This window comes from Gymnoscopelus braueri, assembly GCF_963280865.1.
Source record: "Gymnoscopelus braueri genome assembly, chromosome: 6".
Taxonomy (NCBI): domain Eukaryota; kingdom Metazoa; phylum Chordata; class Actinopteri; order Myctophiformes; family Myctophidae; genus Gymnoscopelus; species Gymnoscopelus braueri.
The window spans coordinates 17,904,491-18,048,669 of record NC_137607.1 but is presented as its reverse complement, the minus strand read 5'-3'; the positions used below and the strand labels follow the sequence as shown (position 1 = coordinate 18,048,669).

General features: G+C 40.7%; 1 protein-coding gene across 1 annotated transcript; it reads right to left on the bottom strand.

Moving 5' to 3' along the window:
• Positions 1-58,477: 58,477 nt before the first annotated feature.
• brinp3a.1 (bone morphogenetic protein/retinoic acid inducible neural-specific 3a, tandem duplicate 1) lies at positions 58,478-137,928 on the bottom strand (the record flags this gene model as incomplete). Its single annotated transcript, XM_080430337.1, has 7 exons — positions 58,478-59,615; positions 65,430-65,652; positions 79,973-80,209; positions 82,454-82,559; positions 103,243-103,427; positions 104,578-104,768; positions 137,612-137,928. The coding sequence occupies 7 exons, from the start codon at positions 137,926-137,928 to the stop codon at positions 58,499-58,501; spliced, it is 2,376 nt and encodes a 791-aa protein (XP_080286463.1). The 3' UTR covers positions 58,478-58,498.
• Between the last annotated feature and the right edge of the window lie 6,251 nt (positions 137,929-144,179).

Below are 144,179 nucleotides of genomic sequence, written 5' to 3'. Positions count from 1 at the left end.
CAGCTATAAAAGCAGGATCAGTCTGCTGTTTTTTCCCTTACTGCGCAGACCTGCATGTGTGCGTCTCTTTGTTGTGAGTACATATTTGTTTGTGCAGTTGTCTGAAGTTGATTGTTAAGTTTGTTATGTAGGCAGGTATTATGTTAATGATTGTAGATCGGGTGTTAATTGTTTTATGTTATTTGTTTGCTGTTTTGACAGAACCACACCCACCTCTGTACAATTGAAGACCTGTAAAAGCCTCAGTAAAAAGTCAACTAAATCAATGTGTTCATCGTTCTTTGCCGAACCACCTGGAGCGGTGTAAAGCTTCCATGCACCGGCACTCTAAAACATTTGGTCCTTCGAAATTATTACACTACTCCAGGAGAATGGAGCACCAATCAAGAACACACCAGGATCAAGTGGTCCACCCACGGAGACAGACTATCCTCCCAGCTCATCTGGCTGAGTATACGACCTTGGTGATATGGTGCTCACAAGGCGTTCACAGTTTTTCTCAATACTGAAACCCCAGCCGACCTTGAGGTCAAGCAACCAGACACGCAGTCACAGAGCACGCCAACAAAGAAAGATAAAGCTAAACCATATTGCCCATACTGTGACAACAGTGAACACTTCTTAAATGGTTGTGCCAACTTCAAGGGGCTTAACAAGGAGAGCAAGGAGAGTTGGATTAAGACCAACAACCGCTGCTGGCGTTGCGGCAGAGCACATCTGGCGGTGCACCCTTAAGGCGTTGTGCAAATTGTGCAATCGCAAACCACCTTCTAGTTCTCCGTGAGGTCAATGAGAGAACACCGCAACAAGAGGATAAGGCTCCCAGCAACACAACCAGTGAGAATGCAGCCTATCATGCCAGCTACATTGACCGGCCTACAGAGAGTGACAGGGTAATGTTGAAGATAAGTAAAGTCTTACTGCAGAATGGGGAGCGCTCACTGGAGGCTTACGCCATCATGGACGATGGCTCTGAGCGCACTCTCCTCCTTCATTCAGCGGCTCGAGCGCTTGGTCTGACAGGACAGCCGGAAGACTTAGCCTTACGAACAGTGAGACAAGACGTGCAGACCCTTCACGGGGCGGCCGTGTCCTTCACTGTGTCCCCAGTCTCCCAACCAAATAATGTCTTTAATATTTCAGGGGCATTCACATCGAAACCCCTCGGCCTTGCCGAGCACAGTCAACCAGCCAAAGCTATCCAGCAGCGCTACCCTCACCTCGCCGGTCTGCCTCTGCAACAGTTCCACAAGGTACACCCTGTTCTTCTGATTGGATCGGACTGTCCGCACTTGATTACCCCCATAGCACCTGTGCGACTTGGTCCCTCAGGTGGGCCAGCCGCTGTAAAGACTCACCTTGGATGGACTTTACAGGGTCCGGCCCATGGACTCCGATACACGCTGTCCCCCCAGCACTGCCTCTCTGTATCTGCAGCATCACCATCTGCCGAGCTTTACAGTCAAGTCGAGAGGCTTTGGCAGATGGATGTGCTACCTTATCGAAGTGAGAAAGCAGTTACGAGGTCCAAACAGGATCAGGAAGCAATTAGCCTACTTGAACAGGAAACGACGCGAGTAGGAGTCCATGGGGTGCAGCGGTACGCAACACCCCTCTTACAAATCAAGAACATGCCTCACCTACATGCACCCAAGGAAGCAGTGCTGCCACATCTCCCTGGCATTGAGAAGAGGCTGGCGAAGAACCCTGCTCAAGCTGAGATATACAAGGCAGAAATCCTCAAGTTGGAGCAGGCCGGCTATGCCCTTAAGCTGGAACCTGGCGAGGAACTCACCCGAAGCATGGTACATTCCCCACCATTTAGTGCAGCACAACGGGAAGAGCAGAGTAGTGTTTAACTGCTCATTCAGCTTCAAAGGTGATAACCTCAATGAGTATTTACTCCCTGGCCTCTGCTCAGGTTCCTGTGGAGAAATATGGAACGGAATGACCCACCAAGTGTTTACGAGTGGCACGTCTTGCCATTTGGGACAACTTGTAGCCTTTGTTGTGCCGTTTATGCCCTCCAGAAGCACGTCTACGATCCCAGCCAGCCTGGCGAAGACGTTCGTGAAACAGTCGAACGTTCCTTCTACGTAGACAACTGTTTGCAAAGTGTCCCCTCCCAAGAAGCCGCTAGAAATCTAGTTGACAAGCTGCGGGATCTTCTGGCAGAAGGCGGCTTCGAGCTGCGGCAGTGGGCAAGCAACATCGCCTCCGTCATCAGTCACCTTCCATCAGCTGCCAGGTCTGACAGCAGCGAGCTCTGGCTCACTCAAGGTCAGTGTGACCCCCAGGAATCCACACTCGGCCTGCACTGGCACTGTGCGTCGGACACCCTGTCCTACAAGCATCGCAACATCGACTGCTCAGTGGCCACCATGCGTAACATATATCGGGTATTGGCCAGCCAATATGACCCGCTTGGCTACATTGTGCCCTACACCACTCGGGCCAAGGTATTAGTGCAGCGCCTGTGGACCAAGAAAAGGGAGTGGGATGACCCTCAACTGCCAGAAGAGTTGGTACAGGCCTGGCGCATCTGGGAGAAGGAGCTCCAGGATCTACCTAAGATTATACTGCCAGTTAAGATTATACTGCCACGATGTTACACAAGTCCAGAGATGGATGAGCCAAGCTGTCAACGAGATATCCATATTTTCTGCGATGCCTCAGAGCTTGCCTATGGCTCTGTGGCTTTTCTGAGGACAGAAGACACCACAGGCAACATCGAGATAGCTTTCCTAGTAGCAAAATCCAGGGTTGCCCCAAAAAAGCAACAGTCGATACCCCGCCTTGAGCTGTGTGCTGCACTCACCGGCGCTTATTTGGCCAAGGTCCTGAAGACAGAGTTATTGCTACCCATCCGTCATGTCACCCTGTGGTCTGATTCCACGACTGTCCTCACCTGGATCCGTTCTGAGTCCTGTCGTTATAAGGTGTTCGTGGGCACCCGAGTGGCAGAGATTCAGGAGCTTACCAACCCGGAGTCCTGGCAGTACGTGGAAACCAGCCATAACCCAGCGGATGACATAACACCAGGCAAAACTCTTCTCGAGCTAGCTGCCCAGAGCAGATGGAACCAAGGCTCCCTTCTTGAGCCAGCCCATGGATCAGTGGTCGCAAGGATCGGTTCCAGTCATTACTGAACCAGAGGAGGAGATTAAGAGATCTGCATTATGTGGTCTTACTGTCCCTCTACCCGACCAGATCATCCCAGATGTCAGTCAGTTCAAGACCTTTGCTGAGTATCTAAAAGCAACGGTCCAGCATCTGCACGGGGCGGCTGCACGCACAGATGGAATCTCAGCAGCAGACTATAAAGAGGCCGAACTGATCATCCTCCGACAGGTGCAGCGAGAGTGCTTCCCCATTGAGCTCGCCCATATGAAAGCAAATAAGTCTGTGCCCCCTAACAGCCGTTTAGCCTCACTTGCCCCAGAGTTTGACGACACCAGTCAGCTCATCAGAGTTGGAGGGTGACTCCGCCGAAGCAGTGACCTGGATGAGGATGCCGTTCATCCTATTGTTCTGGACTCGCATCATTCAGTCACAAAGATGATCATTCAAGACTTTGTTGAGTGGCCCCCACCTTCATGGCCTTTTCGGATGTTTCAAATTCATCTGGTGAATTTGGGGGCGGCTGTGAAAAAGGCCAGTTGAAGGCAGTGGAGTACCACTGATTGGCAAGGCCAGCTGAACCCGATTTCTTCGTCAGTCAGCTGGAGCCCATGGCAATCAAGCCTAGCAGCTATAAAAGTCGACCAGTCTGCTGTTTTTTCCCTTACTGTGCAGACCTGCATGTGTGCGTCTCTTTGTTGTGAGTACATATTTGTTTGTGCAGTTGTCTGAAGTTGATTGTTAAGTTTGTTATGTAGGCAGGTATTATGTTAATGATTGTAGATTGGGTGTTAATTGTTTTATGTTATTTGTTTGCTGTTTTGACAGAACCACACCCACCTCTGTACAATTGAAGACCTGTAAAAGCCTCAGTAAAAAAGTCAACTAAATCAATGTGTTCGTCGTTCTTTGCCGAACCACCTGGAGCGGTGTAAAGCTTCCATGCTCCGGCACTCTAAAACACTATTGGAAATAGCACACTTTGTTCATGATTAGAGGCATTTGTTCAAAACGGACCAATCCTGCAAACTTTGGAAGCCAATCTTAGCCAATCAGGATGGAATATGGAAAATCGGACAGATCTGTGTTGATCACATGACTATAGAGATACTGTGTACTGATTTGCGTGACCTTTGGACAAAATCTGTAGGAGTAATAATTATCTTTTTTTTTTGCTCACGGACGGACGGACGGACGGACGGACGGACGGACGGACAGGGTGCAAAACATAGTCACCTCCACAGGCCAAAGGCATAACCGAGACTATGTTTTGCACCCTGTCCGTCCGTCCGTGTGTCCGTCTGTGTCTAATCTCCGGCATAATAGTGTTTGGGTGCACCACCTACCATCAGCTTCCAGTACTTGCCTTGAAACAGTGCCTGGGATTGAACCCAGAACCTTGTGATTCAAAGGCGAACGCTCTACTGACTTAGCTACCCGGGCACTCAACTGTACAGCTATACAGATAGATACATTGATAGATGGATGTATGTATCATCACTCAGTGGCAGGACTCAAGCTGATAGCTAGAGAGAGAGAGAAGAGAGACAAAGCCTTTGCTCGTGCCTTGTGTGTGTTGTGTGTGCAATATGTGTGTCTGTATGTTTATGAACAAAGTGTCAGTCACATTGCAATAGAATAAATGCATGTAATCAGTAAACCCATGTATGTGGTTCAACTGAAGCAGCACAACTAAAATATTCCCAGTGCACAGACTGGAACTCATACAGGCTGCTGGAATGCAGAATTCATATTTTGTTATTGAATGAATGTTAACTAGAGAATGTGCTCCTCGGAGCACAGGTCTCCGCCAGTACTGTTCCTGATTAATCCTGTCTTACCAATTTATATTACATATTGTCACGTGTCACTTGACCAATGTTAGCTTGATCCCGTTAGCTTGACCAATGTTACCTCACTTCAAAAAACATTATACGTTTTTTGAAGTGACACACCTATTTATAGGATTTTATTTCGTCATGCGTCTCGCTAGCCAATCAAAAGCATTGGTGACAACATATTGTCACGTGTCACGTGAAGCTTGACCAATGTTAGCTTGGCTAGGGGGGGGGGGACACACAGCGGGACGGGAACGAAAACATACTCTCCACCTCTGGTGGAGACAATAAGTGTGGTCCTAATGCCAGCTCAGCATCACAAAGAAACGTTATAATTCTCTCTCCTGTCAGAGTCATTAATTTACACATATAGTGTGTTTTTATCTCACTATGCCCAAATATGGATTACTGATGTCATAGTATTGTCACAATTCAGATCATGGATTTAGCTAAAATAGCCATTCAGGTTGAGTAACGTCATTAGCTATTCCATATAATGATGTCATCACGCAATGACATCACAACATCATTATTACATCAGACGTAATTGTCCTTTTAAATGTCGTTATTGCAACTTCTGGAAACAAATTGCCCTGCCTTCTAGCGACCACTTCTGTAATTAGTTGCGCTGATTCACAAAGTGGTGCTGGTGTGTGAAATGTTTCACTTGACGATACATCTGAAAGAAGGACATAAGAATTACAACCCAGTTGCTGTGGTAGTTGGACACAGGCTGTACTCATTTGGAGGATGCTGTAACAACCTCAATGATCAGATTGAAGTTCACATCTTCAACACAGTGTCTCTACGCTGGAGGAAGTTGCCCCCATGGACAAATGGAAGAGGAGAACGTCACCTTGAGGTTCCCCGCGTGCGCCATGGCCACACAGCTGTTCTGGTAGAAGATATTGTCTACATCTGGGGGGGATATCCTTACCGTAACGTGCTTTATTCATTTGATGTTGACAACCACAGATGGTCCAAACCCAATGTTGCCGGTACTGTTCCAAGGGAGAGGTACCAACACTCAGCCTGTGTCTTGAGGAAGGTCATGTATATTTATGGAGGACTCACCCAGCTGACTGGATGCACTAATGACATCCACAAGTTGGACACCACCACGATGGTCTGGTCTTTAATTAACACCAGAGGAACTCCACCACCGGTTTCATCACGTCACTCTGCCACCATCATCGGGACAAAGATCTTTGTATTTGTGGACCAGGGTTACTACAGCAACATCACAGTGTTTGACACAGAGACCAACTACTGGCTGAGCACACCTGCACAGTTCTATTCAGAAAGACGCTGTTGTCATTCAGCCTTTGCCTACAATGGAGAGCTGTACATGTTTGGTGGCGGAAACTGGAACCAGACCACCTTCAATGTTCTCTGTAAATTAAATCCACAGACCTTCTCATGGAAGAAGGTTGAGCCCAAAGGGCTCAACCTTGGAGGTTGGATGGGTTCTTGCATGGTGGGAGAACGTGTCTTCCTCTTTGGAGGATACAAAACACCTGGTGACCTGTGTATCTTAGATGTAAGTCCTAATCTGAAGCTGTTATGCAAGCTAGCAGTTATTCAGTACGGTGTGGAGCAGTCTGAACTCCCACATAACATCAGGTGGGAACTGGCTGTCATGACTGCCAACAATAACTGAATACAACACAGCCCTATAAAAAGAGAAAACAACTGTGATCCCACTATAAGTAAATAAACAACTAAACAAATTCATAAATAAACTAGGAAATTGCACACTGTGTTCATAATTTGAGGCATGTTGTTGAAAATGGAGCAGTCCTGCTAACTTTGGGAGCCAATCTTAGCCAATCAGGATGGAATATGAAAGATCTGGAAGACTCGTTTCGTTTAATGACTATAGAGATAGCCTACTGTGTACCGATGTGCATGATGAGTATTGTAAAAAAAAAAAAAGTTTAGCAAAAAAACTGCCTCCTGGTGGCGCTATGACAGGCCCATTTGAGAAATTTGGGGTAGAGGTACTGCTCCGGCATCCAGGGTGTGTGTCTGTGCACAGTTTCGCTTCAATCAAGCCAAATAAGGTAGGCCTACCGGAGATTAGCTGTTCACTGACGGACATACACACGGACGGACAGACAGGGTGCAAAACATTACGGTATTGGCGGAGACAATAAAGCAGGAAGTCAAATGCATATCTCAAAGCATTTTTGCATTTCTATATATACATTAAGGATGTTTCAGGTCCAATTGTGCTGCATTCACATTCTGTCATTTACTAAAAGCTGCATTTAAGCAGTTGATTTTTTTCCCCCTCAGACCTTATAAGTTTGTTTTTTGTGTCGCATTGCAATTCTGCAAATCCAGCAATAAAAAAAAGCAACATCGAATGGATGCGTGTTTGTACATAATTATTGTGTCACTTTATCTATTTACTTACATATTTACTTATTTGTTTATACTGTGTTCTCTGGAATGCTTCAGATTAATGACCCGTAAATGCATCCTGGGTAATTTGCTGTGAGTGGTGTTCAGAGGAGAGCTTCACATACAGTATAATGATAAGCAAAGCAATGCTCTTTTCCCTCTGCTTGACCCTTACAACTCCCACACTGTTTGGCAAATTATGCAGATCTTTGTCCATTATGTACTGTAGCAACTGTCTCATCTCCTACACTCTAACAACCACTTGCATCGCAGTAGCATAGGTGAATCAATTAGTGGTGGATACTGCTAATGTGACCAATTTTCCTTTTCTTGGGGAAAACACATAGCTGTCACAGTGGAGGTGCAACAGAATCAACAATCAGTGACTTTCAAAATAAATCTCTTCAATAGGAACATTTACATATATATTTACTTTTTTATTTTTTGACAGTTATTGTGATTCTCCGCTTTGTCATACAATTTTCATCAATTGCTCTTAATTTTGTACTTCAACTCAATTATAAGCGGCATTTATTTTGTTATATCTGCAAGAAAAGGTGATTATTTGAAGCTTTCCTGAAGTGCACGACCTTTAAAGGAGGTGTTCACCCAAAAAAATACTTATTTTCTATCAATTGCACACCCTATGAAGCCTTGAATCCATGGATTCTTTTTAGTTTTTGTCGCATTCCTAAGCTAATAATTTGATTCCCGTCTCCTACCGGCTAATGTATCCGGTAGGAGACACAAAGGAGATTATTTGTGTCTCCTACCGGAAATACACACGGTCATCAAATTATTGTCTTAGGAATGCCACAAAAACAAAAATTAATCCATGAAATCAAGGCTTCATGGGGTGTGTAATTGATAGAAAATAAGTAATTTTTTGGGTGAACTCCTCCTTTAATAAAGCATGATGTCTCATCCACCAGAGGAGTGAAAAGAGTTACTTTTCCGCAATTGAGCTCTTTGGACTTTCATTACAACACAACACAACAACATTCGCAAGTACCGGGTAAGTGCAGAAACCCCATCAGAGCTTTTCAGTTTAAACTGTCATTTTAGATTGCCTGCAGGGAACTCAGGAGGAGACAGAGCAATTAATGCCTTTTTTTGGCCATTTAACCCGTTTAATCCGGGATCCTGTGTCATTTCAAGATTTCATTGGCTATTAAAAAATAGCAGATCTACAAGCTCGTAGCGCGGCACCGAGTGCCGCGCTACGAGCTTGTATATCTGCTATTTTTGAAAAAAAAACGTGAAAGTTTGTGCAAATCATTGAATATATTTTTAAAGCGAAAATGTTTTAGTCAATTATTTGCTTCTGGGGGGGGGGGCCCTGGAACAACATATTTTTAGATGGGGGTCCGCGGCCAAATACATATAAGTTTGGCGGTCCTTGACATGAAAAAAGTTTGGGAACTAGCCTACTGATTATAGCTACATACTTTTTAGAAGACATTTTGTAGAATCCCCCAGAAGCAAAGATTTGAGAATGTTTGTTACAAATTTTCACAATAAAAACAAAAAAAAGCAGATCTACAAGCTCATAGCGTGGTTCTCGGTGCTGCATTATGAGCTTGTATATCTGCTATTTTTTTAATAGCCGAAAGAAATCTAAAAATTACAGATTCTTTCCCGGTCGTAATGGGTTAAACACTGACGGTAGAATTTCATGTTACTCAGTTATTTGACAGGTTTGTCTCCTGACACACCTGGCTTGTTTTAGCCTATTAGTTGCAATATACCAATAAAGGTCGATCTTAGTGATTTACAGTAAGAGACTCTCCCGTCACAAAAAGGTCACTAATTAAATCCCTACTGCAGCCGTTTTCTATTGACATGCCCTTGAGCAAAACATTGAAACCGATAATTCTATCTGGATAAGGTTATTAGCCAAAATGGTGTAATGCATTAAAAGCAACAGACTACAATTTAATATTTGATTTCTAGCGTGTTAGAGCAGTGGTTCTCAACCAGTGGTCCGGGGACCACCAGTGGTCTTTGAGGGGGTTCCAGGGGGTCCCCAGCAAAAGGTGTTAATACATTTTCACATTATCCATATTGTATACGTTGGCTATTAAAAAATAGCAGATCTCCAAGCTCACAGCTCGTCACTTCGTGCCGCGCTGCGAGCTTGTAGATCTGCTATTTATGAACATTTTCAAAAAATCAAAAATCTGTTGGAGATTGTGTTTGGAGATTTTGTTTTAATTTAGCAATTTTTAACACAAACTTTGCTTCTTTTTTTTTTTGCACAAATCTTCTTTTCTGGGGGTCCCTGGTACAAAACATTTTCAGATGGTGGTCCGCGGGAAAATGTATATCAATTTAGGGGTCCTTGGCATGACAAAGGTTGAAAACCACTGTGTTAGAGGATTTTAACAAACGAAAAAAATTAGTTTGTTGAAATCCTAATGCGAACCTACACAATAGAATCCTACCTGTTAATGTAACACAATTGTAAGTACGGGGCTGAGCGCGTAGTAGACATAGCTACAGTTTGGCTGTGCACCCCCCTTCCTCCAACACAATAGTGTTTGAGGGTGGGAAGGTGACAAGGGATTATTATGTCCTTGTCGCTGCATTAGTAACTATTGCTGGATGGTCGCAGGCATTGCCTGTTAAGTGGGGGAACTGGGGATAATGTATGTCTGCGTGCATTACACTTTCTTGGTGAAACTCCTTCACTGTCAGGCTAAAAGAAGCTTTCGTATCAGAGGGTTTTGTGGTAGTCTACTCCCTCACCAGGACAACAGTTGTGGTTGGCAGCGACAGCGACCAGTACACAAGGGGGACATCATCTTATAATTCTACAAAGCTCTGTCCCCCCGTCTGTGTGTTTGTCCCCAAAAATCTCTTCTGCCCTGTTCTCCTCAGTGGCTGGAGCAATTGATATGCATTTGCAGAGGCACTTCCGCGTTAGCCACAGAAGGGAGGGCGTGGTTATAGCAGAAGTTGTATAGGCTTTAGTATGTCGTCCCCCCAGCCATGTGCAAGTACACCCACTGGACATGATGCTAGTGCCGTATGTCACAGGGTCTTGCCCCCAATCCAACACTTGATGCGGAGTGCAAGGTAGGGAGGCATTGGGTACCATTTTTATAGTCTTTGGTATGACTCAGCCGGGGATTGAACCCCGACCTTCCAATCTCAGGGAAGACACGTGAACCACAAGGTCACTGAGCTGGATAAAGGACAAAGGAAGGAATTATTCCCAGTGCCCTTCACAACTGGGTTAGAGAACGTAGACCAGCCCAAAAAAAAAAAAAAAAAAAAATGCACAGTGTTTCTGTACGTCCGTCTGTAGTTCACATATCTCGAGAATCGTCCGAGCGATCGACTGCAAACTCAGGCGACCTGAGGTAGTGCCGTGCCCGTCGTCGATTCGGTTGGACAGGCGGTTGTCCGGAACCGCCGTTCCGACTGATACGCCCATATACAGGCATATATACAGAGATCCGGTTGTCCAGAGCCGCTCGTCCAACCACTGTGCCATATATGGGCGCCATGCCCATATATGGGACTCGGCACGCGCATTGGCGAGGAACCGGGGTTTCAATCACAGTTTAGCTAAGTCCGAGTCAGTGAGCTGCTCGCTCATTCTATCCACTGTGAGTTTCCCCAGACCTCCATTCAGAGTTGAGCCAGATTGGAGGGCTGACCACACTGCGGGGAAATACATTTAGAATGGTGATTAAGCACTAAGACTATAACTACTAGTCATACTGTGAGACTACTGTGCATTACACAGCTTCCAGCCATTCGGACTTGATTATGCATACAGACCATGATATAATAAAGTATATACTTCTGCACGCACACAGTCTTAAAACTGTACAACTCTTATTCTCTGTCTTGAGCAAATGCCTCGTTGACAAAATCTCCCTTTTGTCCATGTCAGCTTTACTAACCTATTTCCTCTTCTGTTAAAGACATAAAACATCCTTAAAAGTAGATGAAAAAAAGGTTTAAAAATAAATAAATTTCAGTAAAATAGTGGTATTAACAGTGCTATGGGGCTGCCCCAGTTTAGCAAAAACAGGTCTACAAAGTAACTCATGAATAATATAAATGAATACAGGACATATTCATTCAGTATGAGATAATTCATCACTGTGAGCTGCAAATGCAGCGCACGGCGCACGCACGTGTGCACGCACACACACACACACACACTTTTGTATTACTAGAGGACATCAACATTTTAGGAAGACGATTTTATGATTGATTTATGATTTCTTTGGGGCCTTTTTAACCGCAAGTCTGAAGCCGAAAAATAGCAGATCTACAAGCTCACAACGTGTCGCACTGCGACACGTTGTGAGCTTGTAGATCGGCCATTTTACGGTGTGTGCCATCGCTGCACAACTAAGTATAAAATGGGGGGAAATCTAACCCCAACCCCCTAAACCTAAACTCTAAAGGTCTAACCCTAAACCTAACCCCAACCTGAATCTTTGTCTAATCGTAAACGTATCTCTAAAAAAAAAAAAAACATAAAACAACCATTTTTCTTGAGAGGACCATGAAAATGGTCCTCACGTCTATACGTATGAGAACGTTTGGTCCTCACAAGTATAGTAATACACACACACACACACACACACACACACACACACACACACACACACACACACACACACACACACACACACTGTACAGAATGTACAGTATTATTATTTTTTTAGACAGTTAGCCTACGTAGTGTGCACCATAATTAGAACCCGTAGGACCAATTCTCGATGTTGGATCTGTTCTCTGTTTCATGTTCCACCCATACGGTAAATCACAGTGAAAATAGTAAATGGAGTTCAAAACGATGTTGGATCTGTGATCTGTTTGATGTTCCACTCATAAGGTAAATCACAGTGAAAATTGTAAATGGAGTTCAAAGCCTCTCGTTTTGAGAGGATTAAATATTCATTAATATATGTCTATTTTAGAAGAGGGGCTGCCATTTTTTTCCCCACCCCTTCGTGCCTTTACCAGTCTTATTTTGTTAATCGGCATGCAAATGAGAAGGCATTTCAAATATACGTTCAGCACAACTCATACAGTATATAGACAATAGTTGTCTATAATATGATATAGCTCAGCTCAGTGGCCTTGTGGTTAAAATATCCGCCCTGAGATTTGGAGGTCGGGGTTCAATCCCCTGGCAAAGTCATACCTGGGACCCAATGCCTCCCTGATTGGCTCTCAGCATCAAAAAGGTTGGATTGGGGGAACTTCCAGTGACATACTAACGTCATGTCCAGGGGGTGGACTTGCACATCAAGCCGCCTCACGTGACAGAAACAGAAGATAGGCTGGCCTAACCTATGGGCCACATGGCTTGGCGAGGCTATTTTTGTCTCTTAGCAGGATATCTCCAAAGGTTATGAACAGATTTGCATGAAAATGTGTGGCGAGGTTTGTCATGGGGCAAGGAAAGAAATTACTCACTTGATTCAACACAGATTAATGGTTGTACTTGCACCAGGCCACGTTCACCCTGGGGGATGTATATGTACATCAAGGCACATCACGCTACAGAAACAGGAGATAGGCTCCTGCTCTATATGGGCCACATGGTTCAGGGACGGCTTGTCCCCAAGCCTACTGCCTTATATAATATTTCAATTTACAACAACAATACTTGAATTACTAGTAAGTAACATGGGTTTTATACGCCAAAATTGTTTTGAGAAAATGGAATGTGCTGTTTACAAAAGTATTCAACCCCTTTCACTTTGGCACATTGGTTCTCAAAGTGCGGTCCGGGGACCCCCAGGGGTCCTTGGGGTCCCCAGCTAAATGTGTCAATATAGCGTCGCAATAATTTTAACCTTTTATACTTTGGCTATTCAAAAATAGCAGATCTACAAGCTCATAGCGCGGCACCGAGTGCCGTGCTATGAGCTTGTAGATCTGCTATTTTTTTTCAAATCGTGAACATTTAGCAAATCTTTGTATATATTTATTTTTTAAGACAACATTTTTAACTGAAATATTTGCTTCTGGGGGTCCCTGGAACAAAATATTTGAGATGGGGGTCCGCGGCCAAATTCATATCATTTTGAGGGTCCTTGACATGAAAACCACTGCTTTGGCAAACCTCAATTCCATTAGGTACACAATGTTACCTTCAGAAGCAACCTAATTATTTGGCTGGTCAATAGCGTACTATAATAATGTTTCAGAATGAACAATGACAGTTTTCAATACACCTGATTTAGAAAGGTCCTTCAGTTAGTTAATGAAACCTGAGCAGGGGTGGACTGGCCATTTGGCGTACCGGGCAAATGCCCGGTGGGCCGCGGGCCAGTGGGCCGCTGGGCCACCCAAAAAAAAAAAAAAAAAAAAAAAAAGTTTTTTTTTTTTTTTTTTTTTTTTTTTTAATAAAATATTTTTGCTCCCGTTTTAGGATTATTACGGTCATTTCAGGGTCGTGTGGCCCAATTATTAGTTACGTTAATGTTTGGGCTGGGATGCTTTCCAGCAGGGGCCTCAGTGCGGCTGCAGAGTTCATGTGCAGGGCTGGGCTGAAACAACCCCCCCCCCCCCCCCCCCCCGTTGACAAAACGGTCCGGGGGGTGGTGGGCCGGTCCGGACCAAAATGCCAGGGCTGAATTTTGGTCCCAGTCCGGCCCTGAACCTGAGGCAAATAATGAGCAGAACATTCCAGTCTCTGAAACCACATGGGGACTGTCTGCCATAAGCATCAAGTAATGAAAGAAGCATCGTACGATACAGATATATTGTCAAATCAGGCCAGGTCATCTGTGTACCTGGGCATGAAGCAAACTGGTAAGAGATGACAATCCGAGACCAAAAACAACTTTTTGTTTTACTCAGTAAATTGAACGTCAGTACTGCTGTTTTGAAACTGTCATAAGGAACTGACGTAATCCTTTGTATAAGAAATACCTACCTTGAAAACCCCTCTTCAACACTAATTAGTGTGCCATCAATGTTGGCACACCTAACATTGCAGGGCTTTAAGCTATGCTTCAGTCTATGGCAAAGCTATTGGAGGGTGTCTGCAAATTAACATTATTGTGACTTTTCATTCCCTAAAGTTGCCAAAAGCCTTTTTGTTTTTGTCGGACCAAATTAGAGTTTTAATGTGAACCGCACGTCTCAAAGGGAGAAACACACTCGGGCCTAAATAGACTGTTAGTGTGTTTGTATTCCTGAGGCAGAGTTAGCAGTGCATAGTATTTAATATTGAACTAAGGGCACTGTGCAAATGTTGTAAAATGGGGTGTTTAGCGAGCATATTTTATTCATGGGTTGTATAGCTTTTTAATATTGCAGGAGAAATGTGCGGACACATTGTCTTCAAACCCAATTGGGGTACTGTACATTGTATCATGTCAATTAGTGTCGATTTCGTCGACTAAAACTATGACGAGAAATGTTTGTCGACTACCTTGTCTCACTGATGAATAAAAACTAAAATAAAAACCAAGCTATGATGACTAAAACTATGACTAAATATATTGACAATTCAGTCAACAAATAAAAACTAGACTAAAATGTTAGTGAGGGACGAGAGGAGAAAAGATCCAGTAGAACTAATAGTCCATGAGCCAGACAAGATTTCATTATCGAAAGAGTGGGCAAAACCATACTTATATTAAATTGTTCATAGAGTCAATACGAGTAAATAAATATATGATAACCTTTCCACAGGAGCAGCTTTTTCATGGTTATCACACATTTTGTTATTCCTGAGTTGATTACTTACATGAAGACAATGATTTATCGTATTACAAGTTTTCTGAAATTGTATATTTAAATATGCAAATTTGGCATTAGGAAAGTATGCCCGAATTTGCATAACTTTCCAGAATCAACATTGGAACATTGGACAAAGCCAGAGTCCACATTCTTATTTAATTTTGCTAAGAAGTTGGAGTCAAAGGTTTTTAACGAGGGAATATTCAATATCTGGCTCAATTTGTGGGCTCTGGCTCATGGACTAAATGCTTGATTTGCATATTTTAATGTACAATTTCAGAAAACTTGTAATACGATAAATCCTTGTCTTCATGTAAGTGATCAAGTGGGGATGTTTCATTATGATAGCTATTTTTTAAATTTTGTCATTTTTTTCACCTGTCATGTACGTATGGGGAAAATAACAAAATGTGTGATAACTATGAAAAAGCTACTCCTGTGGAAAGGTTATCATATATTTATTTACTCGTATTGACCCTATGAACAATTTAATATAGGTTTGGTTTTGCCCACTCTTTCGATAATCATTGCTCAATTTTGAGGCTCTGGCTCATGGACTATAAGACAAGTCATCATGGGTGCACGCGGGTGTCACAGACCGAAAATAGATGATCTACAAGCTCAGACCGAAAATAGATGATCTACAAGCTCACAACGTGTCACAGCGCGACAGGTTGTGAGCTTGTAGATCAGCTATTTTTGGAATGCAGCGAAGTGAAAATGAGCCATTTCGATGTCATCAAGCTCTGCCAAAAAAAATCTTATGGTATTTAGTCGACTAAAACTAGACTGAAAGTAAAGCATGTAAGGTGACTAAAATAAGACTAAAACTAAACTTGAATTTTATTCAAAAGACTACGACTATTTAACTAAATCAGAATTTGCTGTCAAAATCAACACTGATGCTGGCAGTTCAGAGGGTTCTCATGGCATAGCACCCTCTAAACTGCATTCAAACCTTCCTCAACCTGGAAATTGATGTTGCATGTCAGGCACTCTAAATGTAATATTGGGGGCTGTCCGGAACCAATCACTCCCTATACTAGCTAGATTCAAGTAGATTAAATGACACTGTATTACCCATGATAATGCTTCTGAGCTATATCAATTTGGCAGAGCTGCCCACGTACCAGATCACAGACACAATGGAACTTATCCTACAACTCACTGTGCCGCCTATTTCTATCTCTGCCTTATAATGTAGGCACGGACACTTTCAAATTGTTGGAAGCTATTACTTCCAAACCATTAATTAAACCGAGATGGGCACAATCTCATCAGTTATATCTATCTTGCTCTGACTGATAGGAGGGAGATTGCTATGAGATTAAAATGAGATTACAATTATGAAAGATTTTAGGTATAAATTGAAAGGGCATCTGGGTCGCGCAGGGATTGAGGGATAAGATACCTGCCCGCCATTGCGGAGACTGGGGTTTGATTCCTTGCCTCCAGCTTGCCGGGTGCTCTTATCAAATGTGGGTGGGAAGCCGGCAGACGTTTGTGTTCGGTTGTCACTGCACTAGCAACTCCTACAGGTTGTCTGGGGTGCTTGCAGTGGTTTTACTGAAGTTCTGTAGGCTACTTAAGTAAAAATTTTAGGTACTTTTAATTCACTGGAGTATTTCCAATTGTCTATACTTTTACTTCTACTCCACTACATCTCAGAGGCAAATATTACACTACAATTATTGTCTCCGCCAGGCCGAAAGGTATGGCGAGAGTATGTTTTGCCCCCTGTCCGTCCGTCCTTGTGTGTGTCATTCTGTCTGTGAACAGCTAATCTCCGCTACCGTTGGCTTGATCGTAGCGAAACTGTGCACACACACTCCCTGGATGCCACAACAGAACCTCTGCCCCAATTTTTTCACATGGGTCTTTTATAGCGCCACCAGGAGGCCGATTTGTGCAAAACACTTTTTTTGACAATACTCCTATAGATTTTGTCCAAAAATCCCGCAAATCGGTACACAGTATCTCTATAGTCATTTAACGCAAGTAGTCTTTCAGATTTTTCATATTCCATCCTGTTTGGCTAAAATTGGCTTCCAAAGTTTGCAGGAGTACTCCGCTTTGAACAAAATGCCTCAAATCATGAACACAGCACAAAATGTTTCAAATCAGCCTCATGGTGGCGCTATAACTGTGTTTTTACCTATAACTGCACGGATCTGTGTAAAACTTTGTATGCACACTCTCTGGAGGCCAAGGAAAACCCTTTGCCCTGCATTTTTCACATTTGCCTTTTTTAGCGCCACCAGGCGGCCGACTTATGTAAAACAATTTTTTTGATTAAGCCTTCAGAATTTATCCAAATTTCACTCAAATCGGTAGACATGATCTCTATAGTCATGTGATCAAGACGGATCTGTTAGATTTTTCATATTCCATCCTGATTGACATCTAAAGTTTGCAGGAGTGGCCCGTTTTGAACAAAATGCCGCAAATCATGAACGCAGCGTCTGATTGCGGTGAAACTTTGCATGCACATTTGCACTACGTTGATGAACAAATGCTCACTTTTAACATTGCCTTATTATAGCGCCACCAGGAGGCCGATTTTTGCAACACTTTTCTTTTTTATATTACCCATACACATTTTGTCCAAACATCATGCAAATCGGTACACATTATCTCTATAGTCAAGTGATCAAGATTTTTCAGTCCGATTTTTCATATTCCATCCTGATTGGCAAATTCCGAACATTGCTGGCCCACAATAACCTACCTGACCTCGAGGAGACCTGTGCTCCGAGGAGCACTCTTTCTTGTTTGGACCCCCAGATTAATATGTATTTGTCCGCGGACCCCCAATCTGGAGGGGGGGTCCAGACAGACAGACTGTCTGTCTGTCTGTCTGTCTGTCTGTGTGTATATATATATATTTATTTATATATATATATATATATATATATATATATATATATATATATATATATATATATATATATCCTAGCTCCTAGACTATCCTAGATCCACTATGATTTTGCTCAGAGGACAAAAAACAAACAACAACTTTATCAACTCTTCAGCATGTACCATGTACTGTTATGTACTGTCATGTACTATTCTCATGTCTTTCTAAATAAACTACATCAATCAATCAATCAAAGCAGTGAGCGTCATACAAGTTCAATACATCCAAAAAGATCAGTTAGTTATGTTTCTGTTTTCCAACATAGTTATGTTCTTATCCTGCCATTATTTTATTTGCTATTTTAAAATGAAGCTCTACATTTTATGTGAAAGGTGCTATAGAAATAAACATTATTATTATTTATTCAATAAAAAGCCCTCATTTCACCAAACATGTCAGGCAGAAACCTCTTATTTCCATATTCTAACTTTTTGTGTTTTTTGGGTAAATTAACGCCCTACTTGATCACACAACAGCATCAAACGTAGCAGATCTACAAGCTCGAAACGAGGCGCAAAGCGACATGTTTTGAGCTTGTAGATCTACTACTTTTGATGCTTTTGATTGAATCCTGAAAAGTAACAGTTTTGGACATGTAACGTTTCCACCCGACAGAGACCATATACTTTTATTATTATTTTGCAAGAAGAAGACCTCACTTCTGTAGCTTTTGATTATTAATTAAAGACATTTAATGTCAATGTATTATCGAGGCTTTTGTCATGACCAGCAGGTAAATAATTATGGGTCATTGCATAAATACTTTGTGCACCCTTGATATACCAGTGGTTCTATTTATTATTACAATGTACGACTATTCAAAAACGTGATGTTTTAAATGTACTATACCAGTACACAGACATACAGTATGTCATGTGTCTGTGTGTCTGTGTATCTTTTACTCAACTGTAACCAGGCCTTCAGTTTCATATCATTATTTGAGCCATTCATTTCAAAGCCGACATAAAGGCTGCTATTCCTTTATGGGGAAGAGCAGAAAACCACTGAAAGTGTTCAGTTGTTTGTTTCCATTATCATTAAGTCTACAGAATTCAGGGAGACGCATGGAGACGACACTCCCCTTCTCCAGCTGTAGAATCAGTGCGTTTGATATGTAGGTAAAACCATCAGTTTTCTCTTCATTCCACAGGATCCTCTGGTCATCGTGGTAGAGTCTTACTCCCATCCGGTCTCCTTTGCAATTGTGGTACGCCGTGAATCTGAAGTAGTAGACTCCCTTGACTGGTGCTGTGAAATAACCTGCGTCAGAAGAGGTACACTTGTTTATACAGTGACACTATAGACCAGCGGTTCACAAGCCTTTTAGTTAGAGACCCAAAAGAGACATTTACTTCTCCCGGGCCGGGACCCAAACAACTACAGTATGTGCGACGCGTTGTGAGCTTGTAGATCTGCTATTTTCACTACTTCTTTTTCATATTTTTTTTCCTGATTCATGGAATTCCTTATATTTTGTTATTTATTCATTAAATTCTTTGATACATATTTTATTATTATCATTTATGAAAGATCTTGAGGGATTTGTTGCACTTTTATGTTATAAAATCAATAAAACTATTAACTAAAACGAAATTAAAATATGAAAACAAAATGGAATTTTATTCTAAAGACTAAAATTAAATCAAAATGTACTTTAGAAGTTACCTGTAACTGGGTCGTAGCCCTGGCTGATGTTAGTGACCACTCCTTTGTAGATCAGCTTAGTTTCGATGTTGTGGGGTCCGAAGTAGCCTAAATGTCCTTCTGGCGACAAACTTGCACAGAAAGCAACGTTTGGCTTCTCTGTAAGTACAGAATGAAAAGACAGTGACATTTAATTGTAACAATTAATAACAATAGTAATTTTAAGATTACTTATATGCAAGTGAAAATGTGTAGCCTAAAGGGCCGTGTCCACAGAGAACGCCTTTTGAGCTGAGTAGTGCTTTGGATATCATGTCCATAGTGCTCACACGCAGTGTGGATATCATGTTCCTACTGTGCTCAGACAAAGTGTGGATGTCATGTCCATAGTGCTCACACACAGTGTGAATATCATGTCCATAGTGCTCACACACAGTGATATCATGTCCATAGTGCTCACACAGTGGCCCTCATCAACACGGTGCAAACCAAATAATTGGCGTACGGCGAGATCACCGCAACTTTCGTCATTTATCAATATATCATGACGTTGGAAGGCGACCGGGAATTCCAAGTTTATGGATTGTACCATATGCGCAGGCAACGTTGAGTCTATAAACTTGCGTCACCAGGATTTTACGAACAACGGAGGAAAGCTGAGTCGCTCACATGTCCAAGGATTTGTCAGTGATGTCACATCACTGACGAATCCTTGGTATCTTTATGCTGTGCTACTTCCCTGTTGCATAACATGTGACATCACTGGTGAATCCTTGGTATCTTTATCCTAGCCTTGTTTCAGCGCCGTCACTACGAGCTGTATATTTTCACGCTCGCGGCAGTGAAACACTAAACAGGATTATTATTTCATGTCAACATTCAAGTACAACTATCAGAAGATGTAACTCAGGTAAAGTAATGCGTCACTCTACCAGTTTAACTTAAGTTTTCCGCCTGTCCAAAGTAATTTCTGTCATCAACTTAATGATTTTTTAATCCTCATTCTTTCCTTGTTAATATATCGCCATTTAGGGCAATGATATACCATTATGTAGTGATGAGCGACCCCACCACACAAAGAAAAGCCCCTTGTCAAGATGTAAACAATGTGGGAATTGTTTCAAGGATCAGGGACAAATCAAGTATGCCATCTGTTTGGAGCTCAGGGTTGCAAAGGGGCATGGATAGTAACCACTTAGACCCTCTACACTTCACGTCAACTGGACCTGAGTTGTCTCTGCACTTGGACAGCTTTTTTCTGTCTACACCAAATCTCAAAAATATTTATAAGCTCACAATGCATCACGTTGTGAGCTTGTAGATCGGCTATTTTTGAATATGAATGCTGGGGTTCAAGTGGTTAAACATCAGCAATACATCATCATGGTTTCATAACAAGCTCTTCTATGAACTTACCTGCAATCGTCTCCTCAATGGCTGCCAGTTTGGAAGTTAATGACATCATATCCTCCACAGTCTTCTCCATGTCTGCCAGTTTGGACGTTAGTGGCTTCACAGTCCTCTCGATGTCTGCCAGTGTGGAAGTTAGTGGCTTCACAGTCTTCTTCATGGCTTTCAGTTTGGCGGTTAGTGGCATCATATCCTCCACCGTCTTCTCCATGGCTGCCAGTTTGTAAGTCAGTGGCATCACAGTCTTCTCCATGGCTGCCAGTTTGGTAGTTAGGACTGAAACCAGTAGAGATAAAGATCACTTTAATTTAGGACTGAAACCAGCAGTGATTGACAATAGTGAAAAATAGTCACTGAATTCATTTGACTTAGGTTGATGTAATCAGCATAGTATGATCTGGCTCTGGTTAGTAGCATCAGGAGTTCTCCTTAACGCTATGTGACTGTAGCGTGTATTTTTCCTCATTTGAATGAGTAAACGATGTGATGTCTACACTTCAGTAAAAAAGAATATCAATACACGTTCGCTCAATATGAAAATGCTATTGACCAGATGTGTTTGTGGTACTGGAGTAACTAAAACATTTCTCTGTCCTTTGGAATATTTTATTTTCTGGCCAAAATGTGGATTTTACATAAAAGGTGGGTGTCTGAGATTCTTCCCACCGCGGAGGGTAGGCTTTCAATACCTTAAAACTTAGTTAAGTGTAGACATCATGCTCCTGTTCACATGAGGGAAAATATGCGTACAGTCACATAGCGTTAAGGAGAAGTCCTGACGCTATGGACCAGAGCTAAGCATGATCCATATTTACTTTACCTGTATTATCTCTCTCCAAATCAGCCATTTTGTCTTTCTTGAGCTGGAGTTCAGCGTTAGCGTTTCTCAACTCCACCCTCATTTCCACCACCATGTCTCTGAGCTCCTTCAGTTCGGAACACATGATGTCCTTGCCTTGAGACAGAGCAGCAGACAGACAGAATATCAACACAGACTTCAGCCTTCATTCTGAGGTTCTGACCTTTTTCAAAAAACGTAACAAAAAAGCCCAGCTGCTTTTTCTCACAACGTACGTAAATACTAGCAACTTCTATAGATCGGCAATTTTGGGCAAATGTCACCCTCCCTCCACCAGAATATGAATGCTGGTTCAGGTGGTTAAACATCTACAATCATCATGATCTCATAATAAGCTCTTCTATGAATTCACCTGCAATTGTCTTCTTAAGGAGAAGTCTATGGACGCTATGGACCAGAGCTAAGCATGATCCATATTTACTTTACCTGCATTATCTCTCTCCAAATCAGCCATTTTGTCTTTCTGGAGCTGGAGTTCAGCGTTAGCGTTTCTCAACTCCACCCTCATCTCCACCACCATGTCTCTGAGTTCCATGATGTCCATGCCTTGAGACAGAGCATACAGACAGAAAATCAACACAGACTCATTCTGAGTTTCTGACCTTTTCAAAAAACGAAACAAAAAAGCCCAGCGCTGCTTCTTCTCACAACGTTCGTAAATATTAGCAACTTCTATACAGTATGTGTATCACATCCAGTTTTCTGTTAGCAGTACAGTTCAACTGCGTCCCTCTCTCTCTATCTCTCTGGTTGAATAGAGCTATCTTATCAGTTGGTAAGTGTTGGTCTATAAATCAAAAACAACTCCCTTATCAGTAGGAAAGTACACTGTGACCACACAAAAGGTTGTCTGCCAACTTTCTGAGGCAACTCTGTAATTCAACTTTTTGAACAACTGTGGAAATGTTTAGTTAGTAGATTAGTCAAGTGACTTATCACTCAGTCATCATGTTAACACACTCCTGAATGTCAACAAAGGCAGCAGTGAAACAAAGTCCATTGTTTCAAATCTGAATGATTATCCACTCCCCTTTCTTCTCCTTTAGTTAACTTTAGATCTTCCTTTTTTTGTATCAGGGGCATGTACAAAATACATGACTCTTAATTAAGCATATCATCACCCACTACACAAATATGACACTGCATTTATGTAGTTAGGGGCAGAATAATAATTTTCATAAAACTGCAATATTTATTAGCTCATGGAGGCAAATATTGTTCCTTTAATCCACTATAATCATTTGAATGTTTTAGTTAATTTGTAGATCTTGATTATTATTAAAAAACATCTTCAGACCTATACTGTATACGTTGTCAATTTGAATATATCAAATCTACAAGCTCACAATATGTCGCTTTGCGATGCGTTGTCTACTATTTTCAAAATAATTTTATACATTTGCAAACTTGTGAAATGGGACCTTATGCATAATGAGTACTTTTACTTTTGTTACTTTAAGTATATTTTGATGCCAATACTTTTACTCGGGTAAATGTTGAATATCAAACTTGTAACCGACTATTTCTACAAAACGGTATTGATACTTTTACTTAAGTAAAACATGCGAGTACTTCTTCCATCACTTCACTTCACTTCACTTCACTTCACTTCACTTCACTTCACTTCACTTCACTTCACTTCACTTCACTTCACTTCACTTCACTTACAATGCGATCGTGTCTACAGTCCTTACCTGTCACAAGTCCTGATGAATCCTCGTCTGTAGAAATGCCAATCTATTTGAATGGAATGCAATTTAAATGTAATTGTTGAATGTCTTACAGTTGCAGTTAGTCACACAGTGTCAGCTGGGAGCGGCTACTATATACTGACATAACATGTGTTTTATGTCCTGCTTATATACAGAGACCAGCTGGGAGGAGACAGGTAGAGAAGTGTGCCTGATAGCATTGGCCAGCCTCAGATTAATTTGTGTCTATAATACTGTATGTGTCATAAGACTGATGATAGACTGATGATAGGTTCTTGGTTTCAATGTGAATAATGTCAGAAATGGCAAGATGATTTTATTCCAAAGGTAAACAGTAGTGTAAACTAAGTACATTTACTCAAGTACTGTAGCCTACTTAAGTACAATTTTGAGGTATTTCTACTTTAATGGAGTATTTCAAAATGTCAATACTTTTACTTCTACTCCACTACATCTCAGAGGCAAATATTGTACTTTTACTCCACTACAATTATCTGAAAACTTTAGTTAAAAACAGATCACGCACTTCACAAGAAAAGGAGACCTGATGACGAGACAATCCTCTTGATGGTTTTGGTTGTTCTATGACGAGCGAGAACCTATCAGTGGATATCGTTTAGTTTAGTTTATTAGCACATTGTAATACAAAATAGAAACAATACATTCAAATAAAACAAGTTATTGTGCAAGAAAAGGAAGAAGCCAGCTGGCTTATTTGGAAACCTTTCGTTAATGGAAGAGGTAATATGCATGGGCCAAAGTTCATTCCTGTACACTGCAACAGATGCATGGAACGAACTACAAACAAGCATCAAGACCACTAGCTCCATGGCTGGTTTTAAGTTCTCCCTTAAGAGATGGCTCACTACCAGTGCGACCTAAAAGTACATTTTTTAATTAGGGTTCGTATCCTCCCCAGCCCCCGCACACACGCGCACGCACACACGCGCACACACGTGTGCACACACACACACACACACACACACACACACACACACACACACACACACACACACACACACACACACACACACACACACACACACACACAGACACACACACACACACGCATACACATACAGATACTCACACGCATGCCCGCACCTACACCAAGATCAACAGGACCACGATGGAAATAAGCTTCTGGCTTTCTTGTGTCTATCCTTTTGACTATTCCCTGTGTACATTGTTTTGTTATGTGCAAATTGTCAATAAATAAATCAATCAATCAATAAGTATAATAATAATATAATATAATAAGTAAACAAATTCAAAAACGGCACATATAAAAATACACTATAAGTGTAATAAGTAAGTTAGTGAGTTATATTAACTAGTCTCACATTTACATTTCATTGAGGCTGCACCACCTGCTTGGTTTATGTGGTAACTAATGTTATCTTGTGTCTGGGATAGTTTAATCTGCACCACAGAGAGAAGGAAGATAACAGGAATAACACAATCAACAATTGATGAACAATGTCTCAAATCATGAATGAAGTGTCCGATTGACGTTAAAGGCCTAATAATAAATGGCACCCTTTTCACATTGGCCTACTATAGCGCCACCAGGAGGCCACAATAACGTACCTGACCTGGCGGAGACCTGTACTTTGAGGAGCACTTTCTCTAGTTAGAAAACTTTAGTTACTAGTTACTTATAAAACGTAATCACTTTAGCCCTATTTTAAACCTAGGCTATTTGAAAATAGCCGATCTATTTTCATACATTTTAGTACTTTTACTTTTGGTACTTTAAGTACATTTTGATACCAATACTTTTGTACTTTTACTCAAGTAAATGTTTTATTCGGGACTTTTATTTCTACATTGCAGTATTGATACTTTTACTTAATTAAAACATTTGAGTACTTTTTCCACCACTGGACGCTTGTTCAGCAGGGTGCAGACTGGGACAGATGGCGTGTGCTCACGCTATGCTCTCAGGCGATCAGGTCTTTGAACAACAAGACCATAGGTCCAAAAGCAGTAATATATGGAACATCGAATCCCCCCAGGCAATCAGGTTATAAACAATTGACGCTATAGGCCTGTTGTCTGCCTGCCTGTGTGTAGATAGAGGTAGCTTCTCGCACACAATCGCACATACAAACGTACACCTACCCCAATATTTACACATACCACGTACATTGGCACGTGAGACTTTGCATATTGAGACTGCACAGTGCACACATGAATGTACATACAGTACACATGTATATAGATTTACATTCAATATTTACAAGAAGAACCAAATATTATTATTATTATTATAATAATAATAAAAACCTTGAATCTGGTAGGAAATGTGCTTTGATCAGCAGAGACGAGCTACGGCCAATGACAGCACAGGAAAGGTGGACAATCTGGACATGGGCGCGTTTTATTGTGTGAACACGTTATTATTATCTTTAAAGAGACAGACAGATCGATAGATCAATAGATCAATATAGCCCTACCAGAATGTTTACCTTGTGGCTCTGCAGGAGGCTAGGCCGTCTATAAGAAGGTCGGTCTGTGTCCGTCTGTATATGTTTGTCCAGAGTATATCTGTACTATAATTCACTGTGTGTGTGTGTGTGTGTGTGTGTGTGTGTGTGTGTGTGTGTGTGTGTGTGTGTGTGTGTGTGTGTGTGTGTGTGTGTGTGTGTGTGTGTGTGTGTGTGTGTGTGTGTGTGTGTGTGTGTGTGTGTGTGTGTGTGTACGTACGTGTGCATGCGTGCGTGCGTGCACGTCAGAGAGAGAGCGAGAGAGACACAGACTGACATACGGAGAGTGAGAGATCAAGAAGAAAAAGAACAACAACAACAATCTTCCTCTATCTCGTGCATTGCTTTTGTGTTATTTCCTGTGTCATTGTGTGTGCTTTCGTGACAACAAATTGGAAGTTTTTGGAGAGCGGACAGACTTGTTGGAAATGCATCCTGGTGAAAGATTTGTAGTGTGTGTGACCCCTCATTGTGATCAGTCATGTAGTGGGGAAACTACAATGACTCAGGACAGACCATTTACAAGACAGACAGTTGTATTATGTGAACTGTACAGCATTCTCACGACTTTGAAAGTTGTGTAGTGTGGGCCCGCCATTAGTCACAGGTTCTATTGAAACACTAGCAAGTTGAACAATTGAAGCTCCAGCCATTTTTGCCCCAATAACAGACCTCTTCCACAGTCACTTTTCTTGTGCTATTGTTGCTAGTCCATACCGGGGGATGTGAGTGGTCCGTTTTGAACAAAATGCCTCAAATCATGAACGCAGTGTCCGATTGCTGTGAAACTTTACACACACATTCCCACTAGGCTGAGGAAGAAATGCCAGTTGATTATGTTCTTGAACTTTGAACGTTTCAACCCAAATATGTATCATCTTCTTGGCAGCCTACAGATCAGGCCGGTATTAGATTCTAAAAAACTCTAACAAGAATTAGTGTTTAAAAGCCCTGTTAGTGGCTCTTATGGATGTGCTGCTCTTAGCACCACAAGTAGTAGTTTTGAAGATATCTTGTTTAGGACAATGGTGTTGTGATGGAAATGGCATCTGCCAATTCGATTTTGAGAGATATTGAGAGCAAGTGGACGTTTTGGCCTACGGGGGGTGCTAGAGGTAAGGACACAGGGTCACCACAATCAGTTCCTCTTGCAATCTGCCTAATGAATTTTGAGAGGTTCAAAGCATATTTTTCCCAGTTTTTCTTTGTTTTTTGTTTGTTTGTTTTTACCTGAGGGTGTTGCATGGAGGAATGGTCATGGGGTCCCTCAATATTGCTAGTGGGAGTTATTATGGAAGCAGAGCTTAATGTTCAAATCCATATCACAAATTTTATAAATACAGCATAGAAAAGTTCAAATTTAGAAGTGTCTTATCTCAGTCTATCTCAGAATTCAAAAACTTTAATTTGCATTTGCCATTGATTGTCCCACCGTTCCTACCACATCTACCAGAATCAAAACAGGAAGGAGCAACACAACTCTATGCCTTGTTGAGAAAGTTGAGAATACTTTTATGCATATCTAAACACTGCTAGGAAAAACGTGACATGCGGCTCAAGAGAGAAGTGCACACCATTCGTACCATAGGAAAACAATAGCTTTGGCTTGAGATGCATTTTCAGCGATTTTGATGGGAGTCATGTATACTGTATGTGGTATCCATGTATTATTTTGTTTATTATTTTGGTGTCAGCATGTTAGCACTGGAAATGTTGTGTTCTTTAAAATGTGTCTGAATAATCCCGTAAGGGATGGGCTGTGTTGAGGCAGCCAGACAGGAAAACTGTCTTTGTCTCTCTCTCTCTCTCTCTCTCTCTCTCTCTCTCTCTCTCTCTCTCTCTCTCTCTCTCTCTCTCTCTCCCTCTCTCTCTCTCTCTCTCTCTCTCTCTACCCCCTTTCGTGTGTGTGCGTGCCTGCATGCCTGTGTGTGTGTTAATGCGTGACTAGTGGATCATAAATGATCTATCATGCGTTTTAAAACACACATAAATGCATTATTTTATGTGTGTGGGCGAGGAAAGGCCATGGGGTCACCAAAGTCTCTGGGCGTCGGCATGAATTATGCTTCAGCAAGTTTCTGCCAATTATTTTTATTTATTTTCATAAACGTGCAATGATCCCAGTCGGGAAATTCACTCTCTGCATTTGACCCATAGTGGACTGCTACGGGGATGCTCAGGGAGCCGGTATGGGTTCAGTGTCTTGTTCAAAGACACTTGACACAAAGCCAGAGGAGCCAGCCATCAAACCGGGGACCTTCGGGTTCCAAGATGGCCTCTCTTACCTCCTGAGACTGGCTGCCACCTCAGATAGTGTTTGAGATATCTTGTGTGGAACTGGGCATTTTGGCATAAGGGTGGTGCAGGAGCAGAGGTGGAAAACGTACTCAATTTCTTTAAGTAAAAGTATCAATGCAGCAATGTAGAAATACTCTGCTACAAGTAAAATTTACTTGAGTAAAAGTAACAAAGTGTCAAAATGTATTTTCCAAGTTTTCAAATGTATAACATGTATGAAAATACATGAAAACATGGAAACGATTATGCAAAAATAATTGCAATCATCTCAAATAATTGCGATTAGACTATTATGTAATAATTGTGACAGGCCTAAATCCAGACAGTTCTCGTGTACCAAAGGGTTAACCAACGACAGAATGCTCTTCTCAGAGCCTATAGCCACTAGCAGGGCTAAAACTCATGCCATTCATAATTATTCATCATATTAGTGGGGCCATTAATATTTACACCATGGACAACCATGCAATTTATGCAACGAACTGTGACAAATAAAACACAAAAATACAAACTAATTTCCTATTCTATCGCTAACAGACTTTTAAGTGTCCCATTAAGTTTTCTGTATGGCTCTACTGCACAAATTAAGACAAATCATAAATATTCAGTTCCGTCCACCCTGAGCAGCTGTATGAAAATGTTTTAAATTGCCACAGCGGGACCTAAATCCGCCCTCCCTAAAGTATTCATTTAAAGACTCACACATTTCACATTAGGCCGACTAAGGCAAGCTACCATCGACAGGATCATGCTGGGTTTTGTTTTAGGAGGTGCAGGGATATGACAGCTTGCCATTGTTGTTTATCTTTTTGTCCAACTAATTGTGGTGTGCTGTCTGTCATCCAGAATAGGTTGCTTCTCCTTCGCAGTGCCAGTAAGTAGAGGAAGATGCCATGTTTGTGTTTCTGAGACAAATTAACCACCGCTCACCCCCTTGTTCTGGGTGAACATTTTGCGAAAGTAGTTGTGAGTTTGTAGATCAGCTATTTTCGGCGAGGAGAATAGGCTCTATGCGCGGCAGCCATATTTAAAATAAATTGGGCCTCTTCCCTACTTCCTTCAAAGGTGTGACCAATGATACTTAAGGCTCCGTTCCATTCTGCTCAAACAGAGTCAGGGTGCTGATATTGTGCATGTTGGCCCAGTGGAACAGAGCCTTCATTAGAGTCATTGGTAACACCTGTGAAGGAAGTAAGGAAGAGGCCCAATTTATTTACAATATGGCTGCTGTGGAAGGGACCAAGTACAGACCCCTGGGGGACCCTTCAAGCAAGTACTGTATATAATGTAGGGTTTAAGTGGTTAAATAAGGTCAATGGTTAGCTGTTGAAAGTCCCTTGCCCATAGATGGGTTTCCTGTTTGTAAACATGAAAGGATGATGCGCGCGCAGTGGCGGGATGAGCCTGTAGAGGGCGCTATTACCCGCAGCAGCTCTGGCCATTGTACATTCAGAAAATAAATGGTCTTCACCAGGTTTAATGAAAGTAGATTAAATGATGCAGTTTGTAATATCTTCTTTACTCAATAAAAATGATTTGTCGAAAGTTGGATCTGTTTGTATATAATAGCAGCATTATGCCTATTATGCCTATAATAGCAGCATTATGCCTATCTAAATCCCGAAAATAACGAGAGAGTGAATGGCGCTTCCGGTTCGTTCTCCCCCGCGCATGCGCAGATTGCGCACTCTGCTCTGTGATGACGTCGCGCGGAAACCCATCTATAGAGAAAAGTTATTTACAGTAACGTGATTTGAAGCAATGCTTGGCAGAGGCACAGTACAGTACAGTAGGCTACATGGTACAGTCAGGGTGATGTGACAAATCTTTTTTTTTTTGAATGACGATGGATGGAAATGTTCTATAAATATTCACATATGTATTTTTGGATTGTTTATATGTTACGCTCTTGGTATGTAAGGAACTTCAAAGAAAACCAGGTTTTCCTGTCATTTCATAACCATGTGAATCAATTCAATAGGGTACCCACACTAGACAAATCTAGCTTTCATGTTTGCATAACATCTTATGCTGTTGAAGAAAAAAATAAATCTCTCTTGAGTGGGATGGTGTGAAAACCGCTTGCCTTTAACAGAGTGTTTTTGTTTTGATAAGTTTCCTTATGGTATAAGTTAGTGGATAGGTTGCAAAAAAAAAATTATGACCCACATTTCCGGAAAATTTACCTTGATCCTCACTATAATCCATTGTCAATTTCAGATTGACTATTGACTATTTAAACAGGTGAAAGACTCATGCAATTCATCAGTGTCACCTTGATAAAGACAAAAGACATCTTCATATCTGTTCCATTTTATCATTTTAGGCAAACATGATAGTATTTTTCTCAGAGTGACCAACAACAGGAATAATTGGGCACACAGATAGAACCAATGCTCATCCCAGAAACATGTACATAGAAAACTAAGAGTTCAATCAACCAATGATAAACTGATTAGGTGTAACGGCCGGCTTATAAAGCCTCAAAACCACCACATTGTGGTATATTTGTGTAAAGGCTATCAATATTAAACGTCAGTAAAAGAACATCAGATAAGTCAGTAAGACATGAAATGTTATTAATGAAATCAGTAGAATCTCTAATCCATATGTCTTTAACAGGAGGCCCGGGACCCCTAGGGGGTCTTCAGAGTGCCGGCAAATCGTTGTCTGATAGGAACTTAATTTTTATATTTTTTTACATTAACCACTTGAATTGAAGGAATTCTGGGGGGAACATTTGCTGAAAATAGCAGATCTACAAGCTCACAACTCAATTTACTAAACACTGATGATAGTGCTGTGAAATAAGTCTAACAAGCTATCTATGAAGTCTGTGAAAAAGTTTAATATGCAACACAATTTCATACATGTATAAAATGGTGTAGTGGGGGGTCCCTGCTTCATCTCTCTCTCAGCTAAGGGTTCCTTGGCCTGAAAAATGTTGAAGACCCCTGCTCTAATATATGCTGCAAAGGTGTGGATATGATGACTAAATAAAAAAGTCAACAAACTTTGAAAGATAAACCAATAGTTAATTACTTTCAGGTACTATGTGTCACCCTGGAGGATCAGACAATGATTTGCGTGCTTCAGGCAGCGTAAATACAGGATGAATAGGATTCTGACAATACAAGTCAAGAAATCATGTTCCGCCTCCCATACTGTGGCAGCAGGACTCAGTCGAGCATTCAGACCCGCAGGTACATCCAGTCAGCAGAGAGGGATCACTTTCCCAGAGGAAACTCTACCGATTTGACTTTCGATAGTGACTCAAGTGCCTCTCACACCGGATCTTTGTTTAGATGCCAGCGGGAAGAACAATAGAAAAGACATAAGAAATGCAGGGAGCGGAAACAAAGACCAGGCCGACCTTGGACATGCAGACGCAGCTTCACAAAGACACAGTAATTAACATTTCCTCCAAGGAATTATTGAAAGACCTTAATGTCCCCTCCTGTCCATGGGGTCATAATGTGCCCACAAGTGGTGTAAAAGACTTGTTCTGTGTTTTAGACAGATTAAATTCAGAGACAGAGACATTCTTTCTCTCAAAACATGGATTTTCCAAGAAGAATAAAGAATCAACTCTATTGTCACATCACTGGTGTGACAATAGAGTCTTTAAGTGTAAGAAGTGGGTGAAATAATTGTTTGCATAAGCTCCATCATTTTGGTGGGGGGGGGGGATCGAGGGAGATATACACTGTTTTGTTTACAGTGTATATAGCATGAGTGCTAATTCTCAACACATGTCCACAGGAAGCTCCTCTAATGTACAGTAGCACTAATCTAGAACCCAATCAGGTACAAGAAAAATATATACTAACAATTAACATTATCATACAGTATGTATATTAAGCATATGGTGCAAAATGACCTGTGGATAGGGGATTTGTGTCCGGGATACAAACTAATACCAATTAGAAATTATCTCTCATTGTCTAATACATACATTTACAAAAGTTTGAAAAATTACCCTATAGTACTTTTCAGCAGGATGTGTGTGTGGTTATTTAGAAAAAGGTTGTATTAAAGCTGATTTAGAAAAAAATATATATAAGCACCCTCTTCATCCAGTTTTGTATACACTTTCTAAAATACACAAATCATTTTCTGGTCCTCCAGGCCATCCATAGTAGCTCAGACAAATTCACTTTTGACTTCTCTGTCAGAGTTTGGTGACATTTTTAAATTAAGCCATACTATACTGTATTTGCACACTTTACAGCATACATTGCTTTGAACTTGACTTTGAGCTTGTAGATTGGCTATTTTCAGCGAAGACATTTGGTACAGAGGGGAAAAAAGTAGGCGGGCCAGCGTAGGCACCCGAGGGACACCGGTCAACAAAGTATATGGGTTTAAGCGGTTAAATCAATGTACTGAAAAGACATGACATTGACACAAATTGAAACATCCAACTCAGTGATATTTTGCTGAAGTGCATATAGAGCAGGGGTGATGCAACTTTGATTATGGAGAGGGCCACTATATTTCCACACTCACTCCAGAGGGCCACAATGTTATACTGTCGGGCCATTCTATGTCACATAAAAGTAGCAAAAATAGCCGTGCAAACCGTTTTGAGCTTGTAGATCTGCTATTTTTGCTACTTTTGAATTGGAATCCTGATTTGTTTTAGCAATTTTTTTATTTGAATCCTGAAAAGTAACATTTTTATTTAATTTCAAATGTATTTAGTTATACTTATGTTAACTTTATGAACTTAAATACAAATACATTGGACCTAAAAAAGACAATAATATTTAAAACTAGTCATTACACATTGAGTGCCAATCGCGTATATCTATGCGAACCTACTTAATTGCGCAGTGTGCCAGTCGCGTAGATATACGCGAAGTCACGGGTTCACATTTCATTGTAGGCCTCATTCGCCACGACACATTTCATTGTAGCACCACCGGAAACGGAATTATCCGGGAAATTCCGGATCCCATCCGCTTCCACTCTAAAGCGGAAATTAAATGTCCATTTTCTCGGTTTTTCTCATCGCTGATCGCTGTTTAGATGAAACCGCTGTAGCTTCAAGATGGCGGATCGCAGATCGAAACGGTTTTCGCTGGCCGTTTCACACAGACCCCCTGTGTGTTTACAAACAGTTGAACGCGCAATTTTAACGGATTTAGCGATGTCTGTGGCGACGTGAAAAAAACTAAAAAACAACAATAAATCGCTGGCACTGGTGAGTACATTATGATATTAAACTCTGGCATGGAATGTGTTAAGCTACTATAGACTGAAGTAATTAAAGCGGGTCATGTTTGCAATTGTACAGCTGAAACAGCTGAAATCAATAACATATCAGTATTCCGATATTAACCTGCGGGCCGCATTAAGTGAAGGTGGGGGCCGCATGTGGCCCCCGGGCCGCCAGTTTCCCATGTATCATATAGAGCAACATCCAGTGCAGGACTCAATTGGAAAAGTACTGTAGTTTCTTATTGCTGTGTGTGGATTTCCTGAGCTACAGTATACGATACTAACACTTGTGAATGGAATAGACTAGAGATAGAGAGAGAGAGAATTGTACATCTCTGGTAAGCACACGTGATCACCTGCCAAATGTTATATCTGTGTATGACAGAAAGGGGGAGCATTTTAGTCCCCTGGGCTTTTGGCTTGAAGTCGCTGTATGTGTGCAGCATCAAATCTGATCCCTGGAACACTTTCTGCACAACCCCCCCACACCTCACATTTGTCCTCGAGGTATTTGCCATGAGAGAAACAACAAGGGCAATAGGACAAATAGGAAGTTTGTTGTTTAAGCCCATCTGCACCAAATGCTCTAGAGAGCTCAATGTGTGTCTGATTTGAAATAAATGCATTCAAACACATTCAAAGCAGTACATTTTTAGCCCAAAGCAGCTGTAGCCTACAGACCAATTCCCCTAAAAAAATATGTTTTGTTAATGTCCTTTTGAAGCTTACCTCTGAAAATTGTGGTAGTTTCTTGCGCTCTGCATGTCTCTGAATTATTAATATAGGACAAACAAATCTGGTCTTTTATCATACAGTAGCACTCACTGGATCTAGGTTTGACGAATGCCAAACAACTTGAATGGGGTGGGATTTCCCAGGCCGTGTGTTGAATATTGAATATTTTATTAGACAAAAAATGCAAAACAGCACGAGTAGGCCTACAGTCAAACACTTGGTCTAACTAGCCTCGATCTCCAGACTTTTATTGTTTAGTTTTGCTAAAAAATAAAAGCCTGGAGGAACGCGTCGGTGTACCCGGTATAGGAAGTGTTTCATTTCCCCAACCAACCAGAGTGCAGTGGGCGTCGCTCGTAATGTTGTGTTGGGGTTGACGGACAGATCGGTGAACCAATGGGATCAGGCGCCGTCTCTCTGCGCCTCTATACACCCGCCCCTCTATACACGAAATCAGGAGCATTGGTGCAGCCTAGGTCTAACAGGATAACACCAAAAAAGTCCAATGTTTCCATTGGGGTCCTATGTATTCAATTCATCAACATATAAACAAGATATGACACAGTCATATTATACCAGGCATGGCTATTTTCAAATAGTGCTCATGTTGCCTATAGTTGCTTCTTTTGGGATTGTTTTCCTAGACCTGGTTGCTTATTTCTCTCACTAAACATGGCAACGTTGAAAGGCCAAATGAGGAACAGCGCCACAGTTCATAGAGTTACATACAGTGGCCGAACACAGTATTGTGGGTCGTCTTTAGATCCCATATTCTGAGAGGACATTGAGCCCTCATTGGCTAAAGGACCAGCCAATGAGGAAAAAGTGACGCAAAAGTCAGGACTAGCGAGTGTAGATGTAGACTAGGTTTTGCAACCTGGTAAAAATAACACCAACATTCAATATCATCACAAAAAGTGCCAGTCAGAGCCTTACTAAAGACATGCATTGGTCAATGAGGAAGTGACTGGCTCCTTTGCCTTCACTGTGGTACATTTTCTGTACATCCCAATATGTTTGGATGTTCTCTCATTCTGGGGGAACAAACATGTATGGATGATTATCATTATTATCGATTATTAAGGGTAATGGGATTGCGGGGATGTGCCACAATAGCATGTTCATACAGTAGATCCTGGCATACGGAATGAGGACAAAGATAGATGTTTTTTAAAGGATTTAAACCACACCAGGGGACACGGGGAAGGAGACTTTAAGAGCGAGAGAGAGAGGGGGAAATTATTCTTCAAAAATACTGTTGCCGTGTGTGTCAGAATTTGAGAGTCAGCAATGCAGCAGTCACTGTGAGAGGGGAAATAATTGGCTGTGCAAAGACATAAGTGTCAGTCTTTCCTGGGTGCAGCTTGAGAATGTTATAACTCCTTTGAATACATGAGCATCTACATTTTTGTCCCACTTACGAAGACACAGTAAAAAATCCTCAGTGTTAAGTTACATTATTGTACCTTCAGAGTTGCAATGGATAAATCAACACTGAGGATTCTTACTGTGCAGGTTTATTTATAATAGATATTCCTTAATGAATATTCCCCACCAAAACTTGGAAATTGTCCCTGTTTCAACATACTTATTTATTTATTTGCTGCAGCGAGGCTGGGGCTTGTCTTTGTTTGCATGCGCGTTGTGTTTTGTGGCACTTGTTTGATATTGTGATTTGCGTGTCATTAACATATCTATTATGCTAATTGCTCATGATTTAATGCCTCTGAGAGCACTTCAAAGGACAGCTGAGGAGAAATTGCTGTTATGGGAAGTGCCAGTGTGCAGTACCTTAGCCATAGTCTCTACCTCTACAAATACAATGTCTGTGAAGTTGTGCTGGTAGCCTATGTTGTTGTTGTTGTTTTCCTGCGGGAGAACAAAAGGGGAAAGTCTAATTGCATTTTTTAATAGAAAGGAACAAATGAGAGAGGTGGTATTCCTCTCTCTTATGCCCATGTTATGCTTCATTGTACAACGGTGTCGCGCACTGAACATGAGAAAATCTACAAGCCCACAACTCGGCGCAGATGCGATGCGTTGTGGGCTTGTAGGTCGTCCGTGTTCGTATGCGATACAGTCATATGATGAAGTATACGTCGGGCTTCACGGCACACGCACACACGAGCACACACACACACACACACACACACACACACACACACACACACACACACACACACACACACACACACACACACACACACACACACACACACACACACACACACTGACTAAACAATAGCTCTCCCTTCCAAAGACCAAATCCAATGTAAAACACATTTTAACTTATAAAGCTTTGAATTAATCTTTTTATATCTTACTCCTACAAACTCTAACGTGAATTTAACAAGCTTTCACCTCCTGGCCTGTTGTCAACAGACACATAGTACAGTATTACAGTTTACGCTCGTTTCTAAGTATACACTTTATTTGGTTTCAGCATGATTTCCATCGCTACTCATAAGACTATTTTTCACCCTCAGGTGCCCAGCGGTTTTTCACAGCTTGTCATATTGTCATAATATAGGAAGTATAGACAGTAGTGGCAGAGTACTAAGACACTAATAAGGTAACAAAATGCAGAGCCAAGCATTTTCTGTGGGGAAAATGCTGCCATCGTGATTTCAGGCAGAAGGAAATTAATGTGGCACTCTGGTCCTGAGTCTTATTCACGCTATTTATGTGGGGGGGTTTTTCGCAACCAAAATTTATTTATGTGGCTTTTCAGAAGAAACAATGTTATGACGTTGTTCTCACGGCTGACCTAGTTCAATAGAGGTAGCCTAAACACACATAGACATTTGTAAAAATCAACCTTACAGTCAGTAGCCTACGTTGTATTGTGGGCCAGTGTTGGAGCTAAACGCTCGTGACCAAAATAGGTTGCCATGGTGAGGTTATAAATGGAATACTTTAATTACTGGTTCTTGATTGACACTCAGACATCAATTAAGATGTCTTTGGGGGGTTCTCCTTAATCTGCATCAGATAAACTTTGTGAGAGGTGTTTACACCAAATAGATTGATGTTGCGAATACAAGCTTTAATTCCCCCTCCATTTCACCTCCACAAGATAATCACTCCAAAACGGGACGCTCTCATCAATGCCTCGTATAGATTCTTTAACCCATAGCTGTCAATTTGATTCACGACAACAAGGTATTGTCTTGCCAACGCTACAAAAGGCCATACCAAATAGATGTGTATCCTTCAGGAAGAAAGGATTTCTAATAGCAGACCCATCTACACTTATATGAAGGTTTATTGGAGAACTTTTCTAAAGGCCATCAGAAACACCTGCTACAGCTCCTCGCTGGCGCCTGTGAGATATAAGCCTATAGTCTCAGGTGGCCTTTTCTCATTCAGCTAAGATCATTAGTTTAGCCTGAGCCCCTATCACTACATTAACAGCTATTTCACATGGGAATCCCACCTGCGGTGCCAAGGCATGCGCGTCACTTTCTCCCCCCCCCCCCATCCGTGCACCACCTCCCTCCTCCTCCCACCAATGCACTAGCTTTCTCCCTCCCTATCAACTCCTTCTCTATCTGTCTTTTCCCTCAGTGGCCTCCATTCACTCCCTCTTCTCCCGTCCTCTTCGTTTTATTCCCTCCGTGCCTTTTTCTGTCCCATTGCCACCCTTCTTTTTTTCCATATGTGACTCCTGCTTCCTTTCCTTATCCCCGCTTGTCATCCCTTTCTGTCATTTCACCATTCACTCCCTGCTTCTGCTCCTCTCCTCTACCCTTTATCAGGCTTCTCCTCTCCTTATCTGTTTATACCCCCCCCCCCTATTCACTTTAAGCAATTTATTTTCCCTCCGTATCCTCATCAACCGCCACCTTCCCCTCTTCCTCAACCTCTCTCCCTATGTGTTCTCCTCCTCCTCCTCCTCCTCCTCCTATATACCTTGTTTCCCTAAAAACCAGTCCGGTCTTTGTTTCTCCTCCTGCTTTGCACGTCCTCTCTCCTCCCCGCAGCCTTGTTAAACAGAGCACCACATTAGCCCCCCTCCTGCCTACATAAGGGGGGGGGGGGGGGGGGAGCTGGCCTGTCAGCCCCAAGCCTTAGTTAATCACTCAGCCGGCCAGGCAGTCCGGCAGCTCGCCGCTAGGTCCCTGGACGCTAATAGTAATGGCTGAGAGAGAGGGGGGAGGAGGGGGGCGGAGTGGACTCATTAGGAATACAGGTATTTAACCGGTTCAAACCGGGAAACGCATCTGTGTAACCACTTAAACCATTATTTTATACTTTAATACTTTGGCTATTTAAAAATAGCAGACCTACAAGCTCATAGCGCGGCACCGAGTGCCGCGCTATGAGCTTGTAGATCTGCTATTTTTGAAAGATCGTGAAAATGTGCGCACATCTTTGAATATATATATATTTTAAAGCGAACATTTTTAACTAACATTTTTGCTTCTGGGGGTCCCTGGAACAATATATTTTGAGATGGGGGTCCGCGGCCAAATACATATCATTTTGGGGGTCCTTGACATGAAAAAGTTTGAGAACCACTGATTATAGCAACATAAGTTTTTTTCAAAAAACTGTTAGGATTTAGAGGACATTTGTAGAATCCCCAGAAGCAAAGATTTGGGTTAAAAATGTTTGCAAAATATATATATTCAAAGATTTGCCCAAATTGTCATGATTTAAAAAAAAATAGCAGATCTACAAGCTCATAGTGTGGCACTCGATGCCGTGCTATGAGCTTGTAGATCTGCTATTTTTGAATAGCCAAAATAATTTAAAAAAATGGTGATAGCTAAAACATCTAAAATGACACAGTATGTGTTCCCGGTCTTAATGGGTTAAGGAAATGGTCCATTTCAAATCAAAGGTTCATTTGTCTCTCTGTGAGACATGAGCCAGGTTATACTGGGTTAGTTGCATATTAGAAGTAGCTGTGCCGTGTTGTTTTTGCTGCAGGCTCCCGGGCTGGGCTGTTGACACTATCAATTTGATAAGTGATAAATACTTCTCATGTAAGGATGGCATATTTTATCCCAAAAGAGAGGGTTTGCTTTTTTCCAGCCGAGGGTTTTTCTTTTTTTTTGCTGACTGCTATGTGCCGGCAGGGTGGGACTGTATAAAGTTGAATTATGACCTCTATTTGCACAATGACAATGCTTGGAATAAGAAAAGGTTGCTGTCAAAGGCTTTCGGGTTTATCAATGCCTTTCAGCATTTAACCCCTCACCGCCCCATTCTCTTTGCTTGGCTCAGTCAATATTGTGAGAGGAGAGAAATAATCCATTTAACACTTAAGACATATATACTTCGTTGACCAGGATCCCCCAGGGGTCAACACTTGCCCCCCCCCCTCCTTTTATCCCTCTATATACCAAATATCTTAACCAAAAATAGTGGATCTACAAGCTCATCACGTTGCAATGTGATGTGAGCTTGTTGTAGATCTGCTATTTGGCCGAACGTTTCTCTATTTTGCCAAATGTTCGGCTATTATGACGTGCTCAGAATTGGGTGTGGGGTTCATGTAGCCTGGGATCCTGGGATTTCTCACTCGCTGTACAGTCTGGAAAGCCTCCTATCTCTGTGCGCAAACGAGTGAAAACGACTCGCGGCTTCTGATTGGTCTATAGGCGGGGGGGGGGCAAGACCAGTGTTGTCCAATGTGAAACTCGAGTCACTTCCTGACTTGCCTACGTAATTGAAATACGACTCAAGTAGGAGGCTGGCCAGACTGATAAGCGAAGTGAGAAAATCACTTCGGCCGAACGTAGTGAATCAGGCTGGATCCCAGGCTATAGGGGTTCATGTGGTTAAAAAAGATGTGTGTGAACAAACTCCTGCCTCAAGTTCTCCTGCCTCTACACAGTCAAATCCTCAGCGTTAATTATAATCCATTTGTTAAGAGTTTAAACGTTGAAATGAATTGTCACTGAGGATTTTTTTCCTGTGTGGTCATGGGTCAAAATGATTGGTCCATCCACTCTTCTGTCTGTCCTCCAGTGCAAATCTGTTTGATGGACTTTAAAAGCGCATTAAGACCGGGAACGCATCCGTTTGTCGTTTTTATATTTCTTTGGGCTATAAAAAAATAGCAGATATACAAGCTCATAGCGCGGCACCGAGTGCCGCGCTACGAGCTTGTAGATCTGCTATTGCTGAAAGAAGAACACGTGAAAATGTGTGCAAATCTTTGAATATATATAAAGCGAACATTTGTCACTCAAATTTTTGCTTCTGGTTGATTCCACAAAATGTCTTCCAAATCCTAACAGTTTTCTAAAAAACGTATGTTGCTATAATATCAGTGGTGCTCAAACTTTTTCATGTTAAGGATCCCCAAAATGATATGCATTTCTTTTGCCGCGGACCCCCATCTCAAAATATTTAGTTCCAGGGCCCCCCATGACGCGAAGATTTGAGTTACAAATGTTCCCTTTAAAATATATATATATATTCAAATATTCGCACGGTCTTAATGGGTTAAATAGAATGCAAATAATAATAAATAAATTACTGACAGAAAGATTAGAAATGGCGAGCTAGCCTGTACATAAGATGCAGCGGTAGCAGGGGAAGTGGACCTGTCACCGTGTCGACACAGCCACTATTAGAGGAGCGTACTCAGGTGCTGTGGCATGGCAGTCTCCAGTGTTTACCATGGGAGCATCATTAGCCCGGCGTTTCACAGCCCCTAAAATGTCATATATCCACAGTAATGAACTGTGAGAGCAACGGGCGTATTCCCAAACTTCCCCTGCAGCGGCATACACATTAATCCAAACTGCTCGGATTCCGCAACTCCAGTCCCTCCGCTCATTAACTGTGGCAGGTATCAAGATAGGAATAATGAGGAAGTGCCCGCAAGTCAGGACATGTATTAAAGAAATAGAAAGAGAGAGAGAGAGCGAGAGAGAGAGAGAGAGAGGGAGAGAGAGAGAGAGAGAACGCAATGTCATAGATGGGTAAATATCCCTGAGGAACAACCTAGGCTCAGACGGGGTACAAACTGACAAAGTGCGTGCATTCACATTGCTTGGAGTTGATGACAGCCCCTTCTAGTGTGAAGAAAAACCCAATCATGCGAATGCACATTACAATGTGTCTCTGTGTATAGCAAAGACAAATGCTCGGTGAATTCCCTTGAAGAAAGACATAGTATATTGAAAAGGAGGGCATGTTTGCAACAGAGACGTACAAAAAATAAATGCTCATAATAGTTCTGTTATGGACAGTTTTGTTCAAAACATTGTTCTTTTCCACTCTACACTGGACTTGCCTTTCTGTTTTTTTTTTGCAGGCTCTAGTTGGCGCTGTGGCAGAAAACGCTAAATGGGGGGGGCGCCAGGAAAAATGTTGCCTAGGGCGCCAAATTGCCTAGAGCCAGCCCTGCACTAGGCAGTGGTGTAAAGTGACTAAGTACATTTACTCAAGTACTGTACTTAACACATTGGGTGCCAGAGGTTTATTAAAATATTATACGTTGAGTGCCAGCATTTCTTCCATCCACTTGCGTTATACGTTGAGTGCTGTGAGAAGCCCCGACGCGGAAATGCATGTAAACAAAGCGTGCGTGCGAGACGGCGGAGGGTCCCGACTAACGCCTGGAACAATAATATTTCTAACGCGACCCTCCATTGCAGCGTGATCGCCGATCGGAAACGGCTCGTTTCCACCACATTAAAAAGAAATGGAGATATTAAGCTTTTAATCAAGGAGATAACATTGAAAACGCCGACCGGAAGGATTTTTGACATGGAGCCAGATCCAGCCTCTTCTTCTCAGAAACTCATTGGGTGATGTCAAAGTTTCGTTTTAGCGCCCCACGTGGCCCACATGTATAAAAATAGAATTGGGTCAAAAACGGTCCGGACCGTTTTCGGCACTTCTCGTTTGGACCCTCAAAAACGGTCCGGACCGTTTTTGGCATTCAATGTGTTAAGTACAATTTTGAGGTACTTTTACCTCACTGGAGTATTTCCAATTGTCTATACTTTTACTTCTACTCCACTACATCTCAGAGGCAAATATTGTACTTTTACTCCACTACATTTATTTGACTTTAGTTACTTTGAAGATTTTAAATGATTAATTTAAAACATTCATTAACCACTTCAGCCGTATTTTATATACCATCGCGACGCGTTGTGAGCTTGCAGATCTGCTATTTTCAAACATTTTAGTACTTTTACCTTTGGTACCTTAAGTACATTTTGTACTTTTGCTTTTTAATTTTGAATACCGGACTTTTACTTGTAACAGAGTACTTCTACATTGTAGTATTGATACTTGTACTTAAGTAAAACATTAAGTGTACTTTTTCCACCACTGAGTAGGCCTAAGATTTCTTTATTGCAGGAATCAAAAACACCCGCACACTGCCTTACTGTAACTTGCTCAATAAAGATACATTTAATGGGGAACGTTTCGGTCAAGGAGCTTTGGATCTGTTTCAGACATAAGTGGGTCCTTGACCGAAACGTTGCCTATTAACACATTGAATGCCAAAAACGGTCCGGACCGTTTTTGAGGGTCCAAACGAGAAGTGCCGAAAACGGTCCGGACCGTTTTTGACCCAATTCTATTTTTATACATGTGGGCCACGTGGGGCGCTAAAACGAAACTTTGACATCACCCAATGAGTTTCTGAGAAGAAGAGGCTGGATCTGGCTCCATGTCAAAAATCCTTCCGGTCGGCGTTTTCAATGTTATCTCCTTGATTAAAAGCTTAATATCTCCATTTCTTTTTAATGTGGTGGAAACGAGCCGTTTCCGATCGGCGATCACGCTGCAATGGAGGGTCGCGTTAGAAATATTATTGTTCCAGGCGTTAGTCGGGACCCTCCGCCGTCTCGCACGCACGCTTTGTTTACATGCATTTCCGCGTCGGGGCTTCTCACAGCACTCAACGTATAACGCAAGTGGATGGAAGAAATGCTGGCACTCAACGTATAATATTTTAATAAACCTCTGGCACCCAATGTGTTAAATTGGCTATCTTTATTGAGCAAGTAAAAAGACAGTGTACAGGTGTTTTTGATGCCTTGGATTGTACATGTCTACTACTCCACCAACGCGCCTGTCTCAAAGACTTTTCATGTTTAGTGCTATACGGTACCAAAAGGGTGAGGTTGCTCTGCGTTTGGATGTGTGGAGTATGAAGATTTGCCTCTCAAAAATATACCTCTAAAACTAGAACATGAAGCAGCTGTGTGAAATGGAATATGAAAGGATATCAAACCAGATCTTTGCCACGCCTGTCTGGCCTGTCAGTTGTGGGGTGCTAGCCATCAGGACACGAGGAAGCTGCGGGGGGAATAAGAGTTTGTACGACAGATGGTGCGACTGGTTGTGTTTGTGGTGGCGCCCCCTATGGGTAGAACTGAAAGCTCCAGGGCATTGGTTCTCAAAGTGGGGTCTGGGGACCCCCAGGCGTCCTTGGGGGGGTACCAGGGGGTCCCCAGCAAAATGTGTTAATATAGCGTCACCTAGCGTCATCATTTTAACCACTTTAACCATGTTATACTTTGGCTATTCTAAAATAGCAGATATACAAGCTCATAGCGCGGCACAGAGTGCTATAAGCTTGTAGATCTGCAATTTTTTTTGTTTTTATGTTTGCAATTCTTTGAATATATTTTCTAAAGCGACATGTTTAACTCAAATCTTTGCTTCTGGAGGTCACTGTCACAAAATATGAGATGGGGGTCCACAGCAAAATGTGTATAATTTTGGGGGTCCTTCACATGAAAAGGTTTGAGAACCGCTGCTCTAGAGGCCCCTCATGTGCTTCCATTTTCGGATTAAGATTTGTCTTAAAAAAAACCCCTAACAAATAGCAGATCTACAAGCATGCAGCACGAAGTGATGCGCTGTGAGCTTGTATATCTGCTATTTTTTAATAGCCAACTTATAAATGGATAAAGTGGTTAAAATGATTGTGACGCTACATTAACTACTTTTGTGGGGACCCCACCGTATAGCACTCCCCAGACCCCACTTTGAGAACCAATAGTTTAGAGGCACCTCGATATGTGCAGATCAGACTTCCCCTTGTTGTCTTGTTTGCCTTTTTTATTATTATTATTTTTTTACGGGGCCCTCCTGCAAACTTTGGAAGCCAATCGTATAGCCAATTGGAACCAAATCTGAAAAATCTGACTCACATATCTTGATCACGTGATTTCATAGAGAGAATGTATGGATTTGCGTGAGTTCTAGACGAGAAGAAACAGGAACTTTTTCATGCGTGGGCGACTTTTCTGGTTCCATCCCCAGACCTGGCATATATACAGTAACCTGATGGACTTATCTCTTATGCCTTCTCCTCCACACCCACGACTTCCTCTTCTTATCTCGCACAGCAGACACCAGATGGGTAAGCACAGCTGAAGGTAAAAAAACATTAATCGTGGGTGTATTTCATTTAGGTGTTAGTTGTGTGCCAGCATGGACAGCTCTCCTGTAACAGTTAACTTCATGCTGGCACACATGAAACACACATACCGGTATACTTAATCCATTAAGACCGGGAACGCATCTGTTTAATTTTTGAGATTTTGGCTATTCAAAAATAGCAGATATATCGCCGAGTGCCACGCTATGAGCTTGTAGATCTGCTTTTTTTTGGTTTTAAGAATTGTGAAAATGTGTGCAACTCTTTGAATATATATGTTTTTTAAAGCAAACATTTGTAACTCAAATCTTTGCTTCTGGGGATTCTACAAATGAAAAAATAATAAGTTGCTATAATATCAGTGGTTCTCAAACATTTTCATGTCAAGGACCCCCCAAAATTATATCAATTTGTCCACGGACCCCCCTTCTCAAAATATGTTGTTCCAGGGACCCCCAGAAGCAAAGATTTGAGTAATAAATGTTTGCTTTAAAAAACATATATAAAGATTTGCACACATTTTCACGATTTTTCAAATAAAGCTGATCTACAAGCTCATAGCGCGAGCTTGTATACAGTATCCGCTATTTTTGAATAGCCAAAGGATAAACTAGTGGTTTAAGTGGTTACACAGAAGCATTCCCGGTTTTAAGGGGTTAAGCTGCGTTTAACCTTTCAAAATGTCTGCTGTGAATAAGGTCCATTGTCTGTCTGAGCTCTGTCTCATCTCCAATAGACCAATTATTTGTTAACCAACATTGAGACTGGAGGCACAGGTGATTGTTTCATGCAATCAATTCCCAACACATTGTTTCGGGGTGCACTGGTTTCAGTTCATTCAACCTCAGAATCAGAATCAGAATCAGTTTTATTGTCACATCACAGGTTTACAAGGTAAAAAAGTGGGTGAAATTCTTTTTTGTACATCGTTCCCATCGCAACGTTAGTTTCCATAGAAAGAAGAGGGGGGGGGGAGAAGAAGAGGGTGGGGGGCAAGTGGGAAGGAGATCAAAACAAGAGAGCAACAGAAGGCCAGACAAGTTATCTACATATTTACAAATTACCTGAGATAATAAAAAAAAAAAAAAAAAACTAAACTAAGGTGCCTGAGCATAGCAGCAATGTATTGTATACTGTGCATGTTATACTTATACTGTGCATGATAGACAATGGACGTTAAGGTGCTTAGAGGAAAAGGAGCATAATAAAAAAGTCAGTGCGCTCTGTTGGCTAGTGAGGCGCGTCCTAGCGAGACATGACAGAATGGGTTTCATTTGGTGCCGGCCTGCACGCACATACTGGTTCTCAGGGCCGGTGGAGGGCTGTTCGCCGCTCTAGGCGAGATTCCTTTGATGCGCGGGACCCTTGCGCGCGCGAACTTTTCCGCGGTTCTGGGCGGATTATGATACTATTTTTTTGTGTCTTTGGTTACTTTATTTCGGTTTTAGGGTTAGGGTTAGGGTTAGGGTTAGGTTAGGGTTGTGTTATTTAATTCAGATTTTACCGATTTATTATCATTATTTTTTCCAGACTTTTTTTGCCGCCTCTCCAAAATGCCGCTCTAAAAGAAAGAAATCTTAAAATGACACAGATGCGTTTCCGGTCTTAATTCGCTTCTGTAGGGATGTCCATTTAGCATGTCCGTTTATGCAGTTATGAGTGATTTGCAGGACCTAGTGGTGGGTCTTGGCAGAAACGGGGAGCCAGTGCAGTGAGAACAGGATGGGTGTTATTATGTGATTGTGCTTACGGACTCTCATTAGGATCCTGGCAGCGCTACTCTGGACGTATTGCAGCTTCTGAGTACTCTTGTTGCCAGGAATCCCAATGAAGAGCGTGTTGCAGTATAGTCCAGTCTAGAGGAGATATCAATTTGGGTGTCCTTGACGTGAACTCTGAGAACCAGTGTTATAGAGCAGTGGTTTTCAACCCTTTTCATATCAAGGAGCCATTATTTATTCGGTATTTGAGCCGCGGAAACACCGTTTGATGAGATTTAGTCTCTCAGACCCAAGACTTAGAATATTTTGTTATCGTTGGATACGATTTTGTCCACAATTCCATACTGTATAGATGTGGTACCAATAGGAGAGATGACAGGCAAACGTTGATCAAAAGAACAATTCTACATTCTCTAATTGTGACTTCTTGTAAATTAAGTAATGCAGATGTTCAACAATAATTTAACTCTTGAGAGTGTAAAATGAAACCAAATGGACTCTTACGGGTCCATTTGGTTTAATTTTACACTCTCAAGAGATGATCTATATAAGGGTCCATTTGGTTACCAACTCTCCATCATTTAGCTGGGGACCACCTGGAACCCCCTCAAGGACCACTGGTTGAGAACCACTATATAGAGCATAATTTGTATGAGCTCTTGTTTTATTGGATCCTGTTTATTTGATACACTTACAGTATTTGTTTTAGCTCTTGCTCAATTGATTTTCCTATTTTTCTCATCTGTTTAAAAAAGTAGGTATAGCTGATATATTGCACTTTACCTTAACGCTAGGCATGCTCTTAGTTGCTTGTTTTAGGAGAGAATGCACTTAAGACCTCTGGTGATTAGTAGTTTTCTTGCCTACCTACAGTATGTTGAATGCACTTATTGTAAGTCGCTTTGGATAAAAGCGTCTGCTAAATTATGTCATATACTAATCATACTACTAGTCATATGCTGTCATTGTGGGACAATAGTGTCCAACAGTGCTAGCCTGGTTCCAGACAAATCTGCCATTGCAACAAAACAAAAAACAGTGCCACACTTTAAAAAAAAAACGGTTTTGTTTTTCCAGAGTAAAGGCACCATCACAGCCTAGTACTCAAAACACAATTGGCATAGGATGCATGTGATGCTCATTTCTAAACATCACGTATTTACCTGCTCTGCACGTACATCATCTGAATATGTAAATGTCTTTATTCATTCCATTTAAAGTTATTTTCAATCTCTTTCCCTTTGCTCTCACTCTGCCTCTATCTTCTCTCTCTTCTCACAGACTACAAGAAGACGATGCTTTATACACCTGTAAATCTGATTCTGGGACGACCAGGTTTCACTTGTGTGTTACAGCAAATTGATTTGAACAGTATTCAACTGTCATCAGTTCACTGGTTCTGAGCACAAATCAGCTTTTTGCTCTGATCAGTATCCTCAAGGAAATTGGCTTATATGCCACAGTCTTGGCAGTAGCCTACAGTGCTTACAGTAGCATTGACAGCAGTTTAATATTAAAGAGACAAGTATTCAAGAGGCTTTGATGGGATGACTCATATAGAACCACGTTCAGTTGATCTTATTTCATTGACGAAAAGAACAATGACTGAATACTTATCAGCAGTTTTGCTAGATCTCATAGCTCACTGTTGTGTTGATATACCCAATGGAGTATTTAAGATTGTATTTTGACAGCACAGTAAATACAGTGTGCAATTAGTGCCATGCATGCATGAATACCCCCCACTGTTTTTCTGTAATGTAAATATGCTTTCATTACACTGAGAATTGATGATTTCTTGCATGTATATGTCTTTATATGTCTTGATGAATTGAATACATAGGACCACAATAGGAAATAAGCCCTCCGGGCGTTTGTGTTATCCATTTTAGCATGATTTTATAACTGTACCTCTGTACTTTTTGCATTCAATCAATCAAACTGATAACTCCAAAATAACTGCCCTAGCCCTTCATGCTATGGCTAACTCTATAGCAGTGCATGGTTCTCAAACTTTTTTATGTCAAGATTCCCCAAAATGATGTGTATTTGGCTGCGGGCCCCCCATCTGAAAAAATATTTTGTGCCAGGGATTCTTTCAAAAATAGCAGATCTACAAGCTCACTCTGTGCCGCGCTATGAGCTTCTATATCTGCTATTTTTGAATAGCCAAAGTATTAAAAGAAATGATTGTGATGCTATATTAACGCATTTAGCTGGGGACCCCCTGGTACCCCCCAAGGACCCCCTAGGTGTCCCCAGACCCCACTTTAGGAACCAATGCTCTATAGCACAGACTGCAACCTGCTATTTCTCCGTAGATGGTGGGGATAAGGGTATAATTTTCACATTTTCATACTGTAAAATTACCCTATTTTTCCACGCTGAAATCTAAAAGCTCTGTGTGGAATGGCTACTTGGATATTACTCTTTGTTATGTCCTGAGTGCTGGTACCTCACTACTACAAAGCCACCTCTGGAGTGTACGTGAACAAAGTGCTTCCGTTCTGTTGAATAGTACATGAAAGGAATATTTGATCTGGTACAGTTGTGAGGGGTACGCTCCTTGCCGCTGCGTCAGTAAAGGCAAATGCTGGCATGGCTCATTTTTTTGCCGCCACTACGCAGCTACTATAATCATTTTTTGTACTCCGTCGTGCGTACGGCAGTGTCCCTCATTGACAATAGATCAATGAGGGGACACTTCTATCGGCTGTTTTGGTGTGAGATTCTCGCGTCTCGCGAGATTTCGCGTGGAGCGCTCCCCCTCCCCTCATAAGTGACAAACAGTGCATGTGTGAGTGCCAGAGCACTACATGGAGACGATTTGTGAAAAAAAAAAAAAATTGGAGCGACGGAAATAGCCGAATTAGTAGCCAAATTAGCTTTATGCTCTAGGCTCCATTCTAGCTGTGGGAGGGGTCTGCGGAATGGAGAACAGGGGCTTCTATGAAAAAAGTCAACTGCATCAGGTATGTTGGTGACTGATTATAGGCAGATACAATCCACATGTATTTTGGTCTGGCTCTCTCCTTTAAGCCATACTGTTGGTAGGGTGGTTTGTCTGTCCAAAATGTTCAAGCAAAAAAAACAAGAGATACTTATCAAAGGACCACAAACTCAGATTAAAAATTATTTAAAAAATAAATAAACTATACATGTATTAACAGTATTGGAATTAAGGTTACAGAAACTGAATATCAAACTATGAATGGAAGCATACATCTTCAAAAAATAACAAAAACAATCCACCCTGCCTGAAAAAGTACAAAACTAAACTACACCAACCCAAACATAAACAACAATTTACCCTCCCTAACTAAACATAAACAAAGAGCATGTTAATTCATGAAAGTCATCAATAGAATAAACGCTAAGAAGATAATCAATATTTGCAGCCCTAATTGTGTGCTTGTTGATATATATATATATAGTCATAGTCTCTCAAAAATTGAAAAGCGTTGAAATGTTCTCTGGCATTGAGAAGTCGTTGAACCCAAAAGAAAAGAAAAACTGATTCCTATAGTGCACACATGGCCTGAATATATATTATATAATATATACCACTGGAAAATAGAGACTAATTGCTACTATTGTTGTATAGTCACTCAAAGTTAAGCTGACCTGTAATGTCAGCTTGGATTGCGTTCCAGCATGGAGCAGACCTGGATACACACATAGAGAGGGGTCATAGTGGGCAGGCGCAAAAGAGAAGCCCCTGATAATTGCTTGTGTATGTGTGTGTCAGGGCCTCTGGTGGGTGTTCATGCTGCGACTCTGGAGGAAGACGTGCAAAATGAGCCACTGCATCAAAAAATTGAGGTTGGCAACCCTCGTTGCACGTCCAGGCGATTTTTCAAATGAGCATTTCTGGGCCCCCAGAGGAAACCATGGCTCTCCCACTATCATAAGCAATTGGAATTGGAATAGAAATGGACTCGAATCTGCCCCCACCCCCCCTCCCTTCTTTGCCTGGCATGTGTAAGTAGGCTGGGTCAAGAGGGCAAGCTGTGAACTTCAAAGACAGTTGGTTAAGATATGTGGAACAAGAAGATGTGTTTTTGTTTTCAAAAGAAATTAGGTTGGCATGTTTTTTTCCCAAAGACTTGTTTTTTTTAACCCATTAAGACCGGGAACACATCTGTATTTTGACCTTTATTTTACACTTTGCCTATTCAAAAAACTTCTGTGCAAGTCTTTGAATATATATACATTTTTTACTCAAATCTTTGCTCCTGGGGGGTCCCTGGAACAACATTTTGGGTGGTCCTTGACATGAAAACAGTTTGAGAACCACTGATATTATAGCAACATAATAGAACTTTTAAAAACTGTTAGGATTTAGAAGACATGTGTAGAATCCCCCAGAAACAAAGATTTGAGTTACAAATGTTCGCTTTGAAAAACATATCCATTCAAAGATTTCCCCCAAAAATCAAAAAAAAAAATCAAAAAATAGCAGATCTACAAGCTCATAGGGCGGCACAGAGTGCCGCGCTATGAGCTTGTATATCTGCTATTTTTGAATAGCCAAATAAATCAAAAAAAAAATGACACACAGATGCGTTCCCGGTCTTAATGGGTTAAAGAATGATTGAAGAGACATCAGAGGAATTTGAGTCCTAATATATACAGGAAGGGCTCTGTGCATTATTGGCCTCATGCTAGCACTGACAGTACTTTTGACAGCCCAGGGCAGAAATAGCACCGTGTGCAGAACTGGACACTTGGAGCTCTATTAATTCAAAAGTTTTGATAAATGTTACATTAGACACGTGTGCAATAAAGTTTTTTTTTTTTACTCCATAGCGGCAAATGGGTCGATGTCAAGTTTTTTCGCGAGTACAAGGCAGCTTGATATATATACATTCCATACATGCCTTCCTGTGTCGGACAGATGCTTCAGCTTTGCTGTATATATATTCTCAGCATATGGATATCTTTTTGAACAGTCGTCTGTCTGCGAATTGGCATCTAAGAGCGGGGACATTAATCATGTATCGCGGTCTAATCTCTTCCCTTTTTTATTATACAATTTATTTAATGTACTTCAGAGCTATCCCACAATCTGATGATTTAAGGGAAAAAAATAACAGGCTTCTCTTCTCTGATCCACTTGAAAAGTCATGCCTGATTGGAACTTGGTGGAGTTGAGTGAGAGGCACATTTGCATTTGGCCGACCAAATCACTATTTTTATAGACCCCTTTTTGCAATTACATACCCTCCATGTTAATGTTACTTTCCGATGGAATTACTTCTTTATGTGCTCCGATGCTTGTACTCCATTAATTTGGTTTTATAGCCACTAAATTAGTTTCACTTACCCCCTCTGGCAGGGAAGCCTAATGTGCATAAAAAGAACTTATGCCCCTAAACATTCGTTACGCAAAAAAAAAAAAATATTCAGCTCAAGTTCAACGCAGGTAGGCCCCGGGAATGCCAATTAGGCCTACCTTCAAAACTCCTTCGGGTTTCAGACACTCTCAATGTCTGTTAGACTACAATAGCATAACATCCAGGTAGAAGTCATTTGCTGATGCAAGTCATGCTTGTCTGTGCCTGCCTGTACCGTGCGATATTCTGCTAGAAGTCATAGCTGCCTGTGCCTGTGCCTGCTGCCCAGGACACCTTGTCTCACCCACCTACATAAAGTTTTGGAAGGGAACATTTTCTCCAGGGAACGGGCATTGGAATAATGACAATATTGTCACCTTCACCCATCACATTCCGGGGGCGGCCGTTTCACTTTCACGCTTGAACATTACGTTTTAGTGCTACTATTAACCCTTTTAGACCGGGAACGCATCTGTGTCTCTTTGGGCTATTCAAAAATAGCAGATCTACAAGCTCATAGCGCGGCACCGAGTGCCGCGCTATGAGCTTGTAGATCTGCTATTTTTTGAGAAATCGTGAAAATGTGTGCAAATCTTTGAATATATATATATTTTAAAGCGAACATTTGTAACTCAAATCTTTGCTTCTGGCGGTCCCTGAAACAAAATATTTTACAAATGTTCGCTTTAAAAAATACTAGTCCATACCCGTGGGGGGATATGCGCACATGATCTGGCAACCCGTTCAAAGATTTGCAAAAATAGCAGATCTACAAGCTTGTAGCGTGGCACTCGGTGCCTCGCTACGAGCTATTTGCTCGCGCTATCTGCTATTTTTTTGAATAGCCAAATAAATCTAAAAATGACACAGATGCTTTCCCGGTCTTAGTGAGTTAAGGCATTATGAATTAGCATTAGTGTTTTCTTTTGTGGTGGAGCGGGGTCCACTGCCATGGGGGTCACATTGGGAATTGCGTCCGCTTGCAGCTTGTGTGGTGAACTATGAAGTGCTTTTAACAGTGATACATAACTCACTCTGTGGGGGACAGCATCAAGGACTGAGCCGAGGAGAAACAAAGCAAGACTGGGATACTAGCAATAACCGAGTACGGGTATACTACAGTAGCATAGTATTTAAAACGGACTCATTGATGAATGAATGTGCCTTTTATTGGATTTAATGAAATATTGACGTTTGAATGATTATGCTTTTTGCAGCTAGAATTAAAATGGTTTTAATCATTATTATATCCTTGCTTTTCTCTTTGATCATCAAAGCCTTGAATTACTGTTATGAGTGGGTCAGAGTGCTGTTCATACTGAGGGGAAGATCTATCCCCAAAGAAACACCAATTAATTAATCCCAGCCTCTAATATCAGTGCTGCCACAGGAGAGCTCTTGTCTATACCTCTGATGTTTGAGGTCACATACTTAAATTACTGGCTAACTTAAATTACTGGTAACTAAAAGTGTTGCTCACAAAAAATATAATATATAAACTGTATATACACGTGTGTGTGTGTGTGTGTGTGTGTGTGTGTGTGTGTGTGTGTGTGTGTGTGTGTGTGTGTGTGTGTGTGTGTGTGTGTGTGTGTGTGTGTGTGTGTGTGTGTGTGTGTGTGTGTGTGTGTGTAAAAGATGCACTTTTTAATCTTTGTGGCACAAATATAATACATTGTTTTATTATAAAAGGCTGCAAACACATGTTTCCACATTTCCCCATTTGGAAATAGTATTATTGTTATTCCTCCTATATGCCATCTCAACTATCCATAATCTCTGTAAATTCATTTAACAACACTGACTCCTTAAAACATTTACATGAAATGAATGCTACCAAATGATGCTTCTCTTTTGTAGGGCTACCTCTTGAGCTCATTTTTTAGAGAGGATCCCAAAGTTCTCCATGCCAAGTACTGCCAAATAGCCATAGCCTCTTGTCTACCTATTGTGAAATGGCTTTAAAAAAGTGAAAACAGCCTACAAGCTCACGTGTTGTGATGTGATGCGTTGTGAGCAAGTAGAAACATATTTTTTGCCAGGAATTATTTTAAAAAATTGCAGATCTACAAGCACATGTGCCGCGCTATGAGCTTGTATATCGGCTATTTTTGAATAGCCAAAAATAGCAGATATATATTGAGTTAAAAATGTCGCCCACAAAATGAAAAAAAAAAAGATCTACAACCTCATAGCACGGCACGAGGCTTGTATATCTACTATACTTTTTTAGCTAAATTGTTTGAAAACATTTTTTAAAGGTTGGAAGTGTTTAAACTGCCGCAAAATAAATACACAAATAATTAGATATGAATATATGAATTTATTTTATTTTTCTTCTCCTTTCCAATTGGCCCCCCTTGGCCACCACTTTGAAAACGTGAGTGCTATATTCTACTTTGTACTTTGCGTTAGTGCCCTGTTGTTTTGTGTATACAGAGCCCTTCAGTGACTGGTGGCGCTGAGATGAATTGCTCACAGGGGATAAATACAGATGCATCATTATGGCTGTCTAAGCAGGGAGAAATAGATTTCCGTGTAGTTGCTTCCACTTCACACATCTGTGACACAAAGGTTGATGTTTTTCTCGTTCTTTTCTTTTCATCTCCTTTTATAAATCACACCTCTATGTGTCCGTGTGAATCAAAACAAATTGTTAGATTGGATAAAGAGAGAGAGAGAGCAAAACATTCCTACAGTCAACAGGGATTCTGATTATTTGTTAAGGCCACATGTGAACACAAACAAAGAAAATAAGACCCTGTGAAGCATGACAAGGGCTTATTGTTAAGAATCTCTTTGTGTGCTGATTCTGGTTTGAGCAATATAGATTGCTTTCATTGTGTGAGATGGCTGTACAATGTAGAATCCTCTGTTGATTTTACCCACTTTCAACTTGGCTCCCCCTATTTTGGGCTTTGTCAACATTTTCAGGATTTTTCCTAAATGCAGTGGTGTAAAGTAACTAAGTACATTTACTCAAGTACTGTACTTTTACAGTACAGTTTTGATGTTTTTCTTTACTTTACTGGAGTATTTCCAAATTTTAATACTTTTACTTCTACTCCACTACATCTCAGAGGCAAATATTGTACTTTTACTCCACTACAATTATTTGAAAACTTTAGTTACTAGTTACTTTGCAGATTTTTATTAATATTGCAAAACATACATGAACCACTTCAGCCCTATATACATTTCGGCCATTTGAAAAAAGCCGATCTACAAGCTCACAATGCGTCGCGATGCGACACATTGTGAGCTTGTATATCTGCTGTTTTCAAATCATTTTATACATTTTTAAACATGAAATGGCACATTCTGCATAATGAACACTTTCTACTTTTGGTACTTTAAGTACATTTTGATGCCAATACTTTTGTACTTTTACTCAAGTAAAGTATTGATACTTTTAGTTAAGTAAAGCAATTGAGTACTTTTTTCCACCACTGTCACCATGATGGGTTGTGAGCTTATAGATCTGCTATCTTCAAATTGTCAAATAACTCTTGAGATTGTGCACAAATGTAACCAAATGGATGGATGGGTTACAAAGGGATAAATGAACACTGAGGAACACTGAGTGGGAGGGAGACAATGGAACAGACTGTCTACATCTGCCTCCATCAGGTCTGTATCTATACAGTACACTGTATCCTCTTTGAACCCCACAAACTCTCAACGACTTGAAGAGTCATTATTTTATTTCCAGGCTCGATGTATAAGTCGTTGCCTACGTAAAGAGAAAAATGCTAGCGCTCATCCTTCAGATACTTACAGTATTTTATTTTAAAAGTTAGAACGCAAAGGCAACCATTTGCCATTCTGACTTTAAAATACAAGTACCTGAAGGAGAGAACGTGAGTGCGGGGCGTCATTCTCTTTACGTTAAACTGTTTAGAGCTGTGCACCCAGTAAGGTTACCGTATCGTTTGTTTAACTGAGAGTTGTGCTCGCATTCCTTCTAGTTTGATGTACAGAAAGAGAGCCACTGGAGATATGTATGCTTTGATTTGGATTGTGTCCCTGTCTTATCCATGAATGTAAATCTAAAAGACAGAAAGGTCAAATATTATTCCCTTGTCACTGTCAATGCAAAGTGGTTTTAGTAGTACTAGGTGATGTAAGATGAATTTCTGCTTGTACATCATAGAGCCTACATTCTCTTGTGCGTGCGCGCGCGCGCGCACACACACACACACACACACACACACACACACACACACACACACACACACACACACACACACACACACACACACACACACACACACACACACACACACACACCAATCCAGCTATTTCAGGTTCCATTTTGGATAGTTGAATGTTGCTAAATACTTGCAGTGTAATTCTTTCACGTTTCAATCTCTAAGTCTATCAATGTCACAGCTCACACTTTTTGTCAGATGCTGAAATGAAGAGTGTGGACTACTGTCGTGTGTGTATCATGGTAATTACTAATTTGACATCTTTGACATATTTTGGTGGCAATCCATGCGCTTTGCTGTGCATAGCTTTAATAGATTACGCTACGTGGCCAGGCCAAATCACCTCTCATCCACGCCATCTGCAGAGGAAGAGAAAAGTCACGGAAACATTTCTGTCTAGACACGTACTGTTAAAAGGTATCACAGAGGGACCGGAGCAATGTAATGGCATCTAATGAGATCCACTTCCAACTGAATTAATCATCTCCTCTCCTAAATGAAATGGAATAGAAAGTTAACTTTCGCAGGCACATTTCATCTGTGCAATTTGGAGAGTTTGACTCTAATCAACAGGAATACTGCACGTTTCAAATTTATGTTTTGTTCTATCAAACACAACTGCAATAGGCTCTATGTACAGCAGCCATATTGTAAGACATTCACAGGTGTTACCAATGAAACTAATGAAGGCTCTGTTCCATTCTGGTCAAACAGAGTCAGGTTGCTGATGTGGTGCATGTTGGCTCACTGGAAACACTCTGCTACACCAGTGGGTCTCAAAGTGTGGTCCAGGGACCCTCATGGTTCCTTGAGGGGGTTCCAAATGGCCCCTTACGGGTGTGTAACTCTGAGAGTGTACACATTTATACCAGTGAGTGTACCAGAGAGTGTAAAAATACAAATTTTACACTCTCAGAGTTATGGGGGTCGTGGAAATCTGAGAACCACTGTGCTACACTAAATGGAACAGAGCCATTAGTATCATTGGTAACACCTGTGAAGGATGTGATACTATATAGCTGCTGTGCATAGAGCCTATACTGGATGACAAACCGGAACTTTGAAAATATGACAAGTAATTAGTTGCAATACATGTGTGTATTGCACACGAAAAATGCACAATACTTACAGACCACACATAAAAATGTTTTATTAAGTGTATTAACAAATTGTTTTATACATTTATCGACGTTGTTTTTGTAACCTTTGTTTCACAAACAACAGTATTATAAAAATAAAAGCACATGTAACATAGAATGCCTGTAACATGGCTATTGTGATCACGGTGTATTCTTTTTTTTCCCCAGTTTTCTTTCTTAAGCAAATTTGGATTAATACAGTATCTCTATTATAATAATTACTTTATTTTAATACAAAATGTGAAATAGAAAACAAAAAAAGAACAGATATATCTGCCATTATGTGCAAGTCTATACACGAGGGCACTGCAATAAAACAAGAATGTGTACGTTGAACTCGTAATGCAATGTACCGAAAAGAAAAACAACATGCTGAAGAATGCATTGCTGGGATAATACTTCATCAGCGAAAGCGTTTACGTATGTAGGTAATTCTTGAAAATCTGTGCAATCTACGAACTTCAGCACATACAGTAGTAGGCAACATCGTCAGGGATGAATAGTTTTTATTTGATGATAGGTATTTATTTGATGTCCATAACTGTCAAGGTTATTTCATCGTAAGCAAGAAGGGGAGAAAAACAAAATTGTGGCAGTAGAAGTAAAACCTTCCTACCATGTTGTACAAATTCATATGAAAGTTGACATGAGCGTCCCAAATGCACTCTCGACGGCCATAACGACAATGAAAATGTCCCCCAAATGTCCCTCACTCTGTTCCAAAATTGTTCTTAACCCTTTAAGACCGGGTACGCATCTGTGTGTCATTTTAAGATTTCTTTGGGCTATTCAAAAATAGCAGATCTACAAGCTCATGGCGCGGCACCGAGTGCCGCGCTATGAGCTTGTAGATCTGCTATTTTTGAAAAATCGGGAAAATGTGTGCAAATCTTTGAATATAATTTTTTTTACGCAAAGATTTGTAACTCTGTTACAACTACTGGGAGTCCCTGGAACAAAATATTTTGAGATCGGGGGGGGGGGGATCCACGGCCAAATACATTTGAGAATACATTTTGAGAACCACTGATATTATAGCAACATACGTTTTTTTTCCTCAAAAAACTGTTTTAGAATACATTTGTAGAACTCCCAGAAGCAAAGATTTGAGTTACAAATGTTCACTTAAAAAAAATGTATATTCAAAGATTTGCATGAATTTTCACGATTTTTCAAAAATAGCAGACCTACAGCTTGTAGATCTGCTATTTTTTGAATAGCCAAAGAAATCAAAAAATGACTCAAAGATACGTTCCCGGTCTCAATGGATTAACCATCATCAGGCGCGTGTGATAACCACCGCACGGCCATCTGTGCAATTTGGACGACGGCCACTTTTATTAGCTACACAATTTGGTCGTCTCGTATTCCATCGACTTGGGCTGCCTGGCACTGAAAGTCTGCAGCGCCGCCTGGATCCTGACGACGTCCGTGGTCGACAGTTTGAGCCTGTGCCGCAGCAGACAGGAGAACAGGTCCATCGGCTGCTGTCCCGGAGGGGAGAGCCGGTTGACCCGGTCCCGGATCTCCAGCAGCTGCAGCAACGCCGAGTCCTGCGATCCCTGAGTGTACGGGTAGTCCAGCTGCAAGATCAGATCCTGGATGGCCTCCGGGTCAAAGTGCATGCTGTAGCCGTACGCCTGGATGCTGTTGATCTTCATGTAGCCCAGGTTCCGCCCCGGCTCCAGGAACTCCAAGGGTTCGTAGTAGACCGACCCGTTCCCGTTGGCCATGGGGGCCCTGATCCGACTCCGTAGGTAAAAGTGGACCGTCTCGAAAAACGTTTTCCACTTGTTCCCCAGGGTCAACGTCCAGTTGTAGCAGTCCAGGGGAATGTCTAGTTTAGTCCTCTCCCAGTCCGGGTAGTCGTTCTGGTCGATGGGCATGATCCAGCTCTCCGAATGACTGCCCCCGAACGGGTTGATGTAGACGGACAGCGTGGGCTCCAGGGTGCTGTTCTTGGTAAGGCAGATCTGTAGAGATATCCCCAGGAGCATGTGGACGTGGTTTGACTTGTACTTGTTGCTCTTCAACGTCAGCAGCATCCTCTTCCGCCACGACGGGTCGAACCAGTTGTTCAGTCTGACGTCGTTGCTGACGAAGATCCCGTGGATGCCGATGCGGGCGTCGCGCCTCTGCAGGAGGTAGCGCAGCTCCAGGTCCTGCAGGTCGGTCTCGAAGCCGATGTAGTGGTCCGTGGAGTCGGGCACCTCGTGGCGGCACGCGCCCTGGCTCAGCATGTGGCCCTGGTTGCAGGTGGCGCAGCGCGAGCGGTTCTCGTAGGAGCAGGAGGCGCACGAGGTCCCCTCGCCCACGGTGCAGGGGATCACGCCCTGGCAGGAGGGGTGTTCGTAGGGACAGGAGCAGCTCCTGGTCTCCTCCAGGTAGGAGCCGATGTGGTTGTTCTCGCTGCAGTACATGATGGACAGGATGTAGTTCAGCCAGTAGCTGAAGCGCCTGCAAGACAAAGACAAGAGCAGCACAGGACATAAGACTACAAGGAGCATGGCTTTGTGAAGATTTAGTAGTTCCAAACTTATTTTCAGCAAATGTTCAAAGTGTCATGACATGATCATGGGAGTGATTTTGGACACATTTTGTAAAGTAATAGGCAGTGTCAAGTGTCTTGGCATGTGGCAGTGATGTTGCTGATTGGACAATAGTCATTATAGTTTTAGTTCATCTTGGTATCTTTAAGCTGAGAAAAGGTACAGGCTTATTTCATAGCCATTATAGTAATAGTTTGTCTTGGCATTAAGCTGTCTAGAGGTTTAGGCTTGTTATGATAGAAAAATGTTGCAGTTCACCCAAAAAATTGCTTATTTTCTATCAATTACACACTCCATGCAGCCTTGAATTCATGGATATTTTTTTGTTTTTGTCGAATTCCAATAATTTGATGACCAGCGGAGACTCAAAGAGTCGCCATTGAATTGAATCCCCCCCCCATTTTCCATCAAACATAAAAAATTAAAGAAGAACCGCTAAACTCTCTTGTTAACCTGATCATCTACAATATTTTATGACTCATGGGTTGTGTAATTTATAGATGACTTTACATTTTGATTAACATGCCTTATAATCATAATTGACTATTATGCAAATCATGATGAGGATGATCAAATAATAATGTACCATGAATCAGGTGCTTCTATTATTGTCAGTAATACCTACATTCGACTCAATCTAGAGCAAAGCTAATTATATATTCCTAATTCCTAATATTAAATTTAAGTTGTATGCAATTGTTTGACGCACACTTCCATTAATCTCAAAGACTCTGACTCTCTTTCAAGTCAGTGCTTAAAGGTAGGGTAAGTGACATGTTTTGGTTAAAACAAAACGTTTTGTGTTAAAAGGTTAAAGCACTATATTCTGATAGTAATCATAGAGTGTTTGTTCAGTAACAGGAGTCTCCATGTCTCTCCAGCTCTTTGATAAACAGAAAATAAATGTTCAGGTAGGTGACCAACTTTCAGCCAATCAGGAGAGTACCCATTTATCAGCTTAATTTTATAGTGTTCTAGTTCCAATTGTGTCTGCTCATTTCTTTGTGTCATCACTTCCAATGTCAGTTTAATCTGTATCCTGTCTGAGTTCTCTATCCTGATTGGATAAAATTGCTATCCTGACCTGAACATGCATTTTCTGTGTAATATTGATTGATTGAATATTTTATTAGGCTTTTTTTTTTTTAAACAGCACAGTTACATTTAAAATACTTTGTCTACAAGGTCTGTTCAAAAAAGTCCTTGCGGTCTTGTTTCCATTGAGGTCCTTGGTATTCAATTCATAGTCATAGCTATATAGTGGCACCAACAGTTCAAATATCATCACACAATAAAGAGCTGGATAGACATGGAGACTCCTGTTATTGAACAAACACTCTATAGCCATGAGTATTATTAGAATATAGAACTATTTAACACTTATTTAAACCAAAGAAAATCACTTACGCTACCGTCAAAGTTACAACCCTACATGACACAGAAAACAATGATTAATGTTGTGTGTGGGTGAAGGTGGCAAACGGAGCACATGGTGAACAGCTGACAGGACAAAATATGTGGGGGAAAAAAAAAAAGATGGGAGCATAATATGTAAAAAAAAATGTATTTCTCCCAAACATATAAATAGCTTTACACAGCTGCTAATAAGTATTCACTATAGTATTATGGTAGATAGACCGCCAATCCATCCTATTTAACCCATTCAATCCGGGGACGCATCTGTCATTTTAGATTTCTTTGGCTATAAAAAAAATTGCAGATATACAAGCTCATAGCGCGACACCGAGTGCCACGCTATGAGCTTGTATTATCTGCTATTTTTTGAAAAACAAAATTGTGCAAATCTTGGAATATGTATATATTTTTTAAAGCGAACAGTTGTAACTCAAACTTTGCTTCTGGGGGATTCTACAAAATGCCTTCTAAATCCAAACAGTGTTTTGAAAAACTTATGTTTCTATATCAGTGGTTCTCAAACCTTTTCATGTCAAGGACCCCCAAAACTATATGTATTTGGCCGCGGAACCCCATCTCAAAATATTTTTTTTCCAGGGTTCCAGAGTAAAAATTGTTCGTTGTAAAAAATATATATTCAAAGATTTGCCCAAAATGTCAAGATTTTTTTTAAATAGCAGATATACAAGCTCATAGTGTGGCACTCGGTGCCGCACTATGAGCTTGTATATCTGCTATTTTGTGTACAGCCAAAGTATAAAATATGGATAAAGTGGTTACTCAGATGCTTTCCCGGTTTGAATGGGTTAAATTGAAAAAAGTCTGTTATCTTTGGCTATAGAGCTATGGGCCATGTGGGCAATTGTGCATCTCTCGCCTCGTCAGTGGAAGCTGTGCACAGCGAGAGGCAGGGAGTTGTCCCATCATTCTAGCAGCAACACAGTATGTAAATTGTCTTGGAGACGCTCGGCAGCCGCCCAGGAGGGACAAACCTCGAAAGGCAGGCGGGGTGTTCAACCGCACAAGCTGTTCATTGTCGGTCAGGCCGTTTCACTCAGATCAACACAACACAGACACAGGCATAATCATAGAGCCAAGGATTCAATTTCCTGCTGTGGGTAAACTGGCTATTTTGTTGGTTAGATGATAGATGTTTGCAATCTCACATTTAACCCTTTAAGACCTGGAACGCATTATGTGTCATTTTAGATTTCTTTGGCTATTAAAAAAAAATAGCAGATCTACAAGCTCATGCCGCGCTAGGAGCTTGTAGATCTGCTTATTTTTTTTGGAAAAATCATGGAATTTTCTAAAAGCCATTTTTAAAGCAAACCTTTTTTAACTGAAATCTTTGCTTCTGGGGATTCTACAAATGTCTTCTAAATCCTAACAAAAATCCTAAGAAAAAACGTATGTTTTGCTATAATATCAGTGGTTTTCAAACTGTTTCATGTCAAGGACCCCAAAATTATATATTTGACCGCGGACCCCCATCTCAAAATATGTTGTTCCAGGGACCCCCCAGAAGCAAATATTTGAGTAAGCAAAAATCGCTTTAAAAAATTAATATTCAAAGATTTGCACAAATGTCCACGATTTTTCAAAAATAGCAGATCTACAAGCTCATTGCGCGGCACTCGGTGCCGCGCTATGAGCTTGTAGACCTGCTATTTTTGAATAGCCAAAGAAATCTAAAAAATGACACAGATTCGTTCCAGGTCTTAAAGGGTTAAAACATTTCTTTTCCCTTTGGAAACACAATAGCCGCATGTCAAATGTTTTGTGGCGGCTGCTCTGCTCTGGCTGATATCTGCTGAAACCTTCTCTATTCTCCCGGAACGTATTCAGGTTTTTTTTTCTCCCTGGCTCAGAATAGGCCTTTAGGGGGGAGACTACGCATGACAGTATATCATCATCCGTTCATGTCGTGACTACATGCAGCAGTAAAATGTGTAAACCTTATTCGCCCGAATATCTAGCAATATTTGACCACCTAAACAAAAATGTCTATTTTTTAAAATCATGAAAAGTTGTGCAAATGCCGCGCTATGAGCTTGTACTGTAGATCTGGTATTTTTGAAAAATCATGAAAAGTTGTGCAAATATTAGATTTTTTTACTTTTTTTGTCACATTTGTAACTAAAATCTTTGCTTCCGGGGGTTCCTGGAACTAAATATTTTACAAATGTTAATTTGAAATATATATTAAAAAAATGTATAATCCAAGATTTTGCCACAAAATTTCAAGATTTTTCAAAAATACCAGATCTACAAGCTCGCAGTGCCACGCTATACTTTGTTCTAAGCTGCTTTTCTTTTTTTTTTGTGCAAGGAAGTTCTTAATCCACAAGATGGGAAAGCAAATGGATGCATTTCTCTAGAATATGTTACGACCTGCTGCGCAAGTTGTAGCCATTCCTGTTGGCTATTTCTTTATCTCCCTTTTTCAGACAAAGACCATGATGCTTCAGTACACGAACACAATGTTACCGAGATGCATGAATTCTCTTTTTAAAAATAAAGGAATAAATCCACCATGAACTTCGTGCAAAACAACAACAATAATAATACAAAAGCCAATAAGGAAGCAGGCAATGGAACGGAGATAATGCCAGTGTTTGAGGGAGAGCGAGTGCATTCTCCGGGCAGCGGAATGAGACGCACGGGGTGTGTGGGTGTGTGTGGCGAGCGTGCGTGCGCGCGCACACACACACACACACACACACACACACACACACACACACACACACACACACACACACACACACACACATATTACACCTATACTGTACATATAAAGCTGTGGATATTTACTTGTTAAAACTTGTCTCACAATGTCATTCAAATTAATACGTTCCGGAACAGCTTTACTTTAGAAGCCTGCATGTTAGAACTTCCTTAATTCTTTGAGTCAAAGTATTACGCCAAATTAAGAGTTTGAATATTTTACTCTGCAATGTCTGCAACATCTGTCTCTCTCACTCCACTGCGTTTCAAAAGATCCCACAGTGGTCTCATCCACCATCAATGTGCTCATAAGTCAAATTAAATTTCAATCCATCCTCGGGGCAGATCTGTGTGCATGTAGATGAAGCCTAGTTATCAGGCTAAAATGAATTTCAATGGAAACCTCCTCATGCATATCTCCAGACAGAACTACATAATTCATCTAAGGATTCAAGTTAAATGCTACCGTGCTGGTAGCTTACAGTAGTAGTCCTTCTTTTGCCAAAGAAAATGTCGACTGGCGATGTCCCTGAGCTGCATTAATGTAGTGCTAATGGCTTGAGTTCATTATTAGCCTAGTTTATGGGATAACAAAGTTGTTTTAGTGCCAAATGGACTGCATAGAATAAACAACTGAGCTTCTGTTAACTAACACTAAACTAGGCCTAATTGTGCTCAGGTCTTTGGTATTTTTACTCACTTTTGTGATATACATATACATCAACGCACCCACATGCACAATGTGTGCTGTATACTGTATACTATACCAGCCTGATCTCACACAATTTAGTATACATTGCACGGACCCAGTGCACGTCATTCCGTGCATAGCCGCCTAGAAAACCAGAACATCTGTGCATATGTGAGTCCCACGGTGGGCTTAACCGGTTGCAACCCGGAAGAAGAGCATGCAGTCCCCACAACATGATTTACGATTCTGTGCCAATCGGTACATAACCCAAACGGCGCTGAGTAGGCTCAAGCGAACGTCGCAACGTTCAGGGACGGCAGCTCGTTCGCTTTAGCTCACTCGGTGGTCCCTCACGTGGCTCCAGTTCGCTTGAGACTGCGCGCCTCCGAAATGGTTTAGTCAATGGCGAAGATGCGAGGCGGCTATGCTAGGGCATTCACAAAAAGTGATTTTTAGCATTCGAATTATTCGACCAATAAGTATTCGTTTTTTTTTATTTTGCCAATGGCATTGACGACTTGCGAGTCAGGCTCCTCGCCCGACACGTCAACTTTTAGGGGACAGCCCTAGGCACAACTTGTATGAAATGATTTGACAACAATCAACCATGAATGGATTAGGATTGGATGGATTTTTTTTTCTCTAATAATCGACAGTCGAATATTTGAATATTCGATTATTCTGTTTATACCCTAGGGCTATGCACGGATTTTCTAGGTTTTCTAGGTGTCTATGCACGGAATGACACTCCGTGCAATGTATACTAAGTTGTGTGAGATCGGGTTGGCTATACACACACGTGCATGTACACACGCACACGCAGACACTGTTGTATCGACATCTGTGTTGACAAACAGGCGAGCAGTGAAGCTTCTCTCATCTTCTCACCTCTCTCTCAGCATAATGATCCTGGGCTGTGTTCGACACCTCTTGCTGAGGGTGAAGAGCTTGCTGACAATGCGTCGCGCTTTGCTGAGAAGCTGTTGGTTGCTGAGCTCCAGCTGCCGGTAGCGCTGGTGTGCGGCTGGCTCCATCTTCCAGAAATACTGGATAGCAGATGTGTTGAGGGCATAGAACGTAGGGAGCCTCCGCACAAAGTTCTGGAACTCATCTGAAAGGCAAGACAGGTGACAGGAGAGTTATGATCCTATAGCAGCAAAAAAGTTTTGCACATCCAAACAAACAACACATCACATCAGGTGCTGGACAGACAGTGGTGGAAAAAGTACTCACATTTTTACTAAAAGAATAAAAGTATCAATACTGCAATGTAGAAATACTCTGTTGCAAGTAGTAGTAGTCCGGAGTTCAAAATGTACCTGAGTAAAAGTATAAAAGTATTGGCATAAAAATGTACTTAAAGTACCAAAAGTAAAAGTGCTCCATGTGCAGAATGTCCCGTTACACGTTTTAAAATGTATGAAAATCTTTTGAAAATAGCAGATCTACAAGCTCACAATGCGTCGCATCGCGACGCATTGTGAGCTTGTAGATCGGCTATTTTCAAATGGCCGAAATGTATACAGGGCTGAAGTGGTTAATGTATGTTTTGTAATAATAAAAATCTACAAAGTAACTAGTAACTAAAGTTTTCAAATCATTGTAGTGGAGTACAATATTTGCCTCTGAGATGTAGTGGAGTATAAGTGGAAATTGGAAATACTCAAGTAAAGTACAAACACCTCAAAATGTTACTTAAGTACAGTACTTGAGTATGTACTTAGTTACTTTCCACCACTGTGGACAGAACACGCAAAACCAGAAAAAAAAAGGGTAAAAAAAAAGGCTCCACGCAATGGATCATGCTCCCGTGAACATTTAATGTATAACCACCAAAGGTGACGTTTCGAGCCTCAGTCGGTTGAAGAGCTTTGAAGTTCAAAACATCTGCTTGGTGGTAATACTAAATGTTAATGTTAGTGGGAACATACTCTATTTTTCTGTTTCATCCACCTATAATTCCACAAACCTCTGTCATCTAAATCTGTGTTCTGCCCGGTTCTCCTCAGTGGCTGGAGCAATGTATCTGCATTTGCACACGGCCATTGACCATTAGCATATGTGCACGGAACAGCGACGCCCGTTTTTCACTTTCCCAAAATGTAAGCTGTTTATTAGCGTTTTTATGTAAAAGAATTCGGGCTATGGGAGCTATCGTCGGCATGCTTACAGCCGTCGCCGTGGTTACAGGCAGCTCCCCAAGCTATGGGAGGAAGGGGTCCTCCTTGGGGCCAAAAAGGTTTGGGACTATTGCTGTAGCACAGCACATATAACCCAAAGTCTGTCACTACTTTGAATGCACACATCCCCGGGTATGGACTAGTAATAATAATTTAATAAACTTGGGGTGAGCTTTTCTTTATTCTATCAATGTTAACAGCTAAAAGCATTGCCCAGACTCAGTAGGTATAGGTCTCTGTACGCCAGAGGGAAATGACCAGCCAAACTGATGGCCATAGTGGATTACTGTAACTGCAGCAGGCTTTAACCCATTAAGACCGGGAACGCATCTGTGTCATTTTTAGATTTCTTTGGCTATAAAAAAAAAAATGCAGATATGCAAGCTATGAGCTTGTAGATCTGCTATATTTTTTGAAAAATCATGATATTTTTGCAAATCTTTGAATGTAAATATTTTTTAAAGCAAACATTTTTAACTCAAGTCTTTGTTTCTGGTGGTCCCCGGAACAACATATTTTGAGGTGGGGGTCCGCAGCCAAATACATATCATTTTGGGGGCCCTTGACATGAAAAAGTTTGAGAACCACTGATTAAAGCAACATATGTTTTTTTTTCTCTCCAAAACCTGTTAGGATTTAGAAGACATTTGTAGAATCCCCAGAAGCATAGAAAAAGATTTGCAAAAACATGTCATGATTTTAGAGGGGAAAAAATAGCAGATCTACAAGCTCATAGCGCGGCACTCGTGCCGTGCTATGAGCTTGTAGATCTGCTATTTTTGAATAGCCACTGTCCGCTGGGCACAGGACACAAAAATAATCACATCACATTTTCCTACCATTCAACGTCAATATCGTCATCAACGGTTTGTTATCTGGGTAAATCAATACCAGAAAATGAGAAAATGGTTCTCCAATGTTTTGCAATTAATACAAGTTATGCTGATAATACTGTATCTGATTGGAAAACCTCTCTAGACTCATTGGATTGCCTGGTGATTAGTCAGGGCGTATTGCAGTGAAATAACACTTATTAAATTCCATGCAATGAAAGCAGTGTATTGAGTGGTTTCAGCGCCCCTTCCCAAAGCGCCCCTTCCCAAGTGTTTTCTTGCTGTTCTTTTATTTTATGAAGGTATTGCGAGTGGGAGAGGAGAGAGAGGCGGTGAAAGAGAGACCTGTGCGCTCCATTACAGATTATGTACAGCACATTTCTATCTCCCTCTGATACCTGCTAAATCAGTCATGCATATTATGCTACCAGAAAAGGCTTGCTTGTTGTTCTTTGCGGGTCATTCCAGTTTTTTTTGTTCTTTGTCGTCTTCTTCTTCTTTCTTTTTTTTAACCCATTAAGACAGGGAACGCATCTGTGTCATTTTTTTGGATTTCTTTGGCTATTCCAAAAAATAGCAGATCTACAAGCTCATAGCGTGGCATCGAGTGCCGTGCTATGAGCTTGTAGATCTGGTATTTTGGATCTGGTATTCAAAAATATCAGATATACAAGCTCATAGCTCTTTTTTTTTTTTATCGTGAAAATTTGTCTTTGAATATATATGTGTTTTTAAAGCGAACATTTGTAACTCAAATCTTTGCTACTGGGGGATTCTACACATGGCTTCTAAATCCTACAGTTTTTTGAAAAACGTATGTTTCTATATAAGTGGTTCTCAAGGACCCCCAAAATGTATTTGGCCGTGGACCCCCATCTCAAAATGTTTTGTTCCAGGAACCCCCAGAAGCAAAGATTTGAGTTAAAAATGTGAAAAAAAGTATATATATTCAAAGATTTGACACATTTTCACGATTGGTTTTTCAATAAATAGCAGATCTACAAGCTCATATCTGCTATTTTTTTAATAGCCAAATAAATCTTAAAATGACACAAAGATGCGTTCCCGGGCTTTAAAGGGTTAATCAGACTCACGCTATTGTTGTCGGGCGGAATTACAGTACTCTGTTTGCTCTCCAAACGTGCTTATACTGGCACGATTCCCAGAGGAAGGGGCTAAAGTATCGGTCGCTGCCAAAAACTAGAGTGTTATTTTGCCGTGGCGGTGACAATGGCACCTCATCCCTGAAAGCCTGATGTCTTTCCCTACCATTATCACCTTGTCAGCAACTGAAAGCAGCAACGTAACAATGCCACCCCTTTTATATGACTTCTAAAACAAAAGGGGGCTCTTTGGCGTTGAAGGCACACATCTATAGCAAACAGAGGCGCTCTGTGAGTACGATAAAAAACAACAGTGGTGGAAAAAGTACTCAAATGTTTTACTTAAGTAAAAGTATCAATACTGCAATGTAGAAGTACTCCGTTACAAGTAAAAGTAAGGAATTCTAAATTGACTTGAGTAAAAGTACAAAAGTATTGATATCAACATGTACTTAAGGTACCAAAAGTAACAGTACTAAAATGTTTGAAAACGCGTTGTGAGCTTGTAGATCGGCTATTTTCAAATAGCCTATGTATAAAATAGGGCTAAAGTACAATATTTGCCTCTGAGATGTAGCGGAGTAAAAGTATAGACAATTGGAAATTCTCCAGTAAAGTAAAAGTACCTCAAAATTGTACTTAAGTACAGTACTTGAGTAAATGTTCTTAGTTACCTTACACCACTGAAAAACACATATAAATCCCATGACGATGATGAAATATAATTCCCAAACTGGGAAAATATAATGCCTGATTTATACTTGGCTGTGTGGCGTATCGCACATCGAAAATAGCAATCAAAAAGCTCACAATGCAAGCTTGAAAATTGGCTCTGTTCAGTGCGTGATACCAGCACACAACTATAAACCAGGCTCAAGGGTTGGGGTTTTGTTTGTACAGACTGGTTCTGTTTTTGTTTAGTTTTTGTCTTTTTGGAAGCCATAAACCTCAATATGTGAGTGTGGTACAAATGTTAATGAATTCATTTGACAAATTAGGCTAATTATGTTAATTGTGTTAGACTAGTGGCTTGTTGACGATGTGTGAGTAAACACAATGCTGAAACACAATGCCATTGTAGTCCAAGAGCATGTATTATTGCGAACGCGGAAGGAGGCGCAGCGAAGCCGCGCCTCCGACCAAGTGGAGCTTACTATGTCACTATGAGCTTACTATGACACAGCCTGCAAAACACACACACACACACACACACACACACACACACACACACACACACACACACACACACACACAATGTCAATGTTCTCTCCCCATCACGGTCAAATAACACGGATTACAAGTCCGTAAATACACAATATTTTCGAGTTGCGTTCACTTCCAGCGTTCGCGCGTCTTACTTGTAGTATAGCTAATTGGTAGAACAAAACCAGATTTAACAACTACAAAGAATACACAAAAAAACTGAATTATTTCCTAATTGCATGAGTCATAACTAACTATACATTATCCATGTCCAGAAGTCCAAAGAAATGTTTTGTATTTTTATAAGTGTTAAATTTCTCTATATTCCAATAGCGATCATCGCTATAGAGTGTTTGTTCAGTAACAGGGTTCTCCTTCTGGGATAGTTATCCAATCAGCAGAGAGAACTCATACATGATGCAGGAGAAAGTGAAAACAAAACAAAACCATCAGCAGACAAAATTGGAACTGCAACACTATAAAATATGAGCTGATTAATGATCTTTGTGGAGTTCTCCGCAAATCTCAAACAGAAAATGTATTTTCTGTTTACTAAAGAACTGGAGAAATGGTAGTCCCCTGTTACTGAACAAACACTCTGTAGCAAAACCTAAGAACGATTATAGTTCACCACTACTGACTGTTTTTTAACTATATAATACGATATATACTTCATTGCTAACTTCTTCATCCTTCTGCTGCAATGCTGCTTGAATGTATATTCTAGCACATTTATTCATCCATTATATTCTGTATACTTAATCTGTATTTTAATGTTGTGGTTACAACATAGACATACTACTTTACAGTCTGAATGTAATTCAGAGATTCCTTCTTCTATTCTTTATTATTGTTATTTGTATACCCTACCTCAGTGACAACAGAGAAGGTGCAATTCTAAACTCTATATACTATATCTCTGCTGTCCGGCAGAAACCAGCTGACTCCAAAATGTCAATTTTTCAGGAAATGACTAAAACAAAACAAAAAGTGGAGTTAGGAGGTTTTGTTTATCATTGATAAGAACAGCTGAATGGACCTCCAAGCTCACAATGAGGTTGGAGGTCAAAAGGGGGTGGAGCCTGGAGTCAGCAAAACCAGCTAACTCCACCCCTCTTTGGTGGACTTAGCTGGTTTAGCAGAAAGTTTGAGGATCCAATGGAGTTAGCTGGTTTTGTCCAAGCGCTTTTTAATACATTTCATTGGTTCAATATTTTTTTAATCAACACACAGACGTAAAGGGTGTTCAATAGCACTGATTTATGGAAAAAAGCAGAAAAATTTAGTTTCTGCCGGACAGCAACGATATGCTAGTGACCTAGTCTATGGTCAGTTATTTTACGCCAATGTGAATACTGCTAATGCAGTTTTTACACACTTATTACAGTTTATTACTTACTCACTGTATTATTTAGCACTACTGGTAGTACCTTACCTGTATTATAACCTTCTGTATTAATCTTGTATTACCTTGTATTATATGTTGTACTCCGTCTTGTACCATTACTTGTAACACATGTCTGCCACACTAACATTACACTGCCCATACATACACATATACGATGTTACCCATTGCCTCCCTGCTTGGCACTCAGCATCAAGGGTGTGATTGGGGGTAAGTTTGTTAACCACGGCTACTTACCTTTATCACATTTATTCTCTGCATAATGACTAGCGTTGCAAACTATTTGTAGGGGATCATTTTAGTGGTGTTCTCAGCTTATTAAATACATTGTATATTTATTTCATTGATTTACTAAGGACGGTGAACATTAATCAGCAATTTATTTTCCACATCAATAAAGGCGCCAGAGTTAGGTAATGAGCTCATTTTCATCTGTAGCCTGTGGGCACGTTATTACAATTGGTGGTCTAGAATTGTCAAAAATGTTTCAAGCAGCCTACATGATTGTATGTAAGTTCGATCCCGGGGCGCCCCCAGAGATGAAGTGTCCTTGGGCAAGACACTGAACCCTACATTGCCTCCAATGAGTCGGTCGGCGCTAGCTTGTGTGTGAATGTGGGAAAAGTGAGGACACTGGCGTCGACTGTTCGCCGATTCACCTCCCCATGTCCCCCCCCCCCCCCCCTGTATGAATGAATGAACCATTGCAAAGTGCTTTGAGCACTTGGAAAAGCGCTATAAAATTGACATTCATTATTATTATTATTATTATTATTATTATTATGTAAAAGACAGTGTCAGAGATGAGTCGGCATGATTACTTATGATTGCAAGTTTGGTTTGTGTTAAGCCATCTCTAAAGATTATGTTTAAAGGGTAGGTAATTCATGCTCTCTTTTAATTCATTAAGAAGACTGTGCCGCAGTCGTGCTTGGCTCTAATTGAGTAGACTGTTAGCAAACTTGCTATATCTGTGTTGTACAACTAGTAGTTGCCCTTGTTGCCCTGTTACTACTATCCTGCATTATGAATGAATCAGGGGAGGAGGTGCAAGGCCATGGAAGACCGTAGAGACGAGACAAGCATCTCACAAATTAATTATTAAATTATTGTTGTCACGCTTGGTTTATGACCAGCTTGTAAAACAATATGCTAAGTGGTAAAAGAACACAGCATGCATAACGAGGTTGGCCTGTACAGCCCCTGAATTAGGATCCTGTGGTTTCCGTGGGACCCAGTGCCACGGGAGTGAACAAAAAAGACAGCTGCGGGTCCCAGGATAACCTGGATATTACGCACCATGAAGCCAGTGGTGTAAAGTAACTAAGTACATTTACTCAAGTACTGTACTTAAGTACAATTTTGTGGTATTTTTACTTTACTTGAGTATTTCCAATTTTCAGTACTTTTACTTCTACTCTACTCCACATCTCAAGGCAAATATTGTACTTTTACTCCACTACAATTATTTGAAAACTTTTTTTACTAGTTACTTTGTAGATTTAGATTATTATTACAAAACATACATTAACCACTTCAGCCCTATATACATTTCGGCCATTTGAAAATAGCCGATCTACAAGCTCACAATGCGTCGCATCATTGTGAGCTTGTAGATCTGCTATTTTCAAAAGATTTGTATACATTTGAAAACTTGTGAAACTGCATAATGAGTACTTTCTACTGTTGGTACTTTAAGTACATTTTGATACCAATACTTTTGTACTTTTACTGTACTTTTACAAGTACATTTAGAATTCCGGACTTTTACTTACAAATACACAGTATTTCTACATTGCAATCTTGATACTTTTACTTAAGTAAAACATTATTTGAGTACTTTTCCCACCACTGCCTGAAGCATGGAGTCAACAACTGAAGTTGAAAAGAAGCAGGTCATTACAATACAAAAGCAAAACAAGGAGGCAAGTCTGATATTTGGACACATTTCTCAGTTGTGTTACTGATAAAAATGGAAACTAACTTTGTTACTGTAGTTGCTACAAATGTGCAAAAATGTTAGTCTATGGCAGTGGTTTTCAACCGAGTGTCCGGGGACCACCAGCGGTCCTTAGGAGGGTACCAGGGGGTCCCCAGCGAAATGAGTTAACATAGCGTCACAATAATTTTAACCACAAATTTGGCTATTCAAAATAGCAGATCTACAAGCTCATAGCGCAGCACCGAGTGCCGCGCTATGAGCTTATAGATATGCTATTTTTGATAAATCTTGAAAATGTGTGCATAGTCTTTGAATATATATATTTTTAAAGCGAATATTTTTAACTCAAATCTCTGCTTCTGGGGGTCCCTGGCACAAAACATTTTCAGATGCGGTCCGCGGCCAAATGTATATCAATTTAGGGGTCCTTGGCATGAAAAAGGTTGAAAACCACAGGGTCTATGGGCACAAATATGGCAGCTCTGGGGGTTGAGGCGACACACGTTTGCCACCCTCTCCAGTCAAAGTAAGCTTTACTTCAAAAGAGAACACGTGTTCCTGCAAACATACTATTGATAAATGTGTTGCATTTGTTGTTGAGACATTCGGCCATATGATTTTGTTGCTGGAAAAGGTTGTTGGCATAGTTATACAGTTTGTGTAGCCACTAAATATGTCAAAGTAAAAACAAGTTGTGCCTCACCCAACCCACTGTTTCCAGACACATCGTGGGGAGGGCACAGGCACAGCAGGCATCAGTGGCAGAACAAATAAAGCCCATCATCAAAAAGTATGGATGTGCCATCACAACCCGATATATGGACTGGAGGATTACCATAAAACCTCATTCATACCCAGCACCATCCATTACACAAGCCACGACTTCGGTCTTGTTTTTTGAGGGTGTTATTTGCGGCTCCCTTCGAAGATGGCGTGTCAAAAAACAGGACAGAACATCAGGAACCTGCTGTTCCAGAAACTTTGTGCATTTGGAATAGACACGTCACTGCTCGGCCATGTTCTGTTTGTCACTGACCACCGAGCCAACGTAATTGCTGCCCTGTGTGCATAACACCGGGCTCAAACTGCAATGCACACGTCCCAAAAGTCATCCTGTCAAGTGCATTTGCCCCAGCTGTGCTGGCCCAGACACCCGAGCTGACCGACCTATTGACCAGGTGCAACAGAACTGGTCAAATACAGTGGTGTAAAGTAACTAAGTACATTTACTTAAGTACTGTACCTAAGTACGGTATTTTTACTTTAGTGGAGTATTTCCAATTTTAAATACTTTTACTTCTACATACATCTCTGAGGAAAATTTTGTACTTTTACTCCAATACAATTATTTGAAAACATTAGTAATTAGTTACTTTGTAGATATAAATTATTACATTATAAAACATACATTAACCACTTCAGCCCTATTTTATACCTAGGCTATTTGAAAATAGCCGATCTACAAGCTCACAACGCGTCGCGATGTGGCGCGTTGGGAGCTTGTAGATCTGCTATTTTCAAAAAATGTTGTACTTTTACTTTTGGTACTTTAAGTGTATTTTGATGCCAATACTTTAGTACTTTTACTCAAGTCACATTTTGAAGACAGGCCTTTTACTGAACAGATTATTTTTATATTGTGGTATTGCTACATTTACTTAAGTAAAAGATCTGAGTACTTCTTCCACCACAGGTTAAATTATGATAATGCTGGATTCCATAGAGATCAACAGCATTACTGATGACCCATACACCAATAATTGCAGATCAATGCAAACACTTTGAAAACAATCGGTTGCCTTCCTCAAGTTATTCAAGGAGGCTATACCAATGACCTTGAGTCTGACAACCAGTGGTGGGAAAAAGTACTAAAATGTTTTACTTGAGTAAAAGTATCAATACTACAATATAGAAATACTCTGTTACAAGTAAAAGGCCTGTGTTCAAAACGTTACTTAAGTAGAAGTACAAAAGTATTGGCATCAAAATATACCTAAAGTACCAAAAGTATAAGTACTAAATGTTTGAGAATAGCAGATCTACAAGCTCACAACGCGTCGCATCGCGACACGTTGTGAGCTTGTAGATCGGCTATTTTCAAATAGCCAATGCATAAAATAGGTCTGAAGGCGTTAATGTATGTTTTATAATATAATAATTTATATCTGCAAAGTAACTAGTAACTAAAGTTTTCAAATAATTGTAGTGGAGTAAAAGTACAATATTTGCCTCTGAGATGTAGTGGAGTGGAAATGAAAGTAGCCTACTGAAAATTGGAAATACTTTAGTAAAGTAGAAGTACCTCACAAAATTGTACTTAAGTACAGTAAAATATACTTAGTTACTTTACACCACTGCTGACAACACAGCCCCCAGCATGTCGCTTGCGCTACTATCGTGGTCCATTAGACCCAGTGAACACTGCCAAGCACACACCACATCACCTTTTGCTCTCTGAAGTCGCCAAAGTCTGTGCCTAACATCTGTAAGAACTATATGGGCACTATGGTGACATAAAACCCCACCGCATCATCATCACAGTACACCAGTGGTTCTCAAACTTTTTCATGTCAAGGACCCCCAAAATGATATGTATTTGGCCGTGGACCCCCATCTCAAAATATATTTTTTCCAGGGACCCCCAGAAGCCAAGATTTGAGTTACAAATGTTTGCTTTAAAATATATATTAAAAGATTTGCACAAGTTTTCACGATTTTTCAAAAATAGCAGATCTACAAGCTCATAGCGCGGCACTCGGTGCCGCGCTATGAGCTTGTAGATCTGCTATTTTTGAATAGCCCAAAGTATAAAAGGCTAAAGTGGTTACAATTATTGTGACGCTATATGAACACATTTTGCTGGGAGCCCCCTGGAACAGGATTACAACGTTACTGATGCCTTAAAATGCGATTGCTAACAGACGCTGGGTCCAGATGCAGTGATGACATGGTCATAAGTACGTAATATGAATGCTTTAGATATAGGCTAGCCTAGCATAGGCCTATAATTAAAACAATCCAATCCAAAAGGTGCAAAGTAAATTATCCACAAGATGCAGTTTTGACCCGGTCCCAGCAGAGGATAAGCTAGCCTGTCATGGCCAGACTAATATCACTGCGGAGACATTAGTCTGGAATCTCTGTGTGGAACCGGCATTTCCGAGGGGCAAATAAAAATTTTTGTCTCTGTTGATAAACCCGCCCCTACAGTTGCATACTGAGCCCTGATTGGTCCCTCACAAACTTTGGAGGGAGAGAAATCCAATCTCAATAGGCTCTATGCACAGCATGCCATATTATCACTTCCTTCACAGGTGTTACCAATGATACTAATGAAGGCTCTGTTCCATTTAGTGGAGCACAGTGGTTCTCAGACTTTTTCATTTCCACGACCCCCATAACGCTGAGAGTTACACACCCGTAAGGGGCCATTTGGAAACCCCTTAAGGAACCATGAGGGTCCCTGAACCCCAATGTTAGACCTACTGGTGTAGCAGAGTGTCTCCAGTGAGCCAACGTGCACAACATCAGCACCCTGACTCTGTTTGACCAGAATGGAACAGAGCCTTCATTAGTATCATTAGCAACACCTGTGAATGTATTCACACTATGGCTGCTGGGCATAGAGCCTATTGAGGGGGCCAGACCTAATCTGCCAGGGGCATTTTTTGTTTGTTTGCAATGGCAGATTCGTTTGGAACCAGGCTAAGGATAAGCCACCACCACCCAAAAAAACAAAACAAAGCCACAATATGATGCATCCTGTGTTTTGGCACAAAAGGCTGCAGGGTGATGAAATAGCAGAACATCTCAGCACCCACCTCTCAGAACACCCAAACACCCAACAGAGATTGCTTCCTGCCTCCTCAAAATTGGCATGTTTTATCGTGAGCATCCCTGCATCTAGTGCACCCATAGAGAGGCCATTTTTAGTGTCTGTCTGTGGGTGCATCTTGGAAGAGAGACACACAGGCCTGGTACACCGCACAGTGCATCAGTCCACCAGTAATGTTCTCTTCCTCCACAGCAATCTTAGGTATGAGCAAGTGCTTCATTATAGGCTACTTTGTCAAATCACTTTATTGTATTATTCATTAGGAGTATTTAGGATGTATTTTAAATGTGTTACTACCGTACATACTGTACACATGTGATGTCGTCTGTGTTGTTGAGCAAATTGTGAAACGGTCACTTTCTTGCTCGTTTCACACACGCCTGCCCGCAACGTTGAAATGAGTTGAAATAATAATAATGCGTTGAGTTTTTTTTCTAAGCATGAAAAAAGCTAAACACCTCCACATGAGGTGCGACCTAACGGATCCAAGCGAGAACGCAGAAAAGCCCTTTAGGCTAATACAAATTAAGCCCACGTTATTTTTTAATGTGGTCAAACGTTGGGTCAAGCTTTACTTTAGCTTGACATTACATGTATGTAATGTCTAAATGCATGGAAGGAGAACATAATTTCAAATATGTTAATACAGACAGGTTATGCATCTATTTATTAATAGCCTGCTGATAAGCAGTTAGCCCAGCCCACTGTGTCTCTGTCCATTGTGTTGAAATGGCCAAATCCTAACCTCTCTCTCTCTCTCTCTCTCTCTCTCTCTCTCTCTCTCTCTCTCTCTCTCTCTCTCTCTCTCTCTCTCTCTCTCTGTGTATGTATTTGATTCCCGATCAAAATACTGTGCGAGCAGGCGGTACTTAAACTTAGCTGTTGAGGGAGCGGGCGGACGAAAATAAACTGCAGTGGGAACGGGCGGTAATGGTCAGTAATCCAGCAGGAAGGAGCAGGCTCTAGTTGGCTGCCTTTTAGTTTTTTTAGGCATGGTCTTACAGTATGCCTAAAGTTATCTAGGTTGAATTAAATAGTGCTGCACAATCAAACCCTCAGTGTTACTTTAACCTTTTTGTAACTGAGAGTGTACAATTGTAACCAAAATGGTCCATTTGGTTACAATTGTACAATCTCTGAGTTAAATGAACACCGAGGATTTTACTGCCCGGCTACCTTTTTAACACGTACTTCCCTGCCTTTCCAATGAGGTAAAGTCATTATTTAGTCATTCCTTCCGACTCAAAGAGCTGCCTTTGAGCTTTGTGTCACAGCGGGAGCCTCCTCATCAGCTGATGGTGATTCATTGCAGCGCTCCACACTGTCCTCTGTACACCTCCCGTGTGTCACCTCCGTTTCAGTTTCACCGAGCTCACTCCCACACTCTCTCTCTCTCTGACAGTGTCCCAACTTTGTGCATGTGAGAAAAGAAGATGATAATAGGCTGTGTACTTGTTGTTGTGCTATTAACCCATTAAGGCCTGAGGTTCCGATTCTACAAATGTCTTCTAACATGTTGCTATGCTATATCAGTGGTTCTCAAACTTTTTCATGTCAAGGACCCCCAAAATGATATGTATTTGGCCGCCGACCCCCCATCTCAAAATATTTTGTTCCAGGGACCCCCAGAAGCAAAGATTTGAGTTACAAAAATGTTCTCTTGAAAAAAAATATATTCAAAGATTTGCACACATTTCTACGATTTCTCAAAAATAGCAGATCTACAAGCTCATAGCGCGGCACTCGGTGCCGCGCTATGAGCTTGTATATCTGCTATTTTTGAATAGCCAAAGTGTAAAATAATGCTTTTTTAGCTCAAATAAAAACATTACACAGATGCTTCTCCCGGTCTTCATGGGTTAAAAACATATATAAAGATTTGCACCAAATTTTCACGATAAAACAAAAAGAAATAGCAGATCTACAAGCTCGTAGCGCGGCAATCGGTGCCGCGCTATGAGCTTGTATATCTGCTATTTTTGAGTAGCCAAAAGTATAAAATAAAGGTTTATAAGTGGCTACACAGATGCGCTCTCGGTTTTAATGGGTTAAGTCTTAGGGTGCTAGCGAGCGCCTGTTTCTTTTCCTTGCCTTTCCTTTCCTCTCTTCTAACATTATGTATGCGCGAGGTGCAGTGGTGCAGTGGTATGTGCGTAGCATGTGAGCAATATGCCACTTTAAAATGGGCCTTAACAGTGGAGGGTCATATTCAGTGGTGTAAAGTAACTAAGTACATGTACTCAATACACTTCCCAGTGTATTTGTTTTTTTCTTCTGTACAGCACTTTGTTAACCCTGATCAAGTTTAAAAATGTGCTTAAATGTTTATAAATAAAGTGGATTGGATTGAATTACTGTACTTCAGTACAATTATGAGGTACTTTTTACTTTACTGGAGTATTTCCAATTATCAGTACTTTTACTTCTACTCCACTACATCTCGGAGGCAAATATTGTACTTTTTACTCCACTACAATTATTTGCTTTAGTTACTAGTTTCTTTGCAGACATACATTATTATGTTGTAAAACATGCATTAACCACTTTAGCCCTGTTTTATACGTAGGCTCTTTGAAAATAGCAGATCTACAAGCTCACAACGTGTCGCTATGCGACGCGTTGTGAGCTTGTAGATCTGCTATTTAAAAAAAAAAAAAAACTTTTACTTTTGGTTCTTAAATACATTTTGATACCAATACTTTTGTTCTTTCACTCAAGTCAATTTTGAATTACGGACTTTCACTCCTAGCAGAGTACTTCTACATTGTAGTATTGATACTTTTACTTAAGTAAAAACATTTGAGTACTTTTTTTCCAACACTGGTAATATTCCACCCGCGTGGGGGGTGGGGGGTGGGGGGTGGGGTGGGCCGCACGCACCGCTGGCTGAATTAATGTACTGTATACCGACAGCAGCAGCACTAGTGTACCTGACTCCTCAAAGTCCTGGTTGGCCATAGTCCAGGAATCTCGGATGCGCTGCAGGCTGGCCTCCATGGCTCTCAGGTCCACCTCGGGGCAGTTACACTGGGGGTAGTCGGCGCTGCAGTGGCACCAGCAGTCGTTTTCCCGACACACGAACTGGCCCTCCTCATTACATCCAATGTAGCTGAGAGCTGCCTGCACGAATCTGACCCTCAGGTACCGTGGCAGTATGGCCTGGAGGCCTGGGGGGGCAATGTGACAGGAGAACATGCGGTTAGAGACGTCACCATGAATAATTGAAGTGTATAACTAGTTTGGGTATTGCATAAATCTTTGAGTTTTCTACTTGTGAGTGTCGTACCGTCAGTGGTGGAAAGAAACTAAGTACATTTACTTTAAGTACTGTACTCGAGTACAATTTTTAGGTATTTGTACTTTACTTGAGTATTTCCCAATTTCCAATACTTTTACTTCTACTCCACTACATCTCAGAGGCAAATATTGTACTTTTACTCCACTGCAATTATATGAAAACTTTAGTTACTAATTACTCTTCAGATATAAACTATTATATTATTAAACCTACATTAACCACTTTAGCCCTATTTTATGCCTCGGCTATTTGAAAATAGCAGATCTACAAGCTCACAACGCGTCATATCGCGACACGTTGTGAGCTTGTAGATCTGCTATTTTCAAATATGTATTACTTTTACTTTTGGTACTTTAAGTACATTTTGATGCCAATACTTTTGTACTTTTACTCAAGTACATTTTTAATTCTGGACTTTTACTTGTAACAGAGTATTTCTATATTGCAGTATTGGTACTATTACTTAAGTAAAGAATTTGAGTACTTTTTCCACCACTGCGTACCGTGTGCAACTGTACATCTGTAAATCATTCAAGGAAATACTATATTCGTTTTTTGACAAAAGGATTACACTTTCTGTTTGTGGCAACCAACCAATCAAACAAACAAACATAGGCAGCGGGTAATGAAGGCTAGGGTAGGCTAAGCCTAAAATAAAAAAAAGCCCAAATATTATGCTGGGAAATTCTGGGAATTGTGTAAATTGTTATAATATATGTGCGCAGCATTATTTAGTGTAGTTTATTTTTTGATAATAAATCAGTAAAATCAGGCAAAAATAAGAATTCAATAACATAACCATAACCTAACCCTAACCCTGACCCTAAAACCGAAATAAAGTAACCAAAAACCGAAAAGAAACTATCAAAATTCGCCCCCAAAAAAACGCGTTTGTGCTCGACCGACCCCCCCAGACTCAAGACAGATCTCCTAGCCTTCCCAATTGTCAGGCTCACCCGCCGCCTATGCAATCAAATCATGGTTATAGTTTATTTTAACCAATCACATCACATTGACAGGTCAGGTGTCAATGCATTTCTAAACACATTATACAGTTGAGGCTGCAGGGTTGAAATCAGAGCTGATGACACCAGTCTTACTGTAACCAATCATAACTTAATTGCTGTCAAAACTCGATTTCAGCTCTGACCCTCATAATAATATGGAACACTATTGGCATCTATCAACCTTTATTTTCTATAACTGTCAGCTAAGCCTTCTTTTAAATGTCATGTCATACAACAAAATAGCCAATATACAAGCTCAAAAAATACACCACGTGTAAGCTTGTAGATCGGCTTAATTTCCACCCCACACGACACTGTCATATCACAAAGCATTAAATGAGACTTGTTGATGTTTGTTAAAAGAAATGCTATCAAATCTCACAGACTACTATTCAAAATATCAATTAGAACAGATAAACAAACTCATGGTCTTAAAATACATGAACAAAAATCACAAAAAGGAACAGCATGACACAACACTACACATACAGTTCCGCCATATAATCCCCCAATGCATTACCATAGTTAAATAACAGAAGCAACACAATTAACACACTTCCGTCCGCCCCAAGTGCATCATGGGAAATCAACATAGAGAGCATCAGCGGGCACGCCCCCAGTTAAACTTGGCAACACTAGCAGCGCAGCTGTTACTAATCGACCAATTTCACACGGAAATTCAGCCAGATTGAAAATGCTTGTAGGCTGTATAAGTCTCATTTTAAGCCTATACTTTGTGTGTTTTCAACCAGTAGTTTGCAGTAGCACAAGTTACCTAATTAAAATTCCATCAACAGATGTATCATTTATCCCATATATCCTAAAATCACCCCACTATTGGGGGGCGAGACATTGTTGTTGTTTTTTTCCCCCCAGTGATTATCATGCACTGGGATTCACATGCAATTTGATCAGATTCATTCATTTTAAGTTTTTATTTCTGTGTTGTTTCTTAGCGCTGTTGTTCTGAAGCTGCACAGCAGAAAAGGAAAAGACTGATTGAGGCTAAATTAATTCCGACACCACTGTGTCGCTGTTGCCAGAGAACAGAAAGTGTGACAATTCCATCAGAATTTTGGTGGGGTTCAATTATCGAAAAAGCCAACCTTGTAAATGAATCTTGTTTTCGGGGCTCTGAACCAAAACGGAACTGACAGAGTCGAGGTTGTCATAGTTACTGCATCCAAGAGGGCCCGTCCTTGTTTCGGTCACCTAACGGGAGGAGAAGAAGAGGTGTGTGACAATAATCCATACTGTTAGAGACACCCACTAACATAATTGAATATAACGGAGGGAGTACACATAAGAGGGAACTCAAGGACAGAGAGAGACAGTAAGAGAGACATTAACATAAGAGAGAGAGAGAGAGAAGAATGTCACAAGAAACACAATTAACAATTCCCTTTTCACTCTCTAACTCCACTTTTAACCCATTCAAACCGGGAACGCATCTCTGTCATTTTTTGATTTCTCTGTGCTATTCAAAAATAGCAGATATGCAAGCTTATAGCGCGGCACTCGGTGCCGTGCTATGAGTTGTAGATCTGCTGTTATTGAAAAATCGTGAACATTTGTGCAAATCTTTGAATATATACTTCTTTAAAGCAAACATTTGTAAGTCAAATCTTTACTTCTGGGGGTCACTGGAACAATATATTTGACAGATGTTTGCTTTAAAAAACTATATATATTCAAAGATTTGCAAAAACATCTGCTATTTTTGAATAGCCAAAGAAATCAAAAAATGACACACATAATGCGTTCCCGGTCTTAACGGGTTAAAGAACACTAAATACATTACGCATTATTTAATCTCCACCGTGCAAATCACATTTAGGATAATGGCAAAACCAGCGAGACGGGGTTAAAAAATTGAGTTGTAACATAAGTGCTCCGGAGTAAACCTTAATGGATGTGTCAAGGTGTGATCTGTCAAATGATAGTGCTAATAATGATAATTCTCGACTTATAAAGCACTTATCCAAACCAGGTTACAAAGTGCTTTACATAAAACGAAATAAATAAAATAAAAATCGGCATCAGAATGAATAGAAAAAAAACACAATGACATATGAATACAGTATAAAGTGCAGTGAGAAATAAAACAGACAATTACACATTTATCAATTTAAATTATGGAAAGGCACTTGCATAATGCCTTTCCAGATTAGAAGTGATTTAAAATTAGACACTGATTTAAGCCAGCCTGCAGCTCCTCGGGGCAGGTTGTTTCAGAGTCAAGGAACGCTGACAGCAAAGGCACGGTCACCCCTTTGTCTTCGTCCTCGACTAGAGGACCGACCACTGGGTTCCCTGCCTGAGGACATCGGCGTGCGGCGCGCACAGGCTCATAGGGGGTTAATAATTCAAAAATGTAATTAGGGGCCAGGCCGTGAAGTGCTGTATAAAGCTATTATCCGTAAGTTTAATGTCCATTGTAAGGTAATTGGAACATTATCGAAAGTACAATGAAGATGGCAGCGCAATATCTATTGTCCAATCCGGTGTGGGCAATTAGTGTGTGGTGAGACCACCTCCAACCACCGGAAAAAAAGTACTCACATTCGTTACTTAAGTAAAAGTAGCAATACTGCAATGTAGAAATACTCTGTTCGGAATTAAAAATGTACTTGACTAAAAGTACAAAAGTATTGGTATCAAAATGTACTTGAAGTATCTAAAGTAAAAAGTACTCATTAGCAGAATGTCCCATTTCACAAGTTTTCAAATGTATAAAATATTTTGAAAATAGCAGATCAGTATATCAATTTAGGGGTCCTTGGCATGAAAAAGGTTGAAAACCACTGGTTTACATCATCTCCACATCGTGGCTTCCGTGGGTCGTCAAAATATGGTGAAAAACCTTGGCGGATTAATTATTTAATGAATTAATACTTGGCAGTTGATGTGTTAACATAGGCTACTCTACAGATTTGCCAGAATGGGGATGTTTGTCTTGTATGTGTGCCCGTGTACAGCTAATCTCCAGCACTGCTGGACAGATCGGCGTGAAACGTTTGCACGCCGTGAAGACACTCCATCACGAGTGTTTCTAATCGACCTCATGGTAATGCTTTTCACAGGCGCCGCTTCATGTTTTTGGCCTATAACTCTTGAACCGTAAGGTCGTACAACCAATAAAACATTTCCCCATGATTGCATGGATCATATGACACAACTCGACCCATATAGGTCACGCATGTTTCCACCTGACTCGATTTTCCGCCATTTTGAGTTTTCTACAAAACACACTTTTTACTACCACTCTTACCAGGGCAGTTGTCTGGTGGTTGAGATAAGTGGTGTAAAGTAACTAAGTACATTTACTCAAGTACTGTACTTAAGTACAATTTTGAGGTACTTTCACTTTCCTGGAGTATTTCCAAGTGTCTATACTTTCACCTCACCTCTACTCCACTACATCTCAGAGGCAAATATTGTACTTTTACTAGTTACTTTGCAGATATAAATTATTACATTATAAAACATACATTAACCACTTTAACACTATTTTATACCTGGGCTATTTGAATTTGTGACGCGTAGTGAGCTTGTAGATCTGCTATTTTCAAACATTTTTGTACTTTTACTTTTGGTACTTTAAGTACATTTGGATACCAATACTTTTTGTACTTTTACTCAAGTAAATTTTGAAATTCCGGACTTTTACTTGTAACAGAGTACTTCTACATTGCAGTATTGATACTTTTACTCAAGTAAAACATTTGTGTACTTTTTCCACCACTGGTTGAGATTATCCATTCTTATTGGACAACATCAAGTGAAACATTGCTGCGTATACAACCAGTATAGGTTTGATATTGAAGCTGATATGAATCACGCGCTGCTTAAAATGCAGCGGAAACTGATGCTTTTGACATAAATATATATATACCCCCCCAGCTTCCTCGTGTCCTGGCGGCAGCACCCCACGACTGATAACAGCCCTGAGTAGGTAACCAGGCCTGGCAGAGATCTGTGCTCCGAGGAGCACACTTTTATTAGCCTGGCTCCACCCTCCTGAATCGCTATAGCCTCGCATTCAGGGTCTGGTGACGCGGTCGAAGGCGGGGTTTTCTCGGTCGAAAATCTGTACGGCGAATCGGGATAATCCAGTATGAACCAATCGCCAAAGAGTCCAACTTTGGCCACGCCCCCATCTCAGAAAACGGCTGCACTGAGAGGGCACTTTCAGACTAAATAATGGAGTGAAACGAAATGAAAATTCAGGCTGAGTGTCAGGCTACACTTTTATAGTAGTTCATTAAAAGTCTTGGATTGCAGCTTCAAACAATATTCAGAAAAAACAGTGTAGGGTAGTTAAATTACGAGTAATTATGTTCTCTTCTCCCTGTTTTAGTCAAAAGACTAGCAGCCAGTGTACAATTTGGAACCTAATGAGTGCTTTTTGCCGAAGACATTCTGACATGCATGAGACTAAATGCAAGCCGCAAAGAAATGAAAGCATTTATGATCGTTTTGGGTGCCTTTTAAATCTCAAAATGTATCCGTTCCTGTATAATTATGGTATTCCTGAGATGATGAAGATATCTCTGAAAAAAAGATTGCAATGTGTTTAAAATGATCATTAAAATGATCACTCGTACCCCCATAATGAGCATGAGCTAAAGGTCATGTCCTTTAAGCATGTCTCAAATAATGGCATACAGTGTTATACATTATGCTGTTGCTTGCCATGAACTGGCATTACAATTAGGTTGGTTCTAGATTCTTTATCCATCATTACTGTACTGAAGGTTGTGTTAACCCATTAAGACCGGGAAAGCATCTGTGTCATTACCTTAAAGACGGGGTGCCGTGATTTTCAGTGATTCCCCCCCTCCTAAAACATAATCATCAGGTATTATGGTTATACTAGGAGGATTTTTTTTCTTCAAAAAAGTGTACAGAAAGTGTTAAAATTATGTTTTTATGTGGACACGCCTCCAATTCATTAAGTATACCTGGTTCTCACCTTAGCACCTCCACCACCTTAGCACCACCCACCTGTCCTAGTCCCTCCTCCTCCTCATGCCCACACCTGCTGTGTTATGATAATGAGGGGGAGGGCATGTTTTTACTATGTCACTAAAGCGCTGTTTTTCTATTGGCACGTTTGACCCTCAAGGTTTCAGCCTCCAGGAAGAAACTCTAAATAGTCAGAGAAGACATAAAACACCATAAAAACACCACCAGGGGGCTTAATAAAGTTTTATCAACTTCATAGACACATGAAAAACAAAAAAAGTGCAAAACCATGGCACCACCTCTTTAATACTTTGGCTATTCAAAAATAGCAGAGTGCCGCGTTATAAGCTTGTAGATCTGCATTTATTTGGAAAATGTGTGCAAATCTTTGAATATACATAACTGTTTATGAAAATATTTTACTCAAATCTTTGCTTCTGGGGGATTCTACAAATGTCTTCTAAATCAGTTTTTTTTAAACCTATATTTAAAAATTTATATTTTGTTCCAGGGACCCCCCAGAAGTTGTAACAGAGTTGAAAAAAGTTCGCTTTTAAAAAATATTCAAAGATATATTTTCACGATTTTTTTCAAAAATAGCAGATCTACAAGCTCATAGCGCAGCACTCGGTGCCGCGCTATGAGCTTGTATATCTGCTATTTTTCAATAGGCCAAAGAAATCTAAAAATGACACACAGATGCGTTCCCGGTCTAAACGGGCTAATAGATCAAGACCAAAAAGCTCAAAGATAACGATATGACAAAAACCTAGAGCAGAGTCTCTCCTCTCATCATTTTGTGAGTTTGTGTGTGTGGATGCCTGGTGTGCAATCACAGCTCAATCATCCTTGACAAATGCCTGATATAGAACACACATATACGTATATATATCTAGCCTCCTAGCTGGCACCAGTGAAGACAAACTGCCAAGCCTGTAGGGAGAATCCATCTCCCTCCCTGTCACCGGCGAATTATATTGAAACACCAGGGCCGCGCTTCTTTTAATATTTTCCCAGAGGCTCAATAAAAAGTAACCATATCGCCGTGTGAGATTAATGACAGCAAACTGCTGGGGATCCAGCCAGCAGAAAAGAAGAGTATAACTTTTCGCCCCTGCGTGCAGAAAAGTTGCCTGTCTTGTCTTTTAATCCGTTAAATCCGGGAACGCATCTGTGTCATTTTTTTGATCCGAGCTATAACCATTGTTTTATACTTTTTGGCTATTCAAAAATAGCAGATATACAAGCTCATAGCGCGGCACCGAGTGCCGCGCTATGAGCTCGTAGATCTGCTATTTTTGAAAAATCTTGAATTCTGTGCAAATTTATCATTATTTTTTAAGCAAAAATTTTAACTCAAATCTTTGCTTCTTGGGGGTCCCTGGAACAAAATATTTTTAGATGGGGGGGGTCCGTGACCAAATACATATAATTTTGGGGGTCCTTGACATGGAAACAGTTTGAGCTCCACTGATATAGCAACATTTAGACGGACATTTAGGATTTACTATAGAAGACACATGTAGATGCGTTCCGGGATTGAATGGGTTAACATTTACTTTTAAGGTTAGTGAGGATGTACTGAGGACAGTAATTGATAGGTCGGTGTGTTTGTGCACGCACGGTTACCTTTTTTTCCCCTTTTCTTGTTGATATTACATAACACTACTAATTTCAGTCAAGGTATTTTTTTTTATGGATGTGATGGCATAATTAATTTTTCGGTGACACTGGGTGTTAGAGAGTAGAGTATCACAAAGTGTGTGTGTGTGTGTGTGTGTGTGTGTGTGTGTGTGTGTGTGTGTGTGTGTGTGTGTGTGTGTGTGTGTGCGTGTGCGTGCGTGCGTGCGTGCGCGCTGAGAGAACACTTTTGAGTAGACCCACTGCTGATATTTCCTCTTTTCTTTATAGATGTGTCGACACAATTAATTAAAAATCCAAGCGGCCTCCACAGGGATTCAAAGATTAATTTCTGAACACAGACAGATGTCCAACTTAAAGGGAAAAAATTGACCGAATGCAAATCTAAAAGATGGCTTCTCTATGCATAGCAATGAGGAGCCATCTGCAGCGAGAACCCAGTGGAGCAGAGCATGTGTTCAACGTTATAACCCACTCTATTAGAAACCAATTTAGGAAGAGAAAAATATCATAGCTTATATATCAAATTGTCATATTTTAGAAACGTTCATTTAATTTCCGTATATTATAGCAGGGCACGTTTTTTGTTCAAAACCGAAAAGACATCCAAGATATTCCAGAGTCGTATGTAAATGGGATTGATTGTCTGGGGTGAGTGTTGTGGGGAAGTATTAATATGCCATAATTGAGTGCAATATATTTGTGCTGACTGTGTTAGAAAACCCAACAGCTGCATTTAATGGGACCAGTAATTGCACTTAAAGGATTTCCTAGAATAAGCACTTTAGTATTTTGTCTGCTGACATTGCAGACACATTCTATCATTGTTTGATTTTTCACTTTCCCTACACACGATCCATTTTATGTCAAACTTTTGTTTACTTTAAGCATTCCTGTTTCTTTCAGACTCAGACAAACATAAGAAAGACCCCTTGAAAATCTAGCTCCACTATGCTTGGGAGACTAATTGCCAGACTTCGCTACTTCCAATTTCAATTAACGCCTTGTGAAGGCTATCAGAAAGCGACAGTTGTACCTGCCAGCACACTGGACTCCCCCCCCCCCCCCCCACACACACACACACACACAATCCAAAAATTGGTGTCTTTAACCCATTAAGACCAGGGACACATCTGTGTCATTTTATTTGTAGATCTGCTATTTTGGGGGAAATCTTGGTAAATTGGTGCAAATCTTTTAATATATTTATTTTTAAAGCTAACATTTGTAACTCAAATCTTTGCTTCTCGAGATTCAACTAATGTCTTTTAAATCCTAACAGTTTTTTGAAAAAAACTCATGTTATATCAGTGGTTCTCAAACTTTTTCATGTCAAGGACCCCCAAAAATATATGTATTTGGCCGCCGACCCCCATCTCAAAATATGTTGTTCCAGGGACCCACAGAAGCAAATATTTGAGTAAAAACACTTCGCTTTAAAAAAGAATATATATATTCAAAGATTTGCACACATTTTCAAGATTTTTCAAAAATAGCAGATCTACAAGCTTGTATATCTGCTATTTTTGAATAGCCAAATAAATCTTAAAATGACACAGATGCGTTGCCGGTCTTAATATTAATAATACTATATTATATTGTAATAATACTAATCGGGCAAAGGCATGAAGTGAAGTTCTCATCGTTTCTGTTAATTTCACCTATGCATAATTCCAGAGGGGCAGCATAGAATGAGCCACTTAGCGAGCTAGCGTTGTCAGATGCCTGAGTAATAATGGACTTTAAAATGCCTGCTTGTGAGAAGAAGGAAGAGAGGGAAAAAAAGGTATGAAATGACATTAATGTTTCATGAGGATCATTGCTCATTTCAAAATTGCCTCTTTCTCTCTGCTACCCCGAAGAACCACCCTGTTTTTCCTTAATCACCAAGGCACAGCTAGATGACATGCAAATCCACATTTGCATCAAAGATGTTTCTGCATGTTTATTCGTTCTTTGAGGATTCTAGTGCATGTTTAAGCCATTGAGACCGGGTAGGGTACGCATCTGTGTGTCATTTTTTGATTTATTTGGCTATTCAAAAATAGCAGATATACAAGCTCGCTACGAGCTTGTAGATCAGCAATATTTTTTTATGCTAATCTTTGAATATATATACTTTTCAAAGCGAACATTTTTAACTCAAATCTTTGCTGCTGGGGGATTCTACAAATGTCCTCTAAATCCAAACAGTTAAAGAAAAGAAAAACAAACGTATGTTGCTATAATATCAGTTGTTCTCAAAGATTTTTCATATCAAGGACCCCCAAAATCATATGTATTTGTCCGCGGACCCCCCCATCGCACAAATGTTCACTTTTTTTTTTAAATAGCAGATCTACAAGCTCATAGCGCGGCACTCGGTGCCGCGCTATGAGCTTGTATATCTGCTATTTTTGAATAGCCCAAGAAATCTTGAAAATGACACACAGATGCGTTCCCGGTCTTAATGGGTTAAAAACCACTTTGTTGCACTGGCTTACTCTCTAATGTCATCCAGCTAGGGATCAGCTTATCGGGTAAAGGAAGAAGAAGAAACAGGGAAAAGAAAAAGCAGAAAATAGCATCCGAATAAGATTATCTTTTGTACCGAAGAGAAAATGGGGAACCACAGTATAAGCCATGGGGGAGCAACAGGGGACCTTTACAAGTGGAAAGTGGTATTTTACTTCATATATATATATATATATAGTTATGTTTCACTGGGTCTTTTTCTTTCTTTCGTTGTTTCTTTCTTTCTTCCTTTCTTCCTTTCTTTCTTTCTTTTGGGGAAACTAAGCTACTGTATGTAACAGGGAGCAAAACTAACCTGAAGGAGAGGTCTGATAACTGCAATCATTCTTGCTTAACCGTTTTTGTTATCGGCTACAAATTAAGGAGACTGTAGTTGGAGGATGTTAAATTCTTCTGATGCCTTCTAATTTAATCTAATTTATACTTTATGACACAGCAAAAAAAACCCGATTCAAATGAATCATTTTGTGGCCAGTAGCACTTCTCTGACCCACTCACTCACATAATTATTATCTCAAGCTCCTCCACCTTTGACCACTTAGCTTTAACGCATTAAGACCGGGAACACAATCTTTTTTATTATTTTTTTTTGGCTATTCAAAAATAGCAGATATACATGCTCATAGCGCGGCACCGAGTGCCGCGCTTGTATATCTTGTATATCTGATATAGAGATATACAGCTTGTATATCTGCAAAAAAAAATTTTTTATCGTGAACATTCGTGCAAATCTTTGAATATATATATATTTTTTAAAGCGAACATTTTTAACTCAAATCTTTGCTTCTGGAGATTCTACAAATGTCTTCTAAATCCTCAAGTTTTTTTTAAAACGTATGTTTCTATATCAGTGCTCAAACTTTTTCATGTCAAGGACCCCCAAAATTATATGTTTTTGGCCGCGGACCCCCATCTCAAAATATGTCGTTCCAGGGACCCCCCACGAAGCAAAGATTTGAGTTACAAATGTTCCCTTTAAAAATATATATTAAAATATTTGCAAAAAAAAACATTGCAGATCGACAAAAATAGCAGATATACAAGCTCATAGCGCGGCACTCGGTGCCACGCTATGAGCTTGTAGATCTGCTATTTTTAAATAGCCAAAGAAATCGTAAATATGACACTAGAAGCGTTCCCGGTCTTAACGGGTTAAGAAATAAAACTATATGGATCTTCTGGAAAAGGGTGAACTCGGTTGAAGGTGTCGTAGACAAAGTCAAACGGCATTTGTGACAATTTATCATCCATGGGAATATAAGACACCAAAAGTACGTGGCGCAGTCGGTAGCGCTGTCGCCTCACAGCTAGAAGGTCCTGGGTTCGATTCCCGCCGGGGACGCTGTGGGCACTGGGGGCGTGTCTTCTCCTCCGCGTCATCAGCGCCCATACCCTAGGTGGGGTTGGCGAAAGGGCCTACTCTGTGTGGAGTTTGCATGTTCTCCCCGTGTCTCCTAGGGTAGTTAATACCCTCACAAAAACATGTAGTAATCCTGGTCACTATACCGCCTCCCCCATGACAGCCGGGGCGCCTGATGGAGGGGAAGGGAACTGGTTGGAATAACGTGTTCCTTCCACGCGCTACGTCCAACCAGGGAAACTCCCCCCTGTCAGGTGACAAGAAGGTCAGTTGGCTCTCATGCCTGAAGGAAGCATGAGCTTGGCCCTGGCCTCCCTACTGTGGGGTGACAGGTGTAATACTGGTGTAGGGCTGGTGTAGTGCCCAGGATCACTTAGGAAATTGGCACCGGGTGAAAAAAATGGGTTACAAAAATCGTGGGATAAAAATTTAGAAAAAGTACGTAATGAATTATTCATCAGCGCGAGAAAATGAAGGACAGAGTGCTTCTTTTTGTTTTGTTTATATCCTGCAATCAGGACTGTTCCAACTGCGGCGAGCTGCCGCGCTTCCCGCTGTCACATCTAAAGAGCCATTATCTGATTTTCTAGACTTCAGTTCCAAGACATTTTCTTTCTATTCTTTCGACAAATGAAGCATAAACTCGGGCATGGCTGACTGAACGTTTAAGACTGGCACAGCAAATTGGGTCAAGCAATCCTCATCACTTCTCCTCTCTCCCCATGTAATGATGATTCTTCCACCCACGCTCACTAGTAATGAAGCTTTAACCCGTTGAGAACGGGAACGCACCTGTGTGTCATTTTTGGGCGGTGTAGCCGCCCCTATAAGTGGGGTTGGGACACCTCATTAGTACACCCTTCGCTGCACTGTGATTGGCTCATAATTAGTACACCCCTAGCATTAGTACACCCCTAGCTGTACTGCGATTGGCTGACTCTATTGGCTGACTCTATTCAGCACTGTGATTGGCTAGCGAGACACAAACTAATAACCTATAAATAGGACTATGCACTTAAAAAAACCTACCTTTTTTTAAGTGAGCTCCCATCACTGTGATGACCACTGTGATGACCACACCGCCCACTTCACACTGGGTGTGATTTTTTTTAGATTTCTTTGGGCTATTCAAAAATAGCAGATATACAAGCAAGCATTTAAAAAAAAAATCATGATTACTTTTGCAAATCCTTGAATATATATATATATTTATAGCGAACATTTGTAACTCAAATCTTTACTTCGGGGGGATTCTACAGATTTTTTCTAAATTCTAACAGTTAAAAAAACCAAAATTTATTTTTGCTATAATCAGTGGTTTTCAAACCTTTTCATGTCAAGGACCCCTAAAATTATATGTATTTGGCCGCGGACCCCCCCCCCCCCCCATCTCAAAATATTTGGTTCCAGGGACCCCCAGAAGCAAAGATTTGAGTTTGCTTAAATTTTTTTTAAAAAACACACACACAAAACATAAAAAAACACACATTTTTGCGATTTAAAAAAAAATTGCAGATCTACAAGCTCATAGCGCGGAGCGGCACTCGGTGCCGTGCTATGAGCTTGTAGATCTGCTATTTTTGAATAGCAGATCTAATATTTTTGAATATCCCAATAAGTGGTTACACACAGATGCGTTCCCAGTCTTTAATGGGTTAACACAGACAAACCTGGGCTGTATAAATCATAAGGTAAAGCGCCCTGATTGATGCAGCATTTCCTGTCCTCTCCCCTCAGCTAAAGACCCCTTTATTACCCGCGGCAAAGTCTGTCTTCTTCATACGTCTTCCGTTCATTAGCACATGACACGTTAACTCATATTCCAAAATGGCTGACAAATGGAGTGGAGCTCTCTCTCTCAAAAAAAAAATTGAAATAGAAACGATGATTCATCTCACTGGTGTGTACTGTAAATGTATCACCCTCTTTTTTGTGCCTATGCATCTCAATCCTTTTTCCTTTTTTTTTTGCCTGAGGTACTTGCTTCTACAATACATATATATATGCCAGCAGCCCAGACAGACATTTCTTCCATTTAAATTATGCCATCTCTTAAAACCAGTGGGTTGCGTGCTCCATTTAAAAGCCCAGCTTTTGTTTTTGCCTATTCGTCTTCATCAGCATGAGGTAAAAATCCATGTTCTGAATTAAAGGCTGCTGATGCTGTGAATATTTCACATCCGTCACCTGGAAAACGCCACACAAACAAATGTAACTCAGAGGTCTTTCTCTCCATTCGTCTCAATCAGAGGGGTTTTTAAGCAGCACTTCGTAGCACTATAGTGCCGCTGCCAAAAGCGGCCCCCGGATTCCCGTGGCCAATTCGTTTTAGAGAAAATATAGGGGTTTTTATCTGTGATGGACTGTATAGTGGAACATCACTGAGGGCACACGTCCGTGAGAAATGGACTGTGGCTCGGGAAAATGCAAGCAAGTTTTTTAGCTTTAGTCACACCATCAAGATGGCTGAGATCAATACCGATCTCTTTAATTTTCTTGGGAGAGAGTCTGTCTCAGAGTGTGGTTATTGTGCTGTTCAGTGACTGCACTCAATTGCTCTAAAACCCTTATTCTCTGCAATGACCTCTTCGTGATCTCGAAATTGCGGATGATTGCAGAATCCCATTCGCATCATCAGATCATCAAATCATACACAACCGCTGGTACAGGGCTACGCACAGACTATTGGGGGAAAAAAGGTGACCATTGACCCATTCAAACCGGGAAAGCATCTAGTGTAACCACTTTAACCATTATTGTATACTTTGGCTGTGCAAAAAATTGCAGATCTACAAGCTCATAGCGCGGAACCGAGTGCCGCGCTATGAGCTTGTAGTTCTGCAATTTAGTTTTCTTTTTTATCGTGAACATTTGTGCAAATCTTGATATATATTTGTTCAAAGTGAACATTTTTAACTAGCATTTTTGCTTCTGGGGTGGGGGGTGAGGGGTGGGGGGGTTGGGTGGGGGTAGATGGGGGGGTCCCAACCAAATCCATATCATTTTGGCTGGTGCTTGACATGAAAAAGTTTGAGAACCACTGATATTATAGCAACATACGTTTTTTCAGAAAACTGTTAGGATTTAGAAGACATTTGTAGAATCCCCAGAAGCAAATATTTTAGTTCAATAATAATATATAGATATTAAAAGATTTTCACAAATGTTCACGATTATAATTTTTTTATAGCAGATCTACAAGCTTGTGCTTCTATGAGCTTGTATCTACAAGTTCACACAGGGGGGGGGTCAGACCTAGCCCATGGTGTAGCCTTTGCACTAAATGAGAGCGACTGCAGTTCAGCTTTAAGTGACAGAGAAATGAATGAGAGACATTAGGTAGGGATCATTTAGGGGCACTTTCTCCTATGAAGGCGTTCTGGTGCTTGGGCAGCGGTGGGCTCGTGTGTGTGTGTGTGTGTGTGTGTGTGTGTGTGTGTGTGTGTGTGTGTGTGCGTGTGCGTGTGCTGAGTTGGTATACATGACCTCAGCTTTAACAACATGAACCATACAGTAGTGTCTCTATTTTGGGGAGAATATTTGGCAAGAATAGCTGATCTACAAGCTCATAACATGCTGTGTGAACTTTTAGATCAGCTATTTTTGCCGAAGATATTTGGTGCAGGGGAAAAGGGATGAAATCTTTTATGTCATTGTCATAACATCCCACATCAACACATGCCATGGCATATCCAGTATAGTGTCGTACCACATCAAATCATAAGAAGGGCTTTAATGTATGACAACTAGTTTCTTTAGTGCTTGTTATGGGTCGCTGACGTTATTTCAAACTGCAATATATTAATCTTATCTTTACCGCGAGTCAGCGACGACAAGAAACAGCCACATGGTGAATACAGATTCCTCTCACTGCCCAAAAGAAATATTCCCTGTGGTGCGAAGGGCAAAATCAGCAGATTAAATTCATTCTCCCAATTGATAACAGCTGACAGAGTGATGAATGATCATAGCCTGAAAGCAGTGAGAAGCGAAAGATGCACGGGGATAGTTACATCATTGGCACATATCTCTTGATATGCATGGCATCTATGTCGCTCTTCCAAGCCAATAAATAAACTATCTATGAAATAGTGGGGGTTGGAATAAACAGTACTGTTCTTCTCAGCCTCAAATGCCCTCCTCCATGTCAGTGGTGTAAAGTAACTAAGCACATTTACTTAAGTACTGTACTTTTAAGTACAATTTTGAGGTATTTGTACTTTACTTGACTATTTCCAATTTCCAATACTTTTACTTCTACTCCACTACATCTCGGATCCAAATATTGTCGCCTTGCTAAACTAATGGCCTATGTCATTTTTTAAAGTAAAAAAAAAGATCCAAAACAAAACTATATGATATTTCTTAAGATCGCACGTTAAACTGTTTGTAGACACACAGGGTAGCTGTGTGAGTGGCCCAGGGAAGACCGTTTCAATCGGCGATCGTCCATTTTTAAGTTGTCGCGGTTTATGTTAAACAGCGATCAGCGAGGAGAAAAACAACAACCGAGATAATGGAGGATTAGGGGAAGATCTCCGGATACGGATATTTCCGTTTCCGGGTGTGCTACAATGAAATGTGTCACTGCGAGGGAGGCCTACAATGAAATGTGAACCTGCGAGAAAAAAATGACCACTTCGCGTAGATCTACGCGATTGGCACGCTGCGCAATTATTTAGGTTCGCGTAGATCTACGCGATTGGCACGCAATGTGTTAAGGTATTTAGCGAGGTCTGTGGCGACGTGAAAAAAACTAAAAAACGACAATAAATCGCTGGCACTGGTGAGTACATTATGATATTAAACTCTGGCGTGGAATGTGTTAATCATTTCACCCAAAAAATGTATAACAAATTATGACTATTTAAATAGAAATAACACTGTCTGTCAGTTATGTCACATAAGAGATTTAAATAGGTTTAAATAGGATTAAATCTGACTTAGGCCAAAACATTATTTTTTTAAATGGCCTAAATCAGTAAATAACTTGGCCTAAGTCACAAAACCATGTGACTTAGGCAAAAAAAAAGCCATATTTTGCCCTTAGTTACACTAGGGAGTTAGGCCATTATACTAAAAGGGGAGTGAACAGCATGATCCTTTTCAATTAGGAGATGGGCGATTTTACCAGAGGTGGCCAGTGTCATGAGGAGCTGACTCAGGCAAAAATATAATTTTCCTCAAAAAATTACTTAGGCCATTAGTTTAGCAAGGTGACGATATTGTACTTTTACTCCACTGCATTTATTTGAAAACTTTAGTTATTAGTTACTTTGTAGATTTTGATTATTATTACAAAACATACATTACCCACTTCAGCCCTATTTAACCTTTGACTATTTTCAAATGATTTTTATACATTTCATACTTTTGAAAACTTGTGAATTGGGACCTTCTGCGTAATGGGTACTTTCTACTTTTGGTACTTTAAGTACATTTCAATGCGAATACTTTTACTCAAGTACATACTTGCAACAGAGTATTTCTACTTTGCGGTATTGATACTTTTACTTAAGTACCACCACTGCTCCATGTCCCGAAGTATACAGAAGCAACAGTGTCCTGCAATATTTTATTTCTAGGAAAGGAACCTTATTATGTAAGAACACCACCTACCAGTCCTGGTTGTTATAGGTTTTCAACCACACGAACCATAGAGACTCTATTCTGGGGCGAGCGTTTGCCGGAAATAGCTCATCTATACTAGCAAGCTCAGGGTTTGTAAATGGAGCCATCAATATAAAAAAGGAAATTTAAAAAATGTGATGTCTTAACCCATTCAAACCGGGAACGCATCTATGTAACCACTTTAACCATTATTTTATACTATATTGGCTATTCAAAAATAGCACATATACAAGCTCATATGAGCTTGTATACTGTATCTGCTATTTTTGAAAAATCGTGAAAATGTGTGCACATTTTTGAATATATATATATTTTTAAAGCAAACAGTTTTTACTCTTCTTTGCATCTGGGGGTCCCTGGAACAATATATTTTGATGGTGGTCCGCAGCACTCTCTGCCGCGCTATTAGCTTGTAGATCTGCTATTTTTGAATAGCCAAAGTATAAGATAATGGTTAAAATGGAAAATGACAGATGCTTTCCCGGTCTTAACACATTGGCTGCCAAAAACGCAGATCTGCGTTCTATTGTTTCCATCACTTGGCTGCCAAAGACGCAGATCTGCGTTCTTTTTTTTTCATATATATATATTTTTTTACCCAAAGACCAAGGAGATATGATTTTTCGAAGATTTAGACTCCCATCCACTTCCTTGTTAACTTAAAACTTAAAAAATCTGTATCTCGGCTCCTGAGTACTTTTGTTTTTTAATTGAAAAATCTCTGGCAGTCTACTGCAAATTTAATGGGTAATGGGTGTATAATTTCATTTTATTCGGCACTGAAATAAAGCGAACGAAGAACCAATTCCGGTTTTCATCCGTTAAAGTTAAAGCTGCATTATGAGATATTTGTATAAGGTCTGAACATGATGGGCTCTATGAAAGTTTGATTGAAATGTAAACGCTGACCAATACATGCATGGGCCAGCTGTCCATATACTGTAGCTTAGGGTGACCATACGTCCTCTTTTACCCGCACATGTCTTCTTTTGGGGGGCTGTCCCGCCTGTCTGTTTTTTTAAAATAAAATCCTTCAAATGTCCGGGGTTTTGAGAGTTTGGGTAGCGTGTACTGTATCTGTGTATCAGTTGGGGGGGACGTATCTTAGCAACAATGAAAGTGCTAACTCTCATTGGTCGTGTCATGAGTAAATGAGCCAATGAGCTGCTGAGCAAGCTTTCAGACGGCAGAATCCTAGGGTTGCCATGTCCGCTTATTTACCTGCAACTTCTGGACAAGATTTGGCTTGTTTTTCTGGCTTGTTTTTGGAGGTATGTTTCCTTATTTCTCTCAGGAGACTTGGCAACACTGCTGACAGGCTGCACGCACACAGTGACAGCAACGAGAGACACACACACACACACACACACACACACACACACACACACACACACACACACACACACACACACACACACACACACACACACACACACACACACACACACACACTGGACAGCACATACAGTACATCTCGCTGCCTTGATTCCCCGACGTGAAAGTAAAAGATGCACAGAGGCGGACGCATGCACTGCCCATGTGAGTGAATGAAAACGCCGAAACGCAAAAGCAATTTCACAGATGAAATGTGGAAAAAGTACCCGTGTTTTCGTCTGGGTCGTGACAAATGGGAATTAGAGAGTAGCCTACTGTCTGCAAAGCTGGAACTGAATCAACCGAACGCGTGCATGCGTGAAGTGTCCTCTTTTTGGGAATTCAGAATAATGGTCACCCTATACTGTAGCTGTTTCCTCTCCTTTCGGATGCATGTTGTTAAAATGGGGTCTGACCCTAAAAACGCCTCCTAAGCTGTTCTAAATCTGCTCACCTCCTCCCCAGGGGCGGAGCTAGGACTTTACCAGATGAGGGTCCCAAAATGTTTTGTGTTTTTGTTGTTGTTTATATTCAATTCAGAATTCTGCAACTGTCTATATATACGCTAACAGTGGAGAGAGTGAAACCTATGATCTGAATCATTCGTATGAATTCTCTGTACAATTGGGCTTCTAGTCTTAAATTAAACAGTTTCCCATTTTGCTGGGGGAGCCCCTGGAACCCCCTCAAGGACCCCTAGTGGTCCCTGGACCCCACTTTGAGAACCACTGGCATGACAATTGTATCACGTCATCATACAAAGTAAATGAGCAACAATGAGCTCTCTTTCAAAATAAGTAGCTAGCTACACTATAAGTTACACGTTTATAACTGGTAGAATGGGATGTTAGCCCATACACATTTGGTTTGTTAACCCATTCACTGCCAAGGACGATTTTGATGATTTTTTTCATTTCCACTAGATGGCGCTCATTGCTAACACCTGAGTGACCACATCATCCCCAGATGCACACAGAAGCAGGAGATCACGTGATCCCAAGATTTACTACTCCATCTACTTCCTGTTTAACGTCTTTGGGAAAATCGCCAGTATCTTGACTCCAGTATCGATTACAAGGCGGAGGGGATTCGAATTTCCCTAAACCAATCACTATAGAGATCCACGGATCCGCCTACATCTGACGTCATCCACGCTGGGCAAGACCTGGGCTGATTGGTTGTCTAGGCGGAAGTGGTTGAATTTGGCGGAAGTGCCGGGCCAAGGAAATGACGTTGATGCTTTAACCCATTAAGACCTGAGAAGATTCTAGAAATGTCTTCTAAATCCTAAAAAAAAATTGGAAAAAAAAAAGAAATTTTTTTCCCTCGATTTTTCAAAAATAGCAGATCTACAAGTTCATAGCGCGGCACTCGGTGCCGCGCTATGAGCTTGTATATCTGCTATTTTTGAATAGCCTAAAGAAATCTAAAGTGACACAGATGCGTTCCAGGTATCAATGGGTTAAAAATCTGTTAACATTTTCTGTGAATGAAACGAGTGCTGTGATTGGTAAAAAAAAGATTGTTTCCGGGGGAAAACACGTACGACGGAAGTCCTGTCCCCTATAGACAGTCGCTGGTTTAGGTCGTGACCAGGCTCTTCTCTTCGCAGATGAGTGAGGCTGAGAACGAGGCTAGACGTCATCGCACGGCTTGTTTTAGCAGATAATTTGCTGATTGGCTTGTCGTTAGACCCACCCCCCACCTCCGACTCTCATTGGACGATATATTTTTGTACCGAATAAATCCTAGGTTCACATTACAACACCAGACCAAGAGAGGCAGTTCACTCAGAGAGTGGGCGGGGTCCATGGTCTGGAAGGTCTTTGAAAAAAACAAAAAAATCTCCTTTTCAAAGTCGTGCGCACGACTTTGAAAAAAACACTCACTTTGAAAAAATAAACGTTTTTTTTCTATTTTTCTATTTTTCTAATATTATTTTATACACCCTTTAATAATAAAGCAACTATAAAAAAAAATGTTAACCCCCCAAAAAAAATCCTTCCCCTTTTAAAAAAATGTCACCCCCTAAAAAAAAACTTTTTATAGCCTCCTCTTTTTTTCTGCCAACATATCATTTTTTCCCCCATACCACAAAACATAAACCGCCAGCTTTTAAAAATAAAGTGACCCTTTAAAAAAATGTACCTACCCTTAAAACAATCTACCTAGTAATGTCCCTTCAGGGGCTCCGTAGGAAGGTCTATATGGTCAGGCTAGGTGAGTGCGGAATTAAGAAAACAGTCCTGCACAGGCCTCTAACTAACACACACACAAGACATGACTGATGGAAGTGAAACCTTACTTGGGGCTCCATGTTATAACCTTGAATTTCAGAATTTGAAATATGCTTATCTCCTCTTGTTCCTGTAATATTCTGTATATATTCGTCTATTAATTTAATTTAAAAAACAATAATCTAATTTCAGATTCGTGAGCCCCTCCCTAGCTCTGCCGCTGCCCCTTCCATACCCATGTTTCCCAATATGGTGGACTGTGCAAGATGAGAAGTAATAGTTACACTATTAAAATGCTCAGTGTTAAGGAGTTTGTGTCGCTTTAACCCATTCAATCCCGGAACGCATATTGTGTCATTTTAGATTTTTTTAGCTATAACCATTATTTTATCATTATATTAAAAAATATCAGATCTACAAGCTCGTAGCGCGGCACCGAGTGCCGCGCTACGAGCTTGTAGATCTGCTATTTTTGAAAAACATGTGTTTAAATCTTTGAATACATATCTTTTTTAAGCAACATTTTTAACTCAAATCTTTGCTTCTCGGGGATCCCTGGAACAAAATATTTTGATGGGGTCGGTGGCAAAAAACATAATTTCTGGACCCCCAAAATGATATGTATAGCTTGTATATCTGTTTTTGAAAAATCGTGAATATTTTGTCCCAAAGAAATCTAAAAATGATACTTTCCCGGTCTCAATGGATTAAAAAAACTAAAAACTGTTGTTATGAACTTGACAGGACATGGGAATCTCAAGCGAGTACAGCTGATGTTTTGGATGTGTAGAAGAACACAAATGAATTAACATTAGAATGTTAATTCTATGTTGATCCTGTTGGCAACGTCTGGGGACATAAATGATCAACGGTGCATAAACACTATTGCAACTGAAAACTCTCTCAACAGGGAGATAGACGCACTTCGTTTCTGCTTTTCATCTTCGCTATTCAACGTTAGGATCCTGCAGGAACAATAGGCTAATTTGAATTTCACTCTCTGTGTCGCTCAAATACCGGCAGCTACTGGCAACTTTTTTAAGTGGATGTCTCGATGCATGAGTTGAAGCAAGTCCCCCCCCCCTCCCCCGGCATGACTTGACAGTGTGAGAAATAAGATGTGTATCGGGAAAGCGTGCGAAGACTTTCATTTGCGTGTGTCTCATGCTCATTGCGTGCCATGATAATTCTGATTTTTCTGTTATGGAGTTTAAGCGGGCGTGGCTAAACAGGGAGATTGCAGACATCAGCAAACTCCACGTCCAATGAACCGATCATAAAGCTCCCATCAGGTGTCCCACAGGTGCCCTGTCCAACGCCTTTTGCAATTAGCCTTAGCTAAACTAAAATTGACTTTGAACTAATTGTTAAAATCTGGTCAAATATAGCATTTTCAAACTGTAATGATCCGATTAAAATTGGAGCTTATCAGGCCATCTACAGTGACACACATTCTTGTTTAAGCTAAGGCTATGCAGCAAGGTACTTTTCAGGCAGTTTTGCATGAAGGGCATCCGTCATGGTCCAAAAAAAAGAAAAAGAAAAGAGGTTATGCAAGTCATCTCCGTCGCTAGGTCAGTATCTCTTGATTACACCCAGTGAATGGTTTGATAAATCGTGGGTAGGTCAGTATGTCGCCTACTTCTCCCATTCAATGGTCTGATTCAACGTGATAATGTCCCATTCAATGCATTGATAGCATGCTGATGAGGAGCATATTTTGAATTCTCAATATCCAATCAATGGAGCAATTATTTTTGATTTCTTGTCCACCTTTGGAGTTGCATCATGGCAAGGTAACTACACAACCCACACCTCTACCAAAGTGGTCTTGCCCTTTAAAGACGGGGTGCCGTGATTTTCAGTGATCCACCCCCCCCCCCCCCCCCCCTAAAAACATAATCATCAGGTATTATGGTTATACTAGGAGGAAGGATTTTTCAAAAAAATGTACAGAAATTGTTACCTTTTATGTGGACACGCCTCCAGTTCATTAAGTATACCTGGTTCTCACCTTAATGAAGTTCTATCAACCTCATAGACACATGAAAAACAGAAAAAGTGCAAAACCATGGCACCATGCACCTCTTTAAGCTTTTGCCAATGACTGCACTACAGACAGACAGACAGACTGAAAGAGAGAGAGAGAGAGGGAGGTGCTGCACTGTACCTTAATGGCGGTGGAGGCGATCTGGATGTGGTGCAGCTTGCGCAGGGTGCCCTCTCTGTCAATGAAGTAGGAGGCGGCCAGCTGGTGCAGAGCCTCCAGAGTCACAGCTGTTCCATTGGCTTCAGTCACTTCAGCCGTCCTACTCAACCTCCGCTTGTCCACGAAGATCATTAATGACTCTTCCCCTGTAAACGCCACACACACAGTGGTAGAGAAAAGTACTCACATTTTTCACCTAGGTAAAAGTATCAATACTGCAATGTAGAAATATACTCTAATAAAAAATTAAATAATAAAAGTCCGGAATTAAAAATGGGCTTGAGTAAAATACAAAAGTATTGGTATCAAAATGTACTTTAAGTGCCAAAAGTAGAAAGTACCCATTATGCAGAATGTCCCGTTTCACAAGTTTTCAAATGTATGAAATGTAAAAAATCTTTTGAAAATAGCAGATCTACAAGCTCACAATGCTGCGACGCAGAGCTTGTAGATCTGCTATTTTCAAATGGCCGAAATATAGGGCTGGAGTGGGTAATGTATGTTCTGTAATGATAATAAAAATCTCCAAAGTAATTATGTAACTAAGAATTTTGAATAATTGTAGTGGAGTAGAAGTAAAATGATTGAATTACTGAATACTGATTATTTGAAATACTCCAGTAAAGTAAAAATACCTAAAAATTGTACTTAAGTACAGCACTTGAGTAAATGTACTTAGTTACTTTACACCACTGCCACACATAGTCCATATACAAAAACAGGCACACAGACAAAAAAGGAAAGCCTTGAGCACTAATATTGGTAGGTCAGTGTTTCTCAAAGAGGGGTCTTTGGATCCCCCAGGGGTTCCTGAGGGGGTTCCAGGGGGTCCCCAGCATAATTAGTTAATATAGCATCAAAATCAGTTTAACCACTTTAACCCTATACACATCTGCTACTTAAAAAAGTAGCCTTATATTTGAAACATTTTAACAACACAAATCTTGTATGCAGGTCCCTGGTACAAAATATTTTCAGAAGGGGTGTCCGCAGCCAAATACATCATTTTGGGGGTCCTTGACATAAAAAACGTTTGAGATCCACTGGGGTAGGTAATAGTGCCTGGCCTGCACTGTTAGGTTGGCTGTTTCGCCCCAAGGTCCTCTAAATTCAATCATAAACTAAACCAGTTTTGATTTCACATTCTATGCATCTAATGCATTCTAACTCTTTCATTACTCCTAGTCTCCCAGCTCCAGCCTCTTGCTAGAACTTTCCCTTCGTCTTTCCGTCTCGCTTCAAGCTGAGTAAAGTCGATAGTAAGTAATGAGTTCAAATCCACTGTTCTTTATTTACCCCCCAGAGTGGCAGAGAGCAGGAAGTGGGTTCCGTATTTCCTGATAATACTATCGGTGATGGCGATGAGACTGGGCCTCCTGCCCAGCTGTCTGATGGTCTGGAGAAACTCGGGGTCCAGTGGCAGGGCAATGCCATTGTTCTCCTGTCTCTCTAGGGCCAGGCTGTTCACCTTCCAGCGGCCAAACTCCCTGCAATGTTACACACACGCACACGCACACACACACACACACACACACACACACAACATTATAGGACAAGCAGAGCAAAGCAAATCACTTAAACGCACAGTATAAAAGGCAAAACAGCTTTCACAAATTGTGTACATTTGTATGTATGCGCGCACACATACAAACAGGAAACATGACACATCTATAGCATCGCATCTTAGGACCACTTATACGATGCAATGAAAGGCACCCACCATTCTAACTCGGGAGGTATAGCACCAGCTCAGCATTACGTCAGTTAAGAGTCTCCGAGACACTTGCCAGAGTGACTAAACGCTAACAGTCCAGCAAAAAAAAGTGGCAAGCACTTACAACAAGCCATCAATTTTGAGCCATTATTCAGTCCTTCAACAAGCAGTACATGAACTGCCGGGCACAACCTATTTTTCGTGAAACAGCCATTCCAGAAATGCACTTGAAAGTTAGAAAAAACGTAGGCAAGAAGATCAAATAAGTGGACCATTTTTCTACATGTGGTCCAGTGTAAATATGATGCCCTACTTGAGCTTCATTTTGCACTGCCACACTCCCAACTGGGAACTGCTTTGGAGACGGTTTTCACACCAGAAAAACCACAGAGGAATATCTGGTCAATAATGAGAGCAGACAGTGTTGTATTACTACCGATAATGGGGCTAACATCATTGTAGCCCTACAGGAATTGGGCTGGCATTTGCTAATCTGCTCTGCCCACATGGCACAATCATGGCACCTGGCGGTCACCAATGCATTGACATCAGAAACGCGTGGCATAAGCCATGTGAATGCCCCCAAAAGGCTTAGTTCTGGTGTGTTAAATAGCACAGCCATTGTCGTTTTTAAATCCAATGCTTCGGTTTATTTGAATATATATTTCTATATTAATCATTTAAAAAGCTGATATTAAATGGAAAATAATGCAAAATAATGTACATGAGATAGTTATGATTTTCAAACTGTTTAATTATATTCAACAGTAAGTTAAATGTATCTTATTATATTTTAACGACAAATCCATATAGCCCACTCATTGTATTTTAATTCACAGGATTACCCTACCAGATCGGGTAGGAAGCAAAAGACGATGGAAGGAGTTTTGGAGCAAGCTCCTGCCATTCATTCATATATAATTTGAATCTGTCAGAGGCTACTGTACCAGTTCAAGACATCAAAGACGCATTGTCATCTGTGAGGAGAATGAAATGGTCACTGCGTCAAACCGGGCGGTCTTAGACCATTTAACAACGGAGCTGCTGCTGCCAGCCCAGAAATGGTACATTACCGAGGTCTTAGAGAAGAAATACAGTGTATCCTCTAATGGAAAAGGCCTCTTTTTTTATCCCTGGTACAAGAACAACACACCCAGTGAGAGGAACTGAGAGATGCGCTCTCAGAGGAGATAATAGAAATCCCTGCGCAGGATGATGGAACTGCGCAGCCAGCCACCCATTGTGTCAACAGATGGAGGAGACAAGAAAATGAAACTGCCACACCTCCTCAGAAATAAAAAGAGACCAGACCCAGTCAACGCCCACAGAGAGACTCTGTGCTGACACAGAGTTGACCAGGAGGCCCTGATCTCTCATTTAGATCCTCGACTTGCTTGGTGGCCCAGACAACTACAGTAGTCCTGATACCCACTACGTGCAAAGGTTGCCAGAATATGGCATGGCAATAAGTGCCACCAGCACTGAATATGAGCGGGTGTTCAGCGCAGCAGGTTATTATTGTCCCTCTGTAACAGTGTTAATTATAAGTGTTATATGATTACACAAAATGTGATACAAATAAGTGCTTCTGCCTGACTTAATTCTCCATGGTTCATGTGTATAAGAATACATAGTGCATTAGCTGTCACAGCTCCTTTATGTCCCCTCCTTCCGTCCCCCATATAAATATCCTGCCCCACCTCCACCTTCCTTGTGTATTTCCGTGTTGGAACGAGGTGGGTGTCTTTTGTTAACTTCTCTGTATAATAAAATAAGAATTGTACTTGCAAATGATTTATACGGTGTTTGTTTAACTTTGTTCAGAGAGGAGTCCTTGCACTACAAACCGAACTAACCTGGAGACGTATTTTATGTTATTTCTTGTCAGAATAAATGGAGATTGTCTCCAAAGACAGTTCTGGGTCAGTCTCCATTCAATACAACGCAGAGATAAAGACCTCTATTGATGGAACTTTCAAAGGCCTTTCGAAAGGGCGGGGGAGAGAGTACGCTGCGGCTAAACTAAAAAGGAAACATAGCTGTCCCAATATGAAGGACAGCCTTTAAGACTTTGCATTGATTCTGCAATGCTGTTATTTATTTACATTTCCGAAATGTTTCCACCCAGTTTTAGCCCATTCATGTAGATGTAGGCGGAGATCTCTGATCATCTGGTTGCGGGAGACTAATTATAAGGAGGAGACAACTAGGATAGTGGATGCTGTGTGTGTGTGTGTGTGTGTGTGTGTGTGTGTGTGTGTGTGTGTGTGTGTGTGTGTGTGTGTGTGTGTGTGTGTGTGTGTGTGTGTGTGTGTGTGTGTGTGTGTGTGTGTGTGTGTGGTCGAGACTATGTTACTGATCGGTGTGAAACTGCGGGGCCAGAGCAGAACCAGTCGCCCACATTTTTCACATCGGCCTGTTGTAGCGCCACCAGCAAGCCAATTATTGCAAAATACATTTTTGGACATTACCCTACAGATTTTGTCCAAACATCACGCAAATCGGTACACATTATCTCTTTAGTCATGTGATCAAGACTGATCTGTCCTAATTCGTATTCCATATTGATTGGCTAAGATTGGCAGGATCTTTTGAACAAAATGCCTCAAATCATGGACAAAGTGTGCGATTGCCGTGAAATAAATGAAGAAATGCTACCCTACATTTTTCGAACCAGCCTCATGGTGGCGCAATAACAGACCGATTTGCGCCGTTACCTATAACTGGACCGATCGGTATGAAACTTTACATGCACACTCCCTAGAGGACAAAGAAAAACCTATGCGTTGCATTTTTCACATTGGCCTGTAGCACCACCAGGAGGCAGATTTTTGCAAGAAACATTTTCTGATATTAGTCCTACAGATTTTGTCCAAACATCAGACAAATCGGTACACATTATCTCTATAGTCATGTGATCAAGAGGGATCCGTCCGATTGTTCATATTCCACCTTGATTGACTAAGTTTGCCATCTAAAGTTTTGCAGGAGTGCCTCGTTTTGAAAATGCCTCAAATCATGAACGCAGCGTCCGATTCCCGTGAAACTTGCACACACATTCCCACTAGGCCGAGGAAGAAATGCCACCCTTTTCACATTGGCCTATAATAGTGCCCCCCTGGCTGATTTTTGCAAAACACAATTTCTGATACTACTCCTACACATTTTATCCAAATGCAAATCAGTACACATTATCTCTACAGTCATGTGATTAAGACGGATCTATCCGATGTTTTATATTCCATCCTGATTGGCTACGATTGGCATCTAAAGTTTGCATGTCTGTGCAATAACTTCATCAACATTAATCCCTCAACTTCGACAGATTCCACTCACCTCTATAATAACTGATTTCCGAACATTGCTGGCCCACAATAACGCACCAGACCTGGCGGAGACCTGTGCTCCGAGGAGTAGGCTATAATGTCGCCTGACAGCACAGAGCAGGTTCGAGTCCCGTTCGCTATGATCTTTCCTGTTTATCTCTACTATACACTATAAATACAGGCAAAAAAGGCCCCAAAAATATATTTAAAAAAGAAAATAAGGCCATCCAGGTGGTCTGGCATGTTTAGTTCATTGACTACAACTCACAGTATACTTAACATTACTGCCAAGTGCCAACCCTTTTCCAAAGCATACCGTCGTGTGTTGATTTTTTTCGAAATTTTGAGGTAGAATCTTTGAGGATTTTTTTTCATGTGAAATTTGGATAAAATCAGTCGGCCTCCTAGTGGCGCTATAAGAGGTAGATGTGAAACATGCAGGGCAAAGGTTTTTCCTTGATCTCTAGGTCATAAAAGGTTTTACGCTAATTGGTGCAGTTAGAGGTAAAAATGCGAATCGGCCTGTTATAGCGCCACCATGAGGCTGATTTGAAAATCAAAAGTGGCATTTCTTCCTCGGCCTGGTGCAAAATTTCACAGAAATCTCACACTGCGTTCATTATTTGAGGCATTTTGTTCAAAACGTAGCACTCCTGCCAACTTTGGAAGCCAATCTTAGCCAATCAGGATGGAATATGAAAAATATGAAAAACCCCTATGAATAGAGACACTGTGTACCGATGTGCTACCTCCTGGTGGTGCTATAACAGGCCAATGTGAAATATTACACATTACCAATTCGGGGCAGAGGTTCTGCTCTGGCATCCAGGGAGTGTGTGTGCACAGTTTCGCTGAGATTGGCGGAGACAATAATGGTTTGAAATTGATTGAAATTTGTATTAGGCAAAATAATGTAAAACAACACAGTTACATTTATAATGCTTTTGACTAAAAGGTCCGGCCAAAAAAGTCCTTGCGGACTTGTTTCCGTTGGGGTCCTTGAATTAATTTCATAGACATAATAGTAGCAACCAAACATTTCAAAAATCAACATGAAAATACAGATAATACAGAAAAAATACCACTATGTACAAAAAAAGCATGAAAAAATAAAAAAAAATGTACAAAAGGGGGGGGGGGGGGGGCATGGAAAAATAAAAATTATATACAAAAAAAGCATGAGGAAATAAAAAATATGTACAAAAAAGAGGAGGGGGGGGTCGTCTGTCTACAGGGAAACTGGTACTAGCTCCTCTTTAGTTAAAGTGGTTCAAATCTAAAATGACACAGATGCTTTCCTGGTTTTAATCTGGTTAAGCAAGCATGTGGACATTACAAATGGACATGTATGCAAATGTAAAGCATAGATACTAGGACAATAAATTCTCTCATAAAATCAGATTAAACTCTAATATAATTATCATAGAAATAGGCATCATTGCACAGATGGTACAATTATGTGACCAGCATCAGTTGAGGGAACATGGCCACATTCATTTAATTATAGGCAAAACAAAAATCTTGTATAATCTTTCCACATCAAACATTTATTATAATATGTAAATGATTTAAAAAAATGTGGAAGCCAGTATTTGATCGTTTTTTGTCATGAAGAAAATCAACACAATGTCCTGACACTAATTCATGTAAAAAAAAAAGAAATCTCCATCGTACGAACATGTCACACACCTAAAATAGTAGATCTCCAAACTCACAATGTGTGATGCGTTGTGAGCTTGTAGAGTCTCCATTTCCGGTGTGCGAGTGCGACACTGTCGTACAATGAAGAATAAACAACGCAGGCTTTAGCCTGTCTGAATGAATTGATCTGCTCTGCAGGATAACACTGTGTAACGCTGTGTTTGGAAAAGAAGACGGTTAATAGGGTGATTATCGAAAGAGAGTTTGGTTCCCTCCGTAATAATACACCAACAGTGTTATTACACTGGAGGCAGCAGTGTTAGGAATTATGAAGGATTTTGCCGTGTCAGTCAGTCAGTCACGTCATCTCTCTATTAGGAATGGAAAAAGGACTTGTGAGTTCAAATCTCTGGATATAAAACAAGTGTTAACATCAGCAGCAACTGAAGCTATATGTGTCCCAGCCACAGCCACAACAACAGCTGCTATAGTGTTGTTGCTACAGTTCCTGAGGCAGGGCCTCTTCATTATAAGAAAAAAGACAAGAGCAGGAAAAGGAGAGCTGATTAACGTCTAAATCCTGTTTATCACAGAGTTGCCACGCATTGTTTTGCAATTAATTTACCATAACGCTTCCAAAAGATTTTATCCCATTTCCTGGCCAATAGCGATCATATGGCACAATAAGTCACTAAAGACTCTTACTTCAGTGTGCAATGCCTCAAGGGTTATAGGTTTAGTGCAATCTGGCAACCCATTGGCAAAGAAAGGGAAACATTTGTAGGTTGGGTTAGGGTTAGCAAAGAAATTAAGCATAGAATACATTATGGTATACCTTTGTGTCTACACATTAGAGGTGCGCTGATCGCGGTTTTAGCAACGGTTGCTACGGATAACCGCATAATTATTAATTAATATTGGGTAAACCGTGGGTGAAATAATGCGGGAATTAAGTTAATGATATCTATCTATAGGCCTATTATAGCTTTTAAAAAGCACAAAATCTTGCAGTGCGTGCGTTTGTAGTATTTTAATATTACGTCATTTTACATCAGGCACAAATTAGTCGCCTACTGCACGTTGCTTTTCCGGCAAGGGGTCTTTCCATTTACAAACAACAACAGTGTACCACAGTCTGTGTTGCCAGATTTTGAGAGAGAAATAAGCAGCCAGGTCTATGAAAACAAGCCCAAAACAAGTGCCAAATAAGTCTAAAAAGCAGACATGGCAACAAAAAGTGAAAGTAATTGAATGAAGATGGAGGGCTTGCTGTTACCATGGATATTGATTGTATACATGCAGTCACTACACAGACCAAATTCCTTGTTATTTGCTGAAATCATGCTCAGAGAAAGGAACACAGATTAAATGTTTCTTGTCATGGAGTTTGTATTGAACAAGTTAAGGAGGCCAGATTGCTGGGGGTTACAATGGATGAAAGACGTTCTTGGGCCACTCACATTAATAACATAGTAATACAAATGAGCAGAAGTATTTCAATCATAAGAGGTAGTGCCTCTTTTTTAACACAACCTAAGCAAGTGATACAATCCCTTGTCTTGTCACATCTTGACTATTGCCCAGCAATCTGGTCAAATGCTTCTAAACAAGAACTAAATCAAATCCATCTAACCCAAAATAGAGCTGCGAGACTAGCTCTGCATTGCTCATTTAGGATCGGTATTGAAATCATGCATAATGAATTGTCATGGATGAGAGTTGGTGAGAGACTAGCTTGTAGCTTGATTCTGTTTTTTAAAAACATCTAAACCTGCTTATCTCTCTTCTCAGCTGTTGCTTGCAAGTGAAAGTCATAACTATGGGCACCAGGCAAGCCCTGAGAGGTGCTTTCACCCAGCTTAAACACAGGGCAATCACATACTGGAATAGACTTCCACAAATTTAGTATTGATCACCAGCAGAGTTGGTTTTAAAAAATAGACTGAGAAGAGATGTGATGCGGAAAGAGATTGTTTTAGATTGTGTCTAATGTTTGTCTGAAGTTTATCTAATGTTTACTATATTCGTTATGAGTTATGCCTGGTTCATGTATTTTCTTTTGACCTATGTTTGTTTAAATTCATTCTAATGTGTTGTTTCTGATTATTGTTATACTAACTAGTCCATACCCGTGGGGGGGATATGCGCACATGATCTGGCAACCCGGGAGCCAGCGAACACAAAAACGCTAATAAACAGCTGACATTTGGTGAAATCAAAAAACGGGCTTCGCTGTTCCGTGCACATGGTCAATGGCTGTGTGCAAATTCAGATCAATTGCTCCAGCCACTGAGGAGAACCGGGCAGAACAGATGGCCTCACCACCGCTACAGAGCTTGTCGAATAGGAGGATGGATGTTAAAAAATCTTGATTTTGTATGTACTTTTGGTATGCGGTCAGGTTTAGGCCTGGCTCAGGGAAGAAGACGCCCCTGCCATGCATAGTCCACCATGGGAATTGTATTGGTTCTTTAATTATTTTATTTGTGCTTGTATATTTTTTAATTGCACTGTATTTATATATATATATATTTATATATGTATATATTGTACTGTTTGACCCCAGGAAGAATAGTCACTGCTGAGGCAGTCACTAATGGGGATCTAAAATAAACAATAAACTGCATCGCGACAGTGGTGAGTACATTGTTTATAAGAAAACTAACGTCAGGAAAATAATAATTATTTGACATGATGATGCGGTTGGTGCGGATCTACAGTATACATAGGATGATATAATTAATGCGGTTAGATGGCCGTTGGATAATGAATGTGTACACGCGAAAAACTGCGCATCTCTACTACACATGCAGTAGACTCAGAGAATTCCATTCCATATTCCGCGCCACATTTTTGCTACATCACCTATCCCGGGGCAAACTTTAGCATCCCCACTGATTGATTTATAATCGAGTGAACATATTGGGTAATGTTAGACATGTTTTGGGCCAAAAACAATAGCCAAAAACTGTGCATAGCCACACATTGTCCAAACATTTGATTAATTACAACTCTTTTCCAAAACTTTTTTCTAATTTCGAATGATTTCCAGTGATTTCATGAGCGTGGAAACCCTATTAGGAGAGTTGTTTCGCACCTATTCAGAGAGACGATTGGCCTATTGTTGCTATTTAAATGTGGACAACCCACGGCTTCCCTCACACGAGGAGGCTTATATTCACATTTGCTCCATGCCAGGCAGGGAAATATGATGTCTGCATGACCTCTATGCGAAAGCTTGTGGGCTATTCTCTAACCAGATGAATGGCATCATGCCGTTTGAAACTCCAGCTCTGAAAATTGCTTTCACACCATTGTGAAAAAAGAACATCGTCTTTCTCTACCGATTTTAACCCATTTAGACCCCGGGAAAGAATGTCATTTTTTGATTTCTTTAGGCGATTCTTTAGCTGATCTACAAGCTCATAGCGCGGCACCGAGTGCCGCGCTACGAGCTTGTAGATCTGCTAATTTGTGCAAATCTTTGAATATACATATTCTTTTAAAGCGAACATTTGTAACTACATTTGTAAATACCAAGGACCCCAACGGAAACAAGTCCGCAAGGACTTTTTTGGACGGACCTTTTAGACAAAAGTATTATGAATGTAACTGTGATGTTTTACATTATTAGAATATGTCTAATATGTCTAAAATATGCCTAATAAAAATGTCAATCAATCAATCAATCAATCAATCAATCAACTAAAAGCTTTGCTAAAACATATGCTGCTATTTTTATCAGTGGTTCTCAAACTTTTTCATGTCAAGGACCCCCAAAATGATAAGTATTTAGCCGCGGACCCCCATCTGAAAATATTTTGTTCCAGGGACCCCCGCAGGAGCAAAGATTGCACACATTTTCACGCCTTATTTTTTCAAAAAAAATAGCAGATCTGCAAGCTCATAGCGCGGCACTCGGTGCCGCGCTATGAGCTTGCAGATCTGCTATTTTTCTAATAGCCCAAAGAAATCTAAAGTGACACAGATGCGTTCCCGGTTTGAATGGGTTAAATAATGGCGCAATCTCTCCTCATTTTTTAGCCACGTTTTCATAAGACGGCGCAGTTTGGACGGGCTTGCAATCATGGACGGAGGAGGCCTGCATGCTGCTTCTTGCCAGAGCTGCCTTTTTGAGGGGAAGGGCCATATCATCGGAAGTTTGTTTGAAATAAAGCCTTGGAGCATGCCAGCTGCCTTTATCTACAGAACAAAATGTGCTCTGCTGCTTGATGCATAGATTAGCCCTGTTCAAACACAGCTGGTAATATAAGCAACGGAGGGTTTCACCGGACAGAGAATAAGGCTATATGGAGCTAAAGGACCGCAGACCAGGGCAGGAGGTCAGTCCATGGAAAATGTTTTACACGTTTGAGTTTTAGTGTGTGTGTGTTTTTAACAAAGAGAAAGGAGGCTTTAAGACACTGTTACTGGAGCAAACAGGACGTTTGGGTTTTGTAACACACACACACACACACACACACACACACACACACACACACACACACACACACACACACACACACACAGACACACAGACACATTATAAACATACATACTGCAATAAACCAACAAACTCCAAAAGCTTTTGCCTTTGCTTGCAACACTAAAAACTTTGTTGTAGGATATCACTAGTGTGGCCCCCATGGGTCCTGGCCTGCTGCCAATCAATTTCCTGCCAATAACAACAAGCCCTTGAGAGACGTTACAAAACAGAAAACTGCTCATTAGAGACTGTTTCATGTTGGCATTTCTCTGTAACGAGAGGCCATTAGTGTTTCTTTCTCCTTCCGTCGGGGATGGCTGGAACTAGGAGTCGGTATAGGGGCGAGAGAGAGAGAGAGAGAGAGAGAGGGAGAGAGAGGGAGAGAGAGCTTTAGCTCTGATCGACACAGGGTGCTCACCATCGCTCACTGATGGACAGTTATGGATGGATGGTGCCGCAGGTTATAGCTCGGGTAGTTGCACAGGCAGAGTACACACACACACACACACACACACACACACACACACACACACACACACACACACACACACACACACACACACAGAGACAGGTTTGTATTACTGTACTTGTGAGGACATACATTTTCAATGGACAGTGATTTTACGAACGCCATTTTTCTAACCGTAAACCTAAAGCCGAAAAATAGCAGATCTACAAGCTCACAACGTGTCGCGCTGCGACGCGTTGTGAGCTTATAGATCGGCAATTTTTCGGTGCATTGGCACACAATAAGTATGAATCGTGTTTAACTCTAATTCCAACCCCCCTAAATCTAACCTCTAAATCTGTCTAATAAATATTTTTCTTGTGAGGAGGACCAGAGAAACGGTCCTCACTAGGGCATTCACCGAATAGCCGAATATTCGAATATTCGAATATCAAACCGACTATTCGACTATCAAACCACTATTCGATTATTCGAAGATTTTTAAGATATTTTTTTTTTTAGTGGCTTTTCTAGAGCAGACACGCAGCTGTGAGCTCTGGTGTGACGTCAACTCGCATTCCTTGAGTCGAGTCATCAATGCCATTGAAAAAAAAAAAAAAAAAAAAAATTGTTTTAATTTTTTTTTATAATTTTTTATAATCAAACCGAATAATCGACTATTCGAATACTTTTGGGTCGAATAATTCGAATACCATAAATCACTATTCGTTAATGCCCTAGTCCTCACAATGTCACAAGTATAGTAATACACACACACACACACACACACACACACACACACACACACACACACACACACACACACACACACACAGACACACAGACACACAATGTGTTTCCACTGCCCAATCCACCCATAGCTGTTGTCAAGGAAGTGCAAAATGCGTAACGCCAGACACATCCACAAACATCCACATATGTGTGCGTGCCACACACACATACAGTACTACACACACACACACACACACACACACACACACACACACACACACACACACACACACACACACACACACACACACACAAACAAGGCTGTTATGGAAGTGTGTTAGCCGTGGGTTTATTTCACCCCGTATAGCTCCTCTCAGCGAGGCGCATGGCAGCAGCCAGGAGGTATACGCTGCAGCACACAGCTACCTGTCAGGCGCCCCTGTGTGCGCGCCGGGGCGACATAGAACCAAGGGGAGAGAGGAGCCAATGACAGGGATAGGCAGGCAGTCAGTCGGGGGAATAGAGAGAGGCCCTGCCGTCCGTCCATCCGCAGTGAGGTGTCAAAGGATCCTTCACAACACAATATAGGACGGCTCCGGGGTGCATTGTGCCGTGTGCCTCACATAACAAATCATGGGAATCAACCGGGTGGATAATACACTGATGACTGCACTCTCGAATTAAATGCACTATAACGTAGCCATGCAGATCGTTCGGTGCCGCATGCATTAGACGAGTTGTTGCTGAAGAACTGAAAAAGGGCTTCCTGTGCTGAAGCACAAAGCAAAACTGCACAATAGCTTTAAAAATTGCAATGACTTGCGATTCCATTATGATACATTGACGTCAACATTGTGTATCATATACTTGTGTGTGTGTGTGTGTGTGTGTGTGTGTGTGTGTGTGTGTGTGTGTGGGGGTGTGTGTGTGTGTGTGTGTGTGTGTGTGAGTGTGTGTGTGAGAGAGAGATATATAATTCTAATATCGATGCCAATCTTTAGTGTAATTAGTGTAACGGGAACGAGAGAACATGCTCTCTTTTTAGGGAAACCTGTCACCAGAGAGAACCGTCATTCTAACTATACTGAAAATAGAATACTGGTATATGTTAATCTTCCCTTTAAAGCCAATGCCATCTGTTTCACTTCCAAGCAAAAGCTATCATAAATAATAATAATAATCTCACACTGCAGAAAGTCAATGAAAATGAATAAAATAAGATCGAAAATGTGTCTCATTTGCATCTGCAAGGCCATTCTTTTTGCCTCTTTGTGTTTACAGGCATTGCAGAGCACCACCGAGGGCAAATGTTTCATTTTAAGCTCCAACTCTAATCTCTGTGTTACCACTTGCGCTGATGTTGTCTCATAACCATCATTATTTGCTGCACTAGATGCAGACTTGTGAGAGGTGTGTGTTATGTGTGTCGGAGAAGGAATATAATACATTTGATTCAAATTTACTCCATTAAATCTATAAAACCAGAGAGGACTCGTTTACGCTTTTTACTGCATGCAGAAACTCCATAGCTACATAGTTTCCTCTTCTACCCCGGATTTGCACCCGGTTTCCTGTGCAAGTGCATTACATGTTTTTACCATTGAGCTAACAGAGCCTGCCTGCTTGCTCAGGGGATAAATTGAATCTTGACCGTCAGGTCAAAATGCGTGTCAGATCCTGTGTCTATGACCTTTGACACGATCTAAATGTCTCGATAGAAGAGCAGGGAGACCAAATACAACCACCCCGATTGTAAAAGTTATATTGTATTAACATACTCTATCATACAGTTTGGACAACATTTGTATTTATTAATTGAAAAAGTGCAGAGTGCCGCGCTATGAACTTGCAGATCTGCTATTTTTGAAAAAAAGCGATTTTTTTTCACTCAAATCTTTGCTTCTGGGGGGGGTCCTGGAACAAAATATTTTGAGATGGGGGTCCGCGGCGAAATACATATCATTTTTGGGGGGTCCTTGACATGAAAAGGTTTGGGAACCACTGATATAGCAACATAAGTTTTTTTTAAAAACGGTTAGGCTTTAAAAGACATTTGTAGAATATATTCATAGATTTGCAAAAAAAAATCACGACAAAAAAAAATAGCAGATCCGCAAGCTCGTAGCGCGGCACTCGGTGCCGCGCTACGAGCTTGTAGATCTGCTATTTTGATAATAGCCAAATAAATCTAAAATGACAGAGATCGAACGGGTTAACTTCTCCTCCCGTGCCAAATAAACAGTATGGTGCATTGCATTCTCCATAGTGTTGAACTGTGCCACGGTACACTCAGCTGAGCAGAAAGAGATACTGTGTGGTGTGACTGGTGAGATAGAAGGCACACACTCTATCGCTTTGTTTTGACCTCAAAATAGAATAAAAAACAAAAACAAAATTGCTACGGAGAAAAGCAGAAAAAATGGCCCGTGGGGAAAGCAAGATTAAAATCAAACTACTGTGTAGACAGCTCAATAAGGAAGATGGAGATAGGAAAACTAAAAAAAAAGGCAAAAAAAGAATCATGGCCCTCCTTTTTGTGGGTCCATGTAATATACTGTGTAAATCGCAGCCCCAACGCTCAAGGTAAACTGAACTGACCTCATTCGTACCCGTGTTGATAAATCAGGTCCAGAACTACGGTGCCACTCCTTTCTTTGTCTTTAGCCAGGTTATTTTTTTTTTTTTTGCCAAAGAAATGTAATTTCTTACTCTTTGTTGATCTTCACTTTGGACCGTGTCATCAGTGTCATTTTTTGTTTCTTTGGCTATTCAAAAATAGCAGATCTACAAGCTCATAGCGCGGCACTCGGTGCCGCGCTATGAGCTTGTAGATCTGCTATTTTTGAAAAAAATCTTTGAATATGTATATCGTTTTAAAGCGAACAACATATTTTCAGATGGGGGTCCGCGGCCAAATACATTTTGGGGGTCCTTGACATGACAAAAGTTTGAGAACCACTGATATTAGAGCAAAGTAAGTTTTTAAAAAAAAACTGTTAGGATTTAGAAGACATTTGTAGAATCCCCCAGAAGCAAAGATTTGAGTAAAAAATGTTCGCTTTAAGAAATATATATATTCAAAGATTTGCAACGATTTTTCAAAAACATTGCAGATCTACAAGCTCGTAGCGCTGCACTCGGTGCTGCACTATGAGCTTGTAGATCTGCTATTTTTGAATAGCCAAAGAAATCTAAAAATTACACAGATTCTTTCCCGGTCTAAACGGGTTAAAGAAAATCTATCCATGCACTGTAGCAAAAACCTTCTAAAATGATAGCCTATAATACATAAGTCCATATTTACTCAACAAGGTTTCAACAAGCTAGGCTGTTGAAAACACAGTACTTGGGTTTTGTAGTGGGCTTGGTTATCCCAGATACCAAAATAACCCATTGTGCAAAATGGTTGGTTTGGGCTCAGAGTTATTTGAAGGACCTCCCTGAAGAGAATTCTGTGAAATAGGACTAAGTCTGCCCTGCCAGCCACGTTCAGTGAAATACTCAACAATATGTATTTGCAAGCATTGTACCAGCCAGGCGCGCGGGAAGTCCTTAATACCTAGGGGGGCTGTGCGTCGGGGGGGACTCCTCGCGCCCGCGCGATTTTTTTGCGATTTTTTTGGGGGTTTTCTGTGTTTTTCCCCACACAAAAAGGCAGAAAGACAGTGTAAACACCAGGTTGAAGTTCATCCATGACCGTAACAGACTGCTATGATCCATAAAATATATATATATTATAAAAAATTAAATAAAATAAAACTTTTTTTTTTTTTTTTTTTTTTTCATCACCAGGGGGGCTGCTCCCATCACCAGGGGGGCTGCAGCCCCCATAGCCCCCCCCTTCCCGCGCCACTGGTACCAGCAGATTACAAATCCTATTATTGTATGCTCCTTTGCTAGTTGTTATAGTTCATAAAGCATTGAATGCTTTAGGGCCAAAATACATCTCTGATCTTGTACCACATCATGAATCATCCAGACATCTCTGGTATAGTCTGGTAGAGGTCTGCTTTCTGTCCCCAGAACTGGAACTAAACGTTGAGAGGCAGCGTTCATTTTGCACCGCAACAAACTCCCAGAAAACGGCATGTCTGTTAAAACTCTTAGTTCTTTTAAATCGCAGCAAAACAATTGCTACTGCCTCTTATTATATTGTTATATCGTTTTTCTGTCTCCGCCAGACCGAAGGCGTGGCCGAGACTATGCTTTGCCGTCTGTCTCTCTGTGAGCAGCTAATCTCCCGGACCGTTGGCCCAATCGCAGCGAAACTGTGCACACACACTCCCTGGATGCCAGAGCTGAACCTCTACTTCAAAATGTTCAGATCGGCCTGTTATAGCGCTACCAGGAGGCCGATTTTTGTCAAACAAATTTTTTGATATTACTACTACAGAATGTGTCCAAACATCACGCACATCGGTACACAGTACTGTATCTCTATAGTCATGTGATCAAGACAGATCTATCAGATTTTTTCATATTCCATCCTGATTGGCTAACATGGGCTTCCAAAGTTTGCAGGATTGGTCCGCTTTGAACAAAATGCCTCAAATCATAAACGCAGCGTCCGATTGCCGTGAAACTTTGCACACACATTCCCACTAGGCTGTGGAAGAAATGCCGCTTGAAAATGTTCAAATCAGCCTCATGGTGATGCTATAACAGGCCGATTTGCGTTCTTACCTATAACTGCACCGATCTGCGTGAAACTTTGCATGCACACTCCCTAGAGGCCAATGAAAAACCTCTGCCCTGCATTTTTCACATCAGACTTTTATAGCGCCACCAGGAGGGCGATTTTTGCAAAACATTTTTTCTTTATATTACTCCTACAAATGTTGTCCAAACATCACACAAATCGGTACACAGTATCTCTATAGTCATGTGATCAACACTGATCTGTCCAATTTTCATATTCCATCCTGATTGGCTAAGATTGCCATCTAAAGTTTGCAGGAGTGGCTCGTTTTGAACAAAATACCTGAAATCATAAACGCAGCGTCCGATTGCCGTGAAACTTTGCACACATATTCCCACTAGGCTGTGGAAGAAATGCCAACCTTTTCACATTGTCCTGTTATAGCGCCATCAGGAGGCCGATTTTTGCACACAAAAAAAAAAGAGTATATATTACTCCTACAAATTGATGTCCAAACATCACGCAAATCGGTACACATGATCTATAGTCAAGTGATCAAGACGGATCTGTCCAATTTTTCATATTCCATCCTGATTGGCAAATTCCTAACATTGCTGGCTCACAACAAAAAGCTCAACAGAAGCTCTGAGGAGCACTTTTTCTAGATGTTCATTATTCTTCTGCACTGTAAGTTTACTCTCTTCGTTTTATTTCAACTTATTTATATTTTCATTTTGGTTGTCTTCAACTATCCTTTTATAATGTGTTCATTATGCTCTGTGCCTTGATGTCTTAATGCTTAATGTTTTATGTAAAGCACTAATTGCCTTGTTGAAACAGATACACTTCAAAGTTACTTCTTAAGTTTTCTTTTACCCAGCTTTTTACCCAGCTTAATGTAATATGACATTGATCCTTCTCGATATGCACACGGCATCAGCAACGGAAAATCATCCCAAACTTAAGAACTCCAAAGACTTTGTGATGATGACATCGAAGAAACTTTACACAGAGCTAATCAACATGCACAGGTTTATGCCAGCTTGAAGTCAAATGCTCAGGGGCACATGTTGACTTTGTTAATTGAGCTACAGTAGTTATGTTCCAGAGACTGTTTGAAATCAAAAGGGAACAGGGTTAGAAAGACGGTAACGGAGGAACAATGGAGGTTGTTTACCCACAGAGAGACCGTGACAGAAAGAAAGATAAGGGAAAAGATGGGAGATAGAGAGTGTGTAATGATGTCGTTAATAGCTGCCATCTAATATAAGTTAACGACCTCGCTGAACGTATCATGAAAGTGCCACCAATAGTGTTCCGACAACATCAAACAAACATCGGGCTATTAATTAGTGGAAATCCCATTAACCATGCTGAAGGGGTCGTATAAACAAGACCACATACCGGTTCCTGCTCATTTCACTTTTTTTCATGCCTTTGATACCGCAAAATTGCTTTCATGTGGATGTTTTAAACAGCTGATGATCCCCTTAACTTGTAATCTTTGATTTTGATTTGGAAACGTGGTTTTCAATCTGCAACATTAATCCCTGTAAGTCATACATGGGGCAACTGGCGGCCCCGTGGGCCACATGGGGCCCCCCACCTTCACTTAATGCGGCCCGCAGGTTAATATATCGGAATACTGATATATTATTGATTTCAGCTGTTACAATTCCAAACATGCAACCATGACCCGCTTTAATTACTTCAGTCTATATTAGTAGCTTAATGACTAATATTACAATTCTGATGTCTTTTTTATGTCCAATGTATTTGTATGTAAGTTCATAAAGTTAGCTAAACTAAATGCATACTTTTCAGGATTCCAATTCAAAAAGAGCAAAAAGAAAATCTGGATTCAAGTAGCCGATCTACAAGCTCTTAGAGCTTTTTGATCGGCTACTTTTGCTACTTTTGTGTGACATAGAATTTTGAAGTAGGCCTACGGCATTAATTAATTTAAATCCCACAGTGTTTTGTCAAATTAAATCAGGGGTGTAAAATGGTGAAAGTTACCTATAGCTGGACAATCAGGTGCTGAGATTTTGCGGTGAGCTTTGAACTAATTGGAAACATCATCCACTTAAGAGTGTTATGGAAGTGTTGCCATTATGTTTATGTCAGTGTTTGTGTTATACATGATGTGGCTTACTAGTTACTACACAAAATAAATGCTACTATAAAAGTAAAGTAAATTATGAGCCACTATTAAAAGTATGACTCATCTGTAAAGCTTTACTATCAAAGTAGTTAGGATTTGGCAGATATGGTCAATCTTTTTTTCTTCTTTTTTTCCCCCCAGATACACACCATATTGTATTTAAACTTCTCCATGTATTTTATCAGGGTACAGTTGTAATGACATACTGTTAAAGGGAATCACTGTACAAATGCCCCTTGTTATCACAGAATTCCCCATGTAGCCTTTAGGGGAAATGTATGTATAAAACAATTTAAGGTAATATGTTGACCATCCCCTGTTGAATATTATTTGGGCGAATTTGACAGCTGACTAATGAAATACTACAAATATTATTAACTAAGCACCACGCCGTTTGTAAAAGTGGTTGAAACGATGTAAAAGGGTGCAATTTGTTAACCCATTAAGACCGGGAACGCATACTGTGTCATTTTAGATGTTTAGCTATAACCATTATTTTATACTTTGGGCCATTCAATAATCGCAGATCTACAAGCTCATAGCGCGGCACCGAGTGCCGCGCTATGAGCTTGTATATCAGCTATTATTGAAAAATCTTGAACATTTGTGTTGAACACATATATTTTTTTGAAACAACATTTTTAACTAAAATCTTTGCTTCTGGGGGGTCCCTGGAACAACCTATTTTGATGGGGATCGGCGGCCAAAAACATATCATTTTGGGGGGTCCTTGACCAGCAAAGAATTGAGCACCACTGATATAGCAACAATAGTTTTTTTTTCAGAAAAATTAAGACATTTGTTGAGACATTTGACACAAGATTTGCACACATTTTCACGATTTTTCAAAAATAGCAGATCTTCAAGTATGAGCTCGGTAGCCCAAAGAAATCTTAAAATGACACAGACGCGTTCCCGGTCTAAATGGGTTAATAAAAAAGCAATCACACTATTGATTTACACCTCCCACAAATGCCACGACGCCAAAGAGAGAGACTATAGACAGCAAGACAGTGGGGAAAAAGGCATGGATTTACAACAGAGCTGTGCTGTCATGAAGGCTGCAGATCCCTCCCTGTGGTATTGAAATTTGTCACGGCCCCGACAGTCTGTTCCTTGCAGACACAAAAACAAGGAGTGCCCGGAATCACTTTGGGTGCATAATGAGGCGTTCCCATTTATTGTTAATGCAGGCACTGCTTACTGAGGAGAGCTCCCAGACACACTCACTGAGTGAATAGCACCGGAGAGACTTGATGAACTCTTCTTGACACTCTGCTGCTGGAGATGATATGATTCCTTCCACTTTAGCACGCACACGCACGCACGCACACACACTTTTCAGGCTTCAAAGGTTCATTAGGGGGTTCTGAACACCTCTCTCACGCACACGCACGCGCACACGCACACGCACACGCACACGCACACGCACACGCACACGCACACGCACACACTTTTCAGACTTCAAAGATGCATTAGGGGTTCTGAACTGAACACCTCTTATTCAGCTCTCTCACGCACGCACGCACGCACGCACGCACGCACGCACGCACGCACGCACGCACGCACGCACGCACGCACGCACGCACGCACGCACGCACGCACGCACGCACGCACGCACGCACGCACGCACACGCACACACACAAGGAGTGCCTGGAAAGCACTCTGGCACAGGCTAAACACACTCACAAAAATACTTATTCTTAGCTAATTGGTTTATACAGTTTAGGATTTCTAAAGCATTGGGGAAAAAAGTCTGGAAAGGTGGTACTGTTCTCACACAATGGATAGTCATTTGATGTGAGGGAAAAGTGAAAAATCTGAAAATGATGCCTTTTAAATACCATATTGGTATTTAAACGTCAACACAACATTCCCTGCCGCATAGCCATAGTTTTTAATAGCCGCACGCACGCACCCACGCACCCACGCACCCACCCACACACACACACACACACACACACACACACACACACACACACACACACACACACACACACACACACACACACACACACACACACACACACACTCTCTCTCTCTCTGTGCGGTGTGGAAGATGCCGCCCTGGATCTCTGCCCCTGATAACACCCCACATCAAACACTTGTCAGAAGACATAGACCCTGCACTGGATGAGGTCCTTGTCATTGTGAAGCAGACGAGGACACTCTACTGCCCCTCATGTCCTGGAGTCTCATTCAACCTTTGACTGCAGTAGAAGGACTCCTGTGTGTCGCCTCAATCAATCACGCCATCCATTCAAGCAATGGGTGGAAAGTAACTAAGTACATTTACTCAAGTACTGTACTTAAGTACAATTTTGAGGTATTTTTGGGCGGTGAAACCGCCCCTATAAGTGAGGTTTGGAAATTTGTACAATTATCTTGGGCAGTGAAACCGCCCCTATAAGTGAGGTTTGGATATTTGTACAATTATCCTGCGCTGTGATTGGCCAATCACAATCTATTCAGGACTGTGATTGGCCAGTGTCACATGACACATGTGCATAGCCCTATATAAGAAACCATAACTTTAAAAAAACCATAAATTTGTTTTTTTAAAGTTATGGTTTCGTCCATCATAAAGAGTGTTTCAATAAATGTATTTATCTTTTGTACATGATTGGTTGACTCCATTCAGTATTGTGATTAGCTAGCAAGACACCGCCCACTTCACACAGGGTGTGATTTTTTACTTTACTGGAGTATTTCCCATTTTCAATACTTTTTACTTCTACTCCATTACATCTCAGAGGCAAATATTTTACTTTTACTCCACTACAATTATTTGAAAACTTAGTTACTAGTTACTTTGCAAATGTAAATTATTATATCATAAGACACACATTAACCCCTTCAGCCATATTTTATACATAGGCTATTTGAAAATAGCAGATCTACAAGCTCACAACGCGTCGCATCGCGACGCGTTGTGAGCTTGTAGATCTGTGAGCTTGTAAATATGTGAGCTTGTAGATACTTTTTGGTACTTTAAGTACATTTTGATGCCAATACTTTTGTACTTTTACTCAAGTACATTTTTAATTTTGGACTTTTAATTGTAACAGAGTATTTGTATAGTGCAGTATTGGTACTTTTACTTAAGTAAAGAATTTGAGTACTTTTTCCACCACTGCTTTTTACATGTCTCTATTAAACCTTTGACTGCAGTAGAAGAACTCCTATGTGTCTCCTCAATCAAGCCACCCATTCAAGTGCTGTACGACAGGCACAACTGTAAGGAGCAGTGAAAACTAAAAGCCTAAAAGCCTATAATTCATATTTCATGTGACAAAGTATAAATTAGACTTGAGTCCCCGCTTTACAGTAATCTGGCTCTGTCGAGTACTAATTCGTGCTTCGTTTAGTTTTATTTCATTTCTTGCACACGGTTCTGTTCTGTTCCGTTCCATTCCATGTCTGTGCATTCTGTAGAACATTGGTTCTCAAAGTGGGGTCCGGGGACCCCCAGGGGTCCTTGGGGGGGTTCCAGGGGGTCCCCAGCAAAATGTTTTAATATAGCATTTTAATCATTTTGACCTTTTATACTTTGGCTATTCAAAAATAGCAGATATACAAGCTCATAGTGCGGCACCGAGTGCTGCGCTATGAGCTTGTAGATCTGCTATTTTGTTTTTTAATCGTGATCATTTTTGCAAATCTTTGAATATATATTTTTCATCATTTGTAACTCAAATCTTTTCTTCTGGGGGGTGCCTGGAACAACATATTTGAGATGGGGGTCCGCGGCTAAATACATATCATTTTGGGGTCCTTGGCATGAAAAGCTTTGAGAACCACTGCTGTAGAATATTCAACATCACGCTAATGTGCTCAGGTGCTTTGTGCTATTTTTCTCTTGGACTACTGGCTTTTTCCTCTTTCTTCACTGACATTTTTATGTCACACAGGAATATACCGTCAAACATGAGGTGACACGACAGACACGTTATTTATGCACAGAGTTTTACCAGGGATATATTGCATCACTATCCATTGTAGACTGACTGTTCTATTCATCCCACATTCAGTGATGGAAAAAGTGTTTTTTTTTTTTAACTTAAGTAAAAGTATAAATACTGCAATATAGAAATACTCTGTAACAAGTAAAAGTCTGGAATTCAAAATGTACCAGAGTAAAAGTACAACATTATTGGCATCAAAATGCACTTAAAGTACCAAAAGTAAAAGTACTCATTATACAGAATGTCCCATTTAAAGTTTTCAAACATAATAACAATCTTTTGAAAATAGCAGATCTAAAAGCTCGAAATGCATCGCATCGCTCACAATGCATCGCATTGTAGATCGGCTATTTTCAAATGGCCGAAATGTACATATGGCTGAAGTGGTTAATGTATGTTTTGTAATAATAATCAAAATCTACAAATAATTGTAGAGGAGTAAAAGTATTTGCCCCTGAGATGTAGTGGAGTAGAAGTAAACGTATTGGAAACTGGAAATACTCAAGTAAAGTATACAATTACCTAAATTTTTTTACTTAAGTACAGTACTTGAGAACATGTGCCTAGTTACTTTCCACCTCTGCCCACATTACTGTGGGTAGATTGCCTACATTTATGTACATTTTGGACAGTTTTTTAATACCTGTTAACCAGTGTTGGAAAAGTTGCTAAAACATAGTAATATATTACTTATTACATATTACTTGTTTAAAAAGTATTATAGTTACTTTATTTATTACTTCCTGCCAAAAGTAATTAGTTACTTTACTAGTTACTGGAAAAAAGTAATATATTACTTTAAGTTACATATTACTTTAGTTACTTTCCAACACTGTGTTGGAAAAGTTACTAAAACATTACTTTCCAACACTGTGTTGGAAAAGTTTCTAAAACATAGTAATATATTACTTATTACATATTACTTGTTTTAAAAGTAATATAGTTACTTTACTTATTACTCCCTTCCAAAAGTAATTAGTTACTTTACTAGTTACTGGGAAAAAAGTTATAATATTACTTTAAGTTAGATATTACTTTAGTTACTTTCCAACACTGCTGTTAATAAACTGTTAATATTCTGTTAGTGCATTTTAGACTACATTTATATCTACACCTGTTAAAAGCTCTTTCACCATGCTAATTCCCAGGCCAAGTGCTATAAGAGCCATGCCCGATTTATTTCTGCTTTTCCTAATCCCTGTGCGTTGCTGTAAGTGTTTTTCTTTTTTCTTTCTTATATTAGTATTATTTGTTAGTCCTATAGCTGTCCAAGTTCTGCTGTAATGCCATGGCAACTGCATTTCCACCGTGGGATCAACAAAGGTCTCTATCTATACGGTCGGTATCTGAACACAGATAAAGGATAACATGCTTTACTTCTGACACTTACGGTACATCACATAATGAACAACAATTACATTGCACAGTTCGGTAGGAGCTGTCACATGTCCCTGCACCATATCATCTTAACCCATTAAAGACCTGAGGCCGATTCTATAAAATATCTCCTAAATCCTAACAGTTTTTTTTTTTTTTTTACTTGCTACTATGTCAGTGATTCTCAAACTTTTTCATGTCAAGGACCCCCAAAATGATATGTATTTGGCCACCGACTCCCATCTCAAAATGTTTTGTTCCAGGGACCCCCCGGAAGCAAAGATTAGAGTTAAAAATGTTTGCTTTGCAAAATATCTATTCGCGATTTTTCAAAAATAGCAGATCTACAAGCTCGTAGCGCGGCACTCGGTGCCGCGCTACGAGCTTGTAGGTCTGCTATTTTTGAACAGCCCAAAGAAATCTAAAATGACACTGATGCTTCTCCCGGTCTTAATGGGTTAATAAACACATTTTCATACCTAATTGAAACCCTTAATCACTGCCTAATTACGAGAAAGGTCTGCTTAGATGACACACAGTCACAGTAAATTGCAGCAGAAAGCGCTGGGAGCGCAAATAAAAGCAGGGGATGAGAAATTGTTCCACAGAGGTGGGATCTTAAAAAATGAATGACCCGTGAATGAAGGTTGAGCTGACATTTTGACTAATAACGCCGCCGTGTGCAAATGCCTTTAATGCTAATTATTCCGGATGTAAAAAACGAAATGAAAACGAGCAGAAAAGAGCATCTCACACAGACACAGACCCACTTTTAGAACATCACCAGCAGTGGTGGAAAAAGTACTCACATTTTTTACTTAAGGACTAAAGTATCAATACTAAAAGTATCCTCATGCGTTGAAGGAAGCATGAGCCCAGTTCGGGGCTCTCCCCAGGCTGGCAGAGGGAGAGTAGTGCCCAGGATTACAAGCTTAGGCATTGGCACTGGGTGAAAAAATAGGGTTACAAAATCGTGGGATAAAGATTTTGAGAAAAAAAAAAAAAAAAAAAAAGTCTGTACAAAGGTTTTGGTATCAAAATGTAATTAACTCATTGAGTGCCATAATTATTAATATCTATTTCTGGCCATTACAATTTTTATTAAAATTTTAAATGTAGTAAAACAAAAGTGCTTAGGAAGCGAGATACAGCCTTTTTCAGTTATAAGTTAAACAAGGAGTGGATGGAGCTGCAAATCTTCAGATAATGATATCTTGGGTTCAGGAAGTTTTTTTTTTTTTCAAAAACACGTGAAACACGTTAATGGCACGTTGCACCATAGCGCTAAAACACGTGAAACACGTTAATGGCACTCAATGAGTTAAAGTACCAAAACTACTCATTAGGGCGCGGTCCCACCACACTTTTATTTTACCTATGGGGCGGAATCTGCCAATGCTTTGTCAAAGCAAATGAGTGGATTCATGGTCTTTCCGCCCCATAAGTCAATTAAAGTTTCCAAGTTGTATAAAAATCCTTTGAAAATAGACGATCTACAAGCTCACAGACGCATTGTGAGCTTGTAGATCGGCTATTTTCAAATGAAATGTATATAGGGCTGAAGTGGTTAATGTATGTTTTGTAAAAATAATCAAAATCTACAAAGTAGGCTAAGGGACCAGTCGAAATTTACATAAGGGGGGGCATGGAGGAAAATAGGGGAGGGTCATGCCTTTCTAATTTTGGTCCAAGGGAGGGTCAGCTAATTTTACTTTGAATCCAAGGGAGGGTCATGCAATTTTGAATTGATAAAATAGTCCGTTTTTTATATACCTTTTTAGTACAGCAGAACAGTGGTCAATGACCCCTCTCCATTTCAAAGGATACAAAGAATTCAAATCAAGTAACACCTTGTCTATTTAGAATCAATGACGGTCGTTAACAAGCCATCAACGCACAGCGAGTGTGAACGACCCAGTCAAATCTATTCAGCGTCTTAACGATGGTGGTTGAACAATTAAGCAAAACTTCAACAGGCGTTATTGGAGAGATGCATTATAGGCCTACTATAACTGGATATTCATAATAATTTGAAGTAATTCTGTGCATGTGATTAATGTGGATCTATATGGACAGTTGTGTATAGATGCCTAGCTCCACAAGTAAAACCAGAAGCATCAGGCCATAATTGATAGCCTAATTTGTTTTATGTAGGCAACAGTGTAGTTGTAGTCACTGTAGTTGATAATTAAAAGGGCAGAGTGACAAAAGTTTTAAACTACTGGTTACCAAATATTCAACTTTTTTCAATCTGACCAGGATTCAATGGGTTTCCCACATGTAATATGAGAACACTATCCATTCTGCTACCACTACTACAGATACACTGTGCATTTAGCAAGACTGACTACACTACAGCAATGTTCTCATCAATGTGGAAAGCAAAACATTGGACATATCAGTTTTAAATGTCATGTTGTATTTGATGGGGAGGGTTAGGGGTGTCAAGAATTTCACAATACGATACATGATGTTGGGCATGATATCGATATGATATATTATTAATGTTCTTTTCTCATGTATCATCAACATTGGCCATCATCTTATAAATAATGTTATAAAGCAAGTTAGAAACAATTACAAAGTGCTTTGTACACACAAATAAATACATTTGTGCAAGCTTAATGGAGAAGTGAAGTTCTCACTAATAAACCCATTGTTTCAGAGGACAGATAGACACTAATATAACAAATATAATATAATATAAGACTGCATAACTATAAATTCCACAAACCTCATATTTTTGTCATCTGGACTTTACCAACCAAGTGCAGCCTAGTTATTTCCAACAGCTAAAAATCTCTATAATAATAATCTCTATAATACCAGATACAGTATAATACAATCTTAGATTAGATGTAGGCCTATTTGAGAGTGCATATGCATGTCACATTAACTAGCGTCAACGAGCATCAGCTGACACACAACACCTCCCCTCTGCAGTGCTTTAAACTGAAAGTGACTGACTGGAGTCTGTTTCATTTCTCTCCAAAATACCTTGAATATGATGGAGGACATGATTAATAATTACTATGATAAGCTTTACATTTCATATCATACAGTAAAAACTCCTAACTTTCACCGGCAAAAAAAAAGAAAGTGTTTTTTTTGTATTAAAAAAACAATTAAAAAAATATTACGATACAGTATGACATCATGACAATACCTATCATCACATTTTAATACCACGATAGGCTATATCGTGACACAATATATCGTGACACTTCTAGGCGGGGAGGGTTACTCTTTTTTTTGTAATCACTTGGGGAGGGTCATTGATTTTTTTTTTTTGTCAAAGGGAGGGTCATGGCATTTTAGATCAGGGCACATACATTTCCTCCATGCCCCCCCTTATGTAAATTTCGACTGGTCCCTAACTAGTAACCAAAAAGTTCAAATTATTGAATTTGCCTCTGAGATGTCGTGGAGCACAGAATTAAAGATATTGGAAATACTCAAGTAAAGTACAAATACCTCAAAATTGTACTTAAGTACAGTAGTTGAGTACATGTACTTAGTTACTTTCCACCACTGATCACAAACCCGGATTATGAGGAACACTCGTAACTTTTCTCTTTTTAATTACACACTATCCATCTTAGTTTATACACTTAACATTCGCTCCTCCAATTAACACCCATTTACATTATTGATGCATGTGCAATAGCATATCTTTTACCAGTAGGAGAGGAGGTGTTTCCTCTATGTGTAATTAAATAGAGTATTTCAGTAATCACAGGTTCACACGGTTTAATAGTGATTGGTGTGGATAGTAAGAGCAGTTGAGGAGATAGATTAGTATGGTGGTATCGACTTGCACTCACATGCAGTAGACTTGGAGATGTATAAGGCAGTGGTTCTCAAACTTTTTCATGTCAAGGACCCCCAAAATGATATGTATTTGGCCGCGGAACCTCATCTGAAAATACGTTGTTCCAGGGACCTCCCAGAAGCAAAGATTTGAGTTACAAATGTTCACTTTTAAACATATATATATTCAAAGATTTGCACACATTTTCACGATTTTTAAAAATCGCAGCACAGAGAGCTTGTATATCTGCTATTTTTGAATAGCCAAAGTATAAAAGGTTAAAGTGGGTCAAATGATTGTGATGCTATGTTAACACATTTTGCTGGGGACCCCCTGGAACCCCCCCAAGGACCCCTGGGGGTCCCCGGACCCCACTTTGAGAACCAGTGGTATAGTAGCTCTGTACGTGTTCTATATCTTTCTGATGTTTTGGAAAACATGAAAATAGGAGACTGTATTCTACACATATTTGCATTCATTATAGAATGAACATGCAGATGTTGTCAGAACTGTGATCCTCACTGAGAGTAGGGATACGAATAGATGCTGTACGAATGATACTCTAACAGACCCAATGCCCAAAATACTTCAAAGGTTATTTCCAGAATGTTAGTGACTATACCACAGCGTGAACACAAGGGCTATAGTGTAGCTGATCTCAAACCACCAAAGCTAAAAAACAAGGTAGGTAGAAGCTCATTCCAATACACAGGGGGGGAGGAGTGGAATAAAATCCCACATGAAATTAAATTTGCCCAGTTTTTAAACCGTTTTAAAATAGCTGTTGAAAAATTGGCTGATGGGCAAGTTAGAATAGAGTCAGGGGCCCCTGGTTGGTTTGCATTGGACCTCGTTGCTATCAGTGGAATTGGGTGTTTTAAATGTAATGTTCTATTTATTTATGTATTTATTTGTCTCATGTACGCTGGTGTTATGACTGTCTATGTTGTTGAATGCTATTACTACAATGATCCTATTTAGTTATAATAGAATAACACATGTGTTTAGATGTTGCTATTGTTTATTTTGGGACCGCAATGGAATCAAGTGTTTCGACTTTTTGTGCCATCCTGATAACTCTACTGTACTATGCACCTCGGTAAATTGTATCATGAATTTATCTAAATCAAATCAAATCATACAATATTGTGGATATCGACTATGTTTTTCAGTAAATTCAGATAAGAGTGAATATAGTAAGTCATTTTTTTTAGCAAAACGGTCGTGCAAAAAAAGGTATACATTTGTCTTAACCCTTAAGACCTGGAACGCATCTGTGTCCCTTCTTGATTTGCGCTAAAAAGCTTTATCTTACACTTTGGCTATTCAAAAATAGCAGATATACAAGCTCATAGCGCGGCACCGAGTGCCGCGCTATGAGCTTGTAGATCTGCTATTTTTGAAAAATCGTGAAAATGTGTGCAAATCTTTAACTCAAATCTTTGCTTCTGGGGGGTCCCTGGAACAAAATATTTTGAGATGGGGGTCAGTGGCCAAATACATATACATTTTGTGGGTCCTTGACATGAAAAAGTTTGAGCACCACTGATATAGAAACCTACGTTTTTTTCAGAAAACTGCTGGGATTTAGAAGACATTTGTAGAATGGGCTTCAGGTCTTGGGTCAGCAGCTCTCCCCTGTGCTATATGAGCAGCCACCAGGGGGGGATAAGGCACTATAGTGACGGACTGTCTCTCCGGTCCCCTCGTCTCATCTCTCCACCAAACCCTCAACTCCCTCGCCTCTGCCCCTGAACGCCAAAGGCCAACGCAGCTCCGGGGAATATTTATGAGTGAAGTAGAGCAATTGGTTTGAAATCATCAGACGGGTGGGCGAGAGCGAGAGAGAGCTAGAGAGAGCTAGAGAGAGAGGGGGAGAGGGAGAGGGAGAGGGAGAGGGAGAGGGAGAGGGAGAGAGCGGCGCTTGTGAAGCTCCAGCTGGCGGTAATGACAGAGGTGGAGTCGGGCTTTTAATATCATTATTTAACCTTCTTTTCACCTTGTGGGTTAATTAAGAGTAATTTCTTATACCATGTACCCATTGCTCTGTGTGTGTGTGTGTGTGTGTGTGTGTGTGTGTGTGTGTGTGTGTGTGTGTGTGTGTGTGTGTGTGTGCGTGTGCGCGTGTGCGTGCGTGCATGTGTGCGTGCGTGTGTGTGTGTACTGGTGTGTGTATTTTCTGATTGCATGTTGCACAGTATAATGTATTGGGGTGGTGTGCAAAGAAACAAAGAAAGAAAGAGAGGGCGGTAGAGAGAGATGCAGAGGCTGTGAGAAAAAGAAAGACGAGAGACAGATCTAGAAGGAAAGCAAGTGATGTTCTCTGTAGTAAAGATGGAAAAATGTGGACAGAGTTAGAGAAGGACAGAGGGAATGGGAGAGATAGAGATATGGAGCGTTGTACACAAATAGACCATGCATGTTTCTACACAGTGAAATCCTTTTTTCATCTGTAACTCGGAGACTGTATAAATGGAACCAAATCCATTTGGTTACATTTTACAGTCTCCAAGTATTTTACTGTGTGTGTGTGTGTGTGTGTGTGTGTGTGTGTGTGTGTGTGTGTGTGTGTGTGTGTGTGTGTGTGTGTGTGTGTGTGTGTGTGTGTGTGTGTGTGTGTGTGTGTGTGTGTGTGTGTGGTGGACAGTGGTGTAAAGTAACTAAGTACATTTACTCAAGTACTGTACTGAAGTCAGAAGAGAATTCATTTACGGCAAGCTGTTTTGGTGACATGAAATAAGGACATTTTACACTGTCTAATGCTCAGCTACACCATCCCACTCACGCTCCTTATATATATTATGTGCGTATCACCAGTGGTGTAAAGTAACTAAGTACATTTACTCATGTAAAAATGTTTGGGTATTTTTACTTTACTTGAGTATTTCCAATTATCAGTACTTTTACTTCTACTCCACTACGTCTCAGAGACAAATGTTGTACTTTTACTCAACTACAATTATTCGAAAACTTTAGTCATTACTTACTTTGTGAGAGAGAGAGAGAGAGAGAGAGAGAGAGAGAGAGAGAGAGAGAGAGAGAGAGAGAGAGAGAGAGAGAGAGAGAGAGAGAGAGAGAGAGAGAGAGAGAGAGAGAGAGAGAGAGAGAGAGAGAGAGAGACAGCGAGAGAGAGAGACCTGGGGTATAAGACGAGTTGCACTACATTCTCCATCTGTGTCTGATGGCTGAGTCACCCTCATGTCAGCCGCTAAATGCCAGTGTCAGTCAGAACCCTGTTGAGCTGCCATCAAGCACTCTAGTCGTCAGTTCCAGCCGCTCTGACAGCCTCTCACACTAGTATCACACTCTTCACCGGTGGATCAAAACACTCACCTGGCGCATAGAGATACTGTACAGTATGCACCCGCACAATACAGAGGCTCTCACACACTGTCTATTGACAACAGACATAATTCACAGCAACCGCACATTGGCCACACTTGTGCACTTGTGATGCACACAAACAACACACTTACTGCTGTAAGTGTCGTAAAGGTTAATACAGAGGATGCACACAGACACACTTCTGTGTTAACGCTGGCACGTAGGGTGGGGTGGGAACTCTGGCCTGCACACTCTCTCTGTCTCTCTGTCTCTCTGTCTCTCTGTGTCTCTGTGTCTCTGTCTCTCTGTCTCTCTGTGTCTCTGTCTCTCTGTCTCTCTGTCTCTCTGTGTCTCTGTCTCTCTGTCTCTCTGTGTCTCTGTGTCTCTGTCTCTCTGTCTCTCTGTCTCTCTGTGTCTCTGTGTCTCTGTGTCTCTGTCTCTCTGTCTCTCTGTGTCTCTGTCTCTCTGTCTCTCTGTGTCTCTGTCTCTCTGTCTCTCTGTCTCTCTGTCTCTCTGTGTCTCTGTCTCTCTGTCTCTCTTTCTCTCTTTCTCTCTATCTCTCTCTCTCTCTCAGGCAAAAGAGAAATAATGAAGTCAAAATAGCAACGCCTAAAGTATTTATACACCGAAGCTTAACCCTGATTTTCGATGTCTCGCACCAACGATACCAGATCTACAAGCTCACATTGCATAATTGCGAGCTTGCAGTCTACTATCTTCGGTGGCGAGCAACTAAGTATTTAAATCTGTAGGAACCATTATGTTCCGGCATACAGAAAATTAATTAATTCAGTACAATGTGATGAGAGTTCCCTTTAGGAGAGGCTTTTAACATTTCTGTTAAATGTTAAATTATGTATTTTATCATCAGAATCAGTTAATGATTGCATTACGTTTAGCAGCTATTAATCTCATGACACCAACATGCAGTAGGCCATGAGCTGCGCTGTGGCACATAACCCATACCATTTAATGTCACCTTTGTTTATTGGTAGAAACATGTTTTTCACCAGTGGTCCTTGAAGGGGTACCACCAGGGGGTCCCCAGCAAAATGAGTCAATATAGTGTCGCAAACATTTTAACCACTTATTTTATATTTTATACTTTGGCTATTCAAAAATAGCAGATCTACAAGCTCATAGCGAGGCACCCTGGCACAAAATATTTTTTAGATGGGGGGGGGGGGGGGGGGGGTCCGCAGCCAAATATACATATCATTTTGGGGGTCCTTGACATGAAAAAAGGTTGAAAACCTCTGATCTATTACATTCTATGTTGAATCTTTTAAAAAAAACGGGCCGGTAAATGTCACCTCGGCATGCTTCAAAGCCGACACGTACTGTAACTACAATGCTTCCAAGTCACACCCACAAGTACTACACAACACACACACAATTCTGATGCAAGCCCCCTAACACCCCCCCCCCCCCCCCCTCCATCCCCATCCACCCTCTGTTGCACATCATCTGGCTCCGTCAGTTATCTTTGACATCCTGCTGCTTCAACCAAAGCCCCTCCTGCGGTACCTAGCCTGCTTGAAGTCTGTTACTGATATGCAAAGTTCTGGCGTTTGGGACCAAAAAAGAAGCAACTGTGAGACTCTCTCTCTCTCTCTGAAAGCGTACAAATGGAACCCAACGTGGACCCGGAACTTAATAGGGACCATTTTGGTTAAATGTGTGCACTCTCAAGAGTTACAAATGGATGAACGAGCTACTAAGGACTTTACATGTGTACACATTCCTTTACATGCAAAAACTCTCTTATGTCATCGTCCCTCAGCACAAAACCCTTGATTCCACACATTGCCACACCTACTAAATATGCATCTTTAGGCTATCTTTAAAGGGATAGCTCACCCCCAAAATGACTTTTTTTCTATTGATTACTCACCCCATGGAGTCTTGAATTCATGGAGATTTTTTCGTTTTTGTCGCCAGTCGTCAAATTATTGGCTTAGGAATGCGACAAAAACTAATAATTGATAATTAAAACTAATAATAAATCTCCATGAATTCAAGACTCCATGAGGTGAGTAATCAATAGAAAAAGCGGGTAAACTGTTCCAGTATGTGATTTGATTTCTCGCCCACTTTCTCTCTGGCTTTACGTCAAGCTGCTTATTTTGCTCTCAGCTAAAATCACATGATTTCAAATTCAAACATTACATAATCTGGTTCTGACTAATTTCATTAGATCCTTCAGAACAGTGGTTCTCAACCAGTGGTCCGGGGACCACCAGTGGTCCTTGAGGGAGTTTCCAGGTGGTCCCCAGCTAAATGATAGAGAGTTGGTAACCACATGGATCCTTAGAGATCTTTAACTCTTGAGAGCGTAAAATGAAACCAAATGGACCCGTAAGGGTCCATTTGGTTTCCTTTTACGCTCTCAAGAGTTACATTATTGTTAAACATCTGCATGACTTAATTGACAAGAAAACTACACAATTAGAGAATGTAGAAGAACTGCTATTTTGACAATCTTATCCAATGATAACAAAATATTCAAAATGTTGAGTCTGAGAGGCTAAATCTCATCAAACGGTGGTCCGTGGCTCAAAAAAAATGCAGAATAAATAATAGACCTTGATATGAAAAAGGGTTGAAAACCACTGCTTCAGAAACACTGTCTTTCCGTACGGCTATGATGACAACTGTAGGTCCGTCTCCTCTGCATCGCTGGTCACAGGCTTATAACTCACCTGTATATCTTGTACTTGGTGGTGAAACCCTGCTGGTAGCGCTCGGTGAAATCCACAAACTCCTGGGCGTGGTGGAAGGGTCCCTTATCGGACAGGAGCCAGCCCAGGGGTCCCGAGGTTCCCGTTCCGCCGCCGCTGAAGCCAGCAGCGCCCGAGGAGGAGGCAGCCGTATCGGCCGCCGCCGCCGCCCTGCTGGCCCCTCGTGACACCGACGCGTAGCACTGGAGGAGCAGGCTTAGTGTTAACCACCACCTCCTCCATAGAAACATGAGGGCCACCAGTCTAACGGAGCTGCAGGAGCTGCACCGGCCGCTCATGCTGCTTCCCCCCCCGGCCCCGAGTACTCCTCATCTTCTTCTCCCCACGATCTGAAATAATCCTGGGTGGAGGAGGAGGAGAGGGAGGAGAGAGAGAGAGAGGAAGAACAAGGGGGAGTCAAGGCTGGGCAGAGAGAGAGAGGACACCTATTGTTTCTTTCTTTCTCCACTTTTTGTGGGTGTTAGAGTTATAGGGATGGGACGATAATCGTTATTATCGGTTATCGTATCGCAGAGATTTGAAGTTATCGTGAAATTGTCCTCCATCATACACTAGGATGAATTAGCTTTGGTTGAGCTGCAAATTCAGTACAACTTCCAAAAATAGCAGATCTACAAGCTCACAACGTGTGAGCTTGTAGATCGGCTATTTTTGGCGAACGTACCCCCCAGAATAGGGATGCATGCTTGGGGTTCAATTGGTTAACAAAAGTGACATTTTCAAGTTTTAAGCATATTTTGATTATCACGATAATATATCGTTAATCGCAATTATTTTTGCCACAATAAACGTGACATGTAATGTTCCTATCGTCCCATCCCTATTAGAGAGCAAGAGGGTGAGATTGAGATATAGCTACATGGAGAGAAAGAGAGAAACAGTGAGGTACAGTTTGGAGAGTCATTCATGCACTTTCTATTCCTGTTGGTTCAAACAATAATGATTTGAAATAATCAGTCACTGATGTTGCAAGACTTATAGGCTAATTTTGTTTAATTAAAATGTAATATGTCACATCTTTAGACCAAATGGTGCCCTAAGGAAATCTCCCTTTCTGCCTTTTAGTCTTAGCTTAATGTTTTTTACTCTTTGCACAATTTTTTTCTTTTAGCAATTTCTCTCTCCTAAAAAAGTTGTTTATTTGGATTTGTTTTGTAAAACGACTTCGGAAGAAAAGTGTGTGATCTATTATTATTGTTATTAAAGAAATAAAAGGGGTAAAGAGAAAAACAGAATATCTTGACTTTTAATTAAATGATGTTTTTTTCTGTACCTGATTGTGCCAGCCTTATGGTCCTTTCGTTGTAACGGGAATTACTGTCCGCAAAATCCCTACGTGATGATGACCAGTGAAGTTGAGATCGAGGGACAGTGCATACAAAGCACTGAGCATGGGTATGTTCCTCCTCTTGTCCTTCTTGAGGGATAATTAGCAGCAAACACAAAGAGATCGACACTATTACATGGTCAAAAAAAAAAAAACTTGAAACGAACAGGCGCCCCACTCTCTCTCTCTTTTCACCGTCACATACTTCCAGGGAAAAGCCGTACAATTGTACAATCCAATAGAATAACGGCCGGGGCTCAATAACGCGCGCACAGGCTGCGAGGAGGAACAATCCAAGAGGTTTTTAACATGCCTATAAGTTTGGGGTTAGCGTCCGACCTTCATATTTTTACAATGCAAGAACGATCAATAGCACATGCAGGTGAGCATAAACATTTCTATAGCCTTGCCCTGTTACTATGTATCCTTGTTGGTAGAGAGAGACGCACTTCGGACGTGCGCAGAGTGGTGCTGATGTTGCGTTGTGGCTACAATGTATCCCCGTGCAGTCTGGAGTGTGAATGGCACTTGCAGCTCTTTCTCTCTCTTCCTCAGCGTTGCCAGGTTTTGTGAGAGAAATAAGCAACCATGCAGGTCTATGAAAACGAGCCCAAAAGAAGCGAGCCCCTCGCCCTTTAAACATAATATACTGTAGTAATAGGCCTACATAAAAAAAAAAAGAAGAATATTGTTGAAACATTTTAACAACACACATCTTGTATGGGGGTTTGATCGATTGATTCATTGATTGATTGATTGATTGATTGATTGATTGATTGAATACTTTATTAACAGTTTGAAAAAAGAAACACAGAAAGTACAGTTCTATACCAAAGGATGTTGAAAGGATTAAACCCAAGAAAGCACTATGGCTTGTTTTCATTGGGGTCCATGTGTATTCCCTGGCAACATATTTTCAGATGGGGGTCCGCATTAATGTGGTGGTCCTTGACTTGAAAATGTGTGATAACCACTGGTTTAAACAACATTAGGAAATAAGCCCGAATAAGCAACTACGTAGAACAAGCCCCAAAAAAAACGCAACCCGCTGACCAATATTTACAAGCAACATCACAGAAAAAACAAGCCCAAAGTCACTTATAATAAGCAGACATGGCAACCCTGACTTGCAGCTCTCTCTCTCTCTCTCTCTTCCTGCCGTACGAAGCGATTAATTTATTCCAGCACCGAGCCCCCTCCTCATTGGCTGAGTGAATGTATAGGAGGGTTCAGGGCAGTGGTGGAAGAAGTAATCGCATTTTCTACTTGAGTAAAAGTACAAAGACATACTTAAAGTACCAACAGTAAAAGTACTCATTGTGCAGAATGTCCCATTTCAAGTTTTCTAAATTTATAAAAAATCTTTTGAAAATTGCAGATCTGCAAGCTCACAAAGTGTCGCGATGCAACGCGTTGTGAGCTTGTAGATCGGCCATTTTCAAATAGCCAAAGTAAATATAGAGCTTAAGTGGTGAATGTATGAATACGTAGTGGAGTAGAAGTAAAAGTAAAAAAAATTGGAAATACTCCAATAAAGTAAAAAATAGCCTACCTCAAATTGTACTTATAAGTACAGTACTTGAGTACATGTACTTAGTTACTATCCACCACTGGTGTATATAGGAGGGTTCAGGGGCAGCCAGGATGAGGTGGTAGTCACTGGTCAAAGGAAGGAAGGGAGGGAGGCGCGTGTGTGTTTGATTCTGGAGAGAATTAGATAGAAGGAGTCAGCTGCAGTTCAGGTTAATATCTGGATGAATAGAAGTGGAGCATATAATCCTAATGAATTCCATACAAGACTGGAATAAAGGAGGATTCTAGAATGTAGCTACAGATTAGATACTAATACTAATGGTGAAGATGATGGTGGTAGTGGTGATGAAGATGGTGATGATGATGATGATGATGAAAGGTTTTATTCAGCAGCCACTATTAATACGGTTCTGGTCATCTTCTTCACCCTCATCCTTTCTGTCACCACGAATAAATCATCACTCCCAGCATCAGCAAACTTAATTAGATGTGACTTTATCCCACTTGCTGATGAGTTTGGACACTGAGCATGGATCAGCGAGGCGCACAGAGCAGACGGAGTGGAGGAGAGAAGGAAGGATGGTGCCATGCTGCCTTTCAAGCTTTGCTGCCGTTGAGACGTTCAAAGGGAGGGTTTTATACAGGGATTGGATTAGAGAAATGAACACCATTGAGTCGCTAGATTTGCTGGCTCCCAAACTCAAAGAGGAGCTCAAATCCTGTGGTGCAGCGAGCTATACTCGCAGTATAGAGCCGGAGCGAGAGAAAGCGTCAATTTGTCACAGTTTCACCAACCACCGTGTCTCAGGACTAGTGTGTGTGTGCGTGTGTGTGTGTGTGTGTGTGTGTGTGTGTGTGTGTGTGTGTGTGTGTGTGTGTGTGTGTGTGTGTGTGTGTGTGTGTGTGTGTGTGTGTGTGTGTGTGTGTGTGTGTGTGTGTGTGTGTGCACCCCGCTCTCCCCAACCCAACCAACCCCTGCCTCGTGGCATTACGAACTCGTGAAGGACATCTGCGGAATGGAAAGAGACACGCTGTGGTTTGTCCATTGGTATAGAGATGCTTTTTGGTTGAAAAACACAGTTTTCCTTAGATGTCTGCTATTTTTACAGTGGTGGAAAAAGTACTCGAATGTTTTGCTTAAGTAAAAGTATCAATACTGCAATGTAGAAGTACTCCGTTACAAGTAAAAGTCCAGCATTCAAAATTGACTTGAGTTAAAGTACAAAAGTATTGGTATAAAAATATAATTAAAGTACCAAAAGTACAAAAATATTAGAAAATAGCAGATTTACAAGCTCACACTGTGAGCTTGTAGGTTGTCTATTTTCAAATGGCTTAGGTATAAAATAGGGCTAAAGTGGTTGATGTATGTTTTATAATGTAATCATCCGCCCAAGTGGAGCTTACTATGAAACCCTGCTCGGCTTGTGGCTCTGTGTCTCTGTGTGTGTCTCTGTGTGTGGCTCTGTGTGCGTGCACTGCCTGTGTGCAGCCACCAGAGTGCGACAGAGTGCACTACAGAGTGCGCCAGAGTGCACTACAGTCTGGCTGAAATCCGTCTGCCCCTCGGTGACTAATTACACTCCTCGGAGAGAAATATAGCAGCTACAGTCAAAAATAACACATCGAAAAGCATCTACACAAGTTCATCTATTGGGATATCTAAGAATTCCATGTCATTTGTGCATATTTCAGGCCGGATGGCAAGTTCAAAAGAGGACAGTTTCGAGCTGCGTTCGCTTCCCGCGTTCGCGCGTCTTACTTGTATATATCTGCAAAGTAACTAGTATAACTAAAGTTTACAAATAATTGTAGTGGAGTAAAAGTACAATATTTGCTTGTAGTGGAGTAGAAGTAAAAGTATAGACCATTGGAAATAGTCCAGTAAAGTAAAAGTACCTCAAAATTGTACTTAAGTACAGTACTTAGTACTGTGTAAATGTACTTAGTTACTTTACACCACTGCTGCTATAATAACATCTTAAAAGTTTAACGACCCACGTTAAACTATTCTTTGAGACACACGTACAGGTATTTCGGGGACGTGGCCGAATCCGCCATTACGTTTTCGGGTGAAACAACACAGCTTTCACCATTGGAATTGCACTACGGAACGACGCGTACACGTTTTATGGGTTTATTTCGTTATAGCGCAACATTATGGTGAAGTATAGAAGTGCAGATCATCGTCATCATAACTTTCCTTGAATGGCTCTGCCTTCCCCTATTCTCTCATACTAGGACAATACGTGTAGGCAGAAGAATAGAGGTTTGAATACAATATTATTTTTAATGCAGGGTGTATAACACCTGATTAATTCAGCAGAAGGAGTTGGTATTTAAGGAAGGTTTTACAGCACAAGCCCTAGAGGCCCAATGGCACACTAATGTTTGAAAAAAAGGACATTTATACTGCGGTTTATATTGAGTGCATGCAGAGGCATCGAGCACAGGGTACACACAGGATTGACTGAAATGTGAATGTCCGTGTGCGAGGAGGCAGTGCAAATCCTTGGATAATCAAAGAGAATGTCAGCTCATTATAATGCCAGAATGACACAGGTTACGTGTAAGGTCGCCGCTATAACAAGGTGTTGTCTCGATGTCTTTGGGGCAGTAGAGAGACCAAATAGTGTACCGCAATAACACTCTCTCTTGGGTACTGCGTTTACACAGTCTCACTTCTTACATGAAGACCTGCTGCTGCAGGCGGCGTTTGTAATTGAAAGCTTGGTGGATATTCAGCCTCTGCCGTTTGATTGGTTAGCCCATTAGGACCGGTAACGCATGTGTGTGTCATTTTAAGATTTCTTTGGGCTATTAAAAAATAGCAGACATAAAAGCTCATAGCGCGGCACCGAGTGCCGCGCTATGAGTTTGTAGATCTGCTATTTCTTTTAAATCGTTGTTTTTTGCAAATCTTTGAATATGTGTTTTTTTCTTCTTTTTTCTAAATCCTAACAGTATGTTGCTAGCCTCGCGTGGCCAGACAATATCACACGACACACTGCGTGGATATTAGTCTGGTCCCTATCAACGATAGATTTTTTTCCAAGGGGCGGTTACAAAAAGATCCAAACGGACTCTATTGGTTAGACCTAAAACCAATCAGAGCAGTGCTTCCTGCAACGAAAGCTATCTCCACTCGTATTTAGTCTGGTAACACATCTTTCTTTCCAACAAAAGCTTTAAGGGCAATTGTTTGTTCATCTTTTAGAAAATAAATATTTTCTAACGCGTTTACTACCGATGCTATGGCGGCGTCCATCTTTGTTGTGAAAAACTGAAAATGAGTCAACTGCATTGTACGTCATTGCTCCAAATAAGGTGATAAGCCCGCCCACATTTGGATACTGGGTCCTGATTGGTCCCTCACGACTTCGGAGGGAGAGAAATGAAATCTCTATTGAGGGGGGCCAGACCTAATCTGCCGAGGGCTAAAGTGCGATGCAATTTTCAAAGGCAGATTCGTCTGGAACCAGGCTAGTATGTTGCTATATCAGTGGTCAAGGACCCCCAAAATGATAATGTATTTGACCGCAGACCCCCATCCCCAAAAATATTCAGTTCCTCTGACCCTCACTAGCAAATATCAGAATAAAAAATGTCTGCTTTTTAACCAAAAATGTATTCAAAGATTTGCACAAATTTTCACGACTTATCAAAAAT